At 50.7% G+C, this 142,388-nt stretch overlaps 1 protein-coding gene across 5 annotated transcripts; it reads left to right on the forward strand.

Moving 5' to 3' along the window:
• The first annotated feature begins 35,113 nt into the window (after positions 1–35,113).
• Positions 35,114–112,801, forward strand: PAX2 (paired box 2). Of its 5 annotated transcripts, none has more exons than XM_069460242.1 (11): positions 35,174–35,216; positions 38,647–38,815; positions 39,539–39,736; positions 67,418–67,503; positions 69,151–69,270; positions 74,709–74,777; positions 92,949–93,124; positions 95,449–95,575; positions 109,699–109,800; positions 112,090–112,176; positions 112,680–112,801. In XM_069460242.1, the coding sequence occupies exons 1-11, from the start codon at positions 35,174–35,176 to the stop codon at positions 112,799–112,801; spliced, it is 1,299 nt and encodes a 432-aa protein (XP_069316343.1). The 5 variants fall into 5 exon arrangements, with proteins under 5 accessions (XP_069316347.1, XP_069316343.1, XP_069316344.1 ...); XM_069460243.1 differs by having other exon boundaries at positions 112,661–112,737; XM_069460246.1 differs by lacking the exon at positions 74,709–74,777 and having other exon boundaries at positions 35,114–35,216; positions 112,661–112,737.
• Positions 112,802–142,388: the final 29,587 nt, after the last annotated feature.

A 142,388-nucleotide genomic window follows, 5' to 3' on the forward strand; every position in this document is an offset into this window, starting at 1 on the left:
TACAACCTAGGCAAGCCAGTGCTGGGGTGAAAAGTTGAATGCAAGAGAGGAAGACAGCAAAAGAGGAGGAGGAGTGAGAGGAAGAGTCTGATCAGAGATTCTGCAAGCAGGAGAAAAAGGAAGAAGGAAAGGGAGGGTGGGTAGTGTGGTGAGAAGGTCACTAAGACAGTGTGTAAAAGTGCCTGTTTGTGTGACACAGTTCCAGCTAATTGTACCAGATTCACTTTAGGGATGCCTGTGCCAGTCTCTAAAGCCCTTTCTAATTCTCCCCCTTAATGCATGATTTTCAGATCCCTCATTCTAATGATTTTAATGCAATCAGCAAAACTAGGCATGTAATTGTCTTGGCTCTGTGCTTGGCCGTGGTGGCTCCTGGGGACCCTGGCTCCCAGTTCCCATGCTCTCCTCCCCAGTCCTTCCCTCCCTCCCCTTTCATTCTTCACTTCAGCCTCAGCCAACAAGTACACACATCCTGACTTACTTATGGTGGTTGGACGTAGAATATATATATATTTTTTGGCTTTGTGATAGTGCAGAAGCAATACACATTCAGTAGAAATCATAGTTGGGGTACCCATAAAAACCATTCTGTTTTTCACTTTCAGTACAGCATTCAATAAATTACATGAGATATTCAACACTTCATTATAAAATAGGCTTTGTGTTAGATGACTTTGCCCAGCTGTAAGCTAATGTAAGTGTTCTGAGCACATTTAAGGTAGGCTAGGCTGAGCTAAGATGTTTAGTAGGTTAAGTGTACTAAACGCATTTCTGACATGACGTTTTCAGCTTATGATTGGTTCATCTGGGCATAGTCTCAACGAAAGTCGGGGAGCATCTTTACATAGTGAGACTTCAGCTCTTGGGGCTGCGAGGGAAACAGAAGGAGATTCAATCCTGGGATGCCCTGAACTGACTGAGGAAGGGACACTGAGTGCGGAGGCAGTGGGGGCGGTCTGCTGGCCCAGACTGGCTAGATTATGGCGGTTACAGAGGGAGGAGGCTTCCTGTAAGAGCTCGGTGGGCTTCCCCCCTTCCCAGAAGCAGCAGGCAGCCTGGGCTGGGCCTGTGGGGCGGTGCGCAGGGGAAGGGCCATTTGTCCTGAGACAATGGCAGAGAAGGGGTCTCCAAGCGGCTGTTGAGAGCCAATTTGTAGTGGTGACGGCCTGAGGTTGCTCCAAAGGCTGGGAACAGCTGGAGCTTCGGGTGACTGATGGGTGGGCCCAAGAGAGGGGCTATTGGTCTGGCAGACACAAAGGCCCCGATGGTGTGCGGGGTGGGGCCCGTCAAAATCATTAAGTGCCTAAGATGGGAGCCGGCAGACTTCAGATGGGACCAGTGGGTTGGGGGAAGAGGTCAGGAACCTGCCCCTCCCTTCCTGCAGCCCCTCCTCCACCCTCCACCCTCCGCCCTCCCACCCTGCTCTGGAAACTCGGCCACCCACACCCCCATTATCATCTGATTTGCATAGACCCCACCACCACCAGTCTTCCAGGTCCCTCGCCTCTCTCCACTGAGAGTCCAGGCTCCAGTCTTATTTGACCAGCTCTGGTTCTGGGGCTAACCCAGGTCTAGCGAGGTCTCTGCATGCCTCTTTGGGGACTTGCCCACCCTCAGGCACTGCGTTCTCCAGCCGGTGAACTCATCCACTTCTCGGGAATAGGGCATTCTCAATTCAGGACCAGGAAAGCAACCCTTCCCCTTTCCAAAGTGAGGAAACTGAGGCCCAGGGTGATGATTTGTCCTGCTTCTCTACATCTCCTCCCTCCACGTGGGAAATGCTTCGCCCGCTTGCCCTGCCCCAAGGGGTGGGGGCGATGGTGCTGGGAGGAGCCCGCGCCCTCCCCGCCGATCCCCCAGGAGCCCCTCCCCCGTCCGTGGCGCTCCCGGCAGGAGAGGGAAGCAGTGACCCGGCCAGGTGGTGATGATGCGGCCGGCCGCGCTGGTCACTCTTGGCCGCTCCCCGCGCGCAGCCCGACCCCCCTGGCATGGGTCACGGCGCCGGCAAAACTCCCTGACACAGAAACGCCGCGGGGCCTGCGCGTGTCGGGAACAATCCTCCGCCTGATGGGAAGCGACAGCTCCGCCCCGCCTCCCCCGCTCCTTCCCTCCCGCGGCTCTTCCCCGCGCCGCGCCCGCCAGGGGCGCCCCAGCCGGCAGCCGGTCCCGCCGCACGTCGCCACCCAGAGCTCCGGTATGGCCTGCGGTGGGACGAGGAGAGGAGAGGAGCTGCTCCCTGGCCGCGTGGCCCCCCGAGCTGGGGTGACGGGGACGGCGGGGGAAGGAAGGGCACCGGCCAGGCACAGGGCAGGGGGAAGGGGCGGCCGCACAGTTTGTATCCTACGACTCCGCGTCTGTTCTCACCGTGTTGACACCGAAAACAGGCTGGAAAGAAATAGCAACACGTAGCGGGGGCTCTCCCTGGGTGTGAGTTGACAGGTGGCTTTTCCTTTCTTTTTGCTTGTCTGGATCTCCCGGGCTTTCTTTGTTGTTTTGTGTGTGTTTGCAGTAAACCTACCTTGTGCGATTCCTCCCCACCCCTAAGTACAAAATCCAGGCCAGGGCAGAAGGGCTGTTTGAAGGAGGGCCTCCACCCCGGCTTCAGGCCCTGGAAGTGATCCAGCCCGTAGGTAGGAAGCTAGAGCACTCTGGAAGGGCCCTGGCTGTCAGACCAGGCCAGGAGTGACCCCTCTGGGACAGGGGACCTTGGCCCTCCTTCCACTTCACCTGCGGAGGTTACAGGGGTGTGGAAAGAGGTGCTGGCTGTAGGGAAAAGGCCGGGCTGTGCAAAGCCCCTCAGCACTTCCTCACACATAGACACTCAAAGACACCCTGGGGCGCACCTCCACACACACTCACACATATATTCACACACCTGTAAGCATGTCCTTGTAGTCATGGCCACCAACGCAAGGACAGCAGCACTTGCTCCTCCTATATACACACACCCACCTTGTCCCTCAGGGCCCCAGACAAATACATAGTCATGTAGTTGTTGCCTCCTGTTCTCATTCTTCCTCCAGCCCAGCACCTTCAGGGAGAGAGTGCCCCGTTCACTTCAATGCCCTCATTCATTCTTCTCCAACCTGTTTTGTGCTCACCTGGACTCAGCCTCCTTGCTGTGGGCTTCTCCCATCCCTGACCCCTAGGCTCCCACCCTACTTCTCCACCTTGAGATACAAGGACGGATACCACCAGATTTGGTCTGAAAGGCGTGGGGCCTACAGGAGAAAATGAGGACCCTTCCTACTCAACCTCACCAAATAAGAGGCCTATGTGAGATCTCTGTGGGCTCCCGGGGCTGGGGGCAGGCCCCAGGCCTTCCACCCAGGAACCACTGGCCCTGTCCAGCTCCACCACAGAGCTGCCTCCTCTGCTCCTACCCTTCCTTTGTGGCCTAGCCTGGAGCCTGGCTTAACCAGGCTCCCCTGGGACTCTTATCACTCAACTGACATTCCTTTTGTGCCTTCACCATTGATGCCCTCTTCATGGTTGTGACTCCTGGGAGCTCCTGCAAATCAGAGGTAGATCTCCTCTTCATCTTGCATCCCCCCACCCCCAGACATCAGCTGATTGCTTCCTGAATGAATGAATGAATGAATGAGCTGAGGGATGTTTGTGAATTTGGTTGTGTCTCTGCTGTTGAGGGTGACCGTGTGTGAGCAGAGGCAGCCACATAGGGTAAGTGCCACTGCCTCTGTTTCCTTTGTGAAAGCCCTAACAACCAGTGCACTCCTGCCAACTGCCCTACGAGGGAGGTGTCCATTTGATAAAGAAAGGCTCAGAGAGCTTACGTTATTTTCTCAAGGTCACAAAGCTTGACAGACCAATCAGACCCTAAGGCTGAGGATGCTAACTGCTTCCACCTCCCTTCTCCTGGCCCAGGATGGTGCAGTGGTAAGGAAAAGCTACTTCCTGATAACCATGCTTCCCCACCTCACCTCTCCAGAGGGAAGGGGCCGCTGATCACCTTTCTTCCCTCTCCATTATATCATCTCTATCCAAGATTACCAACTCCTCAATGTTCCTTTGACCTTGAACATCTTTCCAAGAAGCAGAGACTACAATCTTGGTTCTACCACTGACTAGCTGGTGGCCTTGAACAAATCACTAATTACAAGTCCTCTCTGTCCTCGATTCCCCCAAGTGTGTTTGGGGGTTAGGGCTGGAGTAGATGATGTCTGAGTTTCTCTCCAGCGTCAGCAATCTGGGCTCTAATCCCTGGTGAGAGGAGGGCAGGAACAAGCCAGCACCTTACCCAGCCCAGTCCACCCCCCAGACCCCCCAGAGGGGTTCAGGCTCAAAGAGGGCTGGGAAATGCTGTGAATTAATTACCATCAGACCTCCGGCCGATGTTCATCTCTGTAAACAAACATTTTAATATGCAGTAATTAATTACATCTGCCACAGCGACCCTCCTCTCGCTCATCCTTCTTCAGCTTCTCTTCTGCTCACACTAGACCAACCTCCTTCTCCCAGCTGGGGCCTGAAAACCAGGCAGTGCCCCCCTCTGTCCATCTCCCCAGCCTTCTCCCCCCACCATGGATGCAGGTGCTCACATCTGCCATGCTACTCTGCAGCTTTTTCTTCCTTTTTCCGATTCTCTAATGCCTGTCTTTCTGACAGTCCTTTGTCTCTGGTTCTCTCTGCCTGGATTTCCCTCCCCAACAAAGTTTGATGCAGGGACACATTCTGGGAGGGAGGAGGAAAATGAGGAAGCCAGTGAATCTGTCCCAGGTGCCTGAGCACACTTTTCAACTCTTCAGTGGGCCAGGACCAAGCTAATTTACAGGAATTATCCAAAAGCCAGAATAGGCCCTGTTCCAGGAGTCCCCCACCGCCACCCCAAGAGTTTCTAGGAGTCCTTCTGACTGCCCTCCCTCTTGCTGTCCCACTCCCTTCCTCCATAGCAGCTCCATGTGAAAAACAGAAGGGAGAACAATTGCCCAGGTGAGCCCACCTGGCTGTGCCACAATTACTTCTCACCATAGCCAGGAGTATCACAATTTGATCCCCCTTCTGTGCCTCAGCTCTCCCTGGCCTCCGTGCCCAGTTTAGCACCCCCAGCTCGTGCAATGGAGCCTACCCCTTCTCTGGAGAGGTTTGTTCATGCCCTGCCTGGAGGCTGGGCAAGAGCTGGGAAGTGACCAACACCGGATCACAGGGCAGGAACCCCAGATGAAAACGAGACGAGGGGAGCCTGGAGCCCAGGGTTCCGTGCGACAGGAAGGGTGGGAAGAGGACCAGCTAGGGGTCCTTGGCTAGCCTGTCGGCGCAGGGGGAGCCGGGAGCTGGGTGGGCGGGGTAGGGCGGGCGCCACCAGGCGTGGCGCAGGGAACGGAGCAGAATGAAATGCAGATGCAAAACGTGCTCGTAAGAGTTTCCTCTCTCTCCCCATCTGCCAAAGCCGAGATTTTAATCTTTAATCCATGAGCAATCAGCGAGCAGCGGCGAATGGCACATTACAGATGTTTTACTGTCGCGGGCGTTCGCAGCTTCCGCGCTCCGCGCCGGGCGCCCCCGCCCCGCCAGCCCCCTCTGCTCCCCCTCTCCTCCCCCTCTGGTCCCTCTTTCTCTCCCCTCCTCGGGTCCACGCTTAACAATACCCCCCTCACCTGCACACTCCTGGCCAGCAGTGGAGGCGGGAGTGGGGAGCAGGGCCTGGGACTCCGCTGGTGGGGGTACACTCAGGCGCATGGGGGGTCGGGGTGGGGGTCATGACACTCATACTTGCGCAGAGGCGGATTCTTGGCCGGGTCCAGACTGGGGAGCACGAGGACAGGGGTATCGAGTGCCCGGATAGCTGAGCCCTCCCACTCTCCATCCTCTTCCAGGACCACACGTCCGGGGCCGCTAGAGGCTCCTGCGATTAGCGCTCCAGATGTTCGGCTGCGCGGCGGCTCTGCTTTCCAGATGTTGGGCACCTCTGTTCCCACGGGTGGGACTGCCATCCTCTCTGTGTGATGAGGGAGGAGGGTCCTGTAGTGGTCAGCTTTGGAAGTCACTAGGAAAATCTGATGGGATAGAGTCTTGAAAAGCAGCTGATAAAAATCTCACTTCTTTGGGGGAGTTCTACCCCCTGCTCTCACTCTTCTCCCTCCCACTTCTTGGGAGCTTGAGCATGGGGAGGAAGATGAGGAGCCCTTATTAGACCCTGAGTTCAGTCTGCTCTCCCCAGCCCCTATAGGATTCCTGAAAGCCCCAGGGATATATTCTTCCCCAGCTCAGCAATCTTTAGCAGTGACCCCAATTTACAAAGATATATTTGTGTGATTAGTTGATTAATATCTGTCACCTCCACTAGTGCATAACTTCTATGAGGTCAAGAACTGTGTTTTCATTGGTTGTGTTCCTTGGATCTAGCCCAGAGCCTGATATATAGTAGACGCTCAACAAATATTTGTTGAGTGAATGAAGAAACTCATGCAGTCTACTGTAGTCTTGGACCACATTTTCTTGTGCTACTATCAATGAAGACAGGCACTTCACCCCAGCTCAAATTATGTGCACACAATCCTCCACCAAGATTACTCCAAACTGCAGCCCTAACCTCTCTAGGTAACAGCCCATTTCCCCGCCTACCTCCATCGTGAGTCTTTCCCGTTAGATAGAAGGGATCCCAGGGCAAGACTGTGTCTGACACTAAACCAGGGCTCCTGAGGCCAGCTGCTTTCTCTCCCCAGGCTCCAGAAGCTAAGCCCCTCTGACTAGCCTTCACCCCCCAACCCTTGGATGCCACCTCTCCCCCAACTGACCTCTTCGCCTTGCACGGCCATAACCCTCTCTCATGCTCCCCTTACCTAGTGGTTCCAAATGTAGCCCAATCCCAGCCCAGCCCCAGCCTGATCCAAAGCCCTATTTCACTAACCAGCGTCCCTCCCAGCACAAGGACTCCCTACCCCAAGTGGTTACGGGTCTTCTGAAAAGAAAAAAGAAAGGAAGTATGTAGAGACTGGAAATGCGGAGCATAAAGAGGTGGGAAAGAGTAAAGGCTGAGAGGAAAGATAGACGAAAAAAGAGAAGCCACAACAGGCAGGAGCAGAGAAAGGCACAGTGAGTGAAGGGAGCCTGGGAGAAAGAGGCAGATATGAAGAGGGGGGACAGTGATTGGCCGAGGCAGCAGCAAAGGGGCCCAGGCAGATGGACACAGGCAGAAAGAGGGGCAGTAGAGAGAAGGGGCAGGCCCTGGAGGCTGAAGAGTCGGGTCAAGATTAGATACTCGAATTCCGGGGGCAGGGGCGTCGGGGGCGGAGTGGCCCCGGCCTCGGGCCGCCCTAGCCACCGCCTGCGCCGCCTTCCGTCGCAGGCCGCCCGGGGCCTAGGCCTCAGGGTCCACAGGCGGCCCTGAGAGGCGGAGGCGGCGGTGAGGGAAGCCGGAGCGAGAGGCAGCGGAGCCGCGTGTGTGTTTTTATTATTATTATTTCTGATTAAAGAGGAATTCATCTCGTATCTGCCTCCTGCCAGGGGCCGAGGCGCCGCCATTGGGGTTAACGGTGCGGAAGAATACAAAAAAATTTCATTGAGGAGGATTATAAAAGTTACTAGCTGGAACATTAACAGAAGAGTAACTTGTAAAAAATGCAATATTACAATATTCACAAGGACGGCAGAGCGTGGTAAAGCTATAAAATTCAACATTAAAATCTTCCACAGCCTAGATAACCTAGTTAACAAACATGGTATTGGAACTACTTTTCTGTTGAGGCTGAGGGATATGAGACGGGGGCTGATCACACCTCCGCAGCGGGAGGGGGCGGGGGCGGGGCGGTCTGGACTAGCCCCGCCCCTCCCCTGCCTCAGCTTCCTCCCCGGGAAAATGGGCATAACCCCATCTAGTGCTGGGGAATACCTGAGGAAATCCCTCAAAACTCGGATAGGGCTGTACACTTGTGAAGTTATTTTTTATGTGAAGTACTGATTAAAGCAGAGTGCAGCATGGATTTAGACCTGCAGAATAGGATATACGTTTCTATAACTATTAAAGGAGTGTGTGTGTGTTTGTGTGTGCGCGTGCAACTGTGAACACAAGATGTGTGTAACCGGGGTCAGGGTATGTATGTACATAGTACTTCAGCACATATGCATGGTATGTAAACATATGTAAGTAGGGTATGCAGGGCATGATGTTGTGAGATGAAGGGTACGTGTTCATAATATGATTTGTATGTCAAGTGAATCTCTATGTGGGAGATATGTGTGTATGCACAGAATTTATGTGTGGGCAAGATATGTGTCTAGATAGCACAGATATTTGCTGAATGTATGTCTGTGCATGGTGTATTCACGTAGAGGATACATATGTCATTGCAGGCACATTATATATCTTTTAAACAACTATTTTTATAAAGAGGATATATGTTTGCATGGTTCTGTATGCATGTGTGTGCAAGGTGTATATATCAAAAGACATCATGTGGTTGTGAACACAGGATGTTTGTGTGTGCAAATAGTTTCAAAAGTATATGCTTGCTCTGTGTGCAGAATATGTATGTATTTATGTATAGGCTGTGTATGAGATAGTATGGATAAATGTGTATATGTGTGTGCAGGGCATTCATTACATGTGTGCAGTGTGAGAGTATGAGAGCAGAGGGGATGTATGTGGCCAGGCATTTTATGTGTATTCATGTACCTGCAGTACATATGTATTTGAGCAGAATACATATATGTGAAAGCATGTGTATGTGTATGAAAAATACATAGACATTGTGTGAGATTTCTGAGTATGTAAGGTGTGTATGTCTGAAGGGGCAGACACAGAGCACCTGTTTCTATCAGGCCTCCAAATTCTTGTAGTGTGGTGGTTAAGAGCACAGACTTTGGAGACAGATTTCTCAGGACTGAATTGTAGCTTTGTCATATACTAAGTGTATGACCTTGGGCAAACAACTTAACCTTTGGCTGTCTTAGCTTTCCTATTTGCAAAATGGGAATAGTAATAGTACCTACTTCACAGAGTTGTTATTAAGTTAATACTTACTGTGGTAGGCAGAATAATGGCTGACCACCCCATACTAATCCCTGCAACCTATGAATATGTTACCTTTATGACAAAGGAGATTTTGTGGTGTGATTAAATTAAAGATCTTGAGATGGAGAGATTATCCTGGATTATCCAGGTGGGCCCAATGTCATCACAAAGATCCTTGTAAGAGGGCAATAGGAGTATCAGAGTCAAAGGAGATTCGAGAACAGAAGCAGAGATTGGAGTGATGTGGCCATGAGCTAAGGAATGTGAGTAGGTTCTAGAAGCTGGAAGAGGCATGGAAACAAATTCTCCTGTAGAGCCTACAGAAGGAGCAAAACGCTGCCAACCCATTTTAGACTTCTGAACTCAAGAAATGTTGAGGCTGGGCATGGTGGCTCCCACCTGTAATCCTAGCACCAAGGAAATGTTGAGGCCAAGGTGGGAGGATTGCTTGAGACCAGGAGTTTAAGATCAGCGTGTGCAACATAGCGAGACCCCATCTCTACAAAAAATTTTAAAATTAGCCAAACATAGTAGTGCATGCCTGTAGTCCCAGCTACTTGGGAGGCTGAGGCAGGAGAATCCCTTGAGCCCAGGAGTTTGAGGCTGCAGTGAGCTATGACGTCTCTGCACTTGAGCCTGGGTAGCAGAATGAGACTCTGTCTCAAAAAAAAACAAAACAACAAAACACAAGAAAAAGAAAAAGAGAAAGAAAGCAAGCAAGAAAAGAAAGAAAATGTAAGATAACAAATGTGTTGTTTTAAGCCACTAAATTTGTGGTAATTTGTTATATCAGCAATAGGAAACTAACACACTTGTGAAGTGCTTATAACAGTGCCAAGTACATAGCAAGTACCTTATAAGTATTTGTTAAATAAATTTCTTGGAGATAATGCTTGACACCTTAGGGAAGGCCTAGTTGGTCAGTTTGGTTGCCAGATTTGTCATCTGTATCTCAGACTGGATCCTGCCAGAGCTTGTGTTTTGCCACCATATGCATGAACACATGTACCTGTACTGAGGGGGAGGGGAATGCTCCCTCAACATCTGCCCCTTATTCTTCCTTACTCATGTACTGGGGTTGGGGGTGGTACCCGGAATCTAGACCTGTGGCTGAGGGGACTGGGGGGCAGGTCAAGAATCTCTGGGCCTTCCTGTTCACTTGCTCTTTGGCCGGACTTGGCTGAAGAACAAGGTTGTGGGGGAAGGGAAACTTGTGCAGGAACTTGGTGCCTTGAGAGCCAGTGGCATATACACATGTCCTTGTGCACAGAAAGCTACATCAGACATTTAGTCACATTCAGCCTTAATTTTAGCCATAGAACTCAAGCCACCAATGGGATGAGTTTCTGCTCAAAGGCCATGGTTCTTCCTTTACTCTCTGTTTCTATTGCTGTCTACCTCCATTTCCTGCTTGGGGTCTCTATATAATGCTGCCCCCATGATTCCTACATTGGGACAGGGACTTGGAGGCATTGCCGTGAGATAATGGAATGACTGGGTTGATTTTCACCACTGGGTTGGTTTGTATTTTTTTTGTTCTAGTTTTACTCTTTTTATTTTTTTTAGTTGACATATAATTGTACATATTTATGGCATACATAGTGATGTTGCAGTACATATAATGTATAGTGATCAGATCAGGGTAATTAGCATATCCATCATCTCAAACATTTCTTTTCTTCTCACACATCATTTCTTTGTGTTGAGAACATTTGATATCCTCTCTCCTAGCTACTTGAAAATATGTATTAATGTCAGCGATAGTCATCCTACAGTGCTATAGAACACTAGAACTTCTTCCTTCTATCTAGCTGTAATTGTGAATCCTTCAACAAAACTCTTCCTATCCCTTCTTTCCCCCTACCCTTCCCAGCTTCTAGTAACCTCTGTTCTACTTTTATTTATTTATTTATTTTTGAGACAGAATCTTGTTCTGTTGCCCAGGGTAGAGTGCAGTGGTATCATCATAGCTCACTGCAACCTCAAACTCCTGGGTTCAAGCAATCCTCCTGCCTCAGACTGCCAAGTAACTGGGACTATAGGCACACACCACCATCCTGGCTAATTTTTCTATTTTTGTAGAGATTCAGGGTTAGAATCGAAGCTCCACCATCAACCATTTGTATAAACTTGAGCAGTTGTGCAACTTTAATCCAAGTGAGCTTTGGCTTTCTCATCTGTATTATGGAGCCAATAACACCTGCTTCAAAGGGACACCCCATTAGGATTAGAGTTCATAAACACGTGGCCCGAAAGCCATAGCTGGCCTTTAGCCATGTTTGCTCAGCCTGCACTGTAAACAGGTAAATCACACAGTTAGTGCAAAAGTCAAAACATACCAAATGGTCTCACAGGGGGAAATAGTCCTTTTTCCACCCCTGCCCCTTCTTTGAGGCAAGGAAACCACTGTTTCCAGTTTCTTGTATATCTTTCCAGAACTATTGTTGCAGGTACACATCTATGTTCTTTTTCTCTCAAACGAATGGTGTCTTACACATTGTTTCATGCCTTCTTTTCTTCATTTAATTTACCTTGTGGATCTCTCAATATCACTTCACTTTTGGTTAAGGCTACCTAGTATTCCATTGAATAGATGTGTTATAAGTCATTTAACCAGGCTCCTAATAGTGGACATTTAGATTAATTCTAATATGCAAACAAAGATGCAATGACCATCTTTGCACATCTGTCATTTGATCATCTGCCCAGGGAGTTTGTTGTTGGTGTTTTTTTTTTTTTTTTTAATTTTAAAGTTTCCAATGAATTTCAAATAAAAGTCAATATTTTTTGGTTGCTCTTAAAAGGTTGGCCAAGTTGGCTGGGCGAGGTGGCTCACGCCTGTAATCGTAGCACTTTGAGAGGCCGAGGCAGGAGGATTTCTTGAGGCCAGGAGTTCAAAACCAGCCTGAGCAAGAGCAAGATCCCGTCTCTACAAAAAAATAGAAAAATTAGCTGTGTGTGGTGGCACACACCTGCAGTCCCAGCTACTGGGGAGACTGAGATAGGAGGATTGCTTGAGCCCAGGAGTTTGAGGTTGCAGTGAGCTACAGTGATGCCACCGCACTCTAGTCTGGGCAACAGAGTGAGACCCTGTCTCAAAAAAAAAGTTTAGACAACTTGGCATCACTAGTTCCCACTTCTGCATGGCAAGTCTCCAGAGCTAAGGAACCATGACCTTTAGAGAGGCCTTATCCTTTCCAATTCCTCCTCAACCTTCCTCCTACTTGTCTTCCCAACTCTTCCTGCTCCTACCGGCATCTGCATGTGTGAGCCCTGGTAAGACTTACGACAGAGCATATGAAGACAGTGTCTGGAACCAAATAAATATTCAAATGTTATTACTCTTTCATGGGGAATCATTCATCTACAGTTTTTAGAATGAGCCTGTTTTAGAGACACAGGTTCTTGTGCTCTCTGGCACAGACAAGGCACTCAGTAATATTTTTTGAATTAATAACTGAAGAATTAATAAACCAACTGGTGGCCCACAGGACACACAGCTACAGGCTCCTCCACAGCAACCCACTGAAGCAGCCTTTTGAGGGGAAACTGAGGATGGACCAGCTCAGAGGGGAACTCCGTGTAACACTAGAGGCTGGATGCTCCCAGAGAAGCCACCAGGGTCACCCCCAGGACTGAGGCCTAGGAAGGAAGCAGTCCCTTACAGATAGTTATTTGAGTCAGAAGCCTATGTTCTGGAGCCAGGCATGGTGGCTCACCCCTATAATCCTAGCACTCTGGGAGGCCGAGGTGGAAGGATCACTTGAGGTCAAGAGTTCGAGACTAGCCTGAGCAAGAGCGAGACCTCCAGGTATATTAAAAATAGAAAAATTAGTTGTGTGTGGTGGCCTGTGCCTGTAGTCCCAGCTATGTAGGAGGCTGAGGAAGGAGGATCACTTGAGCCCAGGAGTTTGAGGTTGCAGTGAGCCATGATGATATCATTACAGACTAACCCAGTCTCAAAAAAAAGAAAAAAAAGAGGAAACCCACGTTCTAAACATTCCTGTCTTCCCTTTCTGTGAGGCCTTCCCTCTTTAGAGCCTGAATAAAAGCCCCTGCTGAAATGTCCCAGTATCTGTAGGCCTGACCTGGGGAAGCCTCTTTAGCATCTGGCCGTCAGCATAGAGCAAGTAGGGCTCTTCCAGGTGCTGGGTGGGGCAGCTGAGGTCTTGCTGGTTACAGGGGAACTCAAGCTAGAAGTTGTTCCAGGGGATATTGTCCCTGACCTGTTCCCATCTGAAGAGTATGTATGTGCTGAGAGACAGAAGGAGAAGAAAGAGATGGGGGGGGGGGGGATGAGAATCTGGATGAGAGGCTAGGAGAGGATACTATGTAGATCTGCACACCTGTGTGTGGAATGCATGTGTCTTCCTGCATCTATGTACATACTGGAAGGCTACATGTACAGTAGGAAGCTGTGCATATATTGGGGGGCTGTGTGTATATAGGGAGGGCTCCACAAGTATGGTTAGGGAGCTGCAGGTATGTGTGTCTTTAGAGCTGTGTGTGTTGGGGACTGTGTGTATTAGGGGTTGTGTGTGGTGTGTACATAGTGGGGGGCTTTAAGTGTACTGGGGGCTGTGTGTATGTGTGGTGTGAGGGGACCGTAAATTGAGAGGGCTGTGGGGGGTGTGGGTGTTGTGAGTAGAGAGCTGTAGCACGTGATGGGCCTGGACATGTCTCCCATGTGCACTGCTTCATGTCCTTGGACTCCCGAATGTGGGCCCAAGGCGACTCCTCCAATCAACCTGGGGAGCGCCACTTTGGAATACCTCCCCAGTCCACGAAGGGAAGTCTCAACCTGTTCTGTCTCAAATGGCCATTCTTGTGTTTTGGTTCTGCCAGGGAAATAGGAGATGGGATGCGGGGGAGAGAGGAAAGACCCACAGAAACAAGCAGAGATGGAGACAGAAAGATGGGGAAGGAGGAAAGACCCAACCAGGCCCTGGAGACCAAGTGGGGAGCGAGGGGAAACAGAGAGAGAGGGGGAGAGGGGCTTGGGGGAAAGGGGAAAGCATAGAGTAGATCAAAGGCCACAGGGAAAGACGGGCAAGAGAGTAGAGCACAGGAGAGAGATGAGAGAGAGATTGATGCGAAGGGGGAGAAAAGAGAGCGGTGGGGGGGAAGCAGAGGCAGTGGATCAAAGGCCAGAGAGGAGGCCCGAGAGGTGGGGGGAGGGCTGGGGGGGAAGGGGTGAGGAGGGGTGGGCTGGCGGGGGGAATTGCCAGGCGGGCGCTCGGGCGCTCCAAGCCGAGGCTCCCCGGGGAGGCGGCAGACACTTTGCGGAGATGTTACTCCGGAGTTGGAGACGATGATAAATATGATAATTTGTATAAAATCTGAATGGGTCTTGTTTTCAGGGAGAATGCCTCGGATGATGAATGGGCTCGGCTCTCAGATAGATGGCTGATAAAAAGTGTATTGGATTGTTGAGAGCGATTTTAATTCTCATTCCGTACCTGCAGATGCCGCGGCCGCCGCGCCCGGCCTCCTCCTCCCTCCTGCCCAGAGCGCGGGGCGGCCGGCGGCCCGGCCAGCCTCGGCGGCTCAGGAGGCTTCTGAAATGACTCTAATTACAGAGTTATTAATTTTAAGAGGAGGGTGAGCGGGGGGTTTATGATTATTAATCGAGCGCCGGCGCTCTGCGGGCGGGGCGGGCGGCGGGCGAGAGGCGCTCGGAGTGCAGAGGACTCGTGGGGCCCCGGGACAGCTCCAAGCCCTGCGGGCTGCGCGGCGGCGGCGGCGGCCAGGCCGACTTCCAACGCGGGCTGCGGGGCGACTCTGCGCTCATCCCGCTCCCCTCACCCCTGCCGGCGTCTGATTGGGCTATCCAGCCTCGGGGCCGGGCCCCAGACGCTAGCGGGTCCGCAGCCCCAGGCCTGGGAGGCTCGGCTCTGCCCGGGAAAGCCACCCTCCCAGCTTCCATCTCCCTCTGTGCCAGGGAGTGCCTGTGAACCTCCAACCTGTGACTGGCGTAGTGTGGGCTCCTTCTAAAGCATATGATGACAATGACGTTTATGGAGGCCCAATCTTGTGCTAGGCACTGGGCTGGGAGCCTTAAGGCTTTAATTACCCCAAGCAGAAGGGATGAGGCGCTCCACCTCTCAGATGAGGAAACTAAGACTTAGAGAAGCAGTTGTCCGTGGGAGGGAATATATTTACTTCTCGGATGCTGCAGGCAGCACCCCCACCCTGCCCCAACATATGCAGCACTTTCCTTGATAGGAAGAGCTAGGGTAGGGCAGCAGGAGAGAAAGCTCCCATCTCTGATTTACATCCATCCAGTCACCTCCATCCCCAGTGCCTGCTCTGAATGCTTTGGCCTATTGCCTAACACACCTGACTACCTTAGAGGGAGGTTTTCAAAAGACTGGGCTGCAAGCTAGGAAGGCAGACCCCTAAGAGCTGTCCATAAGTGGTTTTGCTCCACAGTGCTAGCATTTGGAGAATAATATCTACTCAGCTATAGTGACTATTTTAAAGAAATCAATGGTCATTTGGAAGAGGCCATTCAGTGTATTTGGTGGGGAAATGGTTAAATTCCAGTGAAAAATGAGACCCTCCAAAAACATAGGCTCAGGCCCCCCTTCCCCATACACACATATATTCATTCCTGCTCATTCTGTTCTCCACAGACCTGGACCACACACCTAGATCACTCCAGAACTTCTTCAAGGTCCATATTTTGGCAAAGACAACTTCTGCCCCCAGTAGGGATGGGAGGAGAAAGAATTCTGTGAGCCTAGAGAAAGGGGGACTCGAGACAGTTCTAGGATATGGAGTGGGGGAAGCTCTCTGGCCACAGTGAGGTCAACTCTGAGGACAGCCACAGTGGCTGTTGTGTGGACACAGAGGAGCCTGTAGTGAGGATGGGTTCATGGGGTGGGAGCCTCCATGCTCCTCCGTAGTTCCCAGGGCACCTTGGCCAGTCTCATGGGGGGTCTGCATGGGACTATCCAGGTCAAGCCAGTGTATGGGCCTCAGGATCAGCCCAGGGAATTCTTGTCTGTGGCTGGTGTCAAAGACCCACTGAGGCCTGATCAGAGGCCGAGCCCAGCTGGGATGGGGCATGGAGGGAGCCTCCCCCCATACTGAGGCTGCAGGACTGGACACTGAAAAAGCCTGAGAGCACCTTGGAGTGGGACTGGGCCTGACTGGGAAGAATCAGTCTCCCAACACAAAGAACAGCTCTTGGGATGGGGGCTCTAAGCTTCCTGAAGGGCCGAGGGAGGGCTGGGTGTCCCTGCAGCCTCAAAGTCTTGATTAGCCTGGTTGCAAGAGCCAGCTCTGAGTTCTCAGATTTAGGGGCCCTGGGTAGAGAGAATAGAAGAGCATGGAGGTTGTGGTGGTAGAGCTGGAAGGGAGAAGGGAGGAGGACTCCTGGGTTTCACCAAATGATGCCCTTAAGGAGTCTCCTTGGCCACAGTCAGAATGGTTTCTTCCCCTCGGACTTTCCTCTGGGGACTAGGGATATCTAATATAGCACATGCTTGAAAGAGTATAGGTTATGGAGACAGTGTCCAGGTACAGATCCCACCCCTTTGCCACACCCTCACTGTGTGATCATGGATAAGTTAACTAAAACTCTGGGCCTGAGTTTCCTCATCTGTAAAATGAGATTAATAATAGTAGGTGAGGCTTAAAGGAATTGCTGTATATAAAGCACTCAGAACAATGACAGACATGCAATAAACTCTCAGAAATGTTAGTTTTTGTTATCATCATTAATTTTGCTTCAGTGGGACACCAGGCCTTTCCCCTGGATTGACAGCTCCTCCAGAGTATCATTATACTACCGTTCTTTGTATCTCTGAGACACCTGTGCCTGCACAGGAGACAGTGCTCAGTCAACGCATGAACAAGTCCAGGGCTGGGCTGGGGGTAGGGAATGAATTAATATGATCAAACGTCTACATGCCAGGAATTATAAACTTACAAGGCAGAAATTCTTGTCCCCATTTTACTGATGTGAACACTTAGGCAGAGTGAGTTAAAAGGATTTGCCCAGGGTTATGTACTGCTACATTTCCGACCTGACAAAGGTGGAGCCCACCTCAAGACTACTCACTCCATTTTCTACTCTTGGATTCTGCTTTCTCAGATGTCTTGGGATCAGTGAGAAGTTATCCTCTTCTGTAGTATGTGTTGTTCTATGAGACAGCCTGGCAAAGGGAGCACGAGATGGGGAGAAAAGCATCGCCTCTGGACATGATACATGGGTTTCTACTTTGATAACCACTAATGGGGAAAGTTTGCAAGGGAAGAGGAGTGGAGGGTACAGAGGAGGAATCAGAGTTGAGACTAAGGCTACCCAGAAATCTAGGTGTACCTCAATTTAGCATCTCACCCCATAACACACACATACACATAATCTGTGACCATCTTGTTTCCACCTCTCACATCTAACTTCTCTATTTCCCTCAGACTTGTTTTGAGACCTCAACTCTTCTCTTGCAGAGACCACTCACCCAGTCTGCTGCTCTCTCTACCTCCAGCCCCATTGTCCATATGGTCTTTCTTTCTCCTCGAAATTGGATCTTTTCATTTCCCTGTTTAAAAACCCTCAGTAATCCATAGCCTAAAGGAGAAAATCAAAACTCCTTAGCAAAAGTGCTCCTTGACCTAGCCTGCCTACCTCCCAGTTTTACTTCCCTTGCCTCACACCTAACCCACATAATTGGCTTCACAGAATCCTTTTTTATTCTCCAGTGAGGTGGGGTGTCACCCCCTTCCCCACGCCTTTATCCTGATGCTCCTTCTGCCCAGGAATATCTCACCCACTTATCCCCTGCATTTAGTGTACATCTAATCATCTTGCAAGACCCCCTTCCTTTATGGAGTGTTCCCTGAAACTCCCAAAGGCTTTTCCCTGCATCCCAGTCACCTTTCCAGTCCTCATCTTAACACTTTCCAGAATTTCTTGGTTTACAGCTCTTTGCCACCAGGTAATGTCCTCCTTGAAAACAGGGCTAGTGTCTGACTTACAAGTGCCCAGCACAAAACCAATCCAGGTTTACTGACTCCCCACCTCTCTGAGTTGGCCAAGCTCCGTGGCTGTCTGTCTCTCTACTTTCCCCAGCCCAAAGAATTCTGGTGAAGACATCAGTTGCACCCTGTCTCCATATGGAGCTAGGAACTGACTGAGCTGCCGGACTCCTTCTCGGAGGTTTGTTGTTTTTTTCCACCCTTCTAGTCCAGCTCTGCGGCTGCCCCGCCTGGGCCAACGCCAGAGAGAGGGAGGGAGGGGGGAGCAGAGTGAGTTGGTCCACATGGACCCACCTGGCGGGCAGGAAAGTCTTCCACTCTGTCCCCTCAGTCCCACTCGCACAGAGGCCTCCAGCTGCCTTGCTGGGGTCTCAGTCTCCAGCCTGGCGTTCTGGGGGGCACCAAAACGCAGGGGCTCACAATGGTGAGGCCAGAAAGCACGGGGTGGGGGTGGGAGGCTGCCACCTCTGTCCACACAGACCTCGTCAGACCTGAGAGGAGAAGCTCCCTAACATCCTCACGCCTTCCTTTCCCTCTGCCCTGCACTCCCATGTTTCATTCCTCTCTAACTTCTGTCTTCTGCACCGCTCCTCCCCCCCTTAGTTCTGTCTCCCCTTTCCTTTCCTCCTCCCCAGCCTCTGGCCAGGGGAGCCTAGTGCCGGACCAGGCCCCATAGCGGGCAGAATCCGTGCCGCGCCTCTCGGTGGCCGCGGGAAGGCAGCTTAGGAAATGCGCCCTCCGCTGGCGCCGGGTCGCGATTCTGGCTTCGTTACTTTTTTCTCGTAGTGTGGCCGGGCGCGCAGGCCTGGGCGCCGGGGATCCGTGAGGGGGGAGTTCTCCCAGGGCCCGCTTTAGAGTTAGGAGGCCTGAGCTGCGAGGACGCTGGGGGTCTGCAGTCAGCGGCCGCAGCCCGCCCACTCCCTCCCTTCGCGCCAGGGCAGACAGTCCCAGGCGCCCAGTAGGCGTCCAAGAAAGCCAGAGCCTTTTATCTACCCCTCCTTCCCCCCGCCACCCTCCTCCCGGACATGGGCCCACACCCTCCCTTCGCCCCCCACAAACAGCATTCTTTCCTGGGGCAGATGCTCCCGTGCGCTCCGGGCCCTGGAAGTTCAACTTGGAGTCCAGTTGTGCGCCGAACCCCGCCTCCAGCCCGGAGTGCGCAGGCTGAGCTCCCCGCCCGGGCTCCCAGGTCTGCGGCCGCCGCGCGAGCGCCCTCACCGCTGCGGGGCGCGCTTTCCCTGCCGCGCCTTGCCGGGAGTTTCTGTAGATAAACAAAAGCGTTTGCTCTTTTGGTTTTCTTTTATTTATTTTCTTTATTCTCATGTCCACTCCTTCTTAATCTTCCTCTTCACTCTTTCTTCTTCTCGAACTTCCCTTTCCCCTCATCATTTTCTTTTTCTTTTCGTTCGCTTTTCTTACTCTTTCTGGCTCCCTTCTGTCCGTCTCTTCCTGTATCTCCCTCTTCTATTTTGGCCCTTTCTCTGCCTTTGAGTCTTTCTCCTTCTTTGAGTTTCCCTTCCCGGGCCCCTCACTCTCCCTGGACTGGGGTTGCGACATCTCCCTACATCATTTTTCCTGGCTCCGCCGCCTTCCTCACTTTTTCGCTCTCCCGGTGGCCCCCGTCTGGCGGGCTCGGGTCGGCCCCCCAGCCGCCGCAGTGATTTATTCGCCTCACCCGGCGGAATCAGGTGCTGAACCGAGCCCCGGAACAAGGGAACAGATTTCTCCTAGGAAGGGTTTTGTGAACTAAACGATGCTAATTACAGGGTGGGGGGTGCCGCTGCCCGAGGAGAGGAGGCGTGAGGGGCCCAGTGCGGCGGGCGAGGGGAGAGACCTAGGCTGGGCCGAGTCCCTCTTGGGGCGCCTCACTGGCCACCTCCTTTGCACCTCTCGCCCTGGCTTTCGCCTTTCCCTGGGAACTTTCCTGTCTGAGTTAACTATTAACCGCCGGTGAGAGGCAATTTTCTTCGGAATTTCAGCGATTTCCTTTTCGCGGTGGAGCCAGATTAACATGCAAACGGTGAGATGCTCGGCTTGACTCTGCGCGCGGGCGAGGATGCCTCTGCCCCTCCAAACAGTGTCCTTCGCGACGGCGGAAAACTACAGCACGCCCCCGCCCCCGTGCCTGCGCACGAAGCCGTGACCAAGCCAGTGCCCGCCAGTGCCCGGAGTGAAGGTGGAAAAAGCCGAGCTCTCATGCTCTGGGGGAGGGGTTGGGGAGAGCTTAACCCGGGTAAGCCCCGGGGTCTCAGACTCCAGGTACGGCCACCCGAGGAGCCCGCGACCAACACAGCTTAGCTTGGTCCTGCTCAGAGCCCCGCATGCAGGAACGCTCGTGAAGGTGTAGGCAAACTCGGGCAAATGCCCTCTTCCTCCTGCAGAATCCCGACTGTCCCTTGCTTCCTCCCTCTTTGCCACTGCCAAGCCCACACATGCACACACACTTTGCTCTGGCTTGTGACCGCTGCAAACTTTGTCAAACTTGAGCCTCTAAGGACAAACTATTCGCCTTTTCCTCCTTTCCTCTCTTGCGTGGGCCCACTCATCCTGGAGCAGGGAGGGAGGAGGTTCTCGGCCTCCAGATAGGGAGAGGAAAGAGTTTCCCAAAGTTGGGGCTTCGCCTCGCTAGGACATTAGCCCCTGGCCACCCGCCAGGCCGCCCGACACCAAAAGCATTCCTCGCCTGAAGGCGCTTGATAGTTGCAGCTGAGAGGCTCGGCAGGGCCCTGGCCGGTGCCCCGCCGCTGCCCTGCACGGGCCTTCCCAGGGCGCCGGCCCCGGGTCCCTCAGTGTTCCGTCGCGGGGCGGTGCTGGGCTTGGAGCACGGTTTCAGGGTTCTCAGCCCCTCGCCGAGCGGTCCTCTCCGCGCTCTCCGTCTTTCTAGCTAATTTCCCACCCCAGTCTTCGCCCTTGGTTAGCTCTCTCCCCGCCCGCCACGCTGTCTCTGTCTCCGGCGGGGCTGCCTCTGTCTCTCTGTCTCTCCCTGTCTCTCTGTCTCTGTCTCTGTCTCTCTTGTTTGTTTCAACGCGCGGACACTGATTGCGTCTTATGAAGTTCTAACTGGTTTTGTGTCAGGAAGATCTTTCTCGCTGCTACCCAGCCTGGCGTGACGGATTAAACATCAACTAGTTAAATAAAAATTAATATCAACTGCCTCCTAACTTCTAATGTCATGTTGTTTATAACTAATGAACTGATTAGGGGATAAACACATCACGAAGACATTCGGCTCTCCTGCCTCGGCTCCGCCGCCGCCCCGTGCCCACTCTCCAGCACAGCCCGCCGGCTGCCAGGCCAGAAGGAGGGCGGGGGCTGGGGGCGGGACAGGCTGCAGGCACCGGGCGCTCCCTGGGGCTTGCTCCTGTGGCTGCCTTTATCTCTTTCTCTCCCTTCCTCTCTGTCTTTCCTTCCCATCCCCTTCCTCTGTACATTTCTTTTTGGTCTCTCCTCCTTTCCTCTCCTTTCCTTCTTTATTTCTGCTGTCTTCCCACTTTCTTCCTTCCTTCCCTCCCTCCCTGTCCCCTTATCCTTTGCTTCTCTGTCTCTGCCAGACTGGTAGACTGTTTCTCTCTCTCTGTCAGCTTTGGACCTGAACCCTTCCCTCTCTGGGTTTCTTCTGTACCTTACTCTACCCCAGTCTCTGCCTCTCTCTCTTCCCTCTTCTTTCCCCTCATTTGGATCATTCCTCCCTGGCCAGCGCACAGTATAATGATTACCAGTGTCCTTGTGACCCAGCCTCTGCCCTGCTACAAAGCAAGAGACTGTGGCCTCTCCCTTAGCACCTTGCTGAAGACCCATACTCCTCCTCCCCACTACACCCCCAGCTATTTAGGGGAGAAGGGAGGGAGCTAGAATAAGTGGGGCTGTATTTTCTTTCTTCTCTTTCATCCAGAAGTGGAATAAGGAAATAATGATTTTTAAAACTTTCACCTTTCCTCTTGTCCCAGAAACAATACAGGTTCAAGTGCTAAATTTAATTTTCAGGAAAAGGAAAACTGCCTTGGTATCTTTCCTCCAGGGGCTTCAGATCCCTCACCAGCCAGTCCCAGCCTGACCTGAGCAGCCTCCTGCAGGGCCTTTTTCCTAAAGATACTTAAACCAAATCACAATTGTCATGATGACAACAATAAGGCAGGAAAGCCAGTAATCACAGACCCAGCCCCAGTGATTATTTTTTTTCCTAAGAAGCCACAACGTTTAAACTTGGTTTGCCCTGGACCGCAGGGTCTGACAAGACAATAACAACAGAAAAAGCTTTTAAAACCAATTTAGCACACGTGAAAATGTAATTCTAATGAAGAATCAATAGGCTGGTGGATCATTTTTCCTGGGACTCCTTGGAGAACCTGAGAGAGACTTTCAATCAATGGGGCAGGCAATGAGCAAAAGGGCCCAAGAGACAATGTGGGATGGGGTAAGGCCAGGAGACAAAGAGAGGCAAAGCCTGAGGGAGGAAGCTGGAAGGAGGCTGGGATACCAGGCTGGATCCTTTGACTGGCATCACTTTGCAAGCTTCCTGAGGAAGAGTGTCAGAGCCAAGAGCTAAGAAGGCTCCTTCCTCCTCATGGCTCCTCTGGTATGCGACAGGCTGCTTAGCACAATGGCCTCCACTGCCTTCCCCTGGGCCTAGGCCCCAGCCCTGGCACTGCCCCAACCCTGGGCCCTGTGTTCAGGTAACTGTGACCAACTGGCTTGGGAGGAGGCAGGGGACACTGAGCCAAGTGTATGTCCCCAGTTCAAAGCACCTGGTCCCCAGTGGGTACTTTCCTATGTGTGTGTCTGGGATACTGGGTCTCAGTTCAAGTCCCTGATGATACAGGAGCACGTGCACCTATAGTATGTGTGGTCATATTTCACATTTCCTAAATCACTTGCACACATACATCTCTTGAGAAACCTGTGACAGGGGCAAGGATTATTATCACTATTTCAGAAAAGAGGAAACAAAGGCACAAAGAGCTGTGCAGGGAGGGTGTGACTAGCAGGTCATGCCCCTGTGTGTGACTGGGTGTGGTTCTGAGTAGGTGACACTGAGAGGCTAAATATGTATGTGCAATGGAGTGACCACATGATACTGTGGCGTTTTTGTGTGTGTGACTAGGGTTTCTTTTATGCATATTGCCCTCCAATCCTTGTCCTTGGAAATGTTGCTCTGTGGTATAAGAAAATGAGAAAAAATTTTACTTTTAAGTTTTTGTGGGCTTGTGTTGGAAAATCACTAACGAAAAAAAGAAAAAAGACACCACCAAGGTCTGATGTTTTAAATCACAAATATTGGTAAGATGATAATTTGGTCATGATTTGCCTGAAGAGTAGAAATTCATATTTCTGCAGGAAAATTTTAAAAATTTATGTCGGGGAACCATGATATAGGCTTTGCCTCTGGGCTCTTGTGCCCCTCCAGCTTCCTGTCCCTAGTGCACAACCTTTCTAGAGGAAGTGCAGCAGAAGTGGGTGGGAGTCCCAGTAGATGGCTTCCAAGTTCTGAGGGAAGTGGGCCCAGTGGACCTTCTTCCTGCCCCTTGCCCTGGTGCCTTTCTACTCAGGGCCTGGAGTTCGTGTGCAGAGATGAGGCCAGCCACAGGCCTCTCTGCCTGCACACTGGGCCTTACCCAGCCCTTTCCCCGACAGCCTCTCACTGTTTCCCCATGAGTGCCAGGGAGGCTGTGTGAGTGGGAGGCCCAGGGCAAGTGGGTGAGGGTATTAAGTGGAGCAAATGAGAAAGGAAACATGGGGAGAGCAGAAGTGGGAGCAGTAGTGCTCAGGAGGCATGTGAGTGTATAAGAAGTAGAAGTCTGAGGGTACATATGAGAAAGGTGGGGTGTGAGATTTGAGGGAGAATTTGTGACCAAGGTGTGAGAGGTATAGATTCCAGATCTCCAGATTAGGGAGGCATGATGTAGGACAAAGTTAAAATGGGCCTTTGATCAGGAATGAAAGCAGCAGTGTGCTTGGAGAGGAGAGAGTCCAAGAGACTGGGGTGAGGACACCAGACTGCTGTGGAGGGGCATGGCTCCAGCCGGTGGCCATGTGAGTGTGGCAGCTTGGGAGGAGTGGGGTGTCTTCACCATCTCATGGACAAGGAAGCCAAGACTTTTCCTTTTTATTGAGTGTAAGAAAAAAAAAAGAATCCAGGGCAAGGAGAGCCTGTGAGGGATTTAGTGATCATGAATACAGTGATGACAGGGACCTCCAAGAACAACTGTGTGGACTGAGAAAGTTGAGACAGGCCTGTGGAGATGTTGGAGACTGAGGCTGGGAACAGGGGGCATGTGGCAGGCTGTGGAGCGAGTGCTGGGGAAGGGGAACCGCACAAAGTTGGGAAGTAGGCGAGAGGGAGGACACCCCTGCATGAGAGGCTGTAGGACAGAAGGGGAGTTGTAACAGTGAGGAAGAGGGGGTGGGGTGAGAGGGTGTGTGGCATCTAGACTGGGGATTCATTCGGTCTGTGGGTGCCTGCGGCGGAGAGAGTGTCGGCTTGCCTGCGGCTGGCTGGGGGCCTCGGTGCGTGTGCGCGCGTGTGCGCGGGGCGGAGAGCCCGGGGCTCCTCGGCGTGTGGCTGTGCCTCGGCGCGGCCGGGTGTGCGAGTGCGGGCGCGAGCGGAGCACACAGCAGAGGCGGCGGGCAGCCCGGGTTATCTGAGCCGCTCGGTCTTGGGTGGTTGCGCCCAGATCTGCGGGTGGGGGGGCGGCAAAGGCGAGACGCGTTGTCGGGCGGCAGAGGAGCCGGGAAGTCAGACCCAGGCCCAGGCGGCGACGGCGGGGAGCACAGCATGGAAGAGCGCGTGGGTCAAGCAGGTAAGAGGAGAGACCCGTCAGCGCTGTAGGCAAGGGCGGGGGAGCACCTAAGAGGGATGGGGGCGGCCAAGGCCTGGGCGGACCCCACTCTTTTTTTCCTCTGCTTGGGACCGGGCGGGCGACTGTAAGGGCTGGGGACTGAGGCTCTGCGGACTGTCTCCACCACTGGGGCCTCCTGGACCCTCCCTCCTAGTGTCCTCCAAATCTTCTGCTAAAAACTTTCCACTCAGAAAACGTGAGTTTTACAACTTCTCTTGGTCTCTTTGCAGAAGGTGTCTTTTCCTCTCTGTTGTGTTCAGGATTTTCCACTTTCTCTTGGCATGTAAATATTTTGCAGAACCTCCTCAAGTTGAGAGCATTGGGAAAGCCTTAGTTTCCAGAGGGAAGGGAGTGTGGGTGGGGGCCGGCACCTATATGCCAGTGGGTGGGGAAATGCTGTGTGCACATGCCTGTGTGCACCTGTGTGTGAGGGTCTTGTGTATTTGATTACAAACACTAGTGTAGATGTTTGTAACTGCGTGGGGAGAAGGCTCTGCTCAAAAAATTAAAAGAGGCTCAACGGAGGCCTAGAGGAGAGTTGGCAGGCCCCTGGGAACCCAAGTGGGGAGGAGAATATAAAACTTTACCCAAAGGGCTAAGGGAGTGGAGGGCTGCTCTCTTTTTAATTCTTTCCTCTCCCTCTGCCCCCAGGCCTGCCAACTCAGCTCTGACCGGCCATTAGGTGCCCTGGTGTAGTGCAGGGGTGGGAAAATACGTTGCCAAGCTTAATTTTGGATTGGTGGGAAGGGAGAGGAAAGAATTGGATTAGGTTTCCAGAGTTTTCCAAATAATTCCACTGAGGTAAAGGCCTAACTCTGGGCCTTTTTTTGGACTCCCTCCTCATCTCATTCCTTGCCCCGACCCCACCAGTTCAGGTTCCAATTGATTCAGCTAATTCAGGTCCCACCCCCAGCACTACCCTTGCTTTAGCTTCTTGGCCCAATCCCTGGGCTGTCCCCATTTCCCTCCTGGGGTCTTGTTCCCACTGGGGAACCTGGGCCCCCAGGACTGTTGACTGTAGCCTCTTGGATTTTTAGAGCTTTGGGCATAGCCTCCGCACCAGAGGTTTAAGTAGGGAGATCAATAGCAAACAGTTGTAATGATCTAATTAATTATGGCAAAATTAAAAGCGAGTACAAAATCAATCTCTGATGGTGTTGAAGATGGAATTCAATTGAGAGCCCATCTGTGCACCCCCTCGACCGTATAAATATGCAGCCCAAGGACAGACCTAATGTCTGGGTCTTCCTGGAAACCTCTCTCCCCCTTTCTTCCTCTCTGGAACAGGGCTTCTCTCTTCTTCACTCCCTCTGAAATCTGTTTTACCTCCTGATGCCTCTGGTCTCCACCCCTCCTTCCTTCCCTGTCCCTGTTTGCTCAGGCTCCTGATACTCCCATTTTCCTTCCCCGGCAGGAGCTCTTCCTGCCTTGCAGGCCTGAGGTGTGTGGACCGGGTTCCCAGTCCCGGCAAGTCTCCCAGCAGAGGCATCCAGGCCTCCTCCCCCGAGCTTCCGGAAGGAGAAAGCAGAGCGATGGGGGCATCCCTGGAGCCCGTCAGGGTCCTTATCCCAGGTTTCCTGGCGCTCGGGCTACTCCGGGAGAGACCAGGGCGCTTCCCACTTACCCAGAGGCGCCTGCGCCTACCTGAGCCTGGCGGATTAGGGTAGCCGCTCCCGGCCTCCGGGCTTAGCGGCAGGGCTGCGCACCGCGCTCCCATTCCCTACCTTCCTTTCCCTCCTTTGCCGGTGCGGGGCTCGCATTCCAGGCAGACGCAGCTCGGGGAAGGGTGGGGAGGAGCTGCGGAGCTGGGCAGGAAGCAGGGCTGTGTGTGAGAGAAGGAAACCGCCTTCCAGGCGGCCCCTCGAGCCGAGCCGCAGTCTTCCGCCCTCCCAGCCGCCTTCTCTCTTTCCTTCTCTTTTCACCGCCCCCTGTCTCTTCCCGGCCGCTCCCCTGGCCTCATTCCTTCTATAACCACGTTTGGCCGGGGTACAACTCCCTGGGGGCCCTGCTTCCCCAGACGGCCCTGCGCCCTTTTTGGCACCATCCGGCTAGCTCAAAATGACAATGACAGACACGCGTGACTGAGCGTGCCTGCCCGACGCCCGGGCGCAACCGCCGCAGCGGGGTTTGCGAAGGATGCGGGTTTTATTTAGTCTCACTGAGCCTGCTCTAGAGCAGCGAAAACCATCCGGAAAGGACGAGAGAAGGGGCAAGGGGAGAGAATCAGCAACTAGGACAATTGTGGTCTTCAACTATCGCTGCCCATAACCCCAGAACCATAAAAACAAGCCGTTCATTGGATGTCCTCCCTTTTTCTCCGCTGCCCTGTCCCAGGTGGCTCTCTGGCTCCCTTTTGCTAGTCCCCTGTCTCTCCCTCCTGCGGCCCTGGGCCCATTCCCAGGGCCCTACACTGAGTTCCCAGATTTCTTTCTACCCTCGGAAACCCCCCCTCTCTCCCTTGTCTGGCTGCCGGGCCCTCGGAGCCTGCGGGAGACACAGCCTGACGCCTCTCCGCCCTCTTTTGCCAGGCCTCCTCACCCTGTTATTAATTGCTGTGTTGACCTGCAGGATTGATTGGCGGCCCCGCTGGAAGAGGCTGCTGAGGCCTTGGCCTCGGAGCAGCCTCGGCTGAGAGCAGAGGGAGGAGGGGGAGGTGCTGGATATGGGTCCTGAGCTCCTCTCTCTGCCCCGCCTGGAACACAGCTGTCTGCCTAGACACCCTTTGCCACCCCTCAAACACATACTTTTTACACACCCTCACAACACTCACACTTACACGATCCGCTCACCAAGAGACGTTCAGCCCCCAAGGAGACACAGAAATTCCCCTTAATTGATTTAGAAACTGAAAGAGGATTCCTCCCTCCATTAGTTGGTTTCTTCAATGTATTCGTTATCCGCAGGTCTAGACATGGCAGAGCTAACTCCTAGGACCTTTTTTTTGGTCCGAGATTTACCTTGCACCTTTTCTTTTCTAGGAACAGTTACAGAAAGTTAAGAAATAATCCTGGATGCAGGTGACCCTTAAAGTCTCGAACCAAAGCACTTTTTCCATAAGGAGATCTTTCCCTGGCTCCTGATGGATTCGGTTCAGCATTTTTGTTTCAAGCTCGGGGAATGGACGGCTCTGGACTGTGGAGGGTGGAGGCTTGCAGTGGCCTGGGGCAGGGGTCCAAGCCTACAGCGAGGGCACTCCCCTCCCCTACCCCTTCCTTCGCCTGCCTGTGCCGTGACGTGCGCACGCACTCACGCGCACACACACTTACACGGCCCCACAGCCACAGCAACTCCCAGCGACACCCTCTGCCCCGACCCGAGGCCACCAGGAACACCGGGGACATCGTGGCTCCCGGCCGGGCGTGGGCGGAGCAGGCAGGAGTACACAAACCTGGGCCAGTCCCAGAGACACTCCTTTTCCTTGGGCCTCTCTCTGTCTCAGCTATTCCCTCTCGCCCCTTTTCCCCTCCACTCTGGTCCTTTGTCTCTAGCCTGTCCCCAGCCTGGGCGTCCCAGCCCTTCCGTCTCCCTGTCTTCCTGGCGGGTGTCCCCCTGCCTTACCCGCTCCCGGCTGTGGCGCGCTCTCCGCCTGTTCCTCACATCCACACAGCTGCTGAGAGAGGAGGAAGGGAGGGCGGGCGCGCCGCGGATGGATCCGAGACGCTGGCTTTGGTGTCTGCTCGCAACTCCGGGAAACTCGGCCCGTGTTCTCCCGCCCCTCTCCAACTGTTCCTCAGCGCTGCTGCGCTCTCGCCCGCTCTGGCCCCTTCCTTTCCCTGTGTGTCCGCTGTGGCTATATCGCTCCCTCTGGTCTCCGGGCATCTGGAGTTGCACTGCCCTTGCCCTGCACTCCGTCCCCTTTCGGCTGCCCCTTGCTGCCACCTGTCTCCTCCCTCCGCAGCCCCCTCCGTCGTGGTGGAGGTGGTGGGTGATGCGAGGACGTCCCGGTCCGCCTGCACTGTCTCCCTCGACCCCAGCCTGGTCAGGCCGCGGGCTCCCGGCCCGGCTGAGAAGAGGGCTAATCACTACTTCGCCACCGGCGTCCAGCCTCACTCGGACTCTCTCACCGTGGCTTGGGGAGGAGGGGAAGGGGCAGCTGGCCTTGTGGGGACCTCGGTAGCCCCAAACCAGCTCTCCAGGCCTTCCAGAGACAGGTGCCTTCTCAGTTCCCCCAGCGCCCCTTTCACGTCCTCTTTCTTCCCCTCCTCTCTCCTTTCATGCCTCCCCCGGTCAGGCCTCTCCCCGCCGTCTCATCTCCGCTCTGGCTTTGGTAGATTGACTGCAGGTCCTGGAAAGACCAACTTTCTTTGTTTGGAACCGGACCGGACGGGATTTCCTTCCCCAAGTCTCCGCCAATGGGCCAGCTCCTCCCAATGGTTTTGGCGGACTGGCTGAAGGGGACCGCGCCTGAGGCCACAATTAACCCGGCTGTTGTGTGTGGGGGGGCGGTGAGGAATTTAACTGATCCTTTAGCAGCTGCGCTTGTGCAGTGGGGAGGGGGTGCAGGAAGTGGGAATGGAGCAGTGGCAGGAGGGACAGACGGAGGACCCAGAGATAAACCTGGACGGGGTGTGGTATAGTCAATGGAAAAGGGAAAAAGTCCCGAAAGGGAGGAACACAGGAAGGGGGTGCGGTGATGAATCCCCAGTAACCTTTATAGGCTAGAGGTTGGATGGAAAACGTCTCCTCCCTGCCCTGCCTAAGGGCTCAGATTCCTCCCTTACCTCTTTGTGGAAGATTAAGGGTTCAGAAAACTGAGCATTTACTCCATAATCTGCTATAGAAATATTTTTTTTCAAAATGCCTACTGGTTAGCTCCATGGTGTAAACATGACAAGTGCAATTATCCCCACTATATAGGAGAGAAAACTGAGGCTCAAAGAAGCAAAGATACTATACATGTAGTGGCTGCCGCTTTTTCCTGTAGGCTGTGAGGTTAGTGGCCCCTTTAGCTGTGCAGAGGTCCATGGGTGCCTGGGGAAGTTGTGTCCAGGTCTGAGCCAAGAGTACCAGGCCTTCACTGGGCTCCTTCCCCCGACCCTTCTAGTTTGTTCTCTGTTGAACAGGGCCTTCCACTCCTATTCTGTTGACCTGCTGGCCCGGTTTCTCCTGGCTTGACTTTTTCCAGCCCCTCAGTCGGGTGACCCACGGGTGGCAGTCACCTGGCTGGCCCGTGCCACTAAGAGGCAGCTTTGGTGGCCAAGTGGCTTGCATTGTCGTTGCCTCTCAAAGGAGCTGCGAAGGGCCGGGCAGGTCGCAAGAACCTCTTGTGAGGGGAAGCCGGGTTAAAGAGGGAGGGGCCAGGAGGATAAAGGCCCAGCACGTGCGCGCAGCCTCCACAGGACCAACAGACCGCGCGGGCGGGGCCGGTCCGGAGTCAGGCCCCCCGGGGCTTCACGCAGGGAGCCCAAATATTGAGAACAAAAGCGGGAAAAGAAGAGTGAGAGCAGGAGGGAGGGAGGAATCAAGGGAGGGAGCGAGGAAACAGAAATTAGGGGGTCTTAGATGAAAAAAAAAAGAAAGTAGCTTTAGGGGGAATGTGCTGTGGAGTGTGAAATTGCAGCCCATGGTGCTCCATATTGTACCAGAAGCTCTTCCAAAAAAAAAAAAAAAAAAAAACCATCCTCCAACGTGACCAGAGGGCTAGGCAGGGGGAGGGGCGGGGAGAGAATGGGGGGAGGAGGGGAAAGGGTCTGGCGGGAGCCGGTCAGGCCGAACTGGAGAGGGGGCCTGGTGCGTGCGCAGTCCGCCGGGACCCTGAGGGCGAGTGGACTGTTGGGCGTCCGTCCCAGAGTTCGATTGTCAGAACTTTTTTTCTTTCTCTTTTCTTTTTGGTGATAGTGGTGGTGACTTCCCAAACTGGGAATAAACCAGACATGGAGCTCAACTGCGGAGCTGTAGCTCTGCTCTACACTGCTCTCTTCCCTCCTTCGTTTCTGCTTCTCTTCCCTTCGGACTAGTTTTTCCCCCCTTGATTCTAAACAGCTTTTTTTCCCCCCTGAACTTTAATGCGTTTAATTTGGTCCGCGCTGTGGGGAGCATTTCCTGGGGAGATACATTTAATTTCGGAATTTCTAATCCCTTCCCTCAGAGCCCGGCCTAGCTCCCCTTTGCCGCGCCCCAGGAGGTAGAAGGAGGAAGGCAGGCCCAGGCCACGGAGGAGGGGCACGGCTGGGATGCTCACGAAGCTGCCGGTGGCCCCCGCCAGGCCCCCCAAGGCCTAGCTGCCTCCCCAAACTGCTCGAGGCGGGGCGCCCGGGCCTCGGGTCAGGGCCCTGCGGGTGGATGGGAGGCAGCCACGCCTCTGCCTTTTTTCGCCTGGGCAGAAAGCGCTGAGCCAGGGAACGGGAAACCAGCAAACTAGCAGAAAAGTCTAGAAGGGAGTGGGTGCCAGCGGGGATAGTGAACAGGGTCTACGTGGGCGCTTCATTTCTGCACATTATGCCCACAAAAGCATTTGGGAGCTTGTGGGTGCGAATTGCACCGGGCTTGGCTTGGGGCGCCCATGCATAGGTACACACCAGGGGGAGGGTGCTTACACGCCTCCCAACACCTACATCCAGGCAGAGCAGGACTGGCCCAGCCCGAGAGCCAGGCCGGCAGTAGCTTAGCCTCCAGGGAGGAGGTGAGGGAGGAGGCAAGGGTGGGGGCTGCTAGGAGCCGGGCGAGCCTAGCAGGGAAGGGAGCGGAGAAGGCGAAGGAGCTGAGATCCACAAGGAAGATTTATTGGGCAGATCAGATGCACAGAGGCGGCTAATGAAGCAAATCCCGAGATGGGTATCAGAGCAACTCCCCAAAAGTTTATTTGCCTTTAAATTTCCGCAGGGAGGCGGGTGCCTTGTTTGAAGTGTAAATGCCCCTAGGTTGGGGGGTGGAAGGGCCGCTTTGAAAACACCAGAGAGAAAAGGTTCATTTAGAGGCAGACGGGAAAAGCAACCAACCCTGACAGGTCAGAGCCTGGGTTGTGTTTGGGGTTGGGTTGTTTTCTTTCTTTCTTTTTCTTTTCGTCTTTCTTCTTCTTTCTTCCCCCCCCCCTTTTTTTCCTTTCTTGCTTTTTTCCCCTCTACTAGACTTCATAGAAAAAGAAACAGGAAAGGCAGAGTCAGAGGAGAAGCCAGTGACTGGCTGAAGGCCAGCCCTTCATCCTGGAGCTCCAGAAGAAGGCAGAACCTTGGCTAAAAGGGGTTCCTAATCATCAGGGGGAATTGCTCTTTGGCTTTGTAGACCCAGGAATGGGCTGGCTAAGGAGGAAGCTGCCAGGGGCTAGCCTGGCACGAGGGTGTGTCCAGCTATCACCGGTGCTAGGGAGAGGGTCCCAGGAGCAGATGTCTGGGCTCTCAGTGGCTGCTTGGGAATTAGACTATCATGGAAGGGTGCATGTGAAGGATAGGTGTGTGAGCACAACTTTCAACACACTTGGTGCACTAAGCCCTCTTCTCTACAAAATGTGAAAATCTCTCTTGCCCAATATGTGAAATTTTCTGTGAAAATGCTTGTCCATGCCCTATGTGTAACATACGGATATGTCTAGCTGGTGCTAGAAAAATCTGAGTCTATGTGTGGAAAGGGGGTTCTACCCACAGTCTTGTTCCTCCAATAGTTCAGATCCCCCAAAACAACCTCCTGGATGACCAACATAGGGAGACCTGGGGCAAGGCTTACTTTTGTTCTGAGCACCTCTCGGTAAGGACCCTTCCTCAATTCTCCCCCTCCCCACAGGAAACTCAAGGCTGCACCAGCTAATTCCACCTGAGATCCCTTGCTCCCTGGCCTGGGACCTGTTCCCTTTAGGCTGCGCGAACTGTTTTTCTTTTTCGCTTCCACACGAAGTTAGTGCGTGTTCGTGGGGTTGTGAGGCCAAAGCAAACCCGGGAGCGCCATCTGCAGGCCTCTAGAGGAAAAGACTGACCTTCGGGGCCGGACCCTGCGTCTTCAACCTCTCGCCCGAGGGAACCTGCTCCGCCGCCCAAGGGAAGTGGGGTGAGGGCTGGGAGGGGGATGTCCAGAGGGGAATGTTTTTTTCCTCCCAAACTTTATCCCCCGCAGGTGGATTAAGCTGATCGGGCTCAGGAAGACCCAGAAGGGAGGGCAAATGCCAGGATCCCAGAGAACTCAGCCCAAGGAGTGGGAGGCTCAGAACCCTGTCGGCTGAGCCTGGTCTGAGCCCCGCCCGAGGATTAAGGTCGCCCAGAAAACCCGGGTACGAGACGCTCAGTAGTAGGCTGAGTTGAGCTGAGTCAGGCGGGTGCGTTAATCTATCTGCCGCCCAGGCTCCGGCCAGAAGGACAGGGGCGCAAGTCCGTGGCGCTTCCCCGGAGCACCTGGGGCTTCGGACAGAGGCCGGAAGAACCTCGCGTCTGAGCGGCAAGAGCGCAGCTCAGCGCGGGCTTCGCGGAGCCGCCCTTTTGCAGACCTAGGAAAGCGGGGGGAGGGAGCGAAGGAGGGAGAGTGAGTTAAAACATCAGCTGAAGTGCCAAGATGATTTATGAGACGAGGGAAAATATTTCATAAAGATCTCCCGGATATTCTGTACTTAACCAGTTAGGAGACAAAGGGCTTCTCCTGCCTGGTGCGTGCACGCAGACCCTAGTGAGCAAGGGAACGAGTGGCGGCGAGGGCTGCGGAGGCTGGGCCAGCAGCTCCAGCAGGAGTGGGGCCGGCCCGGCGCACTGCGCCTCCTGCGCTCGCTCCGGATCTGCCGAGCTAGCAGCGGGCGGCGCTCAGCCGCGTTCGCAGCCTCCTCTTCTCCCCAGCCGGGGAGAGCAAGCCTCGGTCTCCCGCGTCCTCTGCCGCCAGCAACGTGCCGCTGCGCAGTCTTCTCTCCCCAGTCCCCATCCCTGGCCACCTGAGAGTCCAGGAACCAAGTCTCAGGCTCTCCTGTCTTCCGTTGGGTCCCACCGAGGCAGGTGGGTCCAAGCCGAGGTCTCCAGCTCCATTCTAAACCAAGCGCACTGGACTGCCCAGATCCGGTGGGCAAGGGATCGAGGGAGGCCCTGCGCGCAGCAGTGCGTGGGACAAGAGAGGAAAAACTGCTGGGCACTTTTCCCCGGAATGTGAATTGGGGGTGCGTGAGTGGGGAGGTACCTCAAGAGGGAAAAGCGAAAGGGAAGAACCAAAGAGGAAGAGCCAGGAAGGAACCGAAGGGAACGCAGAGGTGAGGGTAGCAGGGTTAGGGCTATGGATTCGAACTGGGCCCGGGGCCGCGCGGCCCATGCGGGCACTGGCCGGTGGATGGCAGGGCTGGGCGAGTTGGAACTGAAAGCCTGGCTTTTCAGCATCGCGCCCTCCGCGGCCCTCTGTCGTTGCCTGAATATTCATTAGACTGGCCGCTCTTTATCCTTATCTAACGTTTATCTTATCGGCGAGTTTCGTTTCTCAGTGTAGTTTTAATCCCGGGCTCCCATTCCTCCTCCCCCTCGCCCTCTCCCCTCCCTCCCTGCCTCCCTGCCTCCCTCTCTCTTCCTTCGCTCGCTCTTCCCTCCCATTTCCCCCTCCCCTGCCCTCCCCTTTGCCGGCACCGGAGTGACAGGCGCGGGGCCCTCCTCGCCGAAGCTCGGGGCTCCGGCGCTGGCGAATCACAGAGTGGTGGAATCTATTGCCTTTGTCTGACAAGTCATCCATCTCCCGGCGCGGGGAGGAGGAGGGGGTCTGGAGGGGGCTTTGCAGCTTTTAGAGAGACACACACTCGGAGCCGAGGCTCCAGTCTCCGGCCGAGTCTTCTCGCAGCCGCAACCCACCTGGGGCCAGCCCAGCGCTGCCGGCGCCGCTCGGCTCCCTCCCTCCCTCCCGGCCCTTCGGCCGCGGTGGTTGCGCCAGCCTTTTCCGGGGGCGGGGGCCCGGCTCGCGCGCTCCCCTCCCGCTGGCGCCCGCTCGGACATCCCGGGGATTGCTACTTCTCTGCCAACTTCGCCAACTCGCCGGCACTTGGAACGGCCCCGCTCCCCTCCCAGCGCCCTCGGGCTGCCCCCGCCCCGCGTCCTCTCCGACCAACGCCTCTCGGATGACCGGGTTCCAGGGGAGCTGAGAGGAGCCGCCTCCCCCGCCCGGCTTCAGCCTTGGCCGCGGCTGCACCGCGAGCCATGCGCTCCCAGTGCCCCCCGGCCCGGCCCGCCTCCCCGGGGCCGCTCTGCTGACTGCCCAGCCTCGCGCCCCGACGGTGGGAAGTTGCGGACGCTGCGGTGGCCAGCCTCGGCCAGCTCCGAGGAGCCACCGAGAGCTCAGCGCTGCTCCCCCCTGCCTCCGCGCGCCCCGCAGCAGCAGCAGCCGGGCGCCCGCTCACCCTCCCTCCCCCACCGTCCCTCCCTTTTCTCCTCAAGTCCTGAAGTTGAGTTTGCGAGGCGACACGGCGGCGGCGGCCGCGCTGCTCCCGCTCCTCTGCCTCCCCATGGATATGCACTGCAAAGCAGACCCCTTCTCCGCGATGCACCGTGAGTACCGGCGCCCGGCTCCTGTCCTGGCTCGGGCTCTCCGTCCCAACCCTGTGCAGTTCCAGGTTGGCCCCAGGCCCCCGCGCTCAGGTCCCATCTTGGAGGCCACACTGGCTTCTCCTGGTCCCTCCTTTCATTCTTCCTCTTTCCCTTGCCTAGTGTTTCTAACGCCTCCAGCTTCTCTCCCTTTTGCCTTCTGTCACCCATACTTATTCCTCTGCCTGCCTTCCTGCCTTCCTGCCTTCCTACCTTCCTTGGTGCCCATCACCTACCTTTGCTCCTTCCACCTGCTCCTTCTTAGGTCATGGGATCCACTGCTCCAGGCCCTTGGTTCCAGCCACCCACTCCCTAGTCAGCCTCTTGCCCTGGGCTGGGGTACTAATTGGCAGGCAGTTTTCAGGGTGTTGTGTTTTGTTGTTTTCTTTTTTCTGTTTGCCTCCCCCCTCCTCCCTCCTCTCATCTCTATCTTTCTCAAACTTAGAGTTATGGGTGTCCAGGAGACTCCAAGCTTGGGCAGCCTGGTGTCAGGACAATCGGACAAAAAAGTGTGGGGGTGGGGTGCCCCCTTCTGACCCTCAGCTCTCAGCATCTCCGGGCTCTTCCAGCCCAGCCAAGGCTTCTTGTGGGTTGGTTTGGGATGTTTCCTTCCTCTTCCCTTCTTTCCCATCTCCCTTCCCTTTCCTTTCCCTTCCCTTCTCCTTGGGTTGGAAATCCGAGGTTGTCAAGACAGTGGTCATTTTTCCTAGCCTCTGCCTAGGAGATGCTCTAAAAACAAAGAGGGGCTCTGGAAGAAATTGAAGTCAGGGAGCGACCAGTAGTGCAGCCTTCCAGGCGGGCCCTGGGCAGAGTACAGCTCTGCTCTCAGTTCTAGATGCTCCTTGCCTGCCTCCCACTCCCCCTGCAGCCAGCAGCCTGGCCAGGGGCTCAGCAAAGAGCAAAAAAATGAGGGGGAAAGAACAAAAGGAAGGCAAATGCCAAAGCTGGGGAGAAAGGAAAAGAGAAATCAAAACAAGAGAAAGGAAATCAAAGAAAACATTGAAATAATGTTACAGAAAAAAGAGAAGAAGAGAAGGGAAGAAAAATAGAAAAATAGGAAAAAAGGAATTATTTTAATGAAATTTGAATTTATCTAATTTATGTCATGTCTTTAGCTTAGAAAACTATTCTGAGATTTTTTTGCAGGCTTTTTTCTAAGATAAAATTCTAAATAGAAAACTCCTCCCCATCTGTAGATTAATAATTAAGGATAATTTGTAACTTTTCACAAGGAAACTTTTTAGACCTGGCTTGGATCCTCTCTTGGATCTTAGACCTTTAGGACAAGAAAGCCAAGGAGGGAGAGCTGTGTTTTTCTGTAAGCATATATTTAGCATTAACAGGGATAGCTTTAAGAAACACTCCTAGGATAAAATATATTTCCCTAAATAATTTTCAAGCACAGGCAGTCCGAGCCGAGGACATCAGACCGCCACGGTTCTCCCGGCGGGAAAGCCTCGCTCCTTTTCGTAGGGAGCGGAACCGGATCCACACGCCCGCTTCGCCCGGCCCGCCTGCCTCGCGGCCGGGCTGCCACAGCTCTCTCCTCTCTTGCCGATTCCACCGAGTCCTGGCCGCCCACCGGAGCCACTTTGAAACCCAAAGGGGAGCAAGGCCCAACGGAAGGTGGTCGGAGGAGTGGAGAGAGCCGCAGCGCGGCCGAAGGACTGGCAGCTGAGCCACCGCAGCCCGAATTGGTGCCGGCGGCAGTGGCGCATTTCGGGCCTGACTCAGCGCCCGCTCGCGGCCGACCCCTAGCCCTGGACTCCCTCCGTACCCCTTTCCCATCCCCACCCCTTAGATTGGGGACGAGGGGCCGGGCCAGGAGCCCGGGAAGGCTGAATTATTCATCTTTAATCTGCCCGCAGCTGCCGCCTTTTCATACCGGTAACGCGAGTTCTCTCGGGGCCTAAATTATTGATGGTCGGGGTTTGGAGGGAGGGGAGGGATGAGGAGTGGGGCTAGAGATAGGGAGATTAAAGGGGTGGGGGGATAAAATAAGAGATTCCAGCTTCCCCCAGCAGCCCAATCAGAGGCCTTTCGCCCAAGGGGTTTCGCCCAAGCTTGCTCTAGGTCCCCCCAGAAGGAGACTGGAGAAGAATGGGGGGGGGGTGTCGCAGATGTCCCCGCTTTCTCCGAAACTTGCTTGAGGCCAGCAGTGCAGAGGCTTCAGGTTGCCGGCCCGGTCCGGCCCGACTCGGCCGCTAGAAGTCTCTGCGCTTCGATTGCTCAGTAACTGCGGCTCCTGGTTGATCGCTCTGGGTGCAGGATTTCTAGACTGCTGTAGGCCAGAGAGAATGGGACACCGAGCAGCGCCTTCAGACCTGGCACCCGGAGGCCGCCTCGGCTCCGAGATTGGGAGCTCGCGCTGCAGCCGGGTTGGTAACCCAGTGCCCTCCTCTTGTCTGGAGAGGGGTGCCGAGGTCTGCGGGATCAGAGAGATGCGAGCGGGCTTGGACCGGCTACACAGGGTGCCCCTTGAATCCTCAACCCACTGGGGCGGCCGGTGCCATGTAACCTGGGCGAGATGGTGGGCACCCAGCCCGGCGCGGCGCGGCGCGGCAGGCGGGCGAGCCCAAGCACCCTGCGATCTCAGCAGCTACCGGCAGCCGCACTGCTCTGGGCCGCCTTCCCGTCTCTGAGCGCAGCAGACTCCGGCCCCTGCCTCTTCCACCTTCCCTCCTCCGCTTTAGACACTAGGGAGACGAGGAGAAATATGGCCCGACCTAAAGATAAAAATCATAAAGGAAATAAAAATTCCCAATTCAAAACAAAACAAAAGCACAAGGAAAGAAAAATTCCGATTGAAAATAAATACAAGGATAGAGAGAGCAAAGGTGTGCATGTGTCAGAGATTTAGCCCTCTCTGTGCTCCGGGTTCTGATGAAGAGTCAACCGGGCCCCAACCGCACCCGCACCCCCAAATCATCGCCTCCAAGCCCTCACCAGCACCAACTGCCCCTTTGCCTGCGGCGCAGGCGGGATCCCGCTGGGCACTAGCTAGTCCTCTGCCTCGCCCTTCCTCTCCCCGCTTTCCTACATTCTCTCCCGCTGGCATTAATTCCTCTTTGCTGTTTTTCTCTCCCTGTCCCCTCTTTTCTTTCGCTCGGCTTCTCCATTCCTTCCCTCACTTTCTACCTTGCGTCTCACTGGTCTGAGTCGAGTTCTTGCCCGGCCCTCCGCTCAGCCACTGCGCTTCTGCGTCTCCAGAGCCTCGCGGGTTCCAATCCCCAGTTCTCTGCGTTGTGGTGGGGACCGCCACCTATCTCTTCGAGTTCGGGAATGTGCACTTCCTCCCTGCCTGCTCCCTTCGCACGTCCCGGGTCGCGGACCCTGACTAATGGCCGGTCCCTGCTGTGTGTGGGGTGTTGTTTTTTTTCTTGTCTCTCCCCAGCAGGGCACGGGGGTGTGAACCAGCTCGGGGGGGTGTTTGTGAACGGCCGGCCCCTACCCGACGTGGTGAGGCAGCGCATCGTGGAGCTGGCCCACCAGGGTGTGCGGCCCTGTGACATCTCCCGGCAGCTGCGGGTCAGCCACGGCTGTGTCAGCAAAATCCTGGGCAGGTGAGGGCCTCGGAGCTGTCCCGGGAGACGCCCTGCCTCTTTCCCCCGCCAGCCCTGGGTCTCCGCCCGAGGACTTGGCTAAAAGTCCAGGACCCCAAGCGGGAGAGGGAGATCCCCAAAGGGACCTGGAGAGCTGCTCCTTTTGGAGCCAGCGCTCAGGTGGTGGCTGCGGGCTCCAGGAAGGAGGGTGGAGCAGGGTCACCCAGTGCCTGCCCTGCTCCAGGGCCCTGGCAGGAGAGCAGCCTGATCCCCTGCTTTTCCAGAAGAGGAGGAATGCCTTTTCTAGCAAGTTAGTGTGGTCGAGAGGGGAGTGGGAGGTGGAGGAATGGGGTGGGGAGTGGAAAGGGATCCCCAAGAGGAGAAAAAGGGTCCTGGTTCCCATAGGTTCTCTGTGCTCAGTAGGTAAGGGCTTGAGGTGGTGCCTCAGCCCTGGTCAGCCTGGAGGCCTCGCAGCTGCTGTTCTTTCTGCTTTTTCCAAATGAAAGGTCGGGCTTTCACTCCCAGGGGTGCCTATGCTGACTGGTGTGCACCCAGCCCCTGGTGTGGCTGTCTCCCTGGAGGGAGCATCCCCCTTGTCCTCCTCATACTCCACAAGACACTGGGCCTTTTCCCTCTGCGCCGATGCCTCGGGCGGGAGAGTGGCTCAGCAGCTCTGGAGCCTGCAGCCCCCCTGCCCCTGCCGCCACCCACTTCTTGCTGACCCTGCCGGCTTTCCTGGGGCAGGTACTACGAGACTGGCAGCATCAAGCCTGGTGTGATCGGCGGCTCCAAGCCCAAAGTGGCAACGCCCAAAGTGGTGGACAAGATTGCTGAATACAAGAGACAGAATCCAACTATGTTCGCATGGGAGATCCGAGACCGGCTCCTGGCTGAGGGCATCTGCGACAATGACACAGTGCCCAGCGTCTCTTCCATCAACAGGTGAGTAAGCCACTTGGGCCAGTAGAGTGGGATTCCAGATCCTGGCTTCTGCCCGTAGGGGTGTCCCGCTGCACCTCCTCTCTGCTCTTTGTCCCCCTTTGCCCTCTCTCCCTATTCCCAGCCTGAAGTCCTTTGGGCAGGGAGAGGGGACCTGGGAGGCAAAATGATAGACAGACAGGGCTGTCTCTGGTTCAGGGCATTCCCTGCCAGGCTTCTCCCGCCGGTGTCCTGGAAATGAATCCAAGTGTTTGTGGTAATTAAGACTCCAAGATTACGTGCCTCGGGATCTAGAGACAATCACAGCCTGCAGCCCAAGCCTTTAAAATGACCAGTGTCTATTCATCGCCTCCAAACAGACTTCCCTTTCTAAAGACATGCTCCCTTCCCCAGGGGAAGCTGCCTGTCCTGGCTCCCCCAGCCTCCCTGCCAACTCCCACAAAATTTGCCTCCCAAGAGCCCAGGTCTTGCTAGCCAGCTCCACACAAATTTCCGGCCTACAAGCACTGGTGTCCAGGGCTGCAGAGCAAATGCCAACCACCAGCCAGCAACTGGCAGGAAGTAGAGGAGCTGGACAAAGGTTAGGGTGCCAGGCAGCGAGGGAGAACTCTAGACCTTGAGACTGAACCTTGGGAGATGTCCCCAGCCACCTAGAGTGCCAGGCTGAAGTCTTTGCACTAATGACAGGCTCAGGCACACGGAGACACAGGCCACAGTCAGCTCAACATGTAGGATAGTTAGGTCTCCTAGTCTCCAAGCTGCTCCAGTGTGCTCTCTGGTAGACCATATGTGTGCACTCTATGCATGTAAACCCCAGTGAGTGTGCCAGTGTGCCTATCTGTGGTAGCTACAGAACATACAAATAGTGGTTGGGCCCTGGAACCCCGGCTGGCGAAAGAGATTGCAGACCTATACAACCTGAAAATTGTACATAGAGATCCCGCACAAGTCACACATCAGTCAGAAGCAAGTCCCAGATAGCCTTGGGCCCCCCATTTTAAGATAGCCCCAAATGAAAAGAGGGCTAAGATTTCATGCCCTTGTTAGCATTTCTACTCTTCATAGGCTCATTATCAGGACAACTAATAATTCAGATGGTGCCTTATTCTGAAACTGGCATCACATATAAAGGGTTTTTTTTTAATATTTTGCAAATGATATGGAATTATCCCAAATCATCCTGAAAACAGCAGGTAAAATTAGCTGGTAGAATGTACCTTGGCTAAAGAAGATTCCCTCTGCCACACTCGTGCTGTAACGTACTGCGAGGCGACCCCAGAAATTATCCCGGTGTGTGCCATCTGTATTAAAATGGTTATTCAGTTATGAACAGGGTAACATAATACTGATCAGCTAATTATACACCGTCCGAAAACCCTCCAGCTCCCTGGGCCTGGCTCAGCCAGGTATTGAAAGCATAGTGATTTGACATTCAGATACCTTCCAAAGGAGCTGAAGAAAGATGCTGGGTGGTTCAGGAGAGGAATAAGTCCTTTGCATTTAAAAGCCAGGGGAGGAGGCTGGGGAAGCTTGGGGCTGAGGCTGGAGTGGCAGTTATGAGGGGAAGGGGACAAAGCATTGTTTTCTGAGCCATCTAGGGACTCAGCCTCTTGGCTGACTGCTGGTTCTGGGAACAATTGGAACTGAGGTCTTGGGCAGAGAAGAGTCGGGGCCAAGGGTGGCCCTGCTGAGGACTGGGTAGTGGTGTTCTGGAGAACATTTAAGAGAAATGCTTGTTGTCAGTGATAGGATTTTCAAGTAATTGGAGGAACCCAAGACATGTAGGGTTTTAGGTAATTTGTTTCTCTTGAATGGGATAGAGGAGTGGAGTGATACAACAGGCATGGTGGTGGCCCTGTCCCTCCTCCCCCCAACAAATACCCCTCACTGGCTGAGATGATTTTGGAAGCTGGCTTAGGCGCAAGTTTGGGATTGCTTTTATCCAGAAAAGCCACGGAATGCAGGGGACAGGTGACCCCAGGATCAAGCTCCAGAGGCCTCGAGGTACACTCACCAGAATTGGGACAAAGTAGACAAGGGAGCTGCAAGTGAGATGAAAGTGGGAAAGAACAGCCTCAGCTTGACAGCACTGGCAGCTGCAGAATCCGCGCAGCACAGAGCCCTGCCACCTGAGGGGCACAGAGACTTCCTTTGGGTGTGGAGAAATGGCCATCTGTGGGCAGGTGTCGCTGGAGATGGAGAGGGAGTGGGAGGAGAGGGACTGAGGCCACCAGCAGGGTGGGCAGTCAGCCCTGGGTCTGCAGTTAGACTTCCCAGCTTACTTTGTCAATGAGGAGCAGTCAGGCTCTTCCCAGTTTTGCTTTGGGCCAGCATCCTCCCATGGTTCATATTTTGGAAAGAATTCTGGGGGCCAGGGGGATGCATGTGGGCACCACACCCTTAGCTTCATTCCTGTAGGTGCTTTGCTCTGAAGAGGGAAGGTTTAGCTGAGATGTGTTGTTTTCACCCTAAAGCCTGATAAAGACAGGATATTTCTGCTGCTGCTGGTTATGTCAGAACTTTGCCTCTTCTCTGTTTTGAGAATTCTCACTCACTGTAGGAAGAGCCTGGAAATTTTCCTCTGTGCAGAAAGTGTGGTGCATCGGGGAGCGGATGGGCCTTGAGTTTAGAGCTTTATCCCTGGTGAGGTGCCCACTTTCGTTGAGTACTTTGTAACGGTTATGAGTAAGGATGTGCAGGAGCCGGTGGCTGGCAAGGAAGGAAGTCCACACATGCTCGCCCACCTGAGCCAAAGGTTTTTCATCTTCTCCTCCCCAAAACAGATGCTGTCGCCGCACTTGAAATATGTTGTTATGGTTATAAACTAAATTGCTTTTCATGCTTTAAAAATGGTTTTGGCATTCTCTGATCCTGTCGCGATAAAGGCTTGGCCGTCCAACCTGCATTCTCTATTAGTAAATCCTTCTAGACGTGCCTCTCTGAACCAAAGGACTGGGTCAGGAAGACCTCCCCACTCCCAGAGACCACTGTCAAAAATCCCCGAGGATTGACTGGGTTGCTTAGTATGTGGAATTTATCTGAATCTTTCTAAATATCGGGTAACCGATTGCGGAGCACGGAGTTGCCAGCTCTTCAGCTTGTACAGCGCTGCTGTGGAGAGTGGGTGTTTATAAACAGGTGACTCTAGATGGAAACTTGGTGTGGGAAATGGCCTGGAGGGGGAAGAGGTGGAGGGAGATCCATGCTACTGAAAGAGGAAAAAGTCACCTGGTTACACCACTGAACAACCGACTAGGCAGGAAGGATTTTCCTGATTATATGCCAAAGTTTTCTGGTTTGGCTGGTGCTCTGGGCAGGAAATAGAGCTCCTTTGAAAGAACAGGCACAAACCCCAGATAGAGTCTAGGGAAACTGAAGATCCCCTGAGGGTGCTCTCTTGGAATGAGCTGACAAAAAGGGCATCACCTTCTACTTTTTCAGCCTGACCGACACTCTTTGGGGTCAGGGCCACTCCCCATTCCTAGATCTTTGGAGTGGACTCTGCCAGAGTCAACTGCGCACTGACCACCCACTATCCACACTCACCCTTAGTCTGTTTGGCTCTAAGTGAGCACATTAATTCTCCTAGCAGTGGCAACGCTGGCTTCAAGAACGCTATAATCCCAGCACAGTGGTAAAGAATTTTATCCTGTGCTATTTGAGTGTCCCCTTTGTGTCATTCTGGGGTCTTTGTCAGAGGTCCAGCAGTGGGGTGACAGTGGTCTACCAGTTGTTCTTTCAAAGGCCCAAAAAATCTAGGAGCTGCTCATCCTAACCAAGGGAATGTTGAAGACATGTTCAGGGCTGAGGTCTGCTTGTCCCTCTCAGAACATTGCGTATTTGACTCTCGGACCTGGCTTGGCATGAAGCTGGGCCAGAGGGGCGGCATTGTCTGCCACATCTCCATACCCTTGCAGCTGTTTGGTGGTCAGGCTGTTGGTCTCGTGGCAAAGATCCAGGGCAAGTTGGAGAGTTAAAAAGACTTCTACCCACACAGGAATGAGAAAAATAAGGACAGAGAATTTGCCTTCTGCGGCCCTGAGCCTAGCAGACTGAGCTCACAAATAGCAGACAAACAAGCCAGTTTCTGTCTGAAAAGCCTTGCTCACTTGTCCTTGTCCTTCCCCAGATAGTCCCCTGTTGTAGAAGTTGCCCATCATTATAATAACACGTGAAATAGGCATGACAGTTGGTAGTCTTAGTCCTTAAAATGGGCTAGAGTTGTCTTCCTGAAAGTCTCAATTTTGTTTCCTCAGTTATTTTATTTTTATTTATTTTTGAGATGGAGTCCTGCTCTGTTGCCCTGGCTAGAGTACAGTGGGGTCATTGTAGCTCACTGCAACCTCAAACTCCTGGGCTGAAGCGATCCTACTGCCTCAGCTTCCAGGGTAGCTGGGACTACAGGTGCACACCATAACCCCTGTCTAATTTTTTCTATTTTTGGTAGAGATGAGGGTCTTGCTGTTACTCAGGCTGGTCTCGAACTCTTGAGCTCAAGCGATCCTACCGCTGTAGCCACCCAGAGTGCTAGGATTACAGGCGTGAACCACAGCGTGTCTAGCCCCTCAGTTACTTCAGACTGGTCTTCTTTTTTTTTTTTTTTTTTTTTTCTTCCAACAGTAGTTTCATGAGGCACCTACAACAGTTACATGGCGAGAGACCTCGAACAGGAAATGCAAGCTGCTTTTATAGCCCCGGATAGGTGTGTCCCACAAGCGTGTCCCACAGGGATAGGTGGAGGGCCTGACTATGCATGTCCTGGGCGGATACACTAGGAGGCCTAGACCGCTCCCCACAGCTCCCCCTTTTGTTTTTGCCTCATGGTGAACGGAAGCCCCAGTCCGGATCTAGGGTCACAGTTCACCAAGGGGCGTTAGACTGGTCTTCTTGGCCAGCAGTCCTGTTAGTCTGACTGTCTCCCTGTTGGCTCGTTCTGCAGGTGTTCAGGCCAGAAAATGGCTTTCAGGTGAGAGCAATGGCTGGTTGCCTTAAGTTCTTACCTCAGCTGGAAACTCTTGAGAGGGGGCAGACAGGAGGGGTCGGGCCTAACAACAGCTCCAGGTGGGTTTTGGAGGACAATGCAGAGAAGAAAAGAGAGGGAAACCCCTAAATAAATAAATAAATTGTGTCCCAACTGTTCTGAGAACTCAATAAAACAATCACATCAAATATGAAGAGACATAAATCTTGTGTCTGCACAGGTAACCTACTCAATTGCTTTTATTATCACTCAGGCTGCCTCCATTTATTACCGTCCATGGCCTGGGCAAAGGAGGCTGCATGGAGGGTGGTCTCCAGTGCAATCCTACACCCCGAGAGGCAACAATCAGCCCATACAGCCAGGGATTTCGATGGGAGCCCAGGAAGGGCCCATCTGTCTGCATGAAAACCAATCAATAACTCTGTAACCAGAGCCCTTGTCACAGGGAAATGGACAACACAACAGTTCAATAGAGGGGCCACAGGGGGAATTAGCCAAGTGGAGATGGGGCCAGGCAGGAGCAGCCCCTGGAAAAGGGAAACAGGGGTACCTGGAAAAGGGGAGATTGGGAGGGGAGGGGGATGTGGCAGGAGAGAACAGTAGCTTTGCATGCATATTAGCATAAGGAGGGGGCTATTGTGTAAAGCAGACTCAGGGAATGAGAGGCAACGTTGGAAGTTAGGGTGGTAGGGAACATGTATTTTGGAAGGCATTTAGAGAACGGGCTTGTACAATGGGATAGTGTGAGTGTTTATATGATGGTATGATGGTTTGATGGTATGTGCTTATGGACTAGAATATTACAGCTTCTAGAGCAAGAGGAGCAATGGTGGTAACTGGTGTAACTGGTGTGGAAGATTAATTGCACCCCCTGACACCTGCACTCTGAAGAGGGGGCTCCCTATGAGCCCACATCGGATGGGGGTCCTGCTTCTCAGCAGAACTGATGCAGGAACACCTTAAACCAGGGGCCCCATTGTTTGCTCCCAGCTTCCTAGGGCTCCAGCCTTAGCTAATCTGCAACTTTGCCTCTTAGTGCTCAGGTCTGTCCTTAGACCCTCCTTGTTTCTCCCTGGAGTTGGAATTCTATTTTTTTTTTTTTTTTTTTTTTTTTTTTGAGACAGAGTCTCACTCTGTTGCCCAGGCTAGAGTGCTGTGGCATTAGCCTAGCTCACAGCAACCTCAAACTCCTGGGCTCAAGCGATCCTCCTGCCTCAGCCTCCCCAGTAGCTGGGACTACAGGCATGTGACACCATGCCCGGCTACTTTTTTCTATTTTTAGTTGCCCAGCTAATTTCTTTCTATTTTTAGTAGAGACAGGGTCTCGCTCTTGCTGAGGCTGGTCTCAAACTCCTGAGCTCAAGCAATCCTCCCACTTCGGCCTCCCAGAGTGCTAGGATTATAGGCATGAGCTACCACACCTGGCCTGGAATTCTCATATTAAAAGGAAAATGTATACAAATGGTCCCCAAGTTATGATGATTCAACTTGAAATTTTTTTTGACTTTACAATGTACAAAAACAATACACATTCAGTAGAAATTGTACTTCAAGTACTCATATACCCATTCTGTTTTTCACTTTCAGCACAATATTCAATAAATTATATGACATATGCAACACTTTATTATAAAATAGGCTTTGTGTTAGATGACTTTGCCCAACTATAGGCTAATGTAAGTGTTTTGAGCATGTTTAAGCTAGGCTAGGCTAAGCTATGATGTTCCATAGTTAGACTCATTAAGTGCATTTTCAACTTAGGTATTTTCAATATATGGGGTTTATTGGGACATAACGCTATCGTAAGTCAAGGAGCATCTGTACTGGAAAGAATTCCTTTTTCACTTCCTGTTCTTTAAAGAAATACAGCATAAAGGGTGCTCATCAGAATCCCTGCTGCTTCTTCTTATACCCACCCCATCCCTCCAAGCCAGGTGTCCAGAGCTCAGATTCTCACAGGGGAAGCAGCTGCAGGTGCAGCTATGCCCCATGTGCTTTCATAGCCATGTGGGTGAGGCTAGAGAAGGGGGAAGGGCTCCTGAGACCTGAGGAGTGGGAAATAGTGTCTCACAACCAAAGCCCAAATAGCAAGTGAAATATTAGACAGGTGAGAAGTTAAATCACCTTGGGTTTATCTATCTTCCACTGAACTGCTGGGTTGAGATGGTTTCCTCCTGTTAAATAGGTTATTTGTTTTGGTGCTAGAAAGGTGCAGCTTGAATATATTCATGATGGTTTATAGGTATAGAGGTTGACGTTTTCTGTGTGCTGATTTGTGTGTGTGTATGTGTGTGTGTGTGTGTGTGTGTGCACCTACCTGTGTCTACTCTTAGAGCTCTCAGGCCAAGAGGAGGAAAGAGAGGAAGTCCCACAGGATGTGACCTGAAGCCACGGACAAAGGCTGGACACCTTTTACTTGGGCTGTGAGATCAATCATTGAGGCAGTCACTGGCCTTTGGGTGAGGCGGCAGCAGTAGCAGGGTGGGGCTGAAGATTTCTCATTTCGTAATTTAGGCAAATAGGAGCCAGATTTTCCTTCAATTATTTGCATTTTATTAATAACACCCTGTAGTTCAGTTAGCCCCAAATTAGAGGGGCTTTGCCGCAGCAATGCCACCTTTATGATGGAAAGCCGTGTGACCAGCCGTCCATCCTCGCTTTGACACTTGAGTCCCAGCCCAGTTGGAGGGGCTAGTTAGGGACCAACAGCATAAGTAACCAAGAAGATGCCCTTCCTGGCACACTGCTTCCTCCAGAGCTGCGGTCCAGTGACTCACAAACCAGGTCCGCCAGGAGGAGGTAGGGCAGCAGCACTGGGACAGTGTGGGGCAGGGCTCTCCTCAGGGCCAGGCCCCAGGCCAGCCTCCAAGACCTTTCTCAATAATCTAGGTGCCAGGGACGTAAGAAGAGGCTCACTGGGTGTGGGAAATGCATAGCTGGCCTCTGGAGCAGGCTTGGAGTCCAGGCGAGCACCATGGCACAGGCAGATGCCTGGGGCCTCCTGAGGAGGTTGCAGGGAGCCCTTGGGGGTGTGGGAAGTAAGGGGAAAATGGCCCGGCCCTGGAGGAGGAGCAGGCCTCTGTGCACCGGGAACTCTCAGGTAAGAGAGGAAGGCATGTCGGAGGGAGGGAGACGGGAGAGGCTATAGAGCCAGGCTCCTCTCATGGCACATCCTCAACAACTGCCGGAGCAACTGGCTGTTTCTTTTGTTTATTGAGAGATAATATGATGAAAAGATATTTTGTGTTTTCATAAAGAGAGGAGAGAGGGGAGAGGCTGGGAGTCAGGTGGCTCCTATTCTAGCAAGGCTCAGGCTTATGGTAGGGATGTGGGGGAAAGGAAAGGAGTGTCCCAAAGTCCAGACTGGTGTTTGCCAAGGGCAGTGATGGAGACAACCCATGGCTACAGGGCTCATGTGCACCAATGTCCTCAGGGCCTTGGTAGGGAGGGCACATGGGAGAGGCTACAGGAGATGAGACAAAAGGAGGCAAGAACTGGGCAAATGTAGCTGGAACACACAGGCCTGGGCCGCAGGCACTGGTGCAGGCAGACTGGAGTTTTAAAAACTCTATGCTAGCCAAATTAAACATAGCTTTGGGCCTGATTTCAGCCAGTCTACCTAACTGGACATTCTTATCTCTCTGCCTTAGATCACAGCAGTAACATCAGTGCAAGTGCGGGACAGGACATTTCCTGAGCCCCTTAGTCCAGAAGCTCCTGGGGAAGGGAGTGGAGGAGAGATTGTGACTCCCTACAACTGGGGGAGGAGAGGGTAAGATGTGGTTGGGGAGGGGACAGAAAGTGAGGATGAGGACTGGAAGAGGGAGCAGGAGGCCGTGAAGCTGAGAGGTGGAAGGTAGCTGTCTGGGAGCTGCCTTGGCCTGGATGGGCTCATTTGAGACTGGAGCATATGGCCGAGTGCGGGACACAGAACTACAGAGTTTGAGCCAGGGGCTTGGATCTGCTCCTCTGAGCCAGGGGTATATGGTAGCCCTGCAAGGTCTTGGAGGTGGCTGGAGGGAGCCAGAGATCCAGGCTGCTGGTTGTCCAGGCCAATGGGGGCCTGAGGAGTGGCCCAGAGGTGGCAAAGGAGAAAAGAGAGGACCAGCCAGGGAGGAGAAAGGTGGGCAGATTCCGAGAAGAGGGTGGAACAAAGGAAGCAGGATGGGAGGTAGGCCAGAGCTATGTGGCTCTTTCTGAGAGGGACCCACAGGAGCGCGTGGTATGGCCATGGCCACCTGCCTCTCGGCACACTGCAAGGCAGGCCGGCAGTGGCTGTGGGGCCGCTGCAATGCAGTTGCTCCAGCCTGGTCCCTGGAAGGCTGGAGAGCTAGAGTCGGGGAGAGGCCAAGCAGAAGGGAGGGAGCTCCCCACCTCTGGCAGGTTCCAGATTAGAGACCCTTCCACCCAGAGCCCTTGGCCACTTCACTCTGGACTTACTGCTCTGCCTGCCCTCAGTCCTGTCCAAACTGCAGTGATCTCCCTCTGCAGCAACCTGGGAACAGAGCAAGCCAGAGGGCAGGACCAGCAGCTCCTGGCAGGGCTGTGGAGCAGGACAGCAGGCTGGGAGGGGACCTGTGTTCACCTTGCAGGCACAGCAGTGTCAAGAAATTGAAAGCTGGGTGTGATGGTAGCCATGGTGGTGCACATTTGTGTTCCTAGCTACTTGGGAGGCTGAGGCAGGAGAATCACTTGAGCCCGGGAGTTCAACACCGTCTCAAAAAAAAAGAGAGAGATAGAAATCAGATAGAGGATGGATTGGAGAGGACTGGGAGAGAGAGGAGGGGGTGGGGAGGGAGAACAAAAGTGGCTCCAGAACTTGAGCAAATAGAAGTGAGCCCTGGGAGCAGTTTTCCCTGGCCCTGATGCTGGGGTGGGGGTGGGGAGGCCCTTTGCTGGGCCCAGCTGCCCTGCCCACACCTGGCAGGTAAAGGAAGCTGGAGGACAACCATTCTGGTCTGACAACCATTCTGCCTCTTTTCTTGTGAGCTTTCCTCCTAATTCTAGAGGGCAAGCAGTAGAGCCTGCTTTGGTGTGTTGTCCCAGGAGAAGTTGATTATGTGTTGGGAGGTTCTGTGTGGCTCTGCTTTGGAAAGAGAGTGTGTGCTGGTGGCATCTAGCTAAGCCTGGCATCCATGCCCTTGGAAGCTGTCTAAATAGCCCTGGCATCCCAGGGAACTCTCAAAAGGAGTCAGTCTTGTCACACTGGGAGCTGGTGGTTTGCTACTCAGAAGGCTTCCGGCTAAAGGAATTGTTTGGTCCCAGAATGAAAGTCTCTGCCATGGCTTGGATGGCCTGTGTGTTTGGGATGTTAGCAAATGTTACCCAGAGAGCACAGGGTTGAATGGACAGTAGACGTCCTGCTGGGTCAATGAGTGGGGGTCCTGAAAGGTACACAAAGGGTGCTGACACATTTGGTCTGTGTGTATGCACGCGTCTTGGGATGCAAACACTTGTGACCAGCGTGCATTTGCACTCCCGGAGGTGAGTGTGTCAAGTTTGTGATGGCGGGGTTGTGGGTACGCCTAATGCTGCGCTAGGAGAACTGGTAGCAGTTGCTTTGTTTGTGTCTGCTGACGTCCTCAAAGGGAGCATGTGTTTGGGTAGGAACAAAGGCCAGGATAGTTATCTCCTTTTATCATCTGCAGAGTGCGTGCCTCCCCTCCCTCTCCGCAGTCCCTTACTCTTCTTCCTCTTTCTCCTCCTCCTCATTGCTACCGGGTACTTGGTACTCAGTTTAGCTGGTTTGGGTTAGGAGGCCAATCTCAGTAGACTCTAATTGAAGAGTGAAGAGAATCTGATAAGATAAGGAAGGCCATCCTTCCTCTAGGGACCAATAGAGGTTTCATGTTCCCCTCCCTTCACTTCTCCATGGAGCTGACACTCGGGCAGGCAGCGTTCCGACTGTGACTGTCTGGCGTCGGGGAGAGCTAGGGGGAAGGCAATACGCCCAGGGTTGGGACTTGGGTTCCTTACTCCATCACTGTGGTCCTGGAAGAGAAAGCCTAACAGAGTCCAGATGCAAGAGGAAAAAGGGTAGCAGAGAGACAGGAAGAAAGAAAGAGCCGACGAGATTGACACTGACCGGCCCCAGCTAAGGTCTGTTTTTCGGTCACAGACATGGACTGTGTTGGGGAGAGGGCATCTTTTTTAATTAGGGAAGAGGTTCTGAAGCCTTTTGGCCAGTCTATGGGGCTGAGCACTCGGCTTTCTGCAGACGGTACAACCCTGATCGGGTTCCAGCTCCTCCTGGAAACATCCTCATTCTTGATCCCCTGCCCTCCCACCCAGCACATGCACATTTGCCTCTGCACCACCCTCTCTTCCCTGAACTTGGCTCTGAGGACCAAGGAACCCCTGGCCCCGAGGAGACAACCTGGACGGCCATGCAGACTCTGCAGGAGATGACCTCCCAGGATGGGTACAAAAAAGTTGAGAGAAATTCATTTCATGGCCAGTGGCTGCTTAGAAAAGGCGATTCCAGCATACAAATGTGATAAATGTTAACTGAGCATTAATCGCATTAAAGAGGGCCCTATAAACTTTTCATTTCTAATTAAATTCGTCCAGTGATGCTGCCCAAGCGAGTACTCTGGGCCTTTGTTTATGTGGAAAATTAAAATGCAAATACAATGGGATTTATTTCCAGGAGAGGAGTGATGGGCTAGTCCCTCTGGCTACCTGTCTCCAGGCCTGTCAGGCCAAGTAACTGCTTCTTTGGAGGTACTGTCCCCCTTGTGACAGATTCTTATGTGAAGGGAGAGCCAGAGTTCAAGGTTAAGTAGAGTCAGCAATGGGGAGAAAATGTGGAAAGAATTAAAGAGAAGAAAAGCAATAGACGACCCAGGAATACAGGGAGGCATTGTCTTGGTTCCCCACCTGCCCTCTCTACCAACTCACACCTCTAGACCCCCCAAACCCTACTTGTGAATAATGTCACTGCAGGCCTCCTGTGCAGCTCTGAGATGAAGGGAGTTATAGGGGGGTAGATTTGGAGGAAGCAGCCCTGCCGGGCATATGTAGGCCTGCTCCTGAAAGAACTAAGTGGCCTTCAGCAGGAAAGGCCCAGCTTGGATTTATCTCTAGTAGTTTGAGGGTCAGCTACTGTTCATGTCACAGTTTCACCGGGCTCTTCCTGCCAGTGCCAAGCAGCATTGACATGGGGCAGTGGAGCACAAACTGAAAAGGACGTTGTGCATGCACGCCTGCACGCACGCAGCCTTCTTCACAGAGGGAGAGCCGGTTGCTCGTAAGAATAAACAAATGTCCCTAGCAAGGAGGCCTTTAGTGCCATGATCCTTTTGATAAAAGTGGTAGCCCTAAATGCTATCGAATGGAACGATCCAAAAAAGTTCCTATTTACGCAAACATAAATTACGCTGAGGGGAGAGAAAGCCTGGGTAAGAAAAATCATTTGGGTATATCACTTAGCGACGCTGAAAGATAGCTGTGCTGGTCTATGGATAAAGGAAGTTGTAAATAGCATTAAAAAGTAGAGAGAGAAAGGAAAGGGAGGTAGGAGGGATGATAAAAGGCAGAGCACTAAATCACAAATGGGGCACTCGTACAAAGTCACAAACCAGCTTTATGCCAAGCTTTGCAAAATCTACGGCTTGAACTGGCAATACGTGGAGGTACTAAGTACACAGGCACGCAGGCATCTGGAGGGTGTCAGTATGGAGAGGGTGGATTGGTCGCGCCGTGGACAAGCTGCTCTCTGTGCTGGACTCCGGGATTGATCCATCAGCTCTGCTGTGCAGGGATCTGATTGGGTACAGATCTGTAGACAATCAAGGATACAGCTGTATGAGGTTTTTAAAGGTCTGTAAGCACATGAGTCTCTTGCGAGCTGGATCCACGTTCTAATGTATCTCCAAGGTAGCAACCCATTCCTGGAACGCCGTCTGCTTGACTGATTTTGTTGAATAGCTACTATCCCTGTCCTCTTTCATCTGTATCATTCTGGGTTATTCTTTTCGTTTTTAGTGTTCACTTATGTCTCTTGGAAATGCATGAGCACTTGCTGACAAACAGGTTAATGACTGTGGCAACTCCCAAATATCTGGGTGAAAACCAAAAACTTTGGTCAATCATCTATAAATGTTGTCAATATGGTGTCAAAGATCTGGCGATCTAGAAACGTCCACATAATTGATTGAATTTCTCAGTTTTTATCCAGGCACAGAATCGACACATTGGGAAACACCTGATTTTGGAGAAAAATATTCCAGGAAACACAGGGTCATGGTTAAAAAGCATCTTTGATACATTGAGTTCTGATTTCTGGTTTGAAGGCTGGGCTGGGCCCTAAGTCAGGTGGAGAGCTGATGGTTAGAGCAGTTAGTATTCGAATGAGCACAGCTGGTGAGCACTTCCCTCCCCTTGAAAGTTGGTCAAGAGGTCAGATCACTCTGTTCAAATAAGCTTATGCTGTCTGTTAGTCCTGGCTTCCATAAGGGAGTCCACGTTGCCATCTTAAGGAAGAATATCAGGTTCTTAATAGATACACCCTTTTATTCATTTATTTTTTCATTCATTTTTTCAGAAAACCCTTGCTAAGTACCTACTATGTGCCAGGCAAGTCACATAAAACTATGTGGCATAGTGCAAGGGCTCTGTGGAGGCACTGCTATCATGTGAAGCTAGCTTCCCTCCTCCTTGCTACAGGGATATTATGGGCCAATTTCATATTCTCTCTGAACCTCAGTTTCCTCACTTGTGTAATATGGGGATAATCACGTAGCACTCTCATAGGTTCTCGTGAGGGTGAAATAAACTAATCCACATGAACCTGCTTAGAATTGCACCTGGCAAGTATTAAGTGCTCAATAAATGCTAGTTATTATTGCAATAGTATCATTAAGTCTGTATTTCTTGTTATGTGTCAATGTCAATGTCTGTGCATTCTGGTTTGTGTGCATACAAACACTGAAATCTTTTGAAATAAAAAAAAGCTTGAAGAGCCAAAAGGATATTCTGTGAACAGGATTGTGTATCATGAATGCCAGTGAGAATTATGGTCCTGTGTAAGCCCAGCTGGATTTAGGAAGAGGGCTGCTCAGTGTATTTCCAGGAAAAACAAAAACCCTGTATGACTCAGTTATCTGACCATTCAACAGAATTAGTCAGATAATTGCACCCTTTGTCCACTTTGTTTGAGAGCGCAGCCTCTGTGGTTTTGTGTGTGCATGTGTGCGTTTGTGTGTGTACTTTGTATAACCTCATACCCCTTCTCTGGGATGAGCCTGCTATTGCTTGAGGAGTTGAAAGTTGGCATTTTCTGGGCATCATGGCATTTTCGTGGTTGTGGTGCTTTGCATTTTGTAGGTTGCTTTTTTTTTTTTTAAGAAAAAACTGAAATGGTAGGGAAAAAAATCTTTATTTGATGTGTTTGAAGGGATCCTCTGATTCTTAAATGTCATGGAAAGGAAAGGAAAGGAAAGGAGGGTAAACAGGAGGAGGAGGGGAGGAGAGGAGAGAAAATGGTGGTAAGACAAAGGAGAAGAAAGGGGAGAGGGGGAAGTGAGCAAATATTTGGCAAATTCGAACCAAATCTATCTACTATTGTCTGGCATATCTGGATATTCCAGGGAAGCATGAGAGTTTGACAGTCATTGCAGTTATTTCTATTGCTAAGAGGTCAAAGATTTAAAAAAAAATTTCAGGAAAAAAATTTACTTTGGGTTTAATTTATTTGGTGCAATGGTTCAAAGTAACTGAATAACTGCAAATTCTCCCATTTATTCTTTGCCTGACAACAGCAAAGATGAAAACCAAAGTTTCCCAAACTCACCTCACAATGATGTGTTTCCTATCTTTGTGGGAAGTCCCAAGGAATGAGGCCAAGATGCAATCCCATTCTTGCCTCAGCTTCTCCCTGACCCTTTGGCTTAGTCAGGTAACCAAGTTCAACTCCATGAACTTCCCTAAGATCCACACCTAAATGCTCTCACGTCACTTACCTGCTACCTTGCATACCCGTCTCTCAGTTCTCAAATTTAATACCTAGCTTCCACTATTCCTCATTTATACCTATTAGCTAGTAAATGTCCTGATTTTTTTTAAATTAGAAACTTAATTTTTTAAAATGAGCTAAATTTGAATCTTAAGAGCTCAATTATCCTTAAATTTTTTAGTAAGTATAAAACATGTTGAGGGCTGCCACCTTCTTCTCTGCCTCTTCATCACTGCAGAGCTGGATGCTGCCCCCTGCGTGAAGGTGGGCAGTGGTGAGCTCTATCAACCCAGCCCCTGCCACTGCCCAAATGGGCCAGAAGGCCAAGGAGAGAACTACCCTCTGCCTCTGTGCCACCTGACTGCAGTTTTTGCACATCTCTGCTCAAAACACACACACACGCCTTGCTTTATCTCAGGATTTTATATACGTTAGCACACATGTATACATGTTTGTACACATGCACAGGCCAATCTTATGACTGCTTTACTCAGTAAGCCCTTATAGTCATAATCATGATAATAGCCAATAAGTGTTTACTGCAGTAGGACTGTTACACACATGTTACATGTATTAATTGATTTAAGCATCATAACCCCATAGGACATTGTAGGATTGTTTATGGATGAAGTAATCAGAGTACAGGGAAATTAAATAACTTGCTCATGGTTAAGGCTAAGTAGCACAACTAGGATTTGAACCCGTGAAGTACTGGTTCTAAAACCCATGTGATTATCCACTATGCCATACTTCATATGAACTTTGGATCAAAGGAAGTGCAGTGTGGGTAACCTCTTGGGGAACTCTGTATTTTGCAGTCTCACACCCAACTATATATTCATGCATTTACTTGCAAGCTCAGAACAAGGACCTGCTCCCCAGTAGATGATCATGCATAGTGCGTGTCCCTGTACAGTTCCATGGTGTGTGTCCCTCAGTGCAGGCCACTGCTGAGCCACGTCATCTGGGGATACTGGGAAGGAAGACGATGCTGATGGCTGGGCCACAGAGTGGAGCAGAATGGGGATTCTTGGAACTAGAGTTCCTGTTGTTATTCCCATTGGGACTGGGAAGTTTACTGCCATCCATCCTCCTCCAGCCCCAGCATGGATCTAGACTCAACAAGCATAGGGTTTGGCCCAGGGGCTTAACTCTCCAAATCAGGCAGATGCAGGGAGGTCGGCACCAGGACCTGTGCCAGTCTGAGGAGGCCAGTACTGTTCAGTGGAGCAGGGGCAGCTGGCTTCCAAGAAGACTAGAACTGTATATTTAATAATCAAAAAGAGATTTGTCCTGCATCTCTAGAATCTTCCTTCTGAACAGCAGCAGTGCAAATGACTGGCCCAGCATAAGCTTAAAAAGCTAAAGGATGGGCCCTCTCACCCACCACACCAAGAAGGCAATTAAAGCAATTACCGAATCAGACACCACCACCCAGATCCAACATCATTACTCAACCCACATCACCAAGGAGACACCCATTAACCTAATCTCTGAGACATTCATTAGGGAAAAAAAGATGCTGATATGATCAATGAACACAATAATTCAAAGCAGAGACACAGACTCTGCCACCAAACAATACTCAAATTCCTCTAACTCACTGTTACACAAAGTACAGTCACCTCGATACAATACCACAAAACACCAAGTAACAAACCTTAAGCCAGCTGCTGGCATGTGTGGACACAATGCAATACATGGTAACACACAGCACAATTCAAGCTCTCCATCCCATGGGCACACTCACACACAAAGGCTGAAATCATGTGGCCACTTGAGCAATAGTAAACATTGGTCAGACGCACACAGAGACAGAGCCAGCGGTGCAGCATTCAACCCTTCTGCACACCCAGCAGAAAATGGTCACAGCTGCAGTCCTCCCAAGCACAGTGCAGCCTGCCAGAAAGCAGCAGCACCATCCCATTTCTCCAGCAGGTGGATGTGTCCAGACCATCACCTCCAATAAGGCCTCCGGGCTCTCGTTGCTAGTAAGAGAGTAAACTGTCCCCTGAGCCTGCTTCCGGAGACAGGACAATTGAGTTCTATCCTGGTTGGGGTTTAATAAGACTTTGCTGTTTCTGAAAATGACAGAGCACCAGGGGTGGAGGGAAAGGCAGAGGCGGGAGCTCTCCAAGCTGGGTGCAGGAATTCCCCTTCCTCTACTGAGCCCTGCCTTCTGTGGCCATTCCAGAGCCAGAGCCCTCTTGCTGGGTGTTCACTGAGTATCGATTCAGTCTGCAAGCAATTTTAATATTTCTTCAGGGACTTTCCAGCAACAGCACAAGTCATTAATTCACCCTCCCAAATTGCTTATTCAATAGCAGGAACATGGCTCCTGAATAAAGTCCCAGAATTTATGTGACTTGCACGAGTCAGGAGGTCAAACAACTGTTATGGAGCGAAGTTAAAAATCCAAATAAAATATTGACACTTTTTTGGGGAGGGGGAAGGAGAGAAGCAAAGGTATTTAAAATAGGTTTTTGTTGCAATGCCCCCAGGATAAAGAATGGAAGGAGACTGAAGACAAGTTGGAGTTTATAAAATCAATGGAATTTATTGCATATCTACTTGGCATTTAATAATTCTCTCATTTCCACGTCCTCCCACCCCCACCCCACGCTGGCTACAGACTGAGAGATACACAGGTATACAAACGCACATTTATGCACATCAATACTGGAGCATGGACCATATAAAAACACAATTGTGATTTGAGAATCTCAAACACCCTGGGAAGGGAACAATGATGGTTGTGGAGTCTTACTGTGGCTTATATATTTGACAGAAATCAGCATAACTTGGCAGATGTTCATGAAGTAGGTTTTGATAAATATATCCACTATTATAAATCTTGGATCAATGCATTGAGGCAGACATGAATATAAAGATACACTAATCAGATAAACAGTTTCTCAAAAACAGAAACAGAAACATATTTACGAGTAGTATCATCACGCAATGAGGTACATGATTTGGAAATTAGATAGATGAAAAGAATTGAGAAAATCTGACCCCAAAGCCTACTGATGCATATAGAATACACTGAAACCTATAGATACTTAATCTAAAATTGTAGTTCGTCCATAACACAGACGTAATGCTTATCAAACACAACTACGTCACATGTACCAGGAAGGATAAGCATGTTTAGAATCATAGCCACGTGAAATCTCTGTTAACTGTCTACATATACATTCACTCAGTTGTCCAAATCATGGATGTGAAAAGACTGAAAGAAAAATTTGTTCATGTCCAAATAGTTAATAGACACAATGAAATATTGATATACAAAATTTCCAGAAGATGTTGTATGGTTCAGCCTACAGACATTGAAGTTACAGGCCTGGATCCACAGTCTGCCTCTGATGATATTAAGCCTGTGACCTTGGGCAAGTTTCGCCTCTCTGTTGTCTCTTAGGTAAAATAGAGAGGATGACTATTTGGTAGAGTTATAATTAGAATTTGAATGAGAAAATGCATTATGACAATGCCTGCTTTATTAGTGAATATGAAATAAATGATATTTATTGCTTTTAGTATTATTATATTTAGCTCTTCTATTCAGGCCTAGCCTCTCGTTAGATTCTACCAGCTGTTCTTGATATGGCTGACTCATGCTACCCAGTGGTTAGCAGCATGAGTTCTGGAGTAAGATACCCAGATTTAGATTTCAATCCTGGCTCAGTTACTTAACAGCTGTGTGACCTTAAGCAAGTTACCTGATCTCTCTGAGCCTCAGCTTATACATCTGTAGAACAGGGATAATAATATTCATAGGTAGTTGTGAGAATTAAATTAAATAATCCATGTAAATTGCCTTGTACAGTGCCTGGTACATAGTAGGCATATGTTGGCCTGCTATGTTCTTTAAGATTAAGTTATTATTATTGACAATAATAATATTCATTTGTTATTCAACAAATAGTGATTAAGTACTTACATTATGCCAGGCACTGTTGCTAGGTGCTGGAAAGACAGTGGCAAGAGAAACAGGTATGACATCCGCCCTGGTAGAGCTCAGAGTCCAGGGGAGGACTCAATGCAAATTGAGGAAGCAAGAAAACAAGGTTTCACTCTGTGCTAGACCCTGAGGGGAGGTGGGGAACAGAGAGAAATAGATTGGAAAGCGAGGCTAGAACCAGATTGGGGAAGATTTTGAAGGCTGAGGAATTCTGCATTTATCCTGTAGGTAAGAGGAAGCAATTATAGGGTTTAGCCCCATCATCTTCTTTCAGGAGACAGAGAGAGACTGATGGATTGTTTTTGAATACTAGAGTGGCCAGGTGAGAGGTGGGAGGGCTAGAGGCAGGGAGGCCAGGCAGTTACTAGAAGGCCCCCATGTCTGCCACTGCTGAGGTATGGGCCCCTCCAGGATTCCTTCTGCTCACAGAGGGAGGCGGGCATGCCTGTGGGGGGACAGGGAGGACAGACAGGTGCAGAGTCTGGCAATGAATCTGCAGAAGCACCCCATTCCCCCTTATATCAGGCAGTCTTTGAGCCTCTGGAGATTCCCAAGCAGGCCTGAGGGGTGGACAGCTGGTAGACCCCAGCTCTAGCCAGAAGCCCTGATAGATGAGGGCAGGGCCAATGGCGAGAAGCGCTAGTCTGGTCACGCTCTGGGCTTGGCATGCACCGCAGACTGGTTTCCAAATGGTTAGTTAAACACATTGCCCCTTAATTTTTAAACCTATGCATATCTTGAAGTTAAATCAATCCATATGCTTACCATTCATCATATAAACCATCACTATTGCCCCCTTGGGCCAGCCCCATGGCCCATCTAGCCTGGTAAATTGTCTCTGGCCTGGGCTCTCAGGGACACGTGGTAGAAGGATGATCGCCCTCAATGCCAGTCTTGGAAGGCTAAGTTGATACACAATATATGCCTGGTATCTAAGGAACCTGCTGGGAATTTATCATCCAGGAATGTACCAAAAACCATTTTAAAATTATTTTTATTTTTAATCTGTAGTTTAGTTTTCAGAGAGGAACTGACAGCTTCTTGAATTTTGGTGACTGTGTCATTTACAGTCAGGACTAACAGATGGAGAGAAATGTGGATTGATAGAGTATGAGAAAGAAATTTTCTTAATTTACTAAGACTTCTTCCCAACTCTCTCAAGGATCCTCTGTGTAACCAGAAAGATGGTTTCCTCACCCCTGGATTAAGCTAATTTTCTCAAATATTAGAGAGTTTGGAAATTCTAATTCAGGAGGTCTGAGGAGTGACCCAGGGATTTACAGTTTAGCAAGTACCCCCAGGGGATTCTAATGCAGGTAGTTCAAGGACAGTAGTTCCCTCTGCAAGCTTTTTGGCAGGGCTTTCATTTCTTAGAGCTCAGTTATGACCTATGAGAGGCAAGAAAAGAGGCAGAAGCTCTTGACACATTTGGAAGGAACCCTGGTAACCTGAATCCCATGTATTCCAGCCACATCCTGCTGGAGCCAGAATGGAAGGTCTTGCCCATGGCTCTGAAGAATGGCCTGACCTCATCGGTGGCCATTCTCATGCACGGAACAGTGCCTGACATATGGTCAGTTGTCCAAACTGTAACCTGCAGGGCGTGTGAGTGAGCGTGGGCGAACAGCTCAAAGCTCTGCCCAGACTGCAGCCAGAGGCCGTAAAAACTGGGTGTGCGTTGAGTGCTGTAGGTCTGCCAGGAGGGGAGCCCTGTACAGGGTGGAGACTCTTTCCTTTGGATTCCTGTGGGGAGGAGGAAATAAACCTCAGTTTTTCAGTTCTTGGGATATACAGAAGTGAGATTCTAGTTCCTCAGAGTTCTCAGGAGTAGGAAGCATTTTCAGGAGAGCTGAAATTCTCGTGGATGATCTATGATATCTCACTCAAGGTTCTGCTATGAAAAGTCTCCAGCTGTTTGTGTTGCTGACTTGCCTCGGGGCCAAGCCAGGGATACGTGCCTGATAGTGGCAGCTCTCAAAGACTTGAGTTGAAGCAATAACCTGCATTAGTTGGGCAAAATACCCTTTGCTGAAGCAAATATCATTTTGTCCTCTAGAATGATCCAGTTTATAATACCCAGGCAGCCTGAGATCCCTGGCAGAGACCCCAACCACCACTCGTGTGGCTTAGTGAGCCAGCTAGTCTGAAACATCCTCTACCTTGGAGTTTCTCTGATTTAACAAATCAGGAAAGATTTCCCCACACCAGGGATTAAGTATTTTCTGCAAAGACTCTACAGTTGGCAGTGTACCCCAGGACAACTTATGCTGATTTATACATGTATATAACACATATGTGCAGATATTTGACATCTTGCTCCCAAGAGCAGCCTGCTCCAAGCCTGATCATGTCACTGGTTTGTTCGAACTCCTGTAGGAACTAATTCTGTTCCTCTAGGAAATAATTTCAAAGTTGGGAAGGAAGTCTGTCCTAGGCAGCTGGACAGGATTTCATGGGGACATACCTGGAGATGCCGTGCCTACTTACCATCAGCAGCTGGTTCCAGCAGGTGTCACTACTCCATTTTCTCATGAGGAATACTGAGGTTGAGGGGAGCCCCTTACCCTGCATTTTTCAGAACAAAATAGAACAAGGAACTGGAAACAGAATCCCAGAGTTTGAATTCTGGGCTTTTGAGTGTCTCTCCCCTGGAGGCCATATAACCTAATAATTAAGGGCAGGGACCTTGGGGTCAGTCTACCTAAATTCAGATCACACATTTGCCATTTCTTAAATGGGTGACCTTGGGCAAATTATAATCTTCCTTATCTGTAAAATGGGTTGTTCTGAGGATTAAGTGACATATTTGTTTGGAGCACTTAGAACATTTCCCAGCACATAGTACATACTAATTAGACAGTAGTTTTTTGTTTTCTTGTTGTTGTTATTTTTCACTGGAGTCTCTGCTGAAGAAGCATTGTTCCTAGAAATCCTGACCAGCCTAGTCCTGAAAATGCTACCACCTCATTCTTTCCAAGGTGAGCTATCTGAGGTCACCTCAATGCTAATAGGACCTCTTCTTGTCTCCACCTCAGAGGAAGTTTTTGCACACCATTTATTATCATATAATATAATGCAATATAATATCATACATAACATAACATAATATGATGGGTAGGTTAACTTGGAAACCCTGAGGCGGACCGTGGATGGATGGATAGATGAATAGATACATTTGTACTAAGTATACATACATTATATCATTCTATTGATTTGTAAAAAGTTCCCGGTCTGCCTGGCTGTAATGAGATTTTTGAACTTTGCGTGGCGATCAATGAGAGGAATATTATTGGCCTGGAGAATTGATATACCTGCTCTCAGTGGCTTGTTCTGCTCCCAGGCTGCCCCGGCCCCCCAGGTGTACGATTCCAGCAGACACTTAACCTTTTTTACAGTGTCATCAGGCTAAAAGGAATCTAATAGTGACACAGGACTTGTGCTCAGCACTCTGCCACTATTGCTTTCCTGTCACAAATAATTTATAGCCTTCTATTTCCATCCCTAAGCCTGCACCCCAGCCCTGCCTCCCGCTTTCCCCCAGCTCCCAGGAATCGATAAACTCACATAGCCACAGTGGGACTTCAGGGTGCTAGGAGACAGACCGACAGACAAAGAGAGGGGAGATGGAGAGAGGGACAGAGAAAGACAGATAGGGGAGAGAGAGAGAGACTGAGAATGACACATGGAGGAAGGAATGAGAGAAGGAGGAAGAGGGAGAGAGCAGAACTAGAGAGGAGTAAGGGGCCCTAGTGCTTTACTAGAAGGTTGAGAGCTTCTCCTTCTTCATGAGTCTAACAGACTGTTAATAGAAGACACACACATGGCTTTTATTCTAACTCACAGGGCCCATGAGACTGTTTAGATCTCCAAGTTGCTGGGAAGTGAAGGCCTCCTGGGGATTTAACCAACAATGGAGTGACCTCACCACCTGCCTCATCATCCTTTTCTCCAAAGCCCTACACACACACCGGCGTCTTTGGGGTCCTCTGTGGATCCTTCCTAGTGCCCCAGTCAGGGCTTTGTCCAGTTCCCAGTGTGTCTTCCTGAGAGTCTGACGCAACCTCTTTTGGGGTCAGGCTGTGACCCCTGTTGCTGCTGCTGCTGCTGTTTCCTGTCTACTCAGTGCTCTTGCCAGGGTCTCGGAAGCACCTGCATTGACTAGGCTGGTGCGTATTGGGCAGGGAGGCCTCCTGCCTGCACCTGGCTCTAAATTGAAAGCAGCTAGGCCTGGGTGTCACCCATAGGAATAATAATACTAGTAGTCATCATTATTATTATTGAGCCAACCATCATACTAATCACTTTACATGGATTATCCTATTTAATCCTCACCACTGTCCTGTGAAGTGCATGGTAGTATTCTCTTGTTTTACAGATGAGGGAATAAGAAACTGCCAAGGGCTTCACAGTTAATAAGTAACAGAGCTGGGATTCAGACTGAGGCAGGCTGAACCCAGAGCCCACACCGTTCTTCCCTTTACTGTACTCACTTCCTTGAGAGTGTTAGAGACTCTAAGTGCCTGGAAGTCCCCATACTAGGCCCAGGCCAAAGTCCTGGAGGTCCCCAGGAAAGGGTGAGCTCTCATCTGAGATGGTGGAGGAGGAATAGCATCCTGTGAAGAAATGCGTGCTGGAAACAGAAGTGGGGAGTGGAAACCCTGGCAGGGCAATCTCTCCGTGGAAATGGGAAATGACACCTCCCAGCTCCGAGTAGAGTCCCGACTGCACCCAACTGCAGGGTCCCAAGTGCACCCTCCAAGGATCCATATCTGGGGACTTGAGCTTCCAGGCCAAACCTGCCTGAGGCCATGGGGGACATAGACATGTCTGGCTTTCCTGTGAGGCCAAAAATGGAAAAGAATTGGAGAAGGAGGAGGAGGAACATGAGGAAATAGTATCAGGCAGTCATCCTAAACAACTGCTTAGCTTCATCCTTTAACCCCTGGTGAGAGTCCCATGAGTTGCTGGGTTGTGTGTGAGATGCAGAAGAGCCGCGGATGACTATCAGGTTACCACAATCCCAGTTTTTAAATTCCCTGAGATCAGCTCTGGGGCCTGGCAGGTGCCCACTGCCTGGGGTCATGGATGGACACCAAGAGCCTTAGTGACTCGCAGCAGGCACCCTGCCCAGCTCCTCCCCCACACCCCCCAAGGCGCTGTCAGGGAGTAGTGATTTTCCATCACTCGCTGCCTCAGCTAAATCTACACCAGTGCCCCAGGGGTCAGAGGCTCTGGGTAACAAAGACAGAAACCCCTCAAGCCCGTCCAGTTGTCTGTCTCACCCAGCCCCAGCCCCACAGTTCCCTTAGTCCAGAGCCCATCAGCCCTCAAGCCAGAGTCACCCACAGGCCCAGTGAGACCTCAGAAGTTTTTGCTGCAGTGAATTAGGAGCAGCTTCTCTGAGCTGCTCAGCATCTTTCTAGACTTTTCTTGTAGGCAACTCTACACTGCCCTCAGCTACTGTCTTTTCAATGTGACTATGCTCCAAATCTTCCCCCTAACTTTTGAGAGATGACTTTTCCTTCTGCTTTGCTGAGAAATGAAAGCTGTATAAGCTCCTTTTCAAATCTTTTGGCCACCTGAGAAATATGGCATCTCAGGCTAATACCTCTCCTCTACCCTCCAGACCATTTTTGTTCTGCCTTGCTCTCTTGCTCACGGTCCCTCAGGCAACTTCAGTCTCTCCTTCATTGGTTCTTCCTTCTCAGCCTACAAACTCATTTGGGTCTTTCTTGCCCTAGAAAGCCTTCCCTCCACACAGCTGCCTGTTCCACCCTCCAACTTCCACACTTTTTCCCTTTTCTTGTTCTACAGACTTCTGAAGGCAATAGCCTAAGTCTACTCTCACTGCACCCTGCTCTCTTTCCTCCCTGTTCACTCCCCAACCTCATCCTGTCTGGCTCCTGCTGTAGTCACTTTGCTGAGACTGCTCTCCTCAATGTCACCAATGGCCACCAAATATCCCAAATTTGTGCCTCTTCTTATTCCCAATTCCCTTCAGTCTTCATGTCACTGTTGGCACCGTGGGTTATGTTTCTCTTGAATATTCTTGTCCATGACTTAGGCGAAACCACCCAATCCTGGTTCTGCCATTTCCTGCATGACCAAGTCTCTGACTCCTCTGCAAGGTCAGGTTTGTGTCCCCCACTATCCTCTCCTTAGGTCTCCCATCCCTTCCAACACTGCTTTCCTTGACAGTCCCCTGAATCCATGTCTCCTGCACCAGCTGACACATGGGCATGTCTACCTGGACACTCCCCAGCCATCTCAAATGTGGCATGTCCAGGACCAATACTATCACTTCCCCTCAAAACCAGCCACCTCCCTGCAAGCATATTCCCAACAGTGAGACACACCACCAAGCTTCCAGTTACACAAAACTGAGGTTTTAGAGCCATGGTTGACTCTAGCTAGTTGCCAAATCCTGGCCTTTCTTCCTTTCCTGAGACCACCTCCACGTTGCCTTATGCCCGTGTGTTGCTGTACTAGGATCAGTTTGCACGTGTCCCCTCTAGTTTAGACATTGCTCATGGCTTGAGACCCTGTAAACTGGTTTCTACATGTTGGGAGAAGGATGACGAAATAACAAAAAACAGATTTTGGAGACTGAATTCTGACTCTGCCCCAGTGGGTGGTATGATCTTGAATGTGCTACTTAACTTCTATCAGCTTTGGTTTGCAATCTGCAAAATGAGGATAATAGTATGTACTTTGGAGTTGTTGTGAGAATGAACAGTAGTACATATAAGCAGCATAAGTGGTGTATAACATTGGCACAGAGTAGATGTTCAGTAAGTGGACAGTAGCGATTATCATCGTCACATCTGAGCCTGCAGCTTCTTTCCTCTTACTCCCTTACATGCCTCCGCTGTGGCTGCCTGGCTGGTCTAGGCATTAACCCCTGTGACATCGCGCTTTCTGGGCTTCCCGGCTGTGCTTCCACCCTCCCCCTGCACCTGCATGTAATGCTCTCCCCTGTGCTCCTTTGTCCACCTTGGGATCATGTTTTATTTTTTTTTTTATTTTATTTTTTTTTTTTTGTTGAGACAGAGTCTCACTTTGTTGCCCAGGCTAGACTGAGTGCCGTGGCGTCAGCTTAGCTCACAGCAACCTCAAACTCCTGGGCTCAAGCGATCCTACTGCCTCAGCCTCCCGAGTAGCTGGGACTACAGGCATGCGCCACTACGCCCGGCTAATTTTTTCTATATAGATTTTTAGGTGTCCATATAATGTCTTTCTATTTTTAGTAGAGACGGGGTCTCGCTCAGGCTGGTCTCGAACTCCTGACCTTGAGCAATCCACCCGCCTCGGCCTCCCAGAGTGCTAGGATTACAGGCGTGAGCCACCGCGCCCGGCCCATGTTTTATTTTTAATGGGGAAAGAGACCCCAGAGATCCTGCAGTGCAGCCCCTTTATTTTACAGCTGAAGAAGCCGAGGCCCAGAAAATTTGAGGGGTGAGCCCAAGGCTAGCTGGCCTCTTAATGACAAAGCCAGAACCCGGACTTAGGGCCCCTTGTTGTGCAGCCCGGTGCCTCTGACGTCAGCCCCTCTCTGCTTTAAAGATCGACATCAAGTTCCACCCCTCAGCGACTTCTTCCCAATCCCTCTGTCTGCAAGGGGGATGTTTCCTCCTCTGCATCCTTCTGGCACTAACCACCTGATCCCCCAGGTGACTTGGCTTTCTCTGGGTATAAGTCTTCCCTGCCCTAGCAGGCAGGGGCCGTGCCCCTATTGCCAGCAGGTACTCGGTGAACACTGGCTAGAGCCAAGTGGGTTGTGGCTTGTGGCTACTTGGCTGGCTGAGGTGAACTTGGCTCACATACTCCTCTGTGGGGAGGAACAGCACTCTCAGAAAAGTTGCTTCTGAAGGCCTCTCATTTGACCAGTGGGTGGAGGGGAGATTCCTTCAGTCCTGGCCTCAGCGTTGGTCTTTTGTGTCACTGAGCCCCCAGCTTTTCAGGTCATTGAAAAGCAGGCTTATCTCAGCCCTGAAATGTTTGATTTGGTCCCCTCCTCCCAGGGCATACAGGAAGGGCACCAGACTTTTCAGTTAGGCTGGCAAAGATGCTGTGATCCAAGCAAGACCCTCAGAAAAGGAGGCCCTAAGCCAGCCAGTGGATGAGGACAGGGCTCTGGCTTGTCTGAGGGCAGTAGAATGGGCTCAAGAAGAGGTTGTTCGGGCCTGACATCTGGCAAAGGGACCTTGAGCTGTGTTGGCATCCTGGGGACAAAAGGGTTACCTGTGACCCAGCCCTTCCCTGGCTACTTCCCATTAGTCCAGGATATGGGGAAATCTCACCCACCCCACCCCACCCCCCTGACTCTGGAGGACTGTGACACGGCCCCAGTAGGAAAGCCAGCTCCAAAATGATCTCAAAACTCAGGAGGTCTTGGTACCTGGAGGAGATGCCTATGTGGTTGAGGAGGGAAGGTGGACAACAAGCCACCAGGGCAGCCCCCATCTCCGGAAAGAGATGGCTCCACTGGCTCCACTGCCCCGATCCTCTCTACCAAAAAATCAAGCTACAGTTTGGATGAGTTCTCACGGCAGGACAGAACACAGACTGCCTCCGCCCAGGGCTGCGCTGGGTTGGATCTGCGGAGCCAACAGGAGGGAAGCCTTGTGCCTTGCAGCAGTCAGCGAGGGCAGGGGTGCGGGGAGCAGATGGATGAGGAAAGAGCTGAGGAGCCTGGGAGAGGGAGAGCTCCTCCGAGGGCAGGGCTGGAATTGGCCGGGGCAGGAGCGGCACGTGACGTATAATGCTGTTGTGATGCTGTTGCAGAATCATCCGGACCAAAGTTCAGCAGCCTTTCCACCCAACGCCGGATGGGGCTGGGACAGGAGTGACTGCCCCCGGCCACACCATCGGTAAGAGGCTCAGGGAAGGTGGAGGGAAGCGGGTCCCACCTAGGGAAAGCCAGGAAACTCAACTCCACCCCTGGGACCTGCCCACCCTAACAAGGTCCGAGGCCCACCCAGTTTCCTAGTCCCTTTCTCCCTGAGCTCCTGTCAGCTCAGGGTGTCCCTGAGAGAGACTGGTTCACTAGGCTTTTCCTGCCTCCCACCCATGTCACCTCACCTCTGTCCTGCAATAGGCAACCTCTCCTCCCCTCCTCCCTGCCTCTCCCCTTCCTCCCCTCCCCGTCTTCCCCTCCCTCTCCCGATCAATGTTTCCTTTAGCATTTCTTCTTTTTCTTCTCCTTCCTTCTTCCTCCTTCTCCATTATCCTTTGTTCTATCTGATTCCCTCTCCCTCTGTGCACCCTCTTTCTTTCACATCAACTTTCTTACTCCATCTTTGTTTATTTTTTAAAATTATCCTTTCTCTCTCCCCTCCTCTCCTCCTCTTCCTCTCTCTGCCTTTCCCTTTCTCTCCTCTCCTCTCCTTATGTGTGGCTCTGGGTCTATTCCTCTGTCTCCCCCTCCCTCCTCATGGCCTCTTCTCTCTCGGCCTGTCACTCTTGATCTCTCTGTCTGTCTCATCCACTCTGTCGCTCTCTGCCCCTCTCTATCCTCCTTATTTATTGACCCATGCTCTGGGCCTCTGATCGACATGGCCAGGCCTGCAGGAGCACCTGCTGACACCCGCCCTGTGCCCCTGACACACACACACAGACTGTCTTCACTTTGGCTCCTGGGAAACTTGGTGCTGCTCTAGCCGTAGAGGAGGCCTGGGGAGTGAGGGGCTGGGCTGTGGTTAAATTTTTCCTGCTGCCCCTCTTGGCAGCTGTCCCCTTCTCTCTTGACCAGCAGGAAGTAGCAATGACTGGTCCCAGCCCTCCTGGAGCTGGCAGGAGTTGTTGTTTACTAGGCCTGTGTTACAGCGTGTGCTGGGAGGGAGGGTTGGGCCGGGCTGTACCTAAGTTGATCACCATGGAGTGAATGAGTTCACTAGTCTGTGTCCTAAGGGGAAAATTAGGAACTTCTCAAGTGATTTCAAGACAAGAAGCAACTGGGAGAGAGAACTGCACACTCCTACGGAACATCAGGACCAGCCTTGTGTCTCCTAAAGAATCAGAGACAAATCTTAGAAAGCCACGGGCCCTAAATCAGGTTTGGCAAGGACTCAGCCCAGGAGACCAGGGAACAATGAGCTAGGGTTTGATTAGTAGGATTTGCGCAGCCCTGGGGACTGGTTGAGCTGTGCAAGGAGGCATCCCAGGAGCTGTGCTCTCCAGAGGACCACTGAGGTGCTTTCTAGAGAGTCACCTCTAGTGTCCTGGGCACGCACTCCCTCTGTCTCCAGGGGAGTGAGCTTAAGGGCCCCGGTGAAATCCACAGGTCTGCAGAGAAGGCCTAGAGTTGACTGGCCACCACTTACCCCAGGCTGCACAGGAGTGAACAGTAGCCTGAACTGTATGTGGCAACATGTTCCCCCTTAAGCCTCAGAGGAAGAAGGGGAGTGTGGGTTCCGCAACCCTCCTATGTCCTCTGCTTCTCTCTGCCCCAGCCTTGGGGCTTTGACCTGTGATCGCAAGTGCTATCCTGATGGCGTTTCCTCCTTACTCTCGCCCAGTTCCCAGCACAGCCTCCCCTCCTGTCTCCAGCGCCTCCAATGACCCGGTGGGGTCCTACTCCATCAATGGGATCCTGGGGATTCCTCGCTCCAATGGCGAGAAGAGGAAACGTGATGAAGGTAGGGAGGAGGGAGAGGTTTGGCCTCCCCTTTGCATGCTTTGTCCTTGGACCCAGAGCTCCGGTTTCGGCCTGGCCTTGCAGCTGCTCTGCCGTGAGATCAGTTTTAGTGGCAAAGCCCAGGTCCCCCCACTGCCCTGCTGGCTCCTGGAGAGAGGGAAGAAGGCTGCTAGTGGGGCCATCAGCTTCACCATCTGCTCAGCCGCCCGCTGCCTCGCCTTCCCTGGGACTCACCCCGTCTCCCCCATGAGATGCTGGGAGGAGAAGCATGGGCTGCTTACCTTGGGAAGCTTTTGGAGCCTGGGGACAGCTGGTTTCTGACCTAAGGATGAAAGGCCAACCTACCTTGTCCTCACCTGATCCCAGCCCTTCAGGAGGTGGGGGAGCAATGTCCCGTTCAGCTGACCCTGTTGTCCTTTCTCTGTAACACACGGACACCGCTTCCTGTGGCCTCTCTCTGTTCTTCTCTGTGAGTGGAGATGCCCTGCAGGCTCCCCTGGCCCCCTCCCCGCTCCCCGGAACTCCCCGAGGTGCAGCCAGACTGTTGGGCAGGGAGCTGAGGGAATGGGAAATGAGGAGGAGGAGAGAAGAAAGAAAATAAGGGGAGAGAGTGGTAGGAATGGGCTTGGGACAAGGTGTTTTTCAGATATTGTGACATTGGGGGTCCCTGGGTGGCCACCTGGTTCTCTTCTGCGTGAGGCCAGGGCACAGGGCTGCCAGACTCAGAACAGCAGACACCAGCGTCACAGGCCTGCTTCCTGCCTCAATTCTCTCATGGTCCCTGCTGGGGAAGTGGTGGCCTCCTGGCCTTGGGAGGGTATAGGACTTTAAAGGTATCTCCCATGAAATAGAATCCTCAAACAGTGATCACGAGGGCGCCCACACTTCCCCTTAGCCCGGTCAGTCCGTATTTATGCCTGTTGTCACTGCATCTTGGCCAGTCAGCATCTCCTTTTTCTCTCAAAAATGTCCTGTTTGGACAATAAATTATGTGGTCATCCCAAGCATAGACAAGCCCTTGGTGGAGGGAAGCTTAGTGGAGTAAGAACAGAGAAAAGGGACACAGCTGAGAGTCCCCAGGCCCAGGCGGAGGGAAGAGAGCGTGAGAGCCCCGGTCTCCAGCGGAGGGGCCAGAGTGGAGGAGAGGCCTAGGCCTGGCAAGACAGTGATGACCTGGTGCTGGCCTCCTTCCAGAAGCCCTAATGGCCTCGTTTCACAGGGAAACAGCTTGTCTGGCTCTATTTCTCCTTCTTCCAAAATATCCAAACCCATTTGGCTGCCACGGCCTTTGCCACTCGCTAAATTTCATTGTGGTTGTTTTGGCGGCAGCCCCTGATGGGCAGGGGGAGGCTGCGGGAAAGGCCCTGAGTCCCAGTTCTCCCTGGGGCTTCCCACGCGCGGGCCTCAGCCAAGCTCCCTGGCACCCTGCGTGCTTTGGTAGAATCTGCCCCCAACTCGAAAGGTTTCTTCTTTAACCAGCAGCACCTGTGCTTTTTAGAATGTGTACTGTCCAGGGAGCTGAGGAAGGCCACATGTCCCCCTCTGTGCTCTCCCCTGTCGGTCTGAGGTTGTGGCTGAACATGCCCTCTGATGCCCCGGCTCCTGTGGGGCATGGAAGGGGCCCAGGGGCCAGGGAGGCACTGGCACGAGGCTGCAGCCACCCAGGGCTGGGCCCGGCTGGCTCAGAACACAGCACTCTCCTCTCCGAGCAGGTGATCCCATTCATTGTTTCAAGTCAATTCGGTTCAGTGAACCTTTCCTGCACAACAGTTGCAAGAAAGGCTTGGTGCCACAGGATCCCAAAGCAGAACAAGATATGATTCTTGTCCTTAAGGAGCTTACATTCTAGTGGGGTGTGTAGAACCCGTGAGCCCAGAGAGCAGAAAGGCCCTCAGCCACTGTGCTGTGATGGAGGTCTGGGCTGCAGGCCACCCAGTGGGAGGGAGTACACCCCAGGGAGGGCTGCTCTTTGAGGAGGGGCCTGAGGGATGAATGAGGAGAATGTTCAAAGACAATGGTTGCCTGAAATTCTATCTGACAGTCTGAGCCTTGTGACCAGAAGGCCCTTTGGCCAGCAGCTGCAGGGCAGCTTTGGCAGGGAAGTGGTGGAAGGTGAGGGTCACAGGACAGAGGCAAGGATTGGACCATATAGGAGTCTGGACTTTTTTGTCCCCCAAAGACAGGAGCAGCCACTGAAGATGTCTGACCAGGTAGGGCAGGAGCAGGGCTGGGTTTGGGAAGCTCATCCTCCAGCAGTGACACTGATGGCAGCAGGGCCGCATTGCAGGAAGCAGTTAAAGTCTTCAAAGTGAGGGATAACGGGCCTCTGAGTGTCCTCTGAAACATTTATCTGCCTGCCTAGCAAGGTGGCAGGAAAGATCAGAGGCCCTACCCTTTTGGGGGGTTCTCTCCTGCAGACTGCCCCCTCCTCTTGACCAGTCCAGGCCATTTCCTGGCGGAGGCTGAGCCTATGAGGGAGACCAGTTCTCCCAGCCCCCTCCCCAGTATGCTGCATCAGACCCAGATGGGAAGGGAGAGGAGAGGAGATAGCAAAGGTGGATCTGTTGCTGCCCCTCCTTCCCCTCCCCCACTGGATGCCGATAAGCAGCCAGACCCAGTTTGCATTAGGGAGCAGCTCAGATGATTAAGAATAGGGGAGATAATTATGTGTCAAGATGATGTAGCCCAACTCTGCAGTCAGGCCAAGGTAGCAAAGCAGCTGGCAGGCCAGTCACAGAAGGCAGCCTCGGGCACAGGCCGTGCAGACACCCAGGTGTGTCCTTCAGCTATTGGGCCAGGACTGCAGGCAAAAGAGAAAACTGACTTGGGGAACTGAGGGATGTTGGGATGGGACCAAGGATGCATGTCAGGACTAGACCTTGGAGTGGAGGGGCACATCTCCCTCCAGGAGGACCCTTGATGCCCCTGCCAGGCTGGCCCTCATCTGGCCCCAAGCACTGTGGCATCTCCCTAGAAGTGTCATACCCCGAGGGCAAGCAGTGAGCCTCTCTGCCCTCCAGGAAGCTGCTCCTGCTCCTGCCTCTGGGTACAGTGTGGCCTATTCTTCAGCTCTAACAATGTCACAGTGGTGGGCATTAGCGAGGACAATCACTACAGTGTGTGCTGGCATTATTGGAGACAATCTCAGCAGTAGTTATTGGTGTTCACAGTGATAATACCCAGAACATTATTGGCATTGGCACTTGGAATATGGACGGCGTTATTAGTACCCGCAGCAATCATATCTGTGGGGATATTCATAAAGGGCTAGTCAGCTGTGGCTCTGGGGAAAAAGTGGCAGTGACTTTGAGGCTGCTTAAGACTCCTGCTCATACCATGGCCTTTGGGAGTGTGGAAAAGCCCCAGACTTCCCTCTGAGAAAAGTGCTGGTCAAGAAGCTTTGACCTTCTTCCCAAGAGTCCAGGAGCTCCCGAAATGAGACAGGTAGACAGGCCAGATAGATAAGGCAGTTATGTTCTGAAGCACCCAGAAGCCAGGCTGTCCGTCAGTCTGGGCAGGTAGAGTCCCCATTTATTACCCTGCTAACATCTTCACTTCTTCTTAGCTGCAGTTATGGGTGGCCATATTAGGGCTGAATTCCCTGGGCCCTTTGAAGGGACACAGATTCCCTGAACGTTGTGTGCCCTGGCTCATGGTTGGAGGACAGAGATGTTTGTATTGCCCTATCTGTAGTCAGGCTGAAAACCAGAAGTCCTTTGCCTTCACCCAGTTGCTTCCAGGCCCAAAGCATCACTGTCCATCAGAGATGGACGCATTGCTGAAGCACAGAACAGTTACATAACTTGTCCAAAAATCCAAATGAAGTCATATGGTGAGTGTGGTGATCTGCGTGAGGGAGGTATGTTGGTATCATCCTTTGAGGTGTGGAATTGCAGGGGGCCGTGGTTTGGCATTCCATTAATTAGAAACACGATGAATTGTGCAGTTGAGTGGTGCCAAGCCGGTGCAGTTCGCAGGCAGGGCAGGTTGTATGGCTGCAAATGGCCAGCCCTATCACTGCCTTTAATAGCTCCCTTCTGCTTTGGATGAAGCCATAACTGGAAGGAACAGTTTATTTCTTTAGTTAGTTTCCTTCCTAGAAGTCCCCGTAAGTGTTGCTCAGGTTAGACTTGGAGCAAATGAGGGGATAAAGCTGCGAAAGTGAGCAGCCCCTGCCCTTGTCTAGGAGCCTGGCTTGAGGCAAGGCAAGACTGCAGAGACCCCTGCCAGGAAGGAGGGTGTGGGATCCGGGCCACTGTGCAGTCCCTGGAGCTGGACATGGATGGGCAGTGTGGCTCCAGAGGGACAAGCATGGGCTCTGGAATGAGGCACAGATTCCTAGTGCCACTCATTAGCTGGGCAAGTTACTTAACCTTCAGCAGCTCAGTTTTCTCCTCTGTAAACTGGAGATGCTCTCAGCACTTAATTCATGGGGCCTGTGGGAAGGATTGTGAGACTATGGACATAGAGGGTTTAGCCTACATCATCCTGGAGGATGGGTCATTGTGTATCTGGGAAAGAAAGCCTAATTGGCAGGTTTATGTTTCAAAGGGAAATCAAGTTGTGTCAGAAAGAAATTTATCTGGGCACAGACTCCCTAACTTTGGTGCAACTCCTTGTAACTAGGGCAGCCTTTAGCTGATGCTGGGAAAAGCTAACCTGGATGGGACAGCGCAGTGGAGGAAAGATGTTGGCCTCACACACGTGATTGGGAGAACCTTTGTCCATTTCTACCTGTTCATTTACTCTGTGCTTACCTGCTGGGCCACATGTCATCTTTTAGCCACCACAGGCATTTTAGATTAATATAAACATAGACCCCCTTCTTTTTCTAACAAGGGGGCATCTCTCCCTCTAGCCATCCGTATACATTTCTGCTCCCACATGCAAGTTTATTTGTTTACCTTGGAAAATGTATGTTTGTTTTATGGACCCATATGTAATTTTTTACGTGGTTAATGCAAGTGTGAGTATTCCACCACTGAGATCTTTGGGCATAAGGGGATGTGGAATGTCACGCGTTGGGAATGTGTGCGGTTTTCTTAGTGGACATGCTTAGAGAGAGTGCCAGGTGTGACTGTCTGTTTGTCCACAAGCCCCGGGGAGAGCTCTAAGCCAGGCCTGAGTGTGTCAAGTGTCCATAGTCCTGGGCACAGGAGTGCTTATAGAATTTGGCCCAAAGGGCTCCATAGGCATCACCCTACATTCTGCTGGGGAATGAATGGGCTGTCCTGAGCCTGCCTCCAGGGGTGGCCTAGGGCCCAAGGCTAGACTGAGGCGGGAACCCTCACACCCTCATGCTGTGTGGGAGTTGCCACTCAGAACCCTGTAGCCTTTGAAGAGGAGCCTGGTCTCCCAATCTTGGGGTCCTGCCCCCAATCTTCTACCTGCCTGTCTTTCAGGATCTCTCAGTGTTTGTCTGTCTCTTATTTGCTCTAGTTGAGGTATACACTGATCCTGTCCACATTAGAGGAGGTGGAGGTTTGCATCTGGTCTGGACTTTAAGAGGTATGAGGGCCAGAGGGAACATGGCGTGGGGGTCAAGGGAAATAGCCCGGGGGAGGCGGTTAGAGAACATTCAGAGAGTGGGTTCCTAAGGGCCAGAGAGTGGGAAAGGAGGAGGTGGCTCAGGCTTCCACTGGGAAACCAAGAGGCTAATAGAGTCTCAGAGCCTGGATCACTTCCGCCATGGGCCACTGAGGGGGCTTGGGGGCTGAGGCCCCGGGGGCTGGAGGGTCAGGCACTCAGTAGATGGGGGGCACTCTTTCCAGCCCTTGGAAAAACAAAGAGCAGATCGGGTAGTAAAACAAAAGCAAAGGAGACCTGGAAGCACCTGACAGCCCTAATTCATCACGGCCCAAGTTTTTTCCTGTGTTCCCATTATATTTGTTTGTAAAAGTGGAAATCAATTTTGAAGGTAATTTTCTGGAAAGAATGGAAGGGAGGTGGGAGGGCCGGATAAGGCAGAGATGGTAAAAGGAAAAATTTAGGCCAGGCACAGCCCAGGGGCAGCTCTTGGCAAGGTGAAAGAAAATTGCATATTCAATCTCCATCCATGAATCTCCCTCACTGCTGCCCGCCTCCTGCTTGAAAACAATGAAGGCTTTTTCCCAACGCCGGGCAGGGCCTCGGTATCAGCCTCACTTTAACTTCAGGGTCATTAATTCCCTGATTATTGAAGGAGAAGAGAGGGTTGCAGCATCGTCAATTCCAAAGGCACCCCCCCATGGGATCAGGCACTGGCTGGGGTGGGGTTGGGGGCAGCCTGAGCAAGGTGGGTGGGGAGAGAGGAAATGGGGGAGCCAGTGGACCTGGTGGGGGGAAGGAAGCCAGGAGGAGGGTGGAAGAAGGCAGTCATTACTGCATACCTCTGTTGTGTTGTTATTGCAAATTAAAAGTAGCATGTTCCACTCCACAGCTATCTTTGGGGAGGGAGGGGCACCGAGGGAGGTGGGGGATCTTATCATTGCTTCTTCAGCAGACCAGCCGTGGTGTCACCGTGTGAGGTGACATTTGAATTTACAATTCCGCTGAGAAAAGCCATTAATTCACAAATTAACATTTCTCCCTCTCCCTCTCTCTTTAACACTCTCTCCCTCTCTCACATGGATGTGCAAGCAATTGAAAAGACAAAGGAAATAGCCTTAAGGAAGAGACTTTACTGCTAGTCTGTCTGTGCTGAGATTGCTCCCCCTGCTTCCAGATAGATAAACCAATTACCTGAGCAGCTCTGCTCCTGGCTGCCCGAGATCGCCTCCTTTTGCAGGCTGCCTTGGTGGCTGGGTTACACTCGGTGTAGCTCATTAATGTAAACCAGGCATGCTCTGGTCATCAAGCTCTCTTCCTAGCTCTCCTTCTGGAGGGGCAGCGGGAGGAGTGCTGGGGTCAGTAAAGGCAGGCAAGGAGGACGCCCAGGAAGAGCAGAGACTGCCACTGCCCTGCTGCCCAGGCCCTGGGTGCTCCAGCGCAGCCTGCTGTCTTGGAGGAGGCTGGGGCAAGAGCGATGGGGAGGTCTACAGGTGAGCGCAACCTGGGAGGCTTGCTCCGAACCTGGGTGAGGGTTGAGCACGGCAGGTGTTCAGAGGCAGAGGCCCGATCCCTGACTCTCTCATCGGCCTTTTGGTCCAGATGCAGGGGCTGGCAGAACCAGAGAGGGATCTGAACTCTCCCTGCGTGGGAAGGGCTTTGGGAAGTTTTGCTGAGTGTGCACTATTTTAGTAGGACAGGATTCAGCCTGAAGGAGCAGAAGAGATGCTAACGAGGGCCCAGAAGACATGATAAGGTTGTACCATATTGGGTAAAAAAAATGAGACTTTAGGCCGGGCGCGGTGGCTCACGCCTGTAATCCTAGCACTCTGGGAGGCCGAGGCGGGTGGATTGCTCAAGGTCAGGAGTTCGAGACCAGCCTGAGCGAGACCCCGTCTCTACTAAAAATAGAAAGACATTATATGGACACCTAAAAATCTATATAGAAAAAATTAGCCGGGCATAGTGGCGCATGCCTGTAGTCCCAGCTACTCGGGAGGCTGAGGCAGTAGGATCGCTTGAGCTCAGGAGTTTGAGGTTGCTGTGAGCTAAGCTGACGCCACGGCACTCAGTCTAGCCTGGGCAACAAAGTGAGACTCTGTCTCAACAAAAAAAAAAAAAAAAAAAAAAAAAAAAATGAGACTTTACCGATTCCTTAACCTAAACCCAGCACTTGGGCACAACTGTGTCTGCCTAATCCTACACACACCTAATCCTTACACACATACACACACACACACACATCCAGCCATCCGATTCCCTTCTTAGAGAGGACCCACGGAGGAGCATGGGCCTGGGGCTAGTGTGCTCTCTGAGTTGTGAAGTGAGCAACATCCTGGGTGAGGAGTTGCAGGGCCTCTCCCTGCTTTTGCTGTCCTCCCAGGCCCTCGCCCAGTGCTGAAAGGAGACATTATGTTGGAAGCCAAGCAGAGTCTGTATTTCTCTAAGGAGAGGTGCTCCGTGGATTCTTACTGGGATTATATGATTTCACACACACTATACTATCTATCGCCTGTCAGAGGCTCTGCTCCCTTCCCGGGGAGACAGATCCTGTGAAAGTCCAGATACCAAATCTATATGAAGGTAACCATTTGTCTAGACAAGTGCCTGGGTTTAATTGCATTTACAAAGCTCAACCTGTGTTCAGTTTCCAACTTATATTCAAAACCTGGCTAATGTCCACTCTAGTCCAAGAAAGAGCTCAGAGTCAAAGGTCAGCATTCAGTAAGACGCCAAAAAAAAAAAAAAAAAATACCCCATTTAACATACATTCATGGCTTCGATTTTATCTTCCTAGTAACCAGGGAAATTAGACTGTTCATACCTGAGGGGGGAATTTTTCTATCTCAGTTGGATCACATATTTTAACCAAACTCTCTGGATAATGCTGGCCACGAGCCTGTTGGACATTGACCGTGTTGTTATCCAGAAGCAGGTGCAGGTTATGTTGATGTTTTATTAAGACCCTTACCTTGGGCCCTCTGCACGCATGACTTGTATTTTTCTGTGGCAAGTACTGGGGTTTAGCCCTGGCTGTGGGAAGCTGACATGATGCATGAATTTGTACATAAATCCTTGCGTTTATACCAGACACAGCTGCCAAAGCACTAACCACCTTCGTTTCCGAACTAGTTCATGCTGTTGTGGGTAAAGAGTTATATTTGGTTGTTTGGGGAAGTTTTTTGAGATTTAGCACAAAAGAGTATTTTTTTTCCATAAAGTACCAGAAAGTCAGAAGAGATAGGTCGACCCCACCCTGCAGGAAAGAATGCTCAGATTTGTTCTGGGGGTGCTCTGTGTACCCCTCCACCACTGGAAATCGGGGTGGGTGTCGTAGAGATATATGACTTTCGCAGCAAGGCTTCAGGTCCTCCTCTCGCCTCCACGCTTGCATCCTGGTGGATGAGCGCCCTCTTGTCAGAATACGTCTTCAACTCCTAATCTTCCACTTGGCAACCACCTCCCCGCCCTGCAGGTAGGCATCGTTCTCCTTCCCCCACCTGGCAAGGGCACTAGCGAGAAATCCGCTGCCTCAGCTCTGCTCTTCTCCCCCAAGCACAGGCTCTGCACGCGGGAGGGAGGAATGGGCGCTGAGGCTGCCCCAGGCCCTGGTGCTCGTGGGATGGCTTCCTGGGCACCTTCTCCTCTGCTGACCAGAATGGCAAGCAGCTGGCCTGGGGGACCCCTCCAAAAAAGGGTTTGGAGAGAATGTAGGCCAGGGAGACCCAGGACCTCTGCCTGCCAGAGGAATGGGTCCTGCTAGCCTCCTCAGCCATGGCTGCCTGCCCTGGAGCCCAGGGAAGGACCCCTCCCTGCCCTGCCTTCCTCAGGCCCATGGTGGCCCTAGGACTCTCTGGGGCCCTCCCTATTCTGCCCCATGGGGGTGGAAAGGCAAAGAGGGCTGAGGGAGGGCTGGGCCTGATGCAGAGGCCGGGAGATCATCACGATCATGAGCCCAGCCGAGTTGCAGCAGAGCCAGTAATTCAAACCATCCTGACCCTTCAGTGAACCCGAACCTGCTGACCTTGACAGCACTAGACAAGAGAGGCCTCACAAACCTCAACCTGCGTGGAGGCCTTGCCTTCTCTCCCTCCCTTTCTTGGAGCCCTGTGGCCCAGCCTCCAGGTGGCCCCTAATTTGGCTACCCCCATGAAATGTCAGCATCTCCTCCCTCCCCAAGGCGCTGCCTGCCTGCTTCAAAGCACCCTTTGTGCTCATCTCCACTGGAGACTAGCGTGTGGCATCTCCTGGGGGCCTTTCCAGGGCTGGGGCTGAGGCTTTCTCTTGGAAGCAGAGTTTCTGCACCTTTCCCTTCTTCTGCCCCAGGCTTCCTCTTTTCCTGCAGGGGTGTGTGTGTGTGTGTGTGTGTGTGTGTGGTCTGGGTGCACACAGGGGCAGAATAAAGTGTGATCGAGACAGAGCAGACAAGGGGAGAGAAGAAAAGCCTGAGGAAAGCCACCCTGGGAACCTGCATTAAAGTCAGTGCAGTTTATGAAGTTCATGCTTTCCTCCCAGGGAGAGCTGGATTCCATCGAGCAGCCTCTCAGAGGCTGCCAGATAGCTCCTGAAGCAGAAAGTGCAAGCAGGAGAACGAGCGAGCCAGTGACAGAGGGAGAGATGCACGGACACACGCACACACTCACACACTCACTGGCTCACACAGACCTCTCTGGGCCCAGGCAGCCTGGGCAGCTTGGGATGGAGGAAGGCAGACTATGTGTTTGGTAGGAGTAGCTCTGGGAGCTGCGCTTCCTCCCCTCGTCCCTCCCCTGCCAGCTCCATCACCTTAAGCAGGGTGGCTGACCAGGCACCCGGACAGTGTGGGCATCTAGGTGGGCTGATGGTGTGGTAAGCTGCGGGCAGTGTGGACCCCCCAGGGCAGTCAGCTTGTGGAAGTTGCTCTGGGTGAGGGACCTTGTGGCTGGTCTTGGGGCAGTGAGTATGAGGTCTGGGCAGTAAAAGGGACCAGAATGTGGTACTGTTGGGTCCCCAGGAACCTGCCTTTTCTCCTGATGCTGGGGGTCCATTTTTCTCTGGCACCTCAGTCTAGAGCAAGCAGGTACCTTACAGCCCTGAAGGTAGCTACAGGAGTCTCCTAAGTAGAAACAATTAGAGACCTTATTTTTCCCTGGTGATTCAAGGGAACTAAGTGGTTGACAAGGTTGGAGTGTGGGAGCTCTCAGAGGGACCTATAAGCAAGCTGGAGTATCTGCCCTTCTTGACTCTTCTTTGTGCGCACAAGCACGTGGTCCACATGTGTGCACTCACAACATGTCAGTGGGCCAGGAGCCTTGACTTTAGAGGAAAGGGGAGTGTGGAGAAAGGTGCTGAAAGGGAACTATGCTGCAAAGGCCTTTGCTCTGGCCTGTGGGCTTGGCAGCATCATGTTTCCTGCCCCCGTGTCTTCTGCTGCAGGCCTCAGCTGGGGGTGGACAGTAAGAAGTCTCTCTCTCTCCTCTTCTTGGAAACTTCACGTCTCTATTCGGGTTATGCCAGGAGCTGGGACAGAGGAGGATGACGGAGCTAGAGTCATCCAAAGGCAGGGAATTGGGAAGAAGAGAGTAGGAGGGCAAGTGAAGGATGGTCAGAAATTGCTGATGGCGGAGGATGCTCTGGGAAGCCTGGAGACGTTGGGCGCTGGAGGCGGAAACTGGCCGAGGATGGCTTTGGCCCTTTCTCCCCCTGCTCTCTCCTTTCCCCTCCCCTCGTCCCTCTACACATCTTTATTGGTTCTGGTAATAGCGTTGATTTGCATGTCAGGCAAAGCCTTGCTACACACACAAAAAGAAAACCCCAGCCGTGGCGGTGTGGCAGTGTCAGCTCTCGCTGTTGTTCGACAGTGTAAAATTAAATTAATAAAGCCCCCAACACAGGAAAACATAACAGGAAATTAATGGCCTTTACTGTCGCTCTGATGCAGTCATTTGCAACCCTGCTTTCCGCACCAAAGACTTCATAAATGCAAGCAGTTTCTCTAAACAAGCATACTTAGGGCGGCCTGGTATGTAATTTTTCGCCTTGCTTGTGTCCTTTGAGCTAACAAAGCCCCCTTCCCTCCTGGCTCCAGAGATTTCTAACTGGTTCTGGCCCTGGCTGGAGCCCGGTGGGGACAGCACCAGGCAGAGGGCCCCACCCTCTCCCTGAGAGCCCAGAGAGGGCTGAGGAGGGCTGGGTCCGAGCAGATAGGCACTCAGCAGGCCGTCCTACCCCACGGGCCGCTTCAGCAGGCAGCAGCCCTGCACAGCCAGCTCCCGGGAAGGAAAGCTGATCACCCCGGGAATTCCCCAGGCCCACCCAAGGCTCACCCTCCCCTTCCTCCCGTGGGTCTGTCTCCTCTCTCCCACTACCTGTGTGTTCCCTCCCGACGCCTGTGGCCTTCACCTCCCTCCTCCCATTCCTACCCTCTCCCTCCTCCTGCCTCTTCACACATCTGGGCTGGCTGTGCCTTGGCAGTGGGTGCCACACCCTTCTTTCCACAAGTAACTGGGGGCTCCTTTCTTGCAGTGGGGCATACAAAATGCGGAACTAACTGTGCTGGTACAATTCCTTGGGGTTCTAGGTTTCTTCCATGTCTCTTTCTCTACAGGTTGCTTAGGAAATACAAGGGCCCCGAAGGGTCATTCAGACTATCCTCTCTCTCGGGCAGTTTCTAGAGAGCTAAGAGTCCCTGACTGCCTTGGTGTGTAAATAGGAGGCATAGCGAGGAAACTGACGCTTTCCTCTCTGGGGATCTTTGTGTCAGTGTGTGCCCACTGTGCTAGATGTATGAGAGGATCAGAACACCAGGACGCGGCTCCCAGGAGCTTACAGTCTATTGGGGAAGGCAAGGCTGTCACCCCTCAGACAATTGGCTGTTCATGGAGTGCTGGACCACATGGCATGTGTTGGATAGGAATCCAGGGGCGTGGGCTACAAGAGCGAACAGGAAACAGGGCTTGAGCTGGAGCGGCTGAGACAGGGACAGGCTTTCTCCACGTAGAAGAGGGGCTGGTGGCTGGGCTGAGAGTGGTGACAAGGCAGAGCTGCAGATTCTTAGGGGTCATCTAGTCTTATGTGCCACTCGCCACAGAACTCTCCCCTCCAGCAGTTCTGCCTGCCAGGCCACAACCCCTGCCCAGACACAGGGCACAGATGGACACTGCCTTCATCCTGAGCCAGGGGAGGGGGAGGGAAGAGCACAGGACTTAGAGTCCAAATCTGGATGTGGGCTCCACCTCCGCTCCTTGCTTGCTCTGGAACTTTTGGCTAATTACACAATCCCTCTGAATCTCAGTTTCTTCATCTTTGAAATAGAGGTAATGACCACATAGAGAGGCGGTTGGTGGTAAAAAGCTCCATTTGACACTCTCGCTCCCTCCCTTCCATTCATTCCACCTTGTTTACTGAGCACTTGGCAAACACCGGGCTGGGGCCTGGGTGGATTTCAGATTCTCACATGGTGTGGTCCCTGCTCTTGAGGGAATTTCCTCATCATCCTGGTTACCCATCTCTGAGTTCATTCTCGAAGGTTAACGTGAACACTGAGCTCCACAGACAGTCTAGCCAATGCCAAGCACAGTAGAACCATTGCCATTCTCCCATCTGGAGGCTCTACATCCATAATGTAGCCTAAGATTACATTCGATTTTTTAGCAGCCGTGTCAGACTCAAGCTCATATTGAGTTCGTGGTCAACTAAAACCTCGAGATCTTTTTCACATCAATTGCTATCAAGCCAGGTCTACCCCATTCTGCACTTGTGTAATTGATTTTTTTTAACCTAAACATAGGGCATTCCATTTATCCCTGTTGAATTTCATCTTGTTGGTTTGGGTTCTTAATTCCACCCGATTAAGGTCATAAGGATGTCTTCTATATCATCGTCCAAGTAGTTTTTTTAAAAAAGAGTTATTTTCCTTTAAAATACAGGAAAGCCACATGACCACCAGTGGAGACCTCCCTCCTAGTTGCCATAAGTGAATGCTTTAGGTGCTGTTGAGCCCAAAAGCCACCAACTATTTTGCTTTTCTTCATCTTGTCCATAAAGCTAGGAAGGGCATTTCTTTGTCAAATATTAACATTCACAACATCCACAGAATTTTCTCAATAAATCAATTTTTAAAATCCAGTTTATGTTGATGAGCAAATTGAGTGTGTGCTACATAAGAAACGTGGCAGGACTGATTTACAAAGGCAATTAGGACAAATTTCTTGACCTCACAAAGCTTATAATCTAGTGGGGAGATGAATATACACATCATTATACATGCAGAGTGTGATAAATGCCATGATCAAGGCATGAAGTGCTATGGAGAATAAAAAAAAAGCAGTTGCTTCCAACCAGGGCAGCTGGGGATGTCTTCATGGGGGTGGTATTCGATCTAAGCATTGATATCAAGTTAATGTGCCACAATTTATTCTGAGGGAGTATGTGCAAGCTCTGGGGTATCACTATGTTCTTTTCCAGTGCCCACCAATTATATAATAATATCTTCTAAAAGATTTCCAAAGCCTGATACTGAATTTATTAGAGTGTTATTTACATAAGTGTACCTTTCCCCCTTTTCTGCAAGACAGGATGGCACTGGGCTTCCTCACCCTTTCCTGCATTGGTCTGCCTTGCCCTTTCTTTGTGACATTGCCAGGATTAGCAATCACAGTTTTAGAGTCCTATCTGGACCTGGGAAAGTTGACGATTGAGATGGCTAGAGGTTACCTGCCTGGCCCCCCTTGACCAGGCAACAGTGCCCTCCTGCTGGTCCCATTTTGCAGATTCTTTCCTTTGGTGAAGAAGACAAAGGCAAGCTGGGGGTTGAAAAGTTCTGCCTTCTCTCTCTTCTCTCTTGGTATTACCTCCTCTTCCCAAGGACTGAGCTTCAACCTGCCTTCCTTTTTGTTCTTTCTCCAAACATAGCAACCAAGGCCTTTTTTCGTTGTCTCAGCTTGTTCCGAGCTTTTGTCTTCCTGACAGGCTCGTGCTACTCTCATATCCATTCTTGGTTATGGTCTCCTCCTTCCATCTGTTGTGTGTCCTTTATAAGAAGAAAAAAAAAAAACTTTTGTCTGGTCAGAAGTACAATACATGCTTATTGTGAAATATTTGGAAGAGAGAGTAAATTTTTAGAAAATCACCCATAATCTTATTATCAAGAGATAGCCACTGTTGAAATTTGGTATATTTTCCCAGGCTTTTTCTTTCTGTGCATATATAATTTTATGTATATAATTTTCTATTAAACTTGGAATGATACCGTATATACAGATTTGTGTCTTGCTATTTTCCCTTAACATTATATAGGACCATTTTCACATATCATTAAATATTCTTTGAAAACATGATTTTTTAATGGCTGCATAATCTTCCACTGTTCGGTGTACATGTCCTTTTAAAATCCAGGCTCATCATATTTTAAAGCTTATCTGTGTGCAACAACAGTGATTTTCCTTAAATGTCCTTCTCTTTCCACCCCTCCCCCGCTCCCTTTACTTTGTCAGGCTGATTATTTGAGCTTATAGAGGCAGAATTTCAGTTTTGGAGCATGTTGTCCTTATGGAATTATATTCTCTCTTAGAATCTCTTGCCCTGGGATATACCTATCCTTTCCCTGGACATGGAGCAGTTTTCCCCCTTCCTCCGCTCTGTCACCTCTAGACGTGGTTGCTCTCTCCCCGCATCCCCACTTCCCTTTTATCAGCTTTTCTTGCTTGGTCAGAATTCAGTGGCCTGCAATATTGGACAGGGCTCTGAGCTAGGAACCTCAGTCTCATTCTCCAGGAACTACCTATGCGATGTGGGAAAATTGCATAACCTCTCTGAGCCGGATTTTTGTTGTTTTAAAAATTTTAAATCTCTAAGAGACAATCAAATTAAAATCTCTTCATGATACTTTCCAGTTATAAAATGTGACTGATATGAATCCAGAGTAGCAATTCCTTTGTTGCTTCTTTTTCCTTCTCAAAGGTAAAGTGTTGAGCAAGGCAGGTTAAGAGTTGATCAGTCTTTGCTTTTGGAATTCTAGGCAACGAATCAGCCAACATCTGTGATCACCTGCTCTGGGTCAAGCCTTATGCTAGGTTTACAAAGATGAAAACTATGGGGCCCTTGCCTTTAAAATTGGTGGTTTAGAGGAGAAAACAAAAAGTAACTATGACACATACAGATTCTAAATTTGGCTCTGCCACTTACTGGCTGTCATTAAGTCATTTGGGGCAAGTTACCTAACCTACCTAGCCCTCAGTTTCCCAGGTTGTGAGCTCAGCAGCCAGAGGCACATTGCCTGTGTGTGGTTCTGGCTCCATCATTTGCGAGGTGTGTAACCTTGGGAAAGCCCCTTAATCTCATTTCCATTTCCTCATCTGCAAAATGGGGATAATAATGGAAGCTTCTTGCTTAAGTTCTTGTGAAAATTAAATGAGTTAAAATATGTAAGTTTGTTAGATGAGTGCCTGATATACCAAGCACTTAATAAATGTTAGTTGCTCTTATTGAAAGGATTAAATCAGTGTATGTATATCAAGCATAGGGTCTGGTACCCTAATAGGAACTGGATCCATTTTCGTTATTATTAGTATTATTTCTACAATAAAGGTTTGGATAGATGGCTACTGGAACACAGAGAAAGGAGAACTTAATATTGCTGAGGGAAGAGCTAACAGCCCTCTTGTATATATCTGAGGACGCTCAATCCAGAAAAGCTCACGAGACTTGCCAAGGTCATGTAAAATGAGCAACCAAACTAGGATTTCAACCCAGGAGATGTCACTTCTAGTCCAGCATTATGTTAGAGTCACTAGTGCAGTGAGTGTCCCTAGAGGCATGTGGTGTAAATGGGCACAGCAAGACTGAGGTCAGGCAGGCCAGGCAGCCACCCCAGCCTCCCCTGCTCGTGAACTCATTGAGTGTTTAGAAGCTGGGCTTGGTCAAGTTTAGCAGGTGGCTTGCCAGGGTTATGAGGCTGGCAGAACCTGGTCTTGCCCAGAGCCAAACCTTCAGGCCAGATTTCCGAGGGCTTCTTCATGCCCACCTCTTGAGCTTGGCTTGGGGTTCATGGCCAGGCCAGACTCACAGACTGACCAGTTTAAGGATGGGAGGCAATGGGGCATGTCGCCCCACCTCCTTGGACAAGCGGTGCTGCCGCAGCTCTCTCTACAGCCTGGCCCTCTGGAGCCCCTTCCTGCACGTGGCAGCACCCCTCCCTCTTCTCCCCTCCTTTGCAGTCTATGTCTCCCTCCCTCCCTGCTTCCCCCTCATCCTCTCTTCCTCCCTTCTTTCCTCTTCCCCCTTTCCTATCTCCCTCCCTTCTCTCTTCATTCCCCAGCACTCCTTCCCTCTCCATTCTCCTCCACCACCCCCACCTGCTCTGCTCCCTGCCCTCCCCATTCCATCAATCCTTGCTCTCCTCCCAGTCTGGAAAGCGCCCACCTTCTGGGAAGCAGCCCCATCCCTCAGCGTCTCAAACCCTGTTCCCAATCAGGTGGGAGGGCTGGGGTGGCAGCCCAGACCTCCGTGGTCCTGCCGCCATGGGGGTGGGGCTGGGGCTGCACAGGCGGGCTGCCTTGAATGACAAGCGGGTATATTGATCGCATTCTGAACTCAGCCCAGCCGATAGAAGGTAATTAATGACTCCATTTGCCTCACTACCAAGGAGAACAATTGAGTTTGAAACTGCAACAACTGGCAGCTGGGGAGACTGGGGGGCAGCCTGGGGATGAACCCCTCAGAGGAGGAAGGTGATATGTGGAGAGGCTAAGACAGAGAGAGGGAGCAGCCCTGCCCCCAACACCAGTGCCCCAGCCTGCCTGCTCCCCCACTGTTCCCCCTTCCTCTACTATTCTCTTTTCTTCCCCATCCCTAAGACTTACTGTCCCCAAGATTGCTTCTTGCCAGCTGGGTGACCTTGCACACGTTTTGAACTCTCTCTGAGCTTGTTCCCTTATTTGTAAAATTGAGCTATGCAAGTGTTCTGGGATGACTGGAGATAATGTGTGTAAAGTACCTTCAGCCTGCCCTGAACATAGTAAGTGCTCAGTAAATGACAGTGAAGATGATGATATTTGACAAAGGCAAATTTGGTGGAGTGGTGAGGGTTTTGGAGTCAGATATTCCTGAGTTCAGACCCAAGCTTTGCTACTTACTAGCTGTGTGGTGTGAAGCAAATAATTTTGCCTCTCTGAGACCTTCCTCTTTTGAAAAATGAGAGTAATACTAAGTACCTTATAAAGTTGAAGAGATTTAATGAGTGTAGGTGAAAGCCCTAATATTATAAGTTTCCCCATAGATAGGTAGATATTTATATTTGGGCTTAGAAAACTGAAGTTAGCATAGTTCTTTATTAAAAAAAATTCTTCTCAAATGCCTACTCCTGCTTCCTGGGATTTGGTGGGCAGCCCCTATTAATCCCATCCTGGTTTTGTGGGTTTGATGAGCCTTGGTGCTTTCTGACCAAGGAAATGACATTATTTCATTCTGTCTATGACCATCTACCTCTTGACCCTTGGAATGGCCACCTTGGGAATCAAGGTAGAATGTAAAAATACAAGGAAGAAAGAACACTTCTGTCCTTTGTCCTTTGCCCTATCCCCAAGCCATGATGTTCAGTGACTATCCCTCTTCCCAAGCTGCTGAGATCTCACTGGCCAGCCAGGGTTCCGGCCTGGAGTGTGAGGTGTGAGGTAGGGCTCTGCTCCAGGGCCACCCAGGAATAGATGGAGAGTGAGTGAGTAGCAGCTGATCTTTTGGCTGAGGAATAAAGACATTTTTTAATAATGATTCTAGAAGTAGTACATACTTATTGCACAAAGCCTGGACAATATGGGAAAAACTTAGACAAGAAGAAAATACAAATTGCTCATGGTCAGGAAGTAACCACTGTTACCATGTTGGTGGCTCTCCTTCTGGTCAAGATGATCTTTGCTATTGTAGTTCTCTTGGCTCCGCTGGGAGCCTCAGACTTTGGATGTCGGCTGGGCAGATACCCACTATTGTCCACTGGTTCAGTCCACAGTCATAGACTTCCCTGTGCCAGGCTCCCTAGTGGATATGCCCTTGAACCGGCCACTTACCCTCACTTAGTTTGCACCTCATTTACTCTGAGCCTCAGTTTCCCTACCAGCAAAAAGGGACCATAAGCACTACCTACCTTGGAGACTGGTTGGAAGGCCCATACAACCTAAAGTCTATGAAGACTTTCTGTTAAATGCTAAGCAAATATGAAGTGGTCAGAAAAGACAATATGAGCTTTGTTCCCCTTGAAAGAGTAATATATGTCAAAGTTTTAACTCAGCAGCTTGTTTAATTTAATTACTTTATTTATATCCTGTCTGTGTTCCAAAAAGGACTTATGGCAGGTAGCTCACTCTCCTTGAGAGTGCTCACGCTGTAGTGGACAGAGCACCTGGAATGGGCGATAGTCCCAGGAATCCTACTCCCAGGTCATGTGACTTTGGACAAGTCACCTGCCCACCTCACCACTCACCCCAGGTAGTTTTCCTTACTGTAACATGAACAGTTTGGACCAGATGTCCCCTAATCATCTGGACACAGTCTGCACTCAGCCAGCATGTGTGCCATAGGCTGTAGCCTCAGTTCAGGGGGGATGCAAGGCAGAGAACTGTGGATGCTGCAAGGGGGCTGTGCCTCAGATGGGGCCAAGTGGCCGTCAGCTGGGCCCCCTGGGTTGGGCACCCTGGCAGCCCCTGGCAGCAGAATGAAATGATTTGGAGGGCAGGCTCTGGAGTCAGGCAGACCTGTATTCAAATCTGGCCATCATTTACTAACTCCATGGCCTTTGAGTAGCTCCTTAACCTCTCTTTGCCTCAGTTTCCTTATCTTTAAAATGGGTATCACAGTACTTATCTCATAGGGTTGTTGGAAGGATTAAGGGAGCTCTGTAAAGTACAACAATGGCATATAATAAGTTCTTGATATTTGTGATCTGCTACAGAATGGTGGCCGGTCAGGGGACAGGAGAATGGGGCTGAATCCTCCATATATGGAGACTGTTTGACTAGTGCATGGTCCCTTCCCTATTCTGTGGGTCTTACTAAACCTACAGCAACCACATTTTCCAACCCCATTCTAAAAACGTAGCCTGATAGTGGGAAAGAATATTGGACATCAGAATTCCTCCTCAAAGCCCAGGACATAGGGCCCCACCCTCTAGCCCTCTTGGTGCAGGGAGTCTAATGTAGAGGCCTTCTCTGGGTCCTGTCCTCAAGGAGCTTCTGCCACCCACTTTGGATGGCAGCTCAGCAGCTCGGAGGTTAAGTTCTGCTCTTCACTGGGGACACAGTGTTCTCTGGCCATTGGGCAGATGCCTGGATATACATGGGCAGGATGGTGTTGCCGAGAGGGGGAAGGGCCTCTTGTGGACCAGAGTTGATGTTGTTAGAGGTTGACAAGCAGCAGGGGTGAATGAAGAAGGGGCCATATCCTCTGATACCCAGGGATGGGTGGGACTTGCCTGACAAGTGACTGGGTGTCCTGGGGTGCCCGACCAGTCAGGTGGCCAGTCCTTAAATCTTATCCCAGCAGTCTGGCTTTGAATGCCACCTAGGAGAGTCTCATTCATTCAATCACTTATTGAGCAGTCTATGCCATGCCTGGCACTGGAGCTACAGGAAGGCCTCAGTGGTGCTGCCCACGGGAGCTCACAGCCTGGCTGCTGAGCGCAAGGGGGCTGTCAGTGGGGAATCTTCTTTGGGATGGGTGGTGCCTAATGACTCCCACACTTTCCTTCCCTGCTCACTCAGAAACCTAGATCGAGACCCACTTCTGCCTCTGCCCGGCTCTGCCAGAGAGCCCCTCAACATCTGGGCCTTACAGTGGTTTCTTCCTCTCCCTTGCTGTCCCCTCCGAGACTCTGCCCATGCGAAGTTCCACCCTGAGCTCTCTCTCCACCACCCAGAAAGGGCCCTCCAGGTGGTCAGCACTAGCAACTGCTTCGTTTTCCCTCCCTCTTTCATTCTCTTCTTCCTTGTTTTTTTTCCTGCTCCTCCTCTACTCTCTTCTCCTTTTCCTCCTCCTCTTCTTACCCTCCAAAGCCACCCCCACCCAGGCCCCCAGCTGCCCTCCCAGGCTTCAGGAAAGCAGAGCCAGCTGGTTTTATTCCTGCAAGTGTCCTCACTCCAGCCAGCACTTCCCTGGCTTGCTGTGGAAGGCTTCTTCCCTTTTTCCTCCGCCTCTTTCTGCCTCTCCCATGCCTCTGGGCTTCCTCCTTCCCTGAGCTTCTCCTCCTTGGACCTTCAGACCCAGGGCTTCTCCCAACTTCCTTTGCTCACTCCCTCCTGGCTGTCATCCCTCCCTTCCTTGCCCAGCTGATGGAAGGACACCACCCCTCCTCTGGAGAGAGCCCATGAGAGCCTGTGGGACCTGTGGTGGATTCGGAGGGCTGCCTCCCTGTCCTCCAGCAATATGCCACTGTCCTCCCCCTGCCCCGGTGGCCCCCTCGCTCCTCCCACAACTTGCTGTGTGCTCCTTCACCACACGTTGTGACTGCTGCCTTCCTTCTCCTTTGGGGAGCTTCCTCCAGCCTCCCGAGGTGGTTCTCTGCCTGCTTCCATCACATCACTTAATTTTCCTTCTCCCCCCACCTTCTTTCTCCTCTTCCCTTCTCCCACCTCCCACTGCCACTTCTGCCAGTAGCAGGCTTCCTTTGCCTTCCCCGGCCCTCCCCCCTCCCTCCACTGCTGCTGCCTCTGTAACCTGTCTTACCACCAGGGCCTGAGTATACAAAAAAATAAATAAATAAAAAGGTCAGCGAGTGGAGGGAGCAGCAATAACCCCTAAAACAGTACTATCAGTGGAACATGATTGATCAATTGAATTCCATAGCGGCTGAAAAATGTGGGATTAAGTAGTGTATTATACGCACAATGAGTTGAGGCATGATGTTCATTTCAAGTTCATTTCGCCGGCCTCTGCCACCAGATCAGGCAATCAATAGGGGCAGCAGATATCATATATCACCTCTCTGCGGGCTGGGGAGAGAGCACCATAATCTCTCGCAAATTTAGAGTGACAGATTTGTCAAGATCTGAAGGGCCCCTGAATAAATGAAAGCAAAGAGACTCCTCCAGCCAGTGACCTGAGGACAAAGCTTCAGTTGAGCTCCTGCACACACATACACACACACAGGCGTGGGGTGAGCCAAGCCACACACAGGCATATACAAAAATCTACACAGAGGCATGATGTGGGTCCTGCCACACATGTACATGCACACACACCCTCACAGACAAATGCACACTGATGACCCAGGACAGATTTGGTGACACTGCAATAACTGTACACAAAGACACTTGACGCCTCCTTTAGCCCTGACAGCAGGACTTCCCCAAAAGGTATGAGGGCTCCAGGAAGAATTAGACACAATGAAACACGAAAATAGCTATGGGTGCGGGGGTGGGGGGTGGCTCGGAAATTAGGATGATGGCACAATCTGGAAAAAGAGGCAGGCACAGGAGAAATGGGGGATCTGGGTTCACCTTCCCCATGCAATCTCACACACACACATACACACCCTTGCAGAGAGGCTGTTACTCTGTCCTTTAAAAACACATAGACCCTGATTTATCTGGATGTTTATATATATACAAATGCACATACACAGAGAATACTCACACAAAAGGGAAAAATAAATTTGTCATCCTCAACTTACACATAGGGATGCACATACACTCTGACACCGAAAACTATTCCAGAGCCTTATGCAGAAAAAGCCACAACCACCAAGTTTTGTGTCATAGGAATATAGGCAGAGCATTGAGGCTGCCTCTCTCTGCCTGCCTCAGACTTGATCCTGATCTTGACTTCTCTCTCTCTCTCTCTCTCTCTCTCACACACACACACACACTCTTTCTTTGCTTTCCTGCCCCCTCCAGAATACAGCCTGGAGGGAAGGTGGGAGGTCCCATTGGGAAAGCAGACCCCATGCTCCATCCGGGAGGCCAGCAAGGGAGGGTGGCTGCAGGTTGAGTTAATCAATATGTAATATTTTCTATGGTCTCCCGAATGATACTGTACGGTGTTACTGTATATAATGCAATATTGATTATATCATATCGTATAATCACCTATAAACTGATATATATAACAGTCCCAGAGGAACACCTTGGAGCCTCCAGCACGGGCTGGCCCCAGGCCCAAGGCTCCCCAGCTGGTTGTGGGCTGAGGGAGGCCAAGGAATGGCCAAGCTGATGCTGGGGGGACCCACCTTCAGGCAGGAGAGTTGCAGGGTAAGGGTTCAGGGAGAGACAGCAGAGCAGGCACGTAGTGGATGCTCTGAAAACTCCCAGGGACCTGATGCCAGAGGCAGGGATAGCAGAGTGGCGAGAACGCCTGGGCAGAGCATGACATGGACACACGGTTGGCCTGCAGCCCCAAGGGAGTGGGCACTAGTGTAGCACTACTGTGGCCCTTCCTTTGTGGAGCAAGTCTCAGCTACCTGTGGAGACCCGCAGGAGGAACCAGGTGGCCAAGGAGCTGGCTCCTCACAAAGGCCTGAGCCAGGGTCCAGGTCAGAGACAGAGGTTGACAGGGTGGCCAGGGCACGCCGGAATCTACGAATGCCCTTCTGTAGCCTCTGCTGAGGAGGGGCCTTGCTGATCAAGTGACACCTCTTTCCTCCTGCTTGGACAGTCCTGGCCCAACCCAGGCAGAATGCCTTGGCCTTGCTTTCAGAGCCCCTCCTTCCTCAGTGCTGAAGTTAATTACTTCACCCAATCTCCACGTTACACTCAGCCTCAGAGATTTGATGATTTTCAACCCTTGGAATCAGTGGAACTGAAATTCATCTCAGAGCCGAGTTCAATTCTCCACAGGCTCAGCAATGCCGGTCTGAGACACCCAGCTCCTCCCCGGGCTGACGCAGGCTGTGGGACAGACGTGACCTGGGGAGATGGCCCTAGTAGCCCCTCTGGCTCCATCTCTGCCTAGTTCTTCCTGACCCCCACACCGTGACCGTGTCCCCTTCTCTTCCCAGGTCCTTCAGAGGCTCTGGCTTCCTCAGCTAGCTCTCTGAGGCAGGGGCAGCCTCCTGGCCGAGGAGCTGGGTTAAGGGGTCCCAGTCAGAGCCCTGGGGGCCAGAGCCAGGTACCCACCACCTTTGCCCACTGCACTGTTCCTGCACCTCTGCTGGGCTGGTGCTAATGCCTCAAGTGTCCATGTGTCCTCCAGATGTGTCCGAGGGCTCAGTCCCCAATGGAGACTCCCAGAGTGGCGTGGACAGTTTGCGGAAGCACTTGCGAGCCGACACCTTCACCCAGCAGCAGCTGGAAGCTTTGGATCGGGTCTTTGAGCGTCCTTCCTACCCTGACGTCTTCCAGGCATCAGAGCACATCAAATCAGAACAGGTGAGGAAGGAGCTTTCTGCTTGTAGCAGTGGAAAGGAACTGGGCAGAACAAGGCCCCTTGAGAACTTGTACACTGAATGTCACGTGCATACCCAGCATTGCCTGTGTTACATATGTGTGCACCATGTCTGTGCAGTGTGAACATGCTTGCACAAGGATATTCTGGTATAGTTAAGAAAAACCATTATGGTATGTATATAGTAATTAGAAATGATGAGTTCTGGGTGCAAGAACTTGCATAAATCTAATCCTAGCACTCTGGGAGGCTGAGGTGGGAGGATCCCTTGAGCTCAGCAGTTCGAGACCAGCCTGAGCAAGAGGGAGACCCTGTCTCTACTAAAAATAGAAAGAAATTAGCAAAACAACTAAAAGTAGAAAAAATTAGCCGGGCATGGTGTTGCATGCCTGTAGTCCCAGCTATTCGGGAGGCTGAGGCAGGAGGATCGCTTGAGCCCAGGAGTTTGAGGTTGCTGTGAGCTAGGCTGATGCCACGGCACTCTGGCCCAGGCAAGAGAGTGAGATTCTGTCTCAAAAAAAAAAAAAAGAACTTGCATAAATCTTAGATAAATCTTATCCCCTTTCAAAGCCTCAGTTTCCCCATCCATAGATGAAGGGCTTGGACCTATGGTCTGTCAAGTCCCTCCCAGCTCTGCCACTCTGTGGTTCCGGCACAGAGTACTCAGGAATATCCTCTGGCTGTACCCCTTGCCCAACCCACCTCAGGATCCTACAGAAAGCCTAGGCAGGCCTGTGGGGCTCTTCTTGCCCAGCATCACCGCTAGCCCCATCGGTCTCACGGAGCCAGTAGGTGTCCTGCCCCACATCCCCAGCTCGGCACACCTCCAGCACATGCCTCCCCCCGCATCAGCATAGCCCCCAGCACACTCCCATCCCTCCCACACGTGCAGCCCAGGCCAGGCTGACAGCCGCAGCACAACACAGCTTGCTGTGCTTGCCCGGGCACACACGCGTGCGCTCACACTCAAACGCACATGTACGCCAGTGCAGCCCACAGGCGCCACCCCGCACAGTTCCACTCTCAGACTCCAACAGCTCCCAGCCACTCGCCTTTCTCCCCGCCCGTCCTTTTATCCCATAAGCTGTTTGTCTTCATAAAACAAAAATCAAAAGTCTTTTTAAGGTGCCCTGAGCCATAAACCAACAAAGGAGGAGCCGGCTGAGGCGGGCGGCTCGGTGCACCCTCCCCGAGTCCCCGGCTGTATTACAATGAATAACCTTTATTTACTTTCATTAGACTATTAAACACCAGCACAGTCATTTTTCCCCCTGAAACTCGGAGCAGGGCCCATAAAGCAAATCCGAAGCCTAATTGAGTTCATTTTAATTTCTCTCCGATCACAGCGAATTACTCTGGTGATAAATCAGGGGGCAGCTTCACCCCCAGTAGAAGGCCTAATTTGCAGCTAATTACAAAACTGATTTCTACAGGAAGATCAATACGAGAAGGAATTGGAAATGACGAGGCAATCCCGTCCAGCCAGGGAGGGGAGGGGGCCCTCTGGGGGGGCCAGGAAGCGGAAGGGAAAAAAACGGACCCGAAAGAGCAGAAAATCAGTTTTAATTTAACGTAATATTAATCAGAGCAACTTTTCCTGCTTTGTGCAAGCTCCTGGTCTGCCCAGCTCTGGGGTCTGGCTTGGCGGTGGCTGCAATAAAAAGGCAATTACCCGAGTGTTTCGGGCAGGACACCCTTTCAGAGTCAATGACTGGCCCCCTCCCACCCTTCTGTTAGCCATGTGGACTCTCCCCCTCCCCAATTTCATACCCCAGTGCACAGGCAGAGAGCGAGGGGCCCGTGGGGCTCTTTGTTTGTTTTTTAAAAAAAGGGGCGCCCGCACCCGATCAGCCAGCCCAGCAGTGCCAGGCTGGAGGTCCCACTAGGCCCTTCCCACAGCTACTGCCTCTGCCATCACGTCATGGTTTGCTCCTCCTCCCCAAGGCTCCCTACCCCAGGGGGACCTTAATACCCCGCGCCTCTCAGCAAGGGGACCCCCACTGCTACATCTGTCCTTGGGGCTTCTTAGGCAAGAGATGCTACAGGAATGTAAAGGGTGCTGGGATAACCACCCAAAATGCATAGGCTGCACCTCCAGTTTCACCAAGTCAAGCCGACCCCCACCTGCACAAAACTCTCCATCATACGCCAAGCCCGCCCCGCCTGCTCTCCCTCCCTCTGCCCCCCCATCTCCTTCTACCCCATCTGGGAGGGCTCCCCTGTTCCTCCTCCTCCCCATCTGCACACCGAGCCCTTTCTCTGTGTGTGCACATCAATAGAGAGCTGTCGCTTTTCTCTCTCCTCCCAGGGGAACGAGTACTCCCTCCCAGCCCTGACCCCTGGGCTTGATGAAGTCAAGTCGAGTCTATCTGCGTCCACCAACCCCGAGCTGGGCAGCAACGTGTCAGGCACGCAGACATACCCCGTTGTGACCGGTAAGGGGGCTTCCAGGAGGGTGGGGGCTCTGCTTTCAGTGGGGGAGCGCCTTGGCCCATGCCATCTGGGGCCCAGTGTGACAAGAGGGCTCCCCACCATGATATCTGCATAGAGAGTGAGCCTCCAAAACCAGGGTGCTTCTGGAACAGATGTGTGCAGATATGGAGAGAAAAAACTGTGGTCAGGGAGTCTGTGGGCTCCAGCCTGGGAAGGCTGAAGCTAGGAGGGCTGTTGGGATTCTTTCTCCCTAGGCTTTGCCTTTTATTTTGCCTCCCTCAAGGTGCCAAGAATCCTGAGCTTCTTCTTAGGACGAATGCAGAGGGCAAATAGGCCAGGCTGGTGGAGTGGAGCATGGGTGCCCAGTATCCAGCTTCCACACGCCTGTGTCCCCAAGGCTCCAGGAGGACTTGCTGCCCTCTCAATCCAGGCAGCATGGGAGGCTGTGGCTTTGGGCTGAGGGCATGGCGCCCAGCTCTGTGGGGCTATAGATGAATGCAATTATTCCAGTCTTTCTCTTGCTTCCCAGACAACTTACTATAAGACCAAGTCTTGATTTCAAAGCCAGGTAGGGTTAGGCCTGATCCACAGTAAAATGCAAGGGGAGGGGACACCATGGCCAGAAGTCCCCAGGATTAACAGCAGCAGAGGCAGTTAGCATAGAAGGCCAGGTGGGGCCCAGGGAAAGGCCAGGGGATGAAGCTCCAGGCTGCAGAGCTGCATGCTGTGGAAGGCACCGGCACTGCAGAAGGGTTTCCAGGCCAGGAGAGTGCCCAAGTGGGAGAGACACACATTGAAGTGTTATTAAAATTCACCTAATTATTCTGGAGACACTAAAGCCAATGTGCCGTTTGTTCCTTGGGAGACAGGATGATTGAGAAGGGTCTCGGTGGGAATTGGGAGACACTGAGGCGTTACCTGCCGAGCCAGGCAAGCGGAGGCAGCCTGGGGACCTGGCAGCAGGGCTGCAGGCAGCCAGCATCACCGCCTATGGCAAAGACAGGGAGCAGGCACAGTCCCCACTGTGGGACAGGGCCCTGGTTCTGACTGGGAGCTGATCTGAGAGTTTGGCTGCACTTGATCCTGAACTGGGCTGTGAGTGGCCACCCAGCCTCCACCTGGGAGCTTGGGAGAGCACTGCTGTTAACTTTCCCAGCTTCTCCTTAAGGGGGTGTCCTGGTACAACTGTTTCCAGCCTAGATGGAGGGGAGCTCTTAGCCTAAGAAGTCAGAGGCTGAGTTCTGGAAGTGCTGGAGAGCTGGACTGCACTTACTGAGACTGACGACCTTAGCTGGGTTAGCCAGGTGAGGGTCCTCAGCACGAGCCCTCCTTAGCCCAACTCGGAAGCTCTCTGAACCGCTGAGTGTTCTGACCCAAGGCAAAGAAATGGCCCAAGCCAGGCTACTTTTCTTCTGATCTGCTGGTAGGTACAGTGGTCACTTCCCAAAGGTGGCCACCCCAGGCAACTGGCAAAAGAACCCAGGAGACTTCTCTAACTCCAGTTGTGCTTCCCTGTGCTCAGGGCCATAGTCCAGAAAGGGAGGACTTCCTGGGGTGGAGATATGGATCTTCAGGGTGGGGCTCCTGCTGCAGGAGCCACAGGGGCTGGTGCAGAAAAGTGTCTCCACCTTGAGCAGCCCCCATCCGCCTCCCCCCCATGGCCCTGGAACGGTCCCAGCTCAGCCTGGGAACATCTCTGGCTGATCCATCTGGATCCAAGTGTGAGAAAAGTTCATTTCAGACCCAGCTTGACATTCCCAGGTGGCAAGTTAGCACTAACATCTCAATCTGTATGCGACATTTCAATCAAGCGAGGAGTAACAAAAGCAGAACCATTAACATTCGGAGCTGTTCACCAGTGGTAATGACGGGGAAACTCACTCAGAAACTGGAAATTACCAAAAACAGAGAAGTGTGTGGAGGGTGGGGGAGGGGAGGTGGGAGTGGGGGTAGGGAATGATTTTTCCACACTCAGGCCAAGATCCAGTGTTTGGATTAATAGTGCCATTACTCAAGAAAGGGCTGCAGATTATCCTCATTCTTAAAATGTTTTTGCTGGCAATTAAACTGCTGCAGTTATTGATCTTTGTTGATTTTATGTCCTCCTAATTTGCATAATCTATTAAAGATGAATGATTCATGATGTGTTAATTATGGGGACAAACAGAATTTGCTGGAGGTACTGTCAAGGTGAGCAGTGGGGCATTGCCCAGAGACTTCACGGGCCATCTCAGGAGTGGGTCTAGCATGTTAGCCTTCGGGCCAGGACTTTGTGGGCAGCAGAGAGCAGTGATGCAAGGAGAACAGACACAGGAGAGCTGAACTTTGGGTGAGTGAGTTCTTCTAGAAAGATGTTGGTATTTGTGAGAACTGGGCTGTAAGCAGGGATTGAGTATGGGAGAGGCTCTTGGTGTATTTGTAGAAATTCCCCCCAAAGAGTCTTAAAAAGCTTATTTTGTTGGAGAACATTAAGGACTTTGGTGGAGGAAGAAAAAGGAAGGTTCTTTCAGGTAGGCAGGTGATTCTGGGCAGGTGTGTGCGAAAAAGGTGAGGGAGCAGGGAGGTCATCCTGTGCCCACAGCCTGGCTTGGGAGTGCCAAGGTGCTCAAAGAGCCCTCTTCATTCCCCACATCTCTGGCACCCCACCCATCCCCTTCCCCAGGACAGGCAGCTGAGGCTGCAACCCTTAGGGATGAGTGCTAAGGAAACTGGCCCAGGAGTGCCCTAGCCCAACCCGAAAAGCCAGACCTTATTGGTATTCCTGCCACCTCCTGGCACTGGAGGCTGATTTCAAACTTCACCAGCCACTTGATGCAGCTGTTCCACAAGGTCAGGACTGAGAGGAGAGAGGGGCCTGGACTATTGTGTGGAGAGGAGAGTGGGGCCCAGTGGGCCAGGACACAGCTAATCACATTGCAAGCTAGGGTGGCTACCAGGGGCTAGGGCTCGGCCCCATAGCCTCCCCTCCCCACCTTCCATCATGGAACCAAGGAGAAAGACGGATTTTTCTGGGTGGTGTTTGTAAGTTCTGCCGAGATTTTAATTTCACTGCATCACAACTCAGCAAGCTGCCAAGTCAAGCTGGTTATTTAAATTTATCACCCACTTTTCCTTCCGCCGCTGGGCTGCTCTAGCTCAGCGGCATCTCTTCTCTCCAGTCCATGGCTCTAGGCTGCTGGTCTGGAACGGAGCCGAGTCTCTCCTAAGTGATAAAGAAAAAGGGACCAGCTACATGAGAGAATGGGTCAGGGGTACTGTGGCCCCAGGCTTCCTTGGGCTGGCTGGCTGTGGCTGGTACTTCCCATCACCTTCTTACCCCTCCAAAGGATCCACAGGGGGCCGCCATCAACCTCTCAGTCATCCCCAGGCCTGTCAAGTCAGGGCACCTACAGTGAGGACTCTGGCCCCAACTGCATGCTGGAGCCTCATTCCTTCAAGTCTCCCACCGTGGGTAGAAAAGGTAGCCCCACTTCCCCACAGCTCCTCACCTCCACCTCTCCCTCCTTGTGCCTGGCCAGGGCTGCAGTGACAGAGGAGCACACACAGACACTGGCAGTGCTGCTGATCTGGGAGGTGAAATGGAGAACTAGTTCAGGAGATGAAGATGTTCTGAGCAGTAGAGACCCAGTGGAAGCACACCCTGAAGGAGAGAGCAGGCTCCCCACCCTGGAGCCCAGATGGAAGTGGTGGTGGTGGAGGAAGTCAGCGATTGCAGCTCCACGCCCACTCTAGAAGCTGGGGAACGCACCAGTCCCCAGAGCTGCGGCACCCAGTGGGCTTCACTGGCCTCTAGTGGGCATCGCTGCCAAGGACTGGGAGAGTGCAGCTCTCGCCACCTCATTTTAGTCGCAGAGAGGTGATGGAGGAGTAAGAGTGATGTCTAGGAACTAGGCTTACCAAAACATAGTTAGATAAAATGTAACAACAAAAAGTGTTAATACACAGCCACACTTCACTCCGTGGTGCTAGAAATAGAGGGAAACTCAGAGCCAGGGCGCTGTGCGAGAGACTGCTGGCGTCACACTGGGGGTAGAGCCTAACTGGGAGGCATTGGGGTTGTAACACACCAGTCAGGAGACATGACTTTGGGTCCAGGAGAATCAGGAAGCTAGATCTGAGTATTACGCTGCATAAGGCCAGGAACAGAATAAGGACAGCACTGTCCATGACAGGGAAACACACAAACTCATTCTAACAGCCCAGGGAGATGAGAGGGGGAAGAAATGTCACCATGAGAAGGGGAAACCCCAGGCCTGACCCTGGATCAGAGTCCAAATTTATACTATGAATATGTTGCACGAACCCCAAGCCAAGAACTTACATAAAAATTTGTCCAGGATAGTAACCAACTCAGAAACCCCAGCAGGAACAAAGGCAGACCTTGTGGAGACATTCTACAATCTAGAGCACTTGGGACTTCCCCAGGAAAAAAATCCACCACTAAAGATGAGCTCACTATAAAAAATCACACACCTCGTATGAATACAAACTCTCATGAGGGAGAGTTAGCAGAAGCAATAGGACAATTAACAGCCCCTGAGAACTGGAGATAATAAAATAATCCAAAAGCACTATAAACTAAGCATGTTTAATATTCCGAAAAAGATCAAAGAGAAATATCAGTTGTGTCTTCATCACAGACACAGATCTCCAAGTCCCCTGCCCCACCAGTGCTCAGCAAACTGTCAGATAATGGGAAAAGCAAAGGGCAAAGAATGGAGACCACACCATGGGTTATTGCCTGGGGTCTAGGAGGCAAGGAAAGAGCTGAGCCTCAGGCAGTTCTGGGAGTGGAGTCTCTTCGCAGCTTATCCAAGCTCCCAGACTGCTGGGTTTCAACAGAGAATCTTACCTTTTCTTTGGGAAAATATCTGAACATTAGAGAGCTAGGGACAAGGACAGTACTTTCCTCCCTGGTGAGTGGTGGGGGGAAGCCTCATTAGCTTCCCCACCATGGCAGGGAGAAGGTAGTTTTATTCCAGAGCTTGGGAGAAACTTCTCTCAATGCCTAGAGACGGCTGCTTGGAAGGAAGCTGTAACTAAGATCCAAGAGGAGATGCGGGTGCTGCCCCAGAGGGAAGTGCCCAAGGTGGGGAAAGGGAGCAGAAGACACTGGTCTCTGCAAAGCTGGCCTATTTGAACGGAGGTGGGGGAGGGCATTGAGGCACAGTTCACAGCTGGAAAGCAGGGGCTGGCCCCAGGGTCCTGGGGACCAGTAAGAGCAGTGTTGGTGTAGCTTCCGAGAAAGGACTGCCAACTCTTAGAAGCTCAGATCATTGCCCACATGTAAGATGGTCTGCCAAGTGGACTTTAAGCAGATAGAGGTGTGGACCCTGGGAAACCTCCTCCTGCTACTCAGAGAGTCCTGAGGACCTCCAGGAACTGCTTCTTTCCTGTAGTTAACAACCCCCTTCCAATGCAACTGCATTTCCCTCCATAAAACAAACAGCTTAGCCCTTGGCCAGCCCCTCTGGGGGAGGAGAGGGCAATAAAGGCCGAGAAATATTTCTGAAGGAGGCTGGGAGTCTCCTAGTCCTGTCTGTCAGCTCAAAGCCCCTGATTAGCTAGAGGAATTTAGGGCACAGACATCAGAGTTCCTCTCCAACCTTGAAAGGAGAGGGCTAGGGCAACTTCAGACATGTGGAAGTCAGAGAGCCCTTTACTGTGGAGGCCAAACCAAGCCAGGGGGCTCCTCCTCAGCACCTACAGGTCCTAGACCCTTCACTGAGGCTGAGGAGGCCCAAAGAAAAGACGGAGCCTCCGCCCCATACCCCTGAGGCCTCTAGCCACATCCCCAAAGAACTCCCGCCCAGACCTCAGGTCTGATTTAATTACCGGGGCATTTCCATAGCAATGAGACATTGATAGATATGCGGCTGCCCTGGGCCTGCAGCCTAGGAGTCATTGGATCAGGGCTCCTTCCCTTCCTCCTTTATCCAATCCACTTCTGAAGGTAAAGGATGTTGAAAAGACGAGGCACTAATCCACTCTAGGGCTCAGAGAGTCAGGCCAAATTTGAGCAGAATAAAAGCTGTGCCATCCAACCTCCAGCTCCAAGCCCGTGTCCACGTCTGTGCCTACCAGCCACCCTGTGATGCTGGCCTGCTCTCCCCAGGAGGGTGCCACGGCAGAAGCACATGGGCCAAGAATGGGGTTCAGAGAGGAGGAGTGTCGTGGAGAGGGTTTTGGGGCATCTTAGCAAAGATGTAGGTCTGTGGTCTTCTAAACTGAGCTCTTATTTGACCTATTACCATGGGCCTTCCTTCTCACCCCCCCTTCCCCTTTTCTCTCCATCCATGAGGCCCAAAGGACTGAACGTGCCAAATGGACTGTGCTTATTTCCCCACAGTATGGTCTCACTAACACATTTAGAGATCAGAGAGAGAGGTCAGTTATGAACTTGAATAAAAATATTTTTAAGAAATCAATGATCTTTATATCAAGTGCACATAGTAGCCAACTCAGGCTAACAAAGGGTGCCTAATTAAGAACACTGGACACTGCTTTCATGATTAGCTAGTAATCTAGGGAACCTTTCAGCTGCTGTAGATGTTGTTTAGAAATACTTGGGGTGTCCCAAAGGGGAGTTCTCCAAAAGGGGATCCCCTAGCACTAAGCTTGTTTCATCCATTATTTGGCACTTTATAAGAACAAAAAAGATCAGCTAAGTAAAAGTCAGTCAGTCAACCCAACCTTTTCCGAATGACCAAAAATCCTAATAGTGGTGTCCCAATGAATGATACAGGTATGTATTGGGACCAAGGGCTCAGAAATGTCCTGGTGGCCTCAGAGCCACCTAGGCAAGACCTGAAACCTGTTTGCCCCAGAGGGCCAGCCAGCCATTCCCAAGGTGACAGGAAGACCCCCACACACACCTCCCCAGGATGATCAGAAGCCATTCTTTCTCCACTATTAGCTGTAGCCTCAGGACAAACAAGCCAGGGCTTTTTTAACCCCGAGCTTTGGGAGGCAAGCTCTGCCACTATTGTCACTTCTGAGAGGGCTTTGCGTGCCTTCTGCCCGAATCCTCCCCTCTCCTCCCCGTGGCCAGGCTGGGCTGGCGAGCAGGGAGGGAGGAAATCCCGTGGCTCTGGCTCCGAGAGCAGCCTAATGCTCCGGCGGCTTAAGTGGCCGTTTTCCTTGGGATTAGGGTTTCACTTACACAGAGCGCCTGAAAAACACTGCGCTTTCGGAAGGATTAGAGCTGACAATTCAGTGCTCTCAGAGAACAAAATAAAGCCGGAGAGGAACTGGGAGACCTGGAGTATCAGGACACTGTGCAAACAGGCTTAACCTCTGCCCACCCAGCACGAGGGTCTCTCCTGCTCTGAGCCCATCCGTGAGCCAGGGCCCAGCCTCCCGAGTGCCAGCACCTGCCCAGCCCCAGTCGTATTTGCAGTTCTCGAATGGAGCCAGAGAAGGCAGCAAAGGGAAGTGAACTGAGGAGAGGGCTGGAGACGTCTCCCCTCTCCCTGAGCCTCAGTTTCCTCCTCTGTAAGATGAGGGAGTGGGACTAGAAGATAGCCCTTTGAAAATGTGATTCTCCCCAACACTCGTGAGTCTGATCCCTGGATTCTGGTGCCGCGGCTCCAGGGTCCAGCTGAGGCGGAAGGACACCACCTCGTGTGAGTCGGTGGCCAGCAGGCTACACAGCCCAGACGAGGGAGCGTGCTGGGGAAAGAAGGGGTGGCAACAGCATGATTGGTTGTGTCCAGCTGGTTAGCTGTCAAGGTGCAGACCTCACTGAGCCCATAGGACACACCAGGGACTAAAGTCCAGCTGTCAGTGGAAGCCCTGATCGGCTGCAAGAGCCGCTGCCCTGAGCTATGGGCACAGCCCCCTCTGCTGGAACCTGGCGCAGGCAAGCTTCAAGTTGAGTGTGGAGCCAAGACAGTGCTGGGGGCTGGGGGCTTGGGGCCCCCAGAGGACAAAGCCTTGGGAGGATTTAGAAACCTGGGAAATAAGAAACAAAAGGAAATACGTAGAAAACTCTTTTCGTCTCCTTTTAAAACACCTTGGACAGATTTAAAGTTTGTTACTTTAGCGTATTATGTATGACCTGGATGGGTCATAAAGTGATCCTAACGGGCATAGTAATGTAAAGGAACAGTAGACTTGAGCAGTAATTACAAATTTCGTAACTGTGTATGCTTGTAAGCATTATAAATGCGTGTGTCAGATGCAGGCACGGCCTGCCAACCTTGAAGAAATCTAATGTCTCCATTTTCACCACCTTATGAGAAGCAGACAAAACTTGAGGAGAGGATAGTAAAACAAGAGTTATGTTTTCTGGCCTTAGGGTCCTCCATGGTGTCAAGTGGGTAGCAAAAATACTCATTTTCAGAGAAAGATGCTGAGGAAAAGCATCTCTGAACTCATTGAAGATAACTTTTGCTGTATAAATCTATGTCTAATAAGTCTTGTCTGAGCCATCACTGGCAGCAGTTTCTGCTTCTTTGGTGGCTTCCTTTTTATTTCTTTGATCTTTTGAGTGCTGACATTTTCCTTGACTTGAGATAAGCCTCCCTGCTACTGCACATGTTATTTTGATCTTCTTTGTATGATCTTGTTTCTTGCTACAATTCAAGTAGTTGCAAATAAATCAGTGTCTTATGCCAAAGAACAGAGGTTCTTTTGGTTTTTTATAAAGTGCTTATTAATCTTTGAATCCATGAATATTTTTAAGAATATGATAAAAGCCATGTACCATCTCCCCAGAAAGATACACATATATAATACCTGTAACATTTAATGTGTAGCTTTATATGGAACCCCTTAAGCGCATCTGTGGGGCTCTATAGGATCAGTTAATCCCAACTTAAAATCCTCACTATAGAAAATGGAAGAAACTGAAACACACAAGAAACAAGAAGTGACAAGATGTTCTGTTGGAGAAAAGGTTAGCTTAGTATCATCCCAGGTTGCTTTCCTGGACCAAATACCTATCTATTTTCTGGGTCTACAATAGTAAAGAATATCATTCCATAATCAATTCCAAGTGTACTCCTGGTTCTGTAGTCCAGGGCCTGCCATCTGGCTGTGAAATCTTGGGTATAATACTTAGCCCCTCTGAGTTTCAGTTTCTCATCTTCAGAATGGGAATTAAAACCATGTCAACATCATGGTGGTGATATGGGGAGTAAATGAGATAATACATATAAAATATGAAAGACGGTGCCCAGAATACAGTAGGTGCGCAATGAATGCTAGCTAGTCCAGGTGCAAGTAGAAACACAATTCTGCCTTTGGATCTTAGACCTGACAATTAAAGTAGCACAATTATCTGATGACTAAAATTTTTCAATTTCTTAATAAAGTCTTTTACCTTGCTTTTCTGTACTTGTTAAGAGGAGCTACACTTAGATTCTCCAAAACAGTTGATTTGATCTGGCCCATTTGGTAAGGAATGTCTGACAAAAGTGCACTGTCTGATTCAGATGTAGTGATTGCTGTAGAAATTGGCTTTAGAATCTTCAGGGACTTCTGCAGTTGAACTGAGAAGACATCCTCATCAAGTACAGTGCTTCTAACACTTCTGGGTACTTTAAGATTCTCCACTACTACTGTTTCTTGAAGAGCCTTTGTTTTCTAGAAAACTCTCAAAGGAGAGCAATGAATGCTTCACCCCATGGAGTTTTACTACAGACTTTTGGTGTCAGTGTTTTATTCTGTGTGCCCCTTTTTCCTTGCCTAATCTTAATGACAGCCATGATGATAGGAGATTTTTTTGGATGACTTCTTTTCCTTTTCTTTGGCTCTTTTGGGGAGTACCTGGCCTCATGTTATCATTAAGAGGCAGTGTGGCAGAGATGTGGCTTCAAACGTCAGCTCTGTCATTTAGTAGTTGTCATTATGCCCTTCTGTGCCTTCATTTCTTCATCTTTAAAACAAGGAAGTTAGACTGATCATCTGGAAGGCTCTTCCATCCTTAAAAATTTTGTAACCCATGCTAGACATGGTAGCTCACACCTGTAATCCCAGTACTTTGGGAGGCTGAGGCAGGAGGATTGCTTGAGGACAAGATTTCAAGACCAGCCTGGGTAACATAGTGAGATCCCATCTCTACAAAAAATTTTTAAAATTAGCAGGGCGTGATGGCATGGGCCTGTCATCCTAGCTAGTTGGAAGGCTGAAGCTGGAGGATCACTTGAGCTCAAGAGTTGGAGGTTATAGTGAGCTAAAATAACACCACTACACTCAGCCTGGGCAACAGAGTGAGACCCTGTTTCTAGGAAGAAAAGAAAAATCCTTGTAACCTTAGAAAGCAAGTATCCAACATGAAATTCCTATCCTCTTGTAAGAATATGTGGGTTTTTATCCAATTTTGATTCCTGGTGCTGTTTTTATGTTGCTGGCATTGTCAGTGAACAAAGCAAATACTTTACTGCTTTCATATTTTATAACTGATGTAGTCTGCCATGTAACTGATTCTTCCTTTTTCTGTGCTTTTCTTGTCTGTATAAAGGAGGTGGCTGTGCTGCCTTACAGTTTTAGAGTCCGTCTGCACTCCCGTTTGTCCATCCGCCCGTAGTGCTGCAAAGCCCAGTGCTCTGCTGAGCCTTCCTTGCACAGATTCTATTACCCATTCATATTCTTTCACTAAAAGAGGCTCGCTCACAGAATGCTGCTGGGCAAATGGTATGACAGTCTTAGTAATTTGAAAACTTCCTGCAGTATGTGTTTTCCATTATTGACAACGGTGTTCCAGAAAAATATATGGCTCTGGCAAGAGTTTGGTCAATTTTTTCCTGCTCTTCAGGTGTCACCTGTGTACTAATGAAGCCATTGAGAGTGCTTTGTATGCAGTGGCTAGCACCTTTGTTGGCTCAGGGGTCCTGAAACAGGCACTTCTTCATGGCGATACTGAGGTCACAGAACCTGCAGCAGGAGGCGCACAGTGACGTGCAGAACACCAGAAAGTGTGCATGCTTTTTCCGCATCCCGGGCCTCTTCTCTCACAACTTAAGAAATTTCTGCATGGCACTTCCCAGCTTCCATTTGTTAAATGGAATTTGGAAATGTCCCTTTTGACCAACAGTTCCGTGGGTGGATTTCAGCATGCAAAAGTTTCTAACGTGCTGGAAGTGGCCTTATGATTTTGCAAGAGATAAAGCCAGTAGAAATAAAATGCAATAGCACTGCCCCCAGGTTAGCTGGAAACACTTTCTAGGCATCCAGCCTTTCTTCCTTTCTCCTAAAACTAGGTAGATTTTGTGACAAAACCTTAGATGACAAGGAATTCATGTGTGACAGGCTGTGGGAATCATGCAGCTGAAAACAAAAATTCAGATGCATTTAAATTCCTGTTTTTTAAGGAAGAGACACTCTCCTTTTCCTGGCTGCTTTGTAGACTTTAAGATTACAGGGCAGGGGAAATTGTGTTTCTATATCTGTCTAGCTTCAAAACCTCCACATCTTCCCTAACTCTCCTCTGTCTTAGGCCTTTTTTTGACCAATAAGTGTCATATCGTTAATCTCTCTAGAAATTGATAGATATTGCTGTCATTGTCCACTTTAGGTCCACTCCACTGAGATGGTCAGAAGGAGTATACCTTTTATTGACAATAGAAGCCAATCAAATAAAATTCATAACAAAGCAAACACAAATTCTTTCTTCTATCTCTTTAGGAATCAGAAATGATCTCTTGCTTGGCAGTTCTACTCTGTTCTTGAGTTTTAAGAAATGTAAGATATTAGCTACACTAGATAGGTATATAGGAAAATCATTCTATTGCACAATAAAGCTGTTACAATATATGAGTCCCTCACTGGAAATCTCTCATCCTATAAAAATTCATAATCTATTGTTTAAACTTTTTAAGAAAAAGCTGATTCAAACATTTACATTTTGTCTCAGTCCTCACCTCTTTAAAGGAGTCCAACATATATGAAACAATTAGAAAAAAAATTATAACCCATCAGGAATTGGCTGTCAGTGCAATAGAATAATCAAGGACTAATCAGGTATTTATTGTGCATCCACCACGTTCTCAGCTATGCTGGATAAAGCAAAAGACAGTGCCCTGCCTCAGGTTGCTTTTGATGTGTTTGAAGAAGCAATCACGCTATGAAACAACAAGGCTGATGCATTATGAAATATCATGGCAGGGTAAACCATGGAGCACAGATGCTACAGAAGTTTGCAAGAGAGAAACTTCCCTGATGAGTAGAATGGTCAGGTTTTAAGGCTTCAGCTGGAAGGAGAGAAAAGCTATGAGTAAGGAAGAAGAAAAGGTCATGGCAAAAAGCACAAGGGATCATAGCACAAAAGCCAGGGAAAACAGTCAAATTAAACCAGGAGGGGTGAGAATCAGAGCTGAGAAAGTTGAGTGGGAGAGCACCTAGGAGACTTTGAAAGCTGCAGCACTTTGATTCAAACTGTAAACTACAGGGAATTGATGATGGTTTTTACAAGGAAAGTAGTGTGATCAAAACAATGTTTCATGAGGACTAGCCAAGCAGCCACATTTGGGACAGATAGGAGGGGGAAGAATGGAGGCAGGGAAAAGAAACAAAAAACTGCCGTGGCAAACCAAGGGCAGGTGATTAGAAGCTGAGCTATGAAGGTAGTGGAGGAAGTAGACACTGGCAGATACAAAGATGTAAGAACTGACAACACTTGGTGACGCACTTTATCTAGAGTGGGAGGAAGAAGGCTACATCAAGAAGGACTCCAAAGTTTTTGGTCTGAAGGTCTTCAAGAGGGTCAGTAGAACCAATTGGGGAGCAGAAGAATCTGCTTTTTATACTGGTTAGGTTTGAGGTGACAGGGGGACAGCTAATGAAAATTTTCAGCAGGCTGCTGGACATGCAGAAACCTGAGCTGTAGCTCTGTATTCCTAGGGAAGGATGAATCACTCAGATATGTCATGATAGGAGTGAGGAAACCCATACATCTCAGGAGTGTAGAAGGTGAGGTCATCTTCAAAGAGAGAGGGGCAAAGAGAGAGATGCTTTGGAATAGCCATCGGGAGGTTGATGACTAGGGCCCAACTGATGAAAAGAAAGTGAACCAGGCCAGGTATGCATGGTTCAGACTTCCTCCAGCCACGCCTTGCCTTCCCAGTGTTGGGCAGAGGCATTAGAGTGGTAGAGTGGTACTGGCTGGCATGCAGGATGAAGGGCATCTGGAGGAGATAAAAAGGACCCAGAAGGCCCAGGAGAGGAGAAAGGGAGTATGGGAGAAAGGAGAGAGCAAATGATTGTTACTAGAGATCGGAGCATGCTAAATTGCAAAGAGAGGTGGTGACCCCTTCGTAGCAATGCAGAGGCCAAGCAAGGAAGGGAGGCCAGCTATGTTCCAGAAGGCATGTCTGTGGACCAGGGGTACCTCCCTCACATTGACTCACTTTGCCTCCATTCCAGGACCCTGCTAAGGAAAGCCCTGCCTCCCACCCTCCAGGCTCTAGCTAACAGAGGCCTCCAGGGACACAAGTCCAGCAGCTGGTGGGGCAGCAGATTTTGCTCATTGGAACTTGATCTGATCCACTTACACTGTTGGCTCAAAGCTCCTGATTCACTTCAGGGATGGTTTTCTATCATTTAAATGCCATAAACGCTAACAGCAAAATAGCTCACTGGCTGGTCCCCTGCTCTCCACACCTGCCAGGCCCAGCACCTGCAGCTCCACTTGGAGAGGACGAGGAATACCCATCAGCCTCTATAGGGGTGGTGGTGAGGTGTCCTCTAAGCCTGAAGGAAAGATGGGGTGGTAGGGAGAGGAGAGGCAAACAAGATGATAGAGGCCCATTTGGCTACTGGAGAGACCACAGCTGAGTATCTTGCTGAGAAGGAGGAGTAAAACCAGGTCATCTCCCTCCCATCTCCATCTGGGTTTGGAATGCACAGAGACACCGGCAAAGGCAGACACAAACACACAAATGCACAGAGACGCAAAGAGCTACACAGCGCAGAGGTGCGTACACAGCTGATTGCAGACAGTTTAGCTAACAAGCTTAGACACATGCAAAGGCACAACTGGACCTGCTCATTCAGGTGCAGAGCTGCACACATACCCCCCACACATCTGCAGAGCTCTTTCCTCTTTCCATGGAGTTCCCTGGTGTGAGTAGAGGCAGGCCCCTCTCTTCCAGACCTCACCCCCTTCCCCTTTGTGTTTTTCCAGGTCGTGACATGGCGAGCACCACTCTGCCTGGTTACCCCCCTCACGTGCCCCCCACTGGCCAGGGAAGCTACCCCACCTCCACCCTGGCAGGAATGGTGCCTGGTAGGTGACAATACTGCAGCTGCCTAATCTAGGTGGGGGTAACTAAATTGTGGGTGAGCTGCTGAGTGGTCTGAGGCTGGGGGTGGGAGGAGACCCAACATCCCGCCCTGCAAACCACTGCTATTCTGTCCCTCTCTCTCCCTAGAGGCTGCAGTTGGTCCCTCATCCTCCCTCATGAGCAACCCAGGGAGAAAGCTAACAGAAGTGCCCCGTTGTGTGCAAACCACTGTATGTCATGGCCCCTCCACAGCGCCCACCCACCCAAGCCTGTGCCCGAGGAGCACTCAGCCTCAGCTCCGCCCTCAGTGCCCCAGCCCACCCCAGCCAGCTGACACTGCTTGGAAGAGCCTGCCCTGGTTTCCATGGAAACTTGGAGCCAAGAACCATTTCCAGGGGCATGTCAGTCACTCAGACAAAGCCACCCTGGTCCACACCAAGCCACAGGGGAAGACCAATGCTGAGAACCTACCCCAACCCAGAGAGAGGAGGCAGCTAGTCCCTAAGAGGAACAGAGGACAGGCTTGGCAGGAACCAGAGAGACTGTGGCTTCAGAGAGACAAGCCAGACACCCTACATCTCAGAGGAACCCACACCCGCACTGCGCCTCCAGGGCTCTGACCCACCCCTTTTCTGAGAGAAGCTGGGTTTGGGCTGTGTGGATCAGAGAGGCAGAGGCTGTGTTTACGGTCTGGTGACTACAGCTGGAGGTCTGGTGACTACAGCTGGAGGTCGTGCTGTCCCCAACCCTTCACCCCAGATGGGGTGGGGGGGGGGGACTTGAAGCCAAAGACAGCTGAAGTTCCTATTTGCATAATCACCAAAAAAACTCTTGTTTTAAAGAGGGTTAAGACTCACTCAGCCTGCAACCCACTCCCTCTGGACACCCTCTATGTGGCCTTTCCCTGAAGTTGGACTCTCATTAGTGGGGGAAAGGAGGAGGGAAGAGGATAGAGGAGGGTGATTGGCCCCATCCATCCAGGGACACTCAGGGACAACCCTGGGTAAGCAGAGCTTGGAGTAGGAGTGATGGCAAAACAAACAAACAATGTTTGCTGCAGGGTGTTACCGAATAGGGGCTGAAGGGAGTTGGAGGTGGGGGTGAAGGGATTCCTGCCCAGATTCAAGGGAGGGGAAGTAGAAGCCTGGTGGGGGGCAAGGAGATTTTGTGGGGGAAGGTCCCAGCAGTGAGCAGATGAAGGCTAGAGGAGGTCTTAGCGAGGTGGGGGTGAGGGAGGAGTGGGGAGTGGAGAGGTGGGGGTGGGGAGTCTGCAGGGAGGTGGGGATGAGGGGAGCCGCAGAGAGCTCATGGTGGCAAGGGGGGAGTCGTTAAACAGAATCTAGTGCTGATGAGGAAATTACACTTGTTTCATTAGCGATGGGGAAGGAGATAGCTCAGTTCCTCTTGGTCACAGTTGAGCTCAGAAGCTCATTATCCTGCTGCACGCATGCTTTCCCTCCTCGTCAATAAACAGGCTTTCCAGTGGCTGCATCCCCCACCCCCACCCCAGCTCCCTCTCGGAGAGGGGCCCCTTCTCCTCTACTTAACCCGCGGTTAGGGATCACTGTAAACAGTCTGGGGTCATCACACAGGAGAAAGGGCGAGGGGGAAACCCGGAGGCCTGGCCTTTCTCCCGCGGAGGGAGGGAGGCAGCTTCCGACGGCTCCCAGCCCACGGGGCCCTCCGCTCACCGCTCGCGGACCAGCGGGCAGTCCACCTGCCTCCCGCCGCCCCCATCCCCTGCCGTGCGGCTCGGGCATCGAACCTCTTGAGGGGAAAGGCGGGAGAGGGGTGTTACCTAGCAGAGCCCCCACCCTTGTATTGGCGCCGCGCTGAGATGCCACTCTTAGGACTTTCTGGGACAGTGTCACCAGGGCCTTTCTTCGCCAGCCCAAGGCCCCTGCTTCCACCCCGTGGGGCTGTGACTCCTAGAAGCGGAGTGACCACTATAAAGGCTCTTGGTCCCCAACGCAGCAGGGTGGGCACACCCGGACAAACCCTTCCTGGGTGGCCCGGAGCGCCGGAGCCCCGGGCGGGCACGAGCCCACAGGTCTCGCCACGCCAATGTGTTAGGCGCATCGGTGCTCCTACCTCTGCCCCCACCCCCGCTCTTCCCACGGAGACAGTGGGCTTGCCCCGCCTCCGCGCGGCCCTCACGCCCGCCACGACCATTACCCTGCCCGCGACACCTGCGCCTCAGACCCGGAGCTGGTTGGAGAATCGGCTGGCCGGGCTCGTCGGGTCCGCCACGGTGTGCGCGTGTCTGATCCCCACTCCCCACCCTACCGCAGGGAGCGAGTTCTCCGGCAACCCGTACAGCCACCCCCAGTACACGGCCTACAACGAGGCTTGGAGATTCAGCAACCCCGCCTTACTAAGTGAGTACGCCACCTGGCTGGCCGGCGGCTCAGCGCGTCCGCCCTCCAGCCCTCTGGCTCTGCCGGGCCGCTTCCGGACGCGGGTCCCACTCCAGCGACCTGACCTCTGGGTGCCCGGCCGGGCCAGGGGGGCAGGCTTATTAGTGCAGCACTGAGGCCCAGGGACCCCTGGAGGACGCCCCCGCCTCCCTCCCCTTCCCCTCCTCTTCCTTCTTTTCCCTCCCGGATCGCTAGAGGCTTTGCGCCACCTTGACTCTCAGACCCCTTGGAGGGCGCGCAGCCAGGCGTCACCAATCAGGTCCCTCTTCCGCCACATGAACGCGGCTTTTCTCGGGGCAACAGGCCCCACGGCCCAGCCAAGGTCTCCCAGCCCGGATCCCGCCGGACCCCAGCCCCGGGAGGTCTTTGCTTTGCTTTTCTTTCCTTTTTTGTTCTCCTGTTTGTCCTCTCACCCAGCCCATTCTTCTCCTGTGTTAACTTCCAGGTTCCCCTTATTATTATAGTGCCGCCCCCCGGGGCTCCGCCCCTGCCGCTGCTGCCGCTGCCTATGACCGCCACTAGTTACCGCGGGGACCACATCAAGCTTCAGGCCGACAGCTTCGGCCTCCACATCGTCCCCGTCTGACCGCCCACCCCGGAGGGAGGACCGTCACGACGCAATGCCTCCCGGCCACCACCCCAACCCCATCTCCGTCCCAGGACCCGCGCAACCCTTCACATCACCCGTCGAAGGCCCGACAGGACGGGTGGAGCCGCGGGCGGGACCCTCAGGCCCGGGCCCGCCGCCCCCAACCTCGCCCGCCGCCCCTCCCCGCTTGCCTGGACTGCGCGGCGCCGCGAGGAGGGCCGGGCCCAGCTCGCCCCGGCCTCCCTCGCGCTGGCCCCGGAGCCGGCCAGCCACCCTGCGGACTCGGGCCCGATCTTCGGGCGCGCGCGCCGGATACGTTTCTGTGACACACAATCAGCGCGGACTGCAGCGCGGCCCAGCCCCGGAGCAGCTGGTCCTGGACGCCCGGGCACCGGAAGGCTTTGCTGGAGGGGCTGGGCAAAGGAAATTAAGAACAAAACGACTTTCTGCAGAAGGAGGAAGAGCCCGTTGTCGAACCCTTGGGAAAAATGCCCTACCCTCTGCGCCAGCCATTCTGCCCCCGCCTTCTGGGCGTGCCCTGCCTCAGAAGGTGAAATGGGGGCGTGGGGGTCGTGCTCTAGGAACCGGCTTTGAGGGCGTCAGGTCTTTCCAAGGTTGGGACCCAAGGAGAGCAGGCCCCAGCAGCCGCACCGGCCGATCCCGACTCCTGGCTCTTCCCTGCTCCACCTGGACTGTCTGGTTCCCCAGGGCCCAGGCGCTTCCCAGCACGTGACCCGACTCTCAGTCCTGCCTTGCCCCTACCTCAGCGTCTCCACCTACTGGCCTCCCAGATTCCCCTCCTGCCGGTCCTTTGCCCGTCCCATGACGCCTTGCATTCCTCTCCCTAACTCGCCGCCCCATCGGACGCTCTCCCGGGCCGCCGCAGGACCAGTTTCCGTAGGCCGGGGACACTGGTCTTACCCCAGCTGATACTTGATGCCCCCTCCCCGACAGTGGTGGGAGCCGCTTCTGAGCTGGCATCGGAGCTGCCGCAGGGTGGAAGTGGGAGGCTGCCCACTCCCCACCGCCACCTCCCAGCCTCCTCCTCCGGCAGGAACTGAACAGAACCACAAAAGTCTGCATTTATTTAATATGATGGTCTTTGCAAAAAGGAACAAAACAACACAAAAACCCCACAGGCTGCTGCTTTGTAGAAAGACGGTGTGTGTCGTGTGAAGGCGAACCCCTGTGTATATAACCCCTCCCCCTCCGTCGGTCCCGCCCCGCCCTGTAGAGTCCCGGTCGTCCGCCCGCCCTGCCAGTAGATACGCCCCGCTGTCTGTGCTGTGAGAGTCGCCGCTCGCTGGGGGGGAGGGGGGACACAGCTACACTCCCACTAAAGCACAGCACGTCCTGGGGGAGGGGGGCATTTTTTATGTTACAAAAAAATTACGAAAGAAAAGAAATCTCTATGCAAAATGACGAACATGGTCCTGTGGACTCCTCTCGCCTGTTTTGTTGGCTATTTCTCTGTAATTCCGTGTTTTCGCTCTTTCCTCCCGGCATCTCTCCCCTCTTCATTTCTCTCCTGTTTGCTGCTCTCGCCCTCTGTCTCTGTCTCTCTCCTTCTCTGTCTCTCTCGTCTGTCTCTGCTCCTCCCTCGGCCCCTCTCCCCAGCCCTGCCCCGGCCGCCCTGTCCTCGCAGGCTAGATCTGAGGTGGCAGCTCCAGCCCCCGGGCTCGCCCCCTCGCGGCCACCCGCCCCGCCCCGTAGTTGCTCTCTCGGTAGCGGCGATGCGCCCTGCATGTCTCCTCACCCGTGGATCGTGACGACTCGAAATAACAGAAACAAAGTCAATAAAAGTGAAAATAAATAAATAAAAATCCTTGAACGAATCCGAAAAGGCTTAGAGTCCTCGCCCAGATCTCTTGCCCCTTCGAGCCTTTTTATTTGAAAAGGAAAACGAGAAAAGAGAATAGTTTAAGGGAACTGCCGGCGCCCAACCAGGCTCCAGTGGCCGGAGCGGGGCGGCCAGGGCGCCGAGGGCCGAACTCCGAGGCCCGGCCCATCCCAGTCCTGTGGGGCCGCCGGGCAGAGGCCCCGGACTCAGGCCCAGGCCCAGGCCTAACCTTCGAAAGGTCCCCCGACGGTTCTGGCCTCCTCGGCCACTTTCAGCGCGTCGGTTCGTTTTGATTCTTTTTCTTTTCTTTTCTTTTCTTTCTTTCTTTTTTTTTTTTTTTTTGTGCACATAATAAATAAATAATAATAATAAATAATAATAAATAATAAAATTTTGTATGTCACTCCCCATGGCTCCAGGTTTGTCTCTCCCTGTCTCTGGGCCGGGCTTCTCTTCACACTGGTCTTCCGCAATAACCTCCTCAATGATCCTCCCAACTACACTCCCACTGCGACCCCCTCCGACCCCTATGATGACATCTCAGCAAAGGCCCACTTTCCATCATACACCACCGCCCTTGGGCAGAGTTCTCACGTTCCAAAACTTCAGAATAACTCAGAGTAACACATCTGTATCAGGCCGACTCTGCTGTCCTGCCACTCAGCCTGCACCCAGATTTAGGGTGCAGCAGGCTCTCAGACCTGGACGTCCGAGCCCCTCTCTACGTGCGGGGGGCGGGGGAGGCGGTGTCGGCTGTCCTATCTCCTCCCTCTGCTCCCCATCCTGCGCAGATGCGCATCGGCGCAGCCGCAATTTTATCCCCAGAGTCTGCAATGAGACCGCGGAGACCGCAGAGGCTTGCCGCAGATTTCCTCGCTCTACATTTACTTCTGGGCCCAGCCCCGCGGAAACCCAGGGAGCCGGCTCATGGGACCTCGCGCGCCCCATGTGTCTTGCGGAATCCCGGGCCTTGGCGAGCAGCTGCTGGGACTGGTGTGCCTTGTACTGTGGTCCAGGTGTGTCCCAGAGAGGGCGCACAGTCGCCCGTGTTGGTGGGCTGGTTGGTGGTTGGCTTCCTGCATGTGAACGGATTTCTGTTCCTCTGCATGGGTCTGTATGTATGTGGATGTGTTTGGGAGTGAGATAGTAGAACTGTTTGTCTTTTTAGACATCCTTGTTCTTGTGCCCAGGTATCCAGTGTAGGATCTGTGTGTCTGTTCCTGTTTTGGAGGAGGGATGTGGTGACTATCCAGGATTGTCCTGCTGCATCAGAGATACTTGGGAGGGCCCCTCTCCATCCCTTCAGCAACCTCCCAGTTCTAGCCCTCCCACACTCTGGCCAACACAAAGGCCCCAGGGTCCACCTGGTCTCTTCCTGGGAGACTTTCCTTCTACACTCCTGGGAAACCTTCTGAGCTCAGCTTCCATCTCAGCCTTCTCCCACTTGAAAGGTTCTTGAAACTCTGAGCTGCCAGAAATAGCTGGGGAGGGGGGAGGGAGTGCAATGTACAAGCAGGGCCTTGGGGCAGACTAAGGATTGACCTTCTCCCTTGGCTGGGGCAGTGTCTCCCAGACACCTCCTTCCTACCAGAATCCCGGAGACCTTTCTTTCCCAAGCCAATTTGCCCATGGCACCTCAGGGGGATATGTAGGACCCCCAATAAATCAGCAACCCCCCCAACTCCATTTCCTTCCCTCTCCTTTCCCTCCTATGTCTCCTCTTTATTCCACAACTCAACAAATGGCAGTCCCTTGTCAGATGCCACCCCTTCTGACCACCAGTCTCCTGGAAGAGTGGTCTTTGAACTTCTTTGGTGGTGCACCCTATTGTTCAAAAGAATTCTGAACATGTACTCCCAATATATTTACTTATTTACAAATTCCACAAATATACTAATGGACTGACATAAATCTTATAAAACATAACTTAGAAAAAGGATGAGATTGGAATACATAGAAATAGAATTTCTAATGTTTTCTTCTCACACCCAAATTGATTATCTTACATTGCCTGGAAGGTGTGCACTCTACTTCGGAAATCCTGCTTAGAACCCATGAAAACCCAGAACTCCTGACTCTTGCCTGATGCCCAGCCTGTGAGTTTCTGGAAGTTGCCAAGGCACTGGATTCACTGCCCTCATCGTATATAGCAGGTACCTGGTCCCCAGTGCCTGGCTTTGCCTCCAGGTCCTCCCACCCCCTGAGACAGGGAGCCCTGCTCTGCCCAATCCATCAAATTAGGAGCCAGGGCCTCTGACATGGGTCCCCCAGGACCTCTTATCTTCTGTTTCTGGTCTCCCTCATACTGGGTTGGACAGCAAGGACCCCACTGTTTCCCATTTCTGCCCAGAAGCTTTCCTGCTCTGTCCCTCCTGAGGTGCTGATTTCAGCTTGCAGTCAGCCTGAGGGTTCCAAAACATGCTCTCTAGTCCTTGGCCAGCTGCCTGTTCTCACTGCAATCCCATCTACCCACCTCAAGCACAAGAGGGCCTGTTCTCCAGCTTCAGCTTGTTTTTCCCAAAACTCGTTTGACTCTGCTAGTAATGTCCCCACCCACCCCTACAGAGTTCCCAGCTGAGGTACACCAAGTATGACAGTTAGAAACAGATGAGAAAATGTGTCCCTGATTGAGGGAACAGCAGGAGAAAAGACATGAAGGCATGGAAAAATACCAGATAAAATGTGGCTGGAACATCAGGTACCTGGGGAGAGATGGGGGGCAGGGGGGTGGGTGGCAGGAGATTAAGCTTAGCAGTGGTTGATAACAAGGACACTACAGTGGGAATGTCAAAAACAGTACCTGTCAGACACACAGCTTCTTTAAGGAAGCCACCCGAGCCACAGCCACTTTCTGCCTATGCAGACAACATATTTGTACCAGTGATTTTGTTGACTGGTACAGAATTGGACTTATGCACAAGTCCATGCTGAACCAATCAATCCTCCTCCCTCAGGAAACAAAACTAGGAAGTATAGAAAGAATGAAGCCACTAACCATGAGTAGCAAAGCCTGATGGAGACCCTGAGAGATTCCCTAGTCTTCCTCATCATGGTAAAAGTAGCTCCATTCTACCAGTCACTCAAGCCCCAAACCCAGATCTTCCCTCTTGCCTTTTGCATCCCACGTTGGATCCTTCAGCCAAATCAGATGGTTCTACCTTTAAAATAGATCCAGAATATGATCACTTCTGGCTACCCACACTGTACTTTCCTGGCCCAAACCTCCATGATCCTTCACCTGAACTTGCAAAACAAAAAGTTCTAACTGGTCTTTCTGCTTCTATCTTTGCCTCCCTCCAGCAGCCAGAGTGATTCTCCAAAATGTACAGCAATCCATATCCCTGCTCCGCTCAGAACCCTCCAGTGGCTCCCCATCTCTCGGAGTCAAAGTCAAAATTCTGAAACGGAATTATCAGGCTCTACGTGATCTGGCTGTTCACTCTACCTCCACACCACGACCACCTTAAATCTCCTCCCATTGCTTCCTGCAGCTCACTGCGCTCTCTGAGCCCGCTGGCCTCTGGGGTGTGGTTCTTGCAGAAACATTTGCACCTGATGTGCCTTTTGTCTGTGGACCCTCCCCCTGCCAACCCCATGACTAGCTAGCTCCCTCACTTCCTTAAGGTCTCTACTCCAATGTTGCCTTATCAGAGAGGCCTTCCCTGACCACCTTAAATCAAATAGCACACCTCTCCCATCACTCTCTGTTCCTTTCCCTGCTTCCCCAAACTGTTTGCCACCACCTGGCAGATGACATGTTTTATTTGTATATGTCCCCTCCTCTCCCATTAGCATGCGAGCTCCATGAGGGCAGAGTTTTGTCTCCTCCCTTTACTGCTGTTTCCCTAATGCCGGGGATGTGCTTGGCACACAGGACATGTTCAACAAATAAACAAATGCAGTGATGAGGAAGAAGAAACCAGAAGTAAGCAGGGGGCTTGAGGCAAGGGAGAGATGGCAGAGTAGAGGGAGGGAGAGGGTAGGAGCCCTCAATCACATGCAGGGGGCCGGTGACCCTCAGAGAGGGCAGCCGAGTTGCTAATGAGGTGGGCACATGCTTCTCCTCATTAGCCCAGAGGTTTGAGACTCACGAGCACTGAACTCCTCGAATAATTCCCACGTGACCTGGGCCCTGGGGTGACTCTCTGGTCCTTACAATGCAAAGCACCTACCACAGTCCCCATGGGGAGCACCAAGGGTTCATCCCTCCTTCCACTGGAAAACTTCCCGTCCCCCACCCTGTGTCGTTCTGTCAATCAGAGTGCCCCATCAGCTTCTGACCACAGATTTGGGCCTGTGACCCCATCTGGCCAATGAGAACCCCATGTCTCTGGCTACTACACATAGACGTCAAGTTAGAAACCATGGGGGTTCTCTTTCATTGTATATGGGCTGTTATTGAGTACTGGAAGAGGTAGGGTCTCTTGTTTTGGACTGTGAGCTGCAATGATGAGGGCTTAGGAGCCCTAAGGACTCCCCTCCACTATGTGGAGGATGCCTGCCTGAGAATGAAGCCACGTGCAGAGTCAAGCAGAGAGCAGCAGAGCCGAGTGGTAGAGAGAGAAAGAGCTCTGGTGCTGTGATGTGAGCTCTGGAGCCAGCTTGGCCGAAGCAAGACCTAGTTTTGGATTTCCAGGGCCGTAAGCCAAGACCTTCCTCTTTTTGTGGCTTAAGCGAAGGTGTTGGGGTCTGTCGTTTGCAGCCCAAAATGTTCTGACAAACAGTTCTGGAAGACACGAATGCCCTGTTTGGATCCAGTAGCTGTGGATTTTTTTTTATCTCCAGGCAGTGAGAGCTATGGAAAAGTTTTGAGCAAGAGAGAAGAGATTAATAAGCCTGCATTTTTGGAAGAGTGTTCTGTCCATAATGTGAGAAGTGGGATACAAAGAGAGACGGGTGCAAGGGGACCTGTATGAGGCCACTACTACGGTGCAGGCAAGCGACAATGAGGTTCCACACTAATGATCAGGTTAGCTCCAGAAGGAAACTGACATGGAAACATAACAAGGTTATATTTTTAAGCAAAAAAGAAAAGTTTAAAACAGAGGAACACACTGTGTGAGAAAGAAAAGAATTTTTTTATCACATTGCTAGGTATATATATAAACAGAAAGATAAACAACAATCTAATAAAAATGGTTGTCTCTGAGCAGGGAGCAGTGTGGATGGGGACAGGGCAAGGGTGAGATTTCTATATTGCAGAATACTTTTTTTAAAAATCTAACTTTGACTTTATTGAAAAATAAAATTTCAATTTAAAAAAGTAAAGAGACAACCAGGTTCTTGGCACATTGTTTCATGAATAAAACAAATTTGACTCTTTTTTTGTTCTACATCTATGGGAAAGGCCATTGGATTTGGTGACGAGGGGATGCCAGGTGCTTTCTGCAGGTGGAGGGAGGGCTGCTGGTGTGGCTACAACCTGAGGAAGCAGAAGTGTGAAGGATTCTTTTGAAAGGTTTGGAAGGGAGGGGAACAGGAGAGGGCCCAGAGATGATGTGGTTGGGGAGCTCAAGAGAAGGTTCTTTCAGGCCAAGGGCTCTGTGACCCAGCCAGCTAGCTGAGGCAGAAGGTCTAAGGGGACAAAGGGGAACAGAAGGCCCTTCGTGAAAGACATGAAGGGCTTGTGGAAAGAGGCCTGTAGGAATGAGTGGAGGGTTGGGGAGCAGGGTGTGGAGGAAGCAGAGAATCCTTCTGGGCAGAGGAAGGTCTTGAGGGGATGGGGGCTGCTAGGGTTGCTGCAAGAGATTACAGGAGCCATAGCTGCTGTCTGCTGAGAGGTGGGGGAGCAAGGCTGCGTCCAGCCTTGAAGAGGGTAGACAATTTTGGAAGAATCTCTCCCAGGGATTCAGAAGGCAGCTGTGAGAGCAGAAGGCGCACACCGCTGGCCAGCAGCAGGGAGAGCTCATGCTGGGTGTAGATCCTGGGCTCCCTCCCCTGCCCTGGCTCCATCCTTAGGACACAGCAGCCAGGGTCCCCAAGATGGGCCTTCCTATCCTGACCCAGATCCACATCCCCCTCCTCCATGCAGCCTCCCTATTTGACTGAACCCCAGCAGAACCTTGGGTCCATTCGCATAGTCTGATCTCTGTGACTATCCATCCGCAAGTGCCCAGGTGTGGCCTCTGCTGCCTCATGTGGAAGAGCCACACCCACTCCCCAAGGAATTCCCAGCTCCCACAGGCAACCTAAAGGCAGAACAAAAAGCGTGTGTGAATGGAGGCCCCTCCAAGCCAAGGGCAGAAGGGACACAGAAGTTGGTTGACAAGGTCACTACATGACCTTCAACAAGCCCTACCCTCTCTGTGGCTCAGTGTCCTTGTAAATAGAACTAGATAGCCTCTAGGGCTCCTTCCCGCTTGGACATTCTAGGCTTCTGTGGTTGTATACTGCAGGTGCTCGGGCAATCTCTGTGGCCAGAAGTTCAAGTACCCTCTGTGGAGGTGGGGTGGGTGCATTCAGATGGGGAAGGGAATTGGGGAGAGGCTTTTTAAACCAGAGAAGGAGAAGACATGGATTTGTTTGTTGCCATCTGCCCCATCTGGGAGCTAGTACTGCCTGTTCCTATCTCTCTTCCCACTGTCTGTCCAGAGGTCTCTGGGGCGGGGGGTGGGGTGGGGTGGGGGGGTGCTGTAATCATTGAGGCAGATGAACGGTGGACTGAGGCAACCTGTGAGGGTGCAGGGTAGGGCACTAGCGGAGGGAAACAAAGGAAGCAGCTATTTGGGACCAACTGCATTTCCAGCCTGCCCCCAACACCCCTGCTTGCCGAAACCATTCCAGTACCTAATTAGCCAGCCCCTTAGGCCCCTGTTAGCCTGGCCGGCTGAGCGCCCAGCTCCCTGGGGACCAGCTCCTTTACCCCCCAGACTAATCAGTTCTTCACTCCTTGAGTGCATGAGCCTTTTCGCCACACACGCACACATTCCCTCATTCTCTCCCAGAGCTCCAGGCCCCATTCTAGCCTTCAGAGGGTTAAGGTAGGGTGACGCTGAGTTTCCCCAGTGAGGATACCCCTACATGGAATGACTGAAGAGTTGGGGAGAGGCCAAAATTTAGGGGGTCCTCTGCAATTTGGGGTTTTCTCTCAAATTTGTGGGATTAGTATGTATAGCCAAGGATGAAGCCATGATTGGGGTGCCCTATGGTACCCCAAGCCCTTGGGTTGGTGGCTCTCAGGCCCCCATCTATGGTCAATATTCACCCCAACCCAGACCCGCTCCTCCCCCTTATCTCACACCCTCCCCCCGTCCATCTCCCCACCCCCTACCCCCCGACACCCGCACTGTCAGCCCAAACACATGATAAATTGCCCTGTCAACAGAATTCATTCAGGGACCAATTAATTCCACAGAAATGAACCAGGAGCCATCAGTTGCTGAAAAACTCAGAGTGCAGGGAGCAGAGGGAGGGGTACAGGCGGGGGTGGGCGGCAGGGGAGGGGATAGGGAGGCTGGGGAAGTTAGTCTGACAGAAATTGGTCATTTAATGCTTAAGTGCACGCTAGACAGCCCTGTCATCGCCCGCGGCCCCCGTGCGGGATTAATTATCAGAGGAGGAGAGGGCAGCCCAGCCCAGCCTAGCCGTCTGTCACCAACCAAGTCTGGAGTCACCCAGGCCCTGGACCACCCTGAGTTCACTTCCATGTCTCCAGGCCTCCTGCTCCCCTGACCGCCAGGTCCCCCAGATCCCAGTCTTAGGCCCAACCTCGTATCTTGGACCCTCAGCCACGTTTAGTCATGGCCTTGCCATCAGCTAGCCAACCCAGGAAGACTTCTTCATGCCCTTGACTGGACTAGGCCCCAGAACTCCCTGCACTGCTCAGTCATTCCCTTCCACCACCCTGGGGGACAATTTGTGCAAAACCCAGGCAAGATTGTCCCCTCTCTTGATCTGAATCTGCGGGAATGGTGCCATTGTCCACTCGGCTGCTCAAGCCAGGATCCTGCCATCATCCCCAACCCCTCCCTCTCCCTCATCCCTCTCATCCAATCAGAATCCAAGTCCCAACAGTTCAACTTTCCATAAACATGTAAATCAGGTCCATTTGCTTCTAGCTCTCTGCCACCACTCAAGGCTGAGCCATCATCAGCTCTGCCTGTGCTCCTGGTTTAGGCTCTTGCTAGCACCAACTGTTATCTTTAAAAATACAAGCAACATCCTGCCATGCCATCCCCCAGCAAACACTAACTTCCAGCTTAATGCTCTTTGGGGGACCACCATGGGCCTGCAAGAGATCAAGTCCAGACTCTTAACTTGGCTCACAAGCCACAAAACTCCAGCCTCTACCCCCAGCCCAGCCTCGCCTCCAACATGCTTCCTTCGCTCTCTCTGCTCCAGCCCCACTGCCCTTCCCGCTGGCCTTTGCACACGCTGTCCTTCTCTCACCATGGAGTACTCCTTCCACCCTGCAACCCCCGCCATTCACTTGACGAAGTCCTTCAGATCTCAGATTAAATATCACTCCCTCCAGGAAGCCTTCCCTGACCCCTTGATATACAGCTCCCCAAATTTCCCCACTCGTCAACATGTCACTCTGCTAAGTACCTGCACATTGTCTGTCTTGCCACCAAAATGTTGGGTTTCATGAAAATGGAGTTCCTGTCTTTATTCTCAAGGCCTGGCACTTAATGGATACCAGAAAATATTTGTTGAATGAAGAAATACCTAGCCCTGTCTTGGCCCTACTCCAAGCTTCCCAGTGTCAGAACTCTCCTGGCAGCCCACGACAGGCTGGGGTGGCTGGAAAGATGAGAAACTTTCCGAGATCACTCAGTCAACTTGTGAGCCCATCGAACTGACCCAGACCAGCTGTGCTGGGTGGGCTTCGTTGAGGGAGAGGCTGCTGCGAGCTGGGGGTTAGAATGGTGGAGAGAATGGCTGAGAGGACATTCTGGAAGAGCAAAGCCCACGGTCCAGTAGAAGCAAGCTCTGTGTAGAGACAAAGGCTGGCTGATGAAGCACAGAGATGTTCAAGGGAGGAGGGAGGAAAACAGTTGGAAAGGGAACTTTCCGGAACTGATTTTGATAAATTTACCAGAGGTTGAACTGACAGGACTTGGATACTGACTGGATGAGAGAGGTGAGGGAGAGGGAGAAGGTGACCAGTTTCCAAAGGGCAGTGAATGCCAGCCTGTTTGGCCTTATTTCTGTCCTCAATAGGGGGTCATTGACTGCTTCTAAGGATGGCCAGATGCGAAGTTTTATTTGCAAAGTTAATTCTAGCTGCCAGACAGGGTTGTTGAAGGGAATGTTTGAGGCAGGGAGACTATCAGGAGGCCAGTGTCATCATGAGAAAGGCGGACAGAGATGGAGGGGGAGAGGTAAGCTGGGTAGCCTCTGTCTCCAGTGTCTGGCCCAAGAAGACCTGGGGGAAGCCTCATCGCGGGAGCATATCTGGACTTGGCTGCCAGTTGGATAGGAAGGTGAGGGAGAGAGACATGGCGAGGATGACTGCCTCCAAGGGTTGTGTACGGAGGCTGGTGGCTGATGGGGCCATCAGCAGAGGCAAGAAGAGAGGCTGACTTAGCACTAGAAATGACAGGCACATCTTTGTATATTGAGTGTGTGGGCCTGAGCTGGCCACGCCTGGGCATGACGTCCAACGTCTTAATTACCGGGAAGTAGCTCAGGGGACTGAATTGGCCTTGGGATGTAGAACTGGGAGATATACTTCCTGCTCCACTCTCCCAGCCTCCAAATTTCCATTTCAGTTTGGATGGGCCAGTGTAATTCTGCAACAAAATAACAGTATAATACTGAACCAAAATAATCCTGCATACCATAATGCAGTAAAGATGTGTCACCATAAAGACACAAGTGAAGGCTGGGTGTGGTGGCTCACACCTGTAATCCTAGCACTTTGGGAGGCTCAGGAGGGAGGATGGATTAAGCCCAAGAGTTCAAAGTTAAAGTGAGTTATGATCACACCGAAAGAAAACAAAAGATACAAGTGATAGTGTAGGGCCGTAACGACGTAACCCAGAAACAGGAGGATCATATGGCAATTTACTAACATCGACCAGGAAATGATGGGTCAGTGCACTGTGGGTGGACAATCCTGGGCTGTGATGAAGTAACCATGTAACCAGTGATACTGCAGTGCTGACATCACTGTAAGGACGCACACAGCCCAGCAACGAAGTGACAACCTGACAGTGTAATCATGTTAACTCAGTAATGATGTCCTGACACAATGATGCAATGACATGATGGTAGAGTGTGGTGATGATGTCACACTATAATAAAGACTCAAAGACAGTGGAGAGGAAGAGGGTGGAGCTCTCAACCTAAGCCGCAGGGCCCCGAGAATGGAGCGAGAGAGCCTTTTCCAAGCTTGAAAAGAAGCTTCCTCAGGATCCACAGAGGCCTGGAAGTAGCTTCTGGAGGGATGCTGCAGCCTGGGACAGGAAAGAACTGAGCCAAAAACTGGGAAGGCAAGAAGTGGCGGTGGCTTTGCAGGACAGGCCACAGCTCCGTGGGGATGGCCAGAATGGAGGGGCCGGGGCTTGGGTCAAAAGAAGGCAGCCCCTGACGGCAGAGCAGAACTGAGCAACTCCAACCAGATGCAGCTTGGATTGCTTGCTTGGCCCGAGAGGTGTCTGCTCCTTCAGGAGCTGAAAGATAGGACAGATCACATTCAGTGCTCGTAAGGTTCTTGGAATCATCAAATGACAAGAATATGAAAGAAAATCCAGAGCTAATGATACCACCATTGAAAACAACTCACGTTCATCCAGCCTTTTCCATGTGCTGGCCACTGTGCTGAGTGTTCTTCCTGGATTGTTCACAATAACCCTGGGAAGAAGGTGTCATTATTTTCATTTTGCAGATGAAGATAATGAGACCGAGAGAGATTGACCTGCTTGTGCAAAGTCACACAGCCAGTAATGGGGAGAGCTGGAATTCAAACTCAGATCCTTAAGTGCCACTAAAGCATACCGATGCCCTTGTCACTGGGCATCTGCTTTAAGAAGTATGTGACAAACCAGTAAGAGATAAATCAGGGAGCAGAAGGAGCCACAAGATAAACATGTAACATATTTCTAGACTTAAATTTTGTTAAAAGGTCAATATTAAGGTGGATAAAAATGTGTACAATAGTCAACCATTTATCTAAGAAAGGATGAATATGAATATATATGCTTATTTTGCTTACATTTCTCAAAATGAAAAGATAAACAAAAAAAGTTTTTAGGCTGGGCACAGTGGCTCATGCCTGTAATCCTAGCACTCTGGGAGGCCGAGGCAGGAGGATTACTTGAGGTCAGGAGTTGGAGACCAGCCTGAACAAGAGTGAGACCCCGTCTCTACTAAAAATAGAAAAACTAGCCAGGCGTGGTGATGTGCACCTGTAGTCTCAGCTACCTGGGAGGCTGAGGCAGAAGGATCACTTGAGCCCAGGAGTTTGAAGTTTCTGTGAACTAGACTGAACTAGGCACTTTAGCCCCGGGTGACAGAGCGAGACTCTGTCTCAAAAAAAAAAAAAAAAAGTTCTTAAAAATGATCATTTATTGCAGAACGAAGGAAGCAAGGTGGAGAGGACAGGGTAGAAAGTAGACATCACTGAGTATAACTTATTTTATTGATTTGACTTTAAAACAATGTAAATATACAGTAACACAATAAAGTCAAGTAAATAAGCAAATAATCCCCCCCAAATTAAAAGCAAAATGAAACAAATGAACCTATCTATTGAGTTGGTGTCATAACCACATAGAGAGAAACTATTTCAAGTAATTTAAAATCCAGTAATTGACTCTACATATATCCCTAGTGGGATATACACTAATAAAGCAAATAAGTAACGATATTGATGTTCTTGGAGGTTTTTGGTGTGGGAGAAACAAACAAACAAAAACAGATGGAAGATCAATGATGATTAGTAAAATCCCCATAGCCCTGAATTTGAGTTGGATGTATCAGTAATAACTCTTGATGGATTTTATATTTAAAAAATGTATTTCCTGGCTCCATCCACTGAAAAGGACAAGAAACTAACCAACTCAGTAGCAATAACACCTCTAGTCTCCAGATTGTGGTCTTTAAGTAACATTTTGTGCTAAAAGGAACCAGGGCTCTTTGGGGGAAATGAAAGAATCCAGGTCCAAAACAGGGCATGTACAAGGTGATTCTGAAAATCTTGTCATACCAGAAAGCAAGGAAGCTCTCAAAGACTACTAGGATCATGTCAAAAGGACTTGTGCGCTAATTAGAGGCTCGCATTGGCCAATGGTGAGACAACTGAGCATCCATGAGAATAATAACTGCAATTGATTGAAACTCATCAACTATATTTAAATCTATAAGTACATAATTATACTTAAAAGAAAAACCTTATTTATCTTCTTGGAAGGATGCTAGGGAACAAACTCATTATTTGGTAAACTGACAAGTAAGAGAAATAATCAAGCCCTGTTACACCTTAGTGCAACCAAATAGTGAGTGAGAGGAAGTTTCTCTTTATAGAATTCTTCCAGGTAGTAAATGACAAAGAAATGGGTAGAATTAGAATATCACCACTTTGCAACCCCTGATGAAATGGACCCAGGTCATGATTATTAATGGCTGTTGCAAAACAAGGGACAACAGAACATTAGGTGTCTCATTATGAAAAGACAAGACAAAACAAAACAAAACTCTATAAAGTAGTATTTAAAAAAAAAACCTGAATCTAATCAAGGCTCTAGCTGTAACCACCATTTTATAGAAAATACTATGGATAGAGGAACCACAAGGATGCCATCTGAAAACTCCAGACTGTGGGAAACTATATGGCAAATAGCCAGGCTTCTTCAATAAAGAAATAAAAAGAGGGGAAAAATGGATAGACTGAAACAGACTTAAGAGACATATCAACTAATTGCATTATATTTGAATCCTGCAAGCAATTTTAAAAAAGGAAGAGGAGGAGGAAGAGAAAGAAGAGTAAGAGAAAGTGAAGAAGTTATGAGCCAATCAGGGATATGTAATCACTGCATTAGTTGGACACTATGACGTTTTTGGATGTTCTGGTGATATTATGGTTATTTTCAAAAAGTACTTTTATTTTATTTTTTCTATATTATTTATATATTTATTTTTATTTTAATCGATTTGGGGGGTACAAGTTGAATTCCGTTGTATGTATATATTGTATAGTGGTGGAGTCTGGGTTTTTGGTGTACCCATCACCCAAGCAGTATACATTGTACCTGCTAGGTAATTTTTCATCCCTCACCCCTTCCCACCCTCCTGGTCCTTTTATTTCAGAAATATAAAATGAAATATTTACAATGTAAATGATATAAAATCTCAGATTGGCTGTAAAATAATCTGGGATATGGAGTTGGGTGGGGGAATATATGGAATAAGACTGACCATAAATTGATAATTGTTGGAGCTGGGTTCACTATACTATTTTCTCTGCTTTTATATGTATTTGAAGTCTTGAATAACAAACACATTTAAATCATTGTTCTTATGTATTGAAATGAGCTGCCTAAATTTGGGGGTAGCCATCTCCCCCATCTTGACTTTCAGAAAGATGGCAGGTGTCTTCAATCATTCAGCCCTCCAAGCTGGAGACTCTGAAGAAACTGACCAGCCCAAAAGAAAAGACCTCTAAATACTGACAATCAGGATCCCCACAAAACATCTGAGTCTCCACCTGATCAATCTTCAGTGATGTCCACTAATCACCAGGTCCCAAACATAAACATAGAGCTTCCAAGCAGTCTTTTAGTGCCTTACTTTTGTGTATTCATGGACAGGAAAGGATGCTAATGATTTAGAATAAGTTTCTAGCATGAAAGATGGAGGCCAGAATTAACTACTATAAGAAAAAGAACTTGAGGCAGGAGGATCACTTGAGGCCAGGAGTTCAAGACCAGCCTGGGCAACATAGCAAGACCCCATCTCTACAAAAAAATAAGAAAAATTAGCCAGGCATGGTGGTGTGTACCTGTAGTCCTAGCTACTCTGGAAGCTGAGGTGGGAGGATCACTGAGCCCAGGAGTTCAAGGTTACAGTGAGCTATGATCTCACCACTGCACTCCAGCCTGAGTGACAGAGCAAGATCCTTATCTCTAAAATAAATAAACAATTAATAATAATAATAACAAAAGAAAAGGAACTTGAAAGAATCAAAGACAATTCAGAGAAAGGAAGAAAACTTAAAAAAAAACCCCACCTACAATTAATAGCCTTAGAGAAGTAAAAAAACTCTTACCCATGAAATAAGGACAGGGTGTGTGTGCGTGTTTGTGTGTGTGTGTGTGCGTGTGTGTGTGTGTATATATATATATTCGGATAGATATATCTGAAAATTGATATATATACATATATGATATATAATATTAGAAGTAAAAATATTTAATAGAACATCATAAAGTTGAGAAAAATCACAAAAAAGGAAAACAAATAGCCACAGAGATAAAAGCTAGGAAAGAGAAAAATAAGAAAACTAGAGGAAAAATATAGAAAGTTTAAACATCTGACTAGGGGGAGTCTCAGAAAAAGAAGACAAAGAAAATGGAAGTAATAAAATTATCAAAAAAATTTCAGAAATTCCCAGAAATGAAGGACATGGCTTTCTAGATTGAAACCCCCTACCAAATACCCAGTACAATGGATTTACAAATCCCCACAACAAAGCACATAATAATGACATTTAGGAGGACCAAGGAATAAATAGAAGCTTTCAGAAGCAGAGAAAGAAGGGAAAGAAAAATCAAATATGCCAATTTGGGAATAAGAATGGCAGCAGACTGCTCAACAGCAACAATGAAATCTATAAAATAAAGGGAAAATACTTTCACAGTTCTTAGGGAAAATGATTTCAAGTCTAAAATTCTATACCCAGCTGAAATGTCAATCAACTATGAGAATAAAAGTCATTCTCACACATCAAAGTCTCTATAAATTTACCTTTCATGTATCCTTTCTTGAAAAGTTACTGGAGAACATGAAAAATGAATGAATAAACCAAGAAAGGGGAATAATTGGGTCCCAGCAAGCAAAAGATCTAACATAGGAGAGGAGTGAGGGGCATTCCCAAAATGATGGAGAAGGAAAATTCCATAATAACAGCTATGGAAAGTATCCATGGAATAACCAGTATAGGTAAGAACAACCTACACACAGAGCTGTGTAGGCTGTCCCCTGACCTAAGATGTCTGGCTTAGGGGCTATGAATAAGAGCTAAAATCCTTCTTACATTCTGCTTGGCCAAGCCACAATCTTGATGAGGGGTTACATCAAACCTAGAGGAAGAGGAATTTCTTACTGATTGGTCTTCCCAAAGGGAGCACTATTTTATTATATGATTTGTCATTCCAGGAAGCTCCTTTTTACAATTCATCTGTCCAGACAGGGTGCCTTTTTCTAACTTACTCAAAAGGGCCATTTGTATTAGTGGTGGCCTTGAATGGAAAAATTTTAGGTCCATAAAGGATGCCACCAATAAAAATATGGTAAGAATAGATTACAAAATATATATTTGACAAAAATAAGTTTCATACTTCTGTTAGGAATTTAGAGATGAATTACTAATAAGTAACTAGAAAATTTAGCGAACAACCAAAAAAAAAAAAAAAAAAACCTGAGGCAATTATTGACTCCAGGAAAAAACAGAAGTTATACAAGAAATGAAATGTAATGAAAATCATAACATGATTCAGCTGTTAAAAAACATATACACTTAGGTACATAAACATGAAATACTGATTTTATCCCAAATTGTGATAGAAGTATATTGGGTAAATTGATAGGTGATGATATAAGAGACCCCAATCCTCATCTTCTATAATATTATAATAAATAGCCAATAAATAATATCTAAAAAGTGAAAAGTCAAAAATAGAAATATAAGCATAATATTTCTATAGAAATAGGGAAGTATAGTGGGTACAATGTGTGTTGCTTCAGCGATATATGCACTAAAGGCCGTAACTTCACCACAATGCATATCAATGTAACAAAATTGCACTTGAACCCCATGAATATATACAAATAAAAAAAATTGAAAAAAAGAATAAATAAGGAAGTACATATCAGAAGGTATAGCTAATCAATTTCAACATGGTTGCCTAGGGGGAGCTGATTGAAGACAGCTATAATTTTGTATTTGCTTTCTTTTTGCACTATGTAAATACAGTTGACCCTCAAACACCATGGGTTTGAATCACGTGGGCTTACTTATATGTGGATTTTTTTCAGTAAAAGTTACACCAAGTGTGCTTGTCTTGCCTGCCTTTCCTTCCATCTCTCTCACCTCTTCCACCTCTGCCACGGTGAGACAGCAAGACCGACCCCTGCCCTGTCTCTTCCTCCTCAGCCTACTCAACATGAAGACAGTAAGGGTGAAGACCTTCATGATGATCCACTTCCACTTAATGAATAGTAAATATATTCTCTCTTCCTCATGATTTTCTTAAGAACATTTTCTTTTCTCTAGCTTACTTTATTGTAAGAATAGAGTATATAATACATATACAAAATATTTAGTATGTGTTAATCGACTGTTTATGTTTTTGGTAAGGCTTCCAGTAAACAGTAGGCTATTAGTAGTTAAGTTTGGGGGAGTCAAAAGTTATACATGGATTTTCAACTGCACGTGGTGGGGGTCAGTCCCCCAACCTCTGCATTGTTCAATAGTCAACTATGTATGATTTTTTATTTATTTATTTATTTATTTTTTTTGAGACAGAGTCTCACTCTGTTGCCCAGGCTAGAGTACTGTGGAGTCAGCCTAGCTCACAGCAATCTCAAATTCCTGGGCTTAAGTGATCCTTCTGCCTCAACCTCCAGAGTAGATGGGACTACAGGCATGTGCCACCATGCCTGGCTAATTTTTTCTATATATTTTTAGCTGTCCAGCTAATTTCTTTCTATTTTTAGTAGAGATGGGGTCTTGCTCTTGCTCAGGCTGGTCTCCAACTCCTGAGTTCAAACGATCCACCCACCTAGGCCTCCCAGAGTGCTAGGATTACAGGCGTGAGCCACTGCGCCCAGCCTATATGATTTTTAATGAAAAATTCAAGCATGCACAAAAGGAGAGAGAATAGTACAATGAACTCCCATACTCTAATACCTCAGAGTTAGCAATTACCAAGATTTTGCCACACTTGCTTCATGTAAGCATATTACTTTAAAATTTTTTTAAGTATTTAGAAATATACACAACAATTAATAATATGGCTATCTCTCTCTTTTTTTTTTTTTGAGGAGAAGGGAAGAGGAGTTTATTAATTTGCCAGCAAATGAGGAGGTTGGCAGACTTCCATCTCAAAGTACCAATGTCCTAACGTGACTGCCTCTTAAGCATGTAACTGACACAGGAGAGATGAGGAAAGGGAAAACTTTTTTTCCCCTTTTAAACAGTATTGTTTTTATTTTTATGTTATGTATGTATGGCATACACTGTTCTAAACACTTTACACTCATAACAACTCAACAAGGTGTTTACTAATTTTATTCTTATTTGCTAGAAGAATGTTTTCTATCATTTGAGTATTTTTCAATGAGCAGGTGTTCCTTTTTAAATAATAATTTTTAAAAAGATAATGGGCCATAAAAATATGTTCCCCATCTCATATGACAACTGTTTGGTTATTTCAAGTCTTTTCTTCTCCAGTATAAAAAGTCCCAGTTCCTCCAATGATGCCTAGAAGGCAGAATTATTATATATTCCAGTTATTAATAAGACTTTCACTCTCAAATGTGTCCCAGCTTAGGTAATAAATGTCAGGGTCACCCTACCTTGGTGTTTATGTCCTTTATCACGGGGATTGCCTTCCCCCGGACATTGTTCTTAAGAAGGGTCCCCAGCCCTGAACCTAGCAAAATACAGAGCCTCGTGGGAACATTGACCTTTCTCATTAGGTTTTCTGCATCTACAGAGGCAGCCTGGGCGGCTTCAGTCTCCTTGGTCGTGCTACACAATTGACTCATGATGAATTCTCAAATAAACTTCATCTTTTTCTTGTGATTTATTCCTAGACTGAGAATCCTAGCCCTGCATGTGTACTTCTGAACCTTTTAACCTGCATCAGGACTCCACATCCATCCCCTCCAAATGTCATTTGCTCACGTAGGATCATCGTTCCAGCCTGTCGAGATCATTTTGAACCTCAATTCTGTCATCCAACCTATTAGCGAGCCTGTTCCTCTTTGTGTCATCTGAAAGTGTGATGAGCTGGACACCTACATCTTCATCTGAGTCACTGATAGAAACATCTCTTGGCCATGGCTGAGTCACAGGCTCGGAGACCTCCTGCTGGCAAGATACAAAACCTGTCATCACACCTCTCTGGGTACAGTGAGTCACCAGTTATGTATCTTTCAAGCACAGCCATCATGTGGCCCTCATTTTTCCATCACATACACCAGGATAATATGACAAACTGCTTCATGTTCTGTTGAAAGCAAAAAAAACAGTATCTTTGGTTTTCCCTTAACCTCTTCATTCAGTATCCTTATCAACAAAAGAAGCATGGCATTCTGTCCTTTGGTATGTGTTTGCAGAGAATGAGTGCTAGTTTCCTTGGTAAGTATTGCCAGACTTCATATATAATAATCACTTCTAGAATTTTGCCAGGAATCAATATTAATTTTGACAATCTTTAATTTCCAAATCCAATGTCTACTGCTGGCTGTAATGGCAGTATTTGTCCAGCTCCACCTCATAGCACCCCTCCCACCCTCCAGGATTCCCCGAAACAAAGGTCACTGACAGCAGATTCCTGATCACGTGATCTGGACACCTATCTGAAACTTTTTACCATGATTTTTTCCTACTATTTCTGATTTGAAGTCCTCCACCTCGACACTCTGGAAAGAAGGAAAAAAGAGACATACTAGCTCTTCTCCCTCTCTTTGGTTAATACCAGACCATGACCTTCTACTCCAAAGGCTGTCCTGGTGTTAAACACATTTTATGTATGTATGTATGTTTAATCACACTAGTAATATATACATACATTCTCATAACAATGCAAATATTACAGATAAAACTAAAGCTCTCACTGACCACCTCTTCTAATTCTAGTCCATTCTCTATTCTTCCAGATCTCTTTGATGTGTTTACACACATAAATGTACATAAAAACACGTTTTGGTTTTCATGTTTTAACTATATCAGCACATCCTGTACATCATAGTACCCCATTAATATTTTCCCAGAAGAAAACCTCTAGGTTTTTAATACCCAAACTTATAGAACACGTGTATCTAATAATAATGTTTTTCAGCTGTTGTTTATATAAGAAAATCATATGTGGTATTTGTGTATCCCAAGCTCAGTATGGTAACCTAAACATAACAATGTACGGGAAAAATCCCAAGTTACATTTCAGATAGAATTGGCAGGGGGTCTGAATCATGTGGAGACACTTCTCAGAGTGTCAGCAAAGGGGAGGTGGCTCTGGAGCATGGCTGGCTGAGGCCACACTGCTGCTGACAGAGAACCATTCAGCAATGTTTGGAGCAATTTACACCTTAACACAATAATTTGTTACCATGTTTATAGGCATTTGTGCTGGGTTCTAGTTACATTTTAGGATACTTTCTGAGGGATTTGAGCTGACACATAACCTGTTATCATTTTTCCAGTGTGAAATAATGGAAAACAGGCTCCCATTTAGTATTTTCACACAGAACATCTGATTTGATGGATTTATTATAAGAGAGATGATGTCCCTCTATGAACAGATGAATGGATAAACAAAATGGGTCGTACACATAAAATGGAATATTATTCGACCATGAAAAGGAACGAAGCTCTGATACATGCCCCAACGTGGATGAACCTCGAGGGCATTATGCCAAGTGAAAGAAGCCAGACACAAAAAGACAAACATTATATGATTCCACTTACATGAAATATCTAGAATAGGCAAATTCATAGAGACAAAAAGTGAATTAGAGGTTACCAGGAGCTGGTAGGAGGAAGGAATGGGAGTTATTGTTTAATGGGTACAGAGTTTCTGTTTGGGTGATGAAAATACTTTGGAAATTGTTACTGGTGATGGTTGCACAACATCGTGAATATAAAAAAATGCCATTGAATAATACCCTTAAAATGGTTAAAATGGCAAGTTTTTAAAGATATCTTACCACAACAAAAAAAACAAGGAAAGGTATATATTTTTTTAAAAAAACCTCATTTTAGCACAGAGATTCGTATTTACATTGAGTCCTACAAAGATTAACATACATATGGAGGAATTCAGGGAGAATCTTGTTTTTATCTTTATTTTCCTTGGGGAGAAAAAGGAAGATGCCTGTATATGTTCAAATGGCAAGTGTTTTGTTCTATAAGTTGCTGTTCTCATTCAACAACACCCTTGGGAGGGCTACGTTAGTACCCAGCAGTCTCCCACTCTAGCTGCTACGGAGTCTCCTGCAGGATAGACCCGCACGGGATGAATTTAGCCAATTCCCTGCCGGGCACCTTTCACCAGCCTCTGCTCTTTCAGGTGTTCGTCACAGTCAATCGCCAAGAGTGACTCTCTGGTCACTCTTCCTTCTTCCCATGGTAGGTGGAAGGCCTTGGTCAATGTGGCCTCATTAGAGAACTTCCCAGACAGCCACACTGGTGTCTGCCCATGTCTCTCTTGGACACAGAGATAAGAAAGCAGAAAGCACGGACAAGTGTCCATCAACAAGAGATTATTCAGTAAAATTATCCTTGCAGAAGACTATGATGCGACCATTAACAATTTAGATATAGATTGTAGAACTGTATTTATGGACATGAAAAATTACCCCCAATACATTGTTAAGTGAAAAATAAGATTTGCAAAATAATATGTATCTTATAATCCTATTTTTGTAAACAAACAAACATTGATTAGGTACACATACAAAAAGTCTGGAAGGCTGTATACCAAAATATTAACAGTGGTAATATGGATGATAGAATTACAGGTGATGTTTTATTTTGCATATCTGAATTTCCCGATTTTTCTTCAGTTAGTATTCATAACTCATGTAATGAAGGAAAACAGTTTTTTTTTTAAAGTCAAGGTTGACTTCCCAGGCTCTGGTAATGCAGAACTATCTTGGAGCACAAATAACATTCCTCCACACTTTCCACTAGTATAGGGAAGAGGGAGGGGAGGGGCAAGGCAACGGGGCTGCCACCAGTAGGCACAGTGCCAAGCCACATGCTAGGGGCTTTGTCTCCATCACTGCATTTCATCCTCACAGCAACCCAGAGGGGTAAATTTCACAATCAAAAATACTCTTCCAGAAGGTGTAGTGAAGGGAAAGGAGACTACGGAGTCTTGGACTGGGGGAGGCAGTGTCAAGAGAAGGTGAGGTAAGGCTGACCCCATATCACAGATGAAAAAACTGAAACTGAAATTAAGTAAGCACCTTCAACCATGCAGTTAATAAATAACTAAAGCAAATTCAACCCCGGGTCTGCCTAACCCCAAAGCCTTCCTCCTTTCATGTGCCAGTGGTCACACCTGTGGTTCTCATAGCATTCGTTTTTACAGATTGATCTGGACTTTTCCTTCCTCGCACCCCATCACCAACTTGCAGTTTAGACACCAGAGCTTGTGCTCCTGTTAATGCCATGCTGCCTCTCATGTGGTTCCCTGTGGAAGGGACACGCACCTATGAAATGGACAACATCCTCAACAGACTTTGTGGAAGATACAGAGATGTTTTGTAAACCGTAAGTGATGCTTTATAATGACTCTGCTCCAGCCACTGTCCTCTCTCTGCATTGTCCCTTCCCCCACTCCACCCTCTAAGCCTGCACGCATGTTTACCTCACCTTCCCCGACTCCTCCAGTCCAGGACCCTACAGTCACCTTTCTCTTTGTCACCACACTTTCTGGAAGAGCAGCCCTCACCTGCTACTTCCTCCCTGCCTCCAGCCCTGGGTCCATTGTCACCTGGTTTCTGACCCCACCTCCCTGGGGAAGGTGCTCTAGCCGTGATCTTCAGCTCCTCCCATTGCACGTTCCAGGGCTCTCTCTTAGGCTCATCCTGTTTGACATCCCTGCAGCAGGTCACACAGCTGCCCACCCCGGCCTTCTTGAAGCCCCTCACTTGGCTTCCTAACGACACTCTCCCCTGATTTTCTTTCACCTTCTCTCATGGTGATCCTCAGCCTTGATCACCGGCTCCTCTAACTCCACCTACCCCTCAAATGCTGGGGTTTTCTGGGGTTCCACCCCCAGCCCTCAGCCTGACCCCCTCCTTCAGGCCCTATGGCCCTTCCTACAGCTGCAGGGTCCACTTCTATGCACAGTGACAACTCCTAAATCTGTTGTCTTCCGCTCGATCATTCTCCCGTACTTTACATTCCCATGCCCAGCTGCCTAGCTGACACCTCTACTTGGAAGTTTCCCTGGAAACTTTGTATCTAAAACTAAACAGCACAACATGCTTCCCACAGACACACATACACACACATTGATGGGTGGTAGGGTTACGGGTGATGCTTTATTTTGCATATCTAAATCTTCTAGATTTTCCTCAATTAACATTCATACCCATATAATAAGGGGAAACAGCTTTTTTTAAAAGTCAAGTTTAGGCCGGGAGGTGGCTCACACCTGTAATCCTCGGAGGCCGAGGCAAGAGGATCACTTGAGGTCACGAGTTTGAGACCAGCCTGGGCAAGAGCAAGACCCTGTCTCTACTAAAAATAGAAAAATTAGCTAGTGTGGTGGCTCTCGCCTGTAGTCCCAGCTACTCAGGAGGCTGAGGCAGGAGGATCGCTTGAGCCCAGGAGTTTGAGGTTGCTGTGAGCTGTGAGGATGCCACTGTGCTCTAGCCCGGGCAACAGAGCAAGATCTTGTCTCAAAATAAAAAATAAAATAAAATAAAAAGCTAGGGCATTGGTATGGGCAGCTCTGATGGAGTCTGGCAGAGGATGGAAAGGCAGTGTCCTCAGGGCTGCTCTGAGAGGGTCCTCCACCCACACGGAGCTGGGGGGCAGGCTGCAGGTGTCAGTAAAGACATGCGGCATCTCTGCATTGTCACGTAGCAGGGCTGACCAGCTGGCCTGTCCCCTTCATTTATAGGGTAGCCAAATGAGGCCCAGAAAGGGGAAGGAGTCTGCGTTGTGGGGTCAGCAAGTTTGCAGCGGGACCGACACAGCTCTTGACTATCGTGAATGAATGAATGGTGTACGTGGAGGAGGATAAGTACACAGAGCCGCTGCGGATAAGATCAGGGATCCATTTCATCTTCTCTGAGGCATCAAAGAGACCTGATCACAGCAATAACCTCCCTACTGACTTACGCACAGGTTGTTTGTGCTCGGTATATGGGTGTGTGCCCACATCACACCCCGAAGGCTCTGCCTTCACCACCCCGCCCCCCCGTGGTCCCCTCCCTGCTCTGGGCTGGTGCTGGAGGTGACGGGGCAGCCCTGCTCAGCTCTTGTTCATTCTCTGGGTTTTCTTCCCTCTTTCCAAGATCCCTCCTCCAGGAAGGCCTCCTGAATTGAGGAGGCTGTGTGCTGGCCTCCTGCCCAGTCAGAGAGCCCTGCCAGCCACAGCAGCCCCTACTCAAAGCTCGGCACTGGGCAATTATCCCAAATTATCCTAAGGGAACAGGAGCCTAGAGCAAGCCCCCGTCCTGTCCCATTGCACCCTCTGTCTCCTCACAGGCTCTGGCCTCTGCTCCCCTCCCCCTCCCCATGGCCCCACCCTCAGATCCAGGTCTCTCCCAGACCCCAGACCCCAGTCCTCTTCCCCTCCCCCGAGATTCTCTGTCATTATCTCTCAAAGTGAGGTTTGTGCATCATCATTAATGGGCTGAACAGCAGGGTCAGCGAGGCAGGTAGCAGTAAACGCAGCAATTACGGCCGCGCCTCCATCCGAGCGCCTTCGCTCCCAATCCATCTCCCCTCATCACCGGGCAGTGCTGAGCCGGCCCTGCCTTCATTACATTAATCAGGTTAATTCCAAGTTAGAGTCCACATTCTAATCAAAAGGCAGTCAACAGGGGTGAGGTGCCAGGGGGAGAGGGAAGAGCCATCCTCCCTTGGAGTGGGGTCTGGCAGGTGGGCCCTGGCCTGGCCACCTCACAGCCTGGCCTGCAGGGCCCCGCCTTCCCACTGCTCCCACTCTGTGTCTGCGGCTTGCTCCTGAGACCTGGTTTGCATCCTGGCGTGAAGCCAGGGCTGAGGCTCTGAATACATAGTTAGAGGCAAGGGAGAGTCCAATTCTCTGTCTCTCTGAATAGCCCAACCATGCCATCATGTACTGTTGGCAGGAGTGTACACTGACGACCCTAAGAGAGCCCTAAACTCATTGTGATCTGTGTATTCTAAGATGCCGTCAGAGCCATGCAACGTATAACCCGCACAACAGCACAGAGCAGCTCTGCAGGCCGCCTCCTAAGAAACCAAGGGCCTGGAGAAGGTGAGAGGATGGTGGAGGAGGGAGAGTAGAGGCCACGGAGCCAACACTGAAACTCAAAGAGCTCGTTAAGAGGAGACATAGGGCCGGGCGTGGTGGCTCACGCCTGTAATGCTAGCACTCTGGGAGGCTGAGGTGAGAGGGTCACTTGAAGTCAGGAATTCGAGACCAGCCTCAGCAAGAGCGAGACTCTGTCTCTACTAAAAAGAATAGAAAGAAATTAGCTGGGCAACTAAAAACATAAAAAAATTAGCCAGGTGTGGTGGCATGCACTTGTAATCCCAGCTACTCAGAAGGCAGAGGCATGAGGATCACTTGAGCCCAGGAGTTTGAGGTTGCTATGAGCTAGGCTGACGCCATGGCACTCTAGCCCTGGCAACAGAGCGAGACTCTGTCTCAAAAAAAAAAAAAAAAAAGGAGGAGACGTAGACCAACAGAGCCAGCGTCCAGGGGCAGCAACTTCTCCATCAGCCCCAACACACTGGCCCCACCCCCAAGTTTCTGCCCTCATCCTTTGCTAGGTAACCTCATCTGCTTCCACCATTTCAGATATCGCCATGTTGATGAGGACTCGCTTCCCAAAAATCTCTGCCCCACCGGGCTTCATGTTCCATATGGATAGCTCCAGATGGACGTCTCTCCAGCCACACAAAGAGCATGGTTGAAACAGCTCAGAAGCTTCTCTCCCAGATTTACTTCTCTTCCCTTTCTTAATAAATCCCTCCTCCCTGTCTAGCCCAAACTAGAAATCTTGGAAGTTATTTGGAGTCCTTCTTTGACCTTTTATTAGCTTCCTATTGCTGCTGTACCAAATTACCACAAACTTAGCAGCTTACAACAACACAGATTTATTATCTTTCAGTTCTGGAAGTCAGGAGGCTAAAATGGGTCTCACTAAGCTTAAACCAAGGTGTCAGCCAGGCCAGTTCCTTCTGAAGGCTCTAGGGGAGAACGTGTTTCCAGCTTTTTGAGGCCACCTGCATTACTTGGCTGGTGGCCCCCTCCTCTATCTTCGAAGCCAGCAGCATAGCATCTTCTAGTCTCTCTCTGACTCTGACCCTCCTGACTCCTTCTTTAACTTGTAAGGGCTCTCATGAGTACATTAGACCCATTCAGATAATCCAGTATAAATCTCCTGGAGCTAATTTGCAACCTTAATTCCATCTGCAACATTAATTCCCCCTGCTCTGTAACATAAGGTATCCACACGTTTTTGGTATGAGGACGTAGACCCTGGGAAGCCATTATTCTACCTACTGCAAACCCCAAATGCCAGATTGATCTTCAAGTCCTGTTAATCCTATGTGCCAAGACAGTCCTGGTGTCTGTTCCTACATTCTTCGCCTTGGATTGTGTAGCCATTACAGCCATCTCCTAACTGGCATCTCTCCCTCCAACCTCTCTCTCTTCAATCCATTTCCCAAGCGGCTGCCAGAATGTAGCCGATGCTTGTACTGTTCTTGGCATCTCTTTTCCTCAGCCCACTTCTGAGCCCAGTGTAGCTGGCCCAGGAAAGGGGATACAATGGCCCTAGCAGCAACTGTCGACCAGTAGGGGCCTTTTTCAGTAGTAGATAAGTACCCAGCTTTCTGTCCTATAGAGCAGCGGTCCCAACCTTTTTGGCACCAGGGATCAGTTTCATGGAAGACAATTTTTCCATGGACTGTAGATGGGGGGTGGGGTGTCATGGGTTAGGCGGGTGTGGTGCAGAGCTCAGGCAGTGATGTGTGGCCCATTTCCTAACAGGTCACAGACCAGTAATGGGTCCCAGCCTGGGAGGTTGGGGACCACAGCTTTAGAGGGACAATTCTGAAGTGCATTCTGCATGGTTCCTCAGAGGATCCCCATGGATTGAGCTTCAGTTGACCCGAGAGGCAACAGCTTTCTTCTCTGTCTCACTCTCCCCAAGTCCCTCACTGATCCCTGTGGTCACCTCCCAAAGAAACTGCCTTCACCTAAGTCCTCATCTCAACCTCTGATTTGGGGGGAAGTCAAACTAAGACATAGAGTGATAGCTCTAAAATGAAAATCTGATCAAGTCATCGTCTTTGTTAAAGACAGTCAATAACTCCTGCCCTCAGGTTGAAGTACCAACTTGTAGGTTGCTATTCAAAGCCCCATATAACCAGACTCATTTCTCTAGTTTCATCATCTTCTATACCCACCCACTCATCCTTCTCCAGCCATGCAAGGTCTCCCCCTGAACTGTCACATCCCCAAGCCTTTGTTCATGCTGAGAGCTCCGAGTTCCTGATCCTGCCCACTGGACGTCTCTACATGGATGTCTCATGGCAAACCTAAAACTCAACATTCCTGCCTGTTCTACCTAGCCTGTTCTCTCTTCTCTCTTCTTTCCTCTGAATTTTGTAATAGTTGGGACAGTTTTCTTTGCCTCCGGTCTTACGTCCTCCAATCCATCCTCTGCAAAGCAGTGAGAACAATCTTATACATCTGAGAACACACACATCTGAGAGTTACATCCCACTCCATACCCTACAGGAAAATCCCACATTTCTCAGCATGATCCAGAGTCCTCCCTGCTCTGGGGTCTGCCCTCGTGAGTGGCCCTAGTTTCCCCTTATTTGACACATACTGTTTGATCTGCTTGCAATGTCTGTCTTATCAATGTCCTTCCACGACCCCCTCGATCCCATCTCTACTTAGAAACTTTCTTATCTTTAAGCCACCTCTCTGGGAGCCCTTTCAGAACAGTGCTTCCAGAGGACTCCATGCAGGACAGTACTGTAACAATGACATTTACCTACCAGTCTCTCTCCTCTGTTAGACTGTGCATGCTTGAGGGCAGGGACTCCACCTCAGTCATCTTTGCCGCACAGCACTGCATCTGGCTCTTAGCACAAGTTCACTCAGTGCTTGCTGAACAAATGAACTGATAGGCGTGCAGTTGCATACGCGGAAATTCCTATCTACATAACGACAAACACGTAGTCACTGTACTCATGGTCACACAGGCAGACAGTCATCCTCCTGCACACGGTTGTTCCAGTGTACAAGGAGTCTTCAACCGTCAATCACATGCCTCTACCATCACTTCCCCCTGGCTGAATACCAACATTCACCCACATACCCACCTCCACGTCAACCAAGTCACTCACAGTCGCTCCCACGCAAACATGTATAATCACAAACTCCCACGCGGCCGCTCACACAAACTCACACAGAGCCACACACATACACGGCCACACACACACAGCTCCAAACACCTCGAGGGCACACTTCATCTCCAATTGTGAGCAAATGCTGTTGGTTTTCATTAATCTGCAGACTCTGTGTTTGCCAATGTCTCCGGCTCCCTCTCCCTCTACCCCACGCTCTCTCTTTCTGCTCCGAGGCAGGTGAGCGCATCAATTTTCTC

The sequence above is a fragment of the Eulemur rufifrons genome, chromosome 28 (genome assembly GCF_041146395.1).
Source record: "Eulemur rufifrons isolate Redbay chromosome 28, OSU_ERuf_1, whole genome shotgun sequence".
Lineage (NCBI taxonomy): Eukaryota > Metazoa > Chordata > Mammalia > Primates > Lemuridae > Eulemur > Eulemur rufifrons.

Bases quoted from the DNA above. Each gene is read 5' to 3' on its own strand.
- PAX2 (XM_069460242.1), top strand. From the start codon at position 35,174: ATGGATATGCACTGCAAAGCAGACCCCTTCTCCGCGATGCACC. The intron at 39,737-67,417 runs GTGAGTAAGCCA...ATGCTGTTGCAG, and splicing joins AGCGTCTCTTCCATCAACAG to AATCATCCGGACCAAAGTTC. The intron at 95,576-109,698 runs GTAAGGGGGCTT...GTGTTTTTCCAG, and splicing joins GACATACCCCGTTGTGACCG to GTCGTGACATGGCGAGCACC.